At 34.9% G+C, this 144,179-nt stretch overlaps 5 protein-coding genes and 2 long non-coding RNA genes across 7 annotated transcripts; 5 read left to right on the forward strand and 2 right to left on the reverse strand.

Moving 5' to 3' along the window:
* The first annotated feature begins 28,337 nt into the window (after window positions 1-28,337).
* On the forward strand, window positions 28,338-29,787 carry LOC132314874 (uncharacterized). Its single transcript, XR_009483534.1, has 2 exons — window positions 28,338-28,768; window positions 29,594-29,787. It is a non-coding gene; the product is annotated as an uncharacterized LOC132314874 (long non-coding RNA).
* A 10,668-nt stretch (window positions 29,788-40,455) lies between these two features.
* LOC132311588 (uncharacterized) lies at window positions 40,456-43,607 on the reverse strand. The gene is made up of 2 exons (XR_009483067.1): window positions 43,252-43,607; window positions 40,456-41,080 (listed from the first exon to the last, which is right to left on the reverse strand). It is a non-coding gene; the product is annotated as an uncharacterized LOC132311588 (long non-coding RNA).
* A 4,555-nt stretch (window positions 43,608-48,162) lies between these two features.
* LOC132314152 (protein FAR1-RELATED SEQUENCE 5-like) lies at window positions 48,163-49,775 on the forward strand. Its single transcript, XM_059813048.1, has 2 exons — window positions 48,163-48,291; window positions 49,392-49,775. The coding sequence occupies exons 1-2, from the start codon at window positions 48,163-48,165 to the stop codon at window positions 49,773-49,775; spliced, it is 513 nt and encodes a 170-aa protein (XP_059669031.1).
* A 3-nt stretch (window positions 49,776-49,778) lies between these two features.
* Window positions 49,779-59,204, forward strand: LOC132314154 (protein FAR-RED IMPAIRED RESPONSE 1-like). The gene is made up of 4 exons (XM_059813049.1): window positions 49,779-50,147; window positions 50,285-51,406; window positions 51,508-51,588; window positions 59,133-59,204. The coding sequence occupies exons 1-4, from the start codon at window positions 49,779-49,781 to the stop codon at window positions 59,202-59,204; spliced, it is 1,644 nt and encodes a 547-aa protein (XP_059669032.1).
* Window positions 59,205-60,142: 938 nt separating this feature from the next.
* On the forward strand, window positions 60,143-74,704 carry LOC132314155 (zinc finger CCCH domain-containing protein 14-like). The gene is made up of 4 exons (XM_059813050.1): window positions 60,143-60,238; window positions 60,345-60,440; window positions 60,531-60,620; window positions 74,153-74,704. The coding sequence occupies exons 1-4, from the start codon at window positions 60,143-60,145 to the stop codon at window positions 74,702-74,704; spliced, it is 834 nt and encodes a 277-aa protein (XP_059669033.1).
* Window positions 74,705-124,605: 49,901 nt separating this feature from the next.
* On the forward strand, window positions 124,606-128,779 carry LOC132314156 (uncharacterized). Its single transcript, XM_059813052.1, has 3 exons — window positions 124,606-125,202; window positions 128,208-128,306; window positions 128,465-128,779. The coding sequence occupies exons 1-3, from the start codon at window positions 124,606-124,608 to the stop codon at window positions 128,777-128,779; spliced, it is 1,011 nt and encodes a 336-aa protein (XP_059669035.1).
* A 7,135-nt stretch (window positions 128,780-135,914) lies between these two features.
* On the reverse strand, window positions 135,915-136,361 carry LOC132314157 (secreted RxLR effector protein 161-like). Its single transcript, XM_059813053.1, has one exon. It carries the CDS (start codon window positions 136,359-136,361, stop codon window positions 135,915-135,917), a length of 447 nt encoding a protein of 148 aa, XP_059669036.1.
* Window positions 136,362-144,179: the final 7,818 nt, after the last annotated feature.

Below are 144,179 nucleotides of genomic sequence, written 5' to 3' on the forward strand. Positions count from 1 at the left end.
TGTGGAGAGTCTGAGAGAAGTAAATCTGAGATGAGTTGATCCGGAGATCCGAGATAAGTTGATTTGAAGATCCGAGACAAGACGAGTTGATCTGGAGATCCGAGATAAGTTGATTTGATGATTCGAGACAAGACGAGTTGATCCGGAGATACAAGACGAGTTGATTTAAAGATTCGAGACGAGCAGAGTATATAGTAGGGTATGATAAACCTGCTCTGATATCGTGTTGAAAGAAATAAAAATTGAAGAGAGAAATTAAAACATGAAGAACACATAATATAATGTGGTTCAACCACTAGGGTTTATATGCACGACACAAAGAGTCCGGAGTGCTACATCTCTTTCATTACATTGTCTCTTAATTTTGTTTCCAATAATTATATCTATTTATAGGTGAATTGAGGAAGACTTGTAATAAAGGAATTACACAAAAATTAAAATATAAATATAGATAGCAACAACTTGTTGCCCAAGTATAGTAATATTAACATTTTGTCAAGGTGTGATAACCCGGATTTTTATGATTTAAATTTATTCCATGATTTTTAATTGTCAAAAATTGATTATTTGAAGTATTGGGTCTTGAATTTAGAGACTTATTCAATTGAAAATTAATGGGTTTGATTTATAAATATATATATATTATATGATTCATATACATATATTGCTTCAGACGGGGAAGTGAACAGGCAGCGAAATTGGAAAGGAAAATTGGAATTGAAGTGGTCACTTTGACAGGTCCCACAAGTGATATCTAAAAAGGAAGTTGTTGAATTGTTTTTATTACATTATATATATATATATATATATATATATATATATATATATATATATATGTGTATATTTTGTAATTTGTTGGAGAAGTAGCCGAAATGAAGATGTGGAAATGAGATTTTGAAGTGTGATGTGCGGGTCCCATTATTAAGGCATTAATAGGGCAAGACTTTTTGACCTTCTTTTTTGGGTTAATTACAATGACACCCCTTGAGGTTTGTCATAATGACAGCCATATACAAGTTAACCTCTTTTTGAACAATATGACCCCCTCAAGTTTGATAAAGTTAACAAAGACACCTCAGAAAGCTAAAATGACCTTAATGCCCTTTCACTTGCGAATTAACCCATTTGAATTATAAAATTACCTTTTTAACCTTCCTAATCATTTCAATTGACCAATTTAACCCTCAAACCAATCTATGGTCCCAGACAATCCTAGCCACAGATCTAAGAAAATATGTCTTCAGCATTACACATCTTTGCCATCTATATTCTCTCTCCTCCCAACTTCCTCTGTACACTCTCATTGGGTTCAAGACTCTGATTCAATCAGCTCTGCGATTATGGATTCTCCATCAGAATCCCAGTTCACATCCCCATCGTCGATGGCGCGCATCAGCCTTCTACCATCTCTATCCTCTAAGAACCCCTCAAGCAGCTTCTCCTTAGTCGCCGCCCCGACTGCCTCTTCACCGACACATTCCACAGCAGGTCTAGTGGTTCCCTGACGTCGTTGGCGCCATCAACGTTTCGCTAATCATCTTCAACGGCAATTGTTGCTTCGCTCGTGTCTGCGTAAGCGAAGGTCGAGTTGTTGGCGGCGGCGGTGAACCCCCAAATTGAGGCGTGGTTGCCCACGGCAGATCACGAGGTCATCACGAAGATAAAAGTCATCGCTAAGAGATTCGGTGAGTTGAAGAACGAGATCCTTCCCGACGTTGACCTAGCACTGGCTGCAACAACACCGGCCGCAGCTTATCCTGCAACAACACCGGCGCGGCCGCTTATCCTGCAACACCGGCGGCCGCCTCGAGTGCATTAGCCTCGGCGGCGCCACCCTCGCCTATACCACAGGTGTATCAAGTGACCAAATGTTTTTTTCCCTTTCTTCCCAAGTTCTCTCTATTCTCTCCATCCTCCCAAAAGCACCTACCATACCACCGCTACCCACAGCCACATCCACCACTTCTCTTCATATATATATATATATATAACCCTATATAGATGCCGTCGACGTCACAAATGCATCACCGCCGTGTCATCCCGCTACTAGCTAGTCACCATCATCGGAACCCAATCTCGTCACCCTGGTCGTCACCATCACCAGAGCCCAAGATAAAGACTTGCAAAAGTTCCAAATGATCTAATCTTCTCTTATCTCGAGCGATCTCATGAACTATGAATGTTTCCATCAAAATTTTGAATCCAAAGGTTGTGGGTGAAGAGGTGGTGGTCGAGTGGTGGCTGTGATGGTGAGTGATCCGGTGGGTTTGGATAGACAGAAGATGTCGAGGAAAGAAAAAATGGGTGGCTGGTATTGATCTCACACAAAGGGCAATTTGGTCTTTAAAGAGTTTTGATATTTTCTCATTAATAGTAATAAAATATTAAAGGACAATTTTGACTTTTCATAACCTTTTAGGGGTTGTTTGGATGCAATTTTTGATAAGGGGGTGTCATTGTTAAAAAAAACTCCAACTTGTATATAGCTGACAATATATCAAACCTTTTATTATCACGTGGCTTGGAAGTGATATATTTATTGCATTTGTTGGATGGAAAAAGGGTGCACCCCGAGATAGAGATGATGGGTTGGGTGGCGAAATTAAAGAAGACAGAAATGAAGAAAATTTGATGTGGGGTCCACTAGGATTTGTTTGGCGAATTTTGCTTGGCTTTGAATTGTTCACGTGGTCTTGGTTTTTGTAGTGGCTGATGTAGTTGTTAGGTGCTATGTTTGGAAAGTGAAGATAAGAAATGATGGGGAAGGAAAAAGGTTTTAGCCAAAAGTAAGAAAGAGAATTTGTGATGTGTGAATTGATTTTTTTGTTTGGTAAAAAATATGGGCTTCACGTGGGTTCTGATGGAGTGTAGCAGTGGCATTCACGTGGGTTTGTTGGCTGATTTTGTGTGAGGATAGTGGGTTGCCTTGTCTATATATTAAGTGTTTGGGACTTGTAAGAGAGCAAAGAAGATAAGAAAAAAATTAGAGAAACAGAGTGAGTTGAGAGAGATGACAGTGAGTGAGCCGAGGGTTTGCAGAGGTGATCTTAGAGCTTGAAGGTTGATGATCCAGTGAGGAAATCTTTTTCAGTGTAGGGTTCTCTATACCTTGAATGGCATGGGGAGGTTTTCTTTTAATGTTTTTATTAAATGTTTTTAATTAAATGCATATGTATTAAATGTATATGTTTATGTTGTGAAGCTATTTTATTAAACCTTTATGAAATTCTTATTATGGTTTTTCCTACTGGGATTTTTTGTCTCACCACCCTCCAGTTTCAAGTACCGAGGATGAACGAGGATAGTTAAAGACGGGCTTAGGATGAAGAGTCAGCGTGGAGGATTTATTTTTTTATTTGGAGAATTTTTTTGTATATTTGAGGAAATTGATGTTTATATAAAAGAGAGGGCAATTTTTATGATCCTGGGTGTATTTTGATGTATTTTGAGTCGAATAAATCGAGAATTTTATTAGAATTTTCGGGGCGTGACACAAGGAGTGATTTAAGTAATTATTCTTCATCAAGAGTCAAAGGTCTCAAGTTCAAACCTAATCGTCACTCTGAAAATTAAAATTGAAAACACGTGTTGGACCAAAGAAGGCCACGCGTAAGAGGGCGTGTTGAAGGATTTAAATGTTATAGTTACACCCTCGCTAAAGCTTATCTTAGAGTAGATTGTTGTTAACGGTTAATATATTGTTATAACAAACGTAGCGAATCAAGAACAAAACAAGAATCACGACTGAAAAAAAAAAAAAAAACGCCACACACAAAGAACACAACGATTTACGTAATTCAGCGTAAGCCTACTCCACGGTGAAGATCCGGTGAAAGATTTCACCGTGCAAAAAATAGGAGAATACAAGTTTCTCTCTCTTTCCTTGGTCTTTGGTTACACACTGGAAACCCCAAACACCCTTATATACTGGGCAACAAGAGTGTCCTAAACAAAGTCCAAGACTCGCAAGTGAAGAACGGGTCATAAAATTTTTGGTGGGCTTCAGATTCACACAAAGCCCATTTCAGGTGTTGCAACCCGGACCGAAACAGGATTCGGGCCACAACATCACATATATCAATGGGGATATTGGCCCTTGATGATTACCTACTAAATTTCTTATAGAAAAAAGCATGTTCTTATGAGAGCCAAACTGATATTTTGATATCTGATTCGACCATCCCTGTATGTACGACAAGAAATGCTGTCGTCATTTACATATTTGCATCTTTTTCTATATATATACATATTTTAAAATTTTGGCTAACATGTATTATGGCCTGACACTATTATGTTGTTTTTTCGCTACCTAATCAAATGACTGCATGCTGTCTTAAGGGCTGCAACCATGGGAGTTCGAGTCTTGGTTGTATGTAGACAAGAAATCACCGTGTCCGTGTGCGCCACAGCTTTTCGGCCAAGACCATGCTTATGGATCACAAACCTGACACAAGCCGTGTCCAAGCAAATGTCCTTCACCGGTCCAATATTCCACGGCTTAGCTCTTCCTGTGATGTGGTGGACCACTTGCGGAATTTGCATAGTCCTTGAAACAGTAAAGATAATGTCAGCACTGAAATCCATGTTTGATGATTGGAGGCATGCATCACTGAGAACTAATCTGTCTAGCTGAAGTATCCTCTTCTCTATATACCTCTTCTGCGCAAGCTTCTTGATGTAAATATGTGCAGAGCCATTTTGCGCTATCTTGGAATGAATTTGATTTCTTGTAGTAGCGTTTTCATCAAGAAACGTTGCACATTCGGACTGACAACATCACTCCGAATGTGCATAGCAAAATTAAATGCCCCGAGCAGCAATAATTGGGTGACCATTGAGCTGTGGCTAAGCTGGTATCAGATCTCAAGTAACCTCAAATTTTGAGGTGAGGAGTTCAAAGCTGAGAAGGGCTGGATTTAGCATGTCCAAAATTCATTTACCTTTTGAATTTCTTGTAACTTGAAAAGATTAAAAAAAAAAATAGAGGGACAGCTGTTTGAAAATTTTCCAATTTTTTTAGTTTTCAAAAGTAAATCAAATTTTCTTTATAGTGAAAAGTTGTGATTAGTAGGGATTATTCTTGAGTGTAAATTTGAGTATTGATCGTCTTCAATGAACTCCATGAGCAAAACTTGTATGTATTTATTGATGTTAATTGTGTATTACGTATATTCAAATGTGTAATGAAGAGTAGTTCTGCCCGAGAAGGTATTGAGTGTATCAATGCACCCAAAGATCATATCAACTTGTTAGCAATTCTTACAAGTGCGACAAATTTTATTAGGTGAACTTACCAATGATGTGGTTTGTTTGGGGCACTTGATATTAATTTACTCTTGAATTGTGCCTTACGGTCTTTATTATATAGTGTCGAGGGCATTGAACATGCCTTTTTTCACTCTAGCATTGACGGAAAAGAAAGGAAAAGAAGAGGGTGGCTTAAAAATGAGAGGAATTTGGGAATATGAATTCATGAATGGGTGAGTAGGTCATACGCCAGTACTTACACCACCATTATTGCCTCCACTTACCAGAACTTGCACCGCCATTATTGCCTCCACTGCTGTCAGCACACTATTTCCTCTGCCTTCATCTGTTTCGTCCTCACCACTATAATCATCATTGCTGCTGCCATTACCACCAGATATACATCACCCTTGGTCAAGATCCCTGGCAAGACCACCATGACAAGTGACCCATCAGTATTGCTAGGAAGCCATTTGTAATATGACGTGACCATTATACGGTGTGATTATTGTAAATAAAAATTTTCAGGACTTATAATCCATATATGGCAAAAAAGATTTTGATATGTACAAACAAAACATTTTCCATCACAATTGAAATTGTTATTACAACAGACAGAGCTTCTTGTATACAAATATGACAATCAAAACTATCCAAATGATCCTTTCTTTGCCTCTTAATGCTAGGATTTGTCACTGTTAACCTACATTGCAACAATCAAATACGGTAATCAATTATGATATTTGAAAATGTTGGTATGATTTTAAGAATTGGGAAATTGAGTTTAAAGAGAGTGATGATTATTGGGTGGATCTACTCACCTTCACCTTGCTCCTCCATAATTAGATGGATACCCATTTTCTTCACCATTTCTTGAAAGTAGGACCTTGGGTAGTAGGATGATATAACTGAAGCCTGAATGTAACAGCTGGCATCATCACAAATATTGGGAGGGCCTGGGCTGAGCTTTGGTCTCTTCTTCATCAAATTTTTAATTGGTTGATATTCTTTAGACAACTCATCGTAATATTCTGTTACGTTCGCCAAAATAACGTGATTGCCTTTACACCCCCAATAGGAAGAATAATAACTGTCTGCATCCTCAAACCAGTTCACGCCATAACCATTGATTTTTAGATCAAATCCAATCAATGAGAAAATATCATGAATTTCCAAAACAGCACAGATGGCAATTCCTTTGACGTAATTGTAAGAAGAAAGATGATCTATCACCAAAGACAAAGAAGACCCCTCAACTTCACTCTTATGCCTAAACCATTGCGGAATCTCACTTCCCGGAAAACTGATCCATTGAATTCCCTGTTCCATGCACAACACAATAAAGATCCCCAAGTTTTGAATACATACATACATACATACATACATACATATATATATATATATATATATATATATATATATATATATATATATATATAGAAAGAGAGAGAGGTAAAAGTAATTAACCTGAAGCTGAGTTTGTGATGATATATTTGGCATGTTTTCCATCTCATCCATAACCAGGAAATATGATTTATATTTATAATTAAATCATGTCACAAAATCTTACTAAAGTTCTGGTGCACAAAACTGGTCCAACAGTGTTCAGCATCCAAGTTTTTTCTTAACTTATACAGTCCATCCTTTAATCCATTTTTGAGTTATTATTTTCCCATGTTATTATAGGTCTATAACAACCCATACAACATTTAAAATAAGTTAGACGAAGTCCTAATGCACTGTACAGTCCAATTAATGCATAAAAATCATATAGTATGCAATTTCTGGGAAAGAGCAGGCTCTAAAAAAAATTTGAGCCTGCTCCTTTACGGATTGAGCTGGCTCTATGACTCTAAGAGCCAGCTCTAAACAGCCAAGAGCCTGCTCTAAGAATATTAGAGCTGGCTCTTTCCATTTTTGGAGCCTGCTCTTGCTCCCTTGCATGTCGTTGTCCGTTCCAGCTTCATCTTCTTCAACTCCGGTGTTTTCCTAGACCCTCTGTGATGTTTTTAATCCTTGTTCTAGGTTCAATCTTAATCCTAGATACATCTTAAACCTCTAACATCCAACCATAGCATGTATTGAACACAATATTTGAAACCAACGACAATAGAAATTTAGTTTGCAATCTACCGCTTTTCCTTAGATTTATTTTGCTCCATTCCTATGCTCAATCATGGATAAATGTTTTCCATAATATATTAAGTCTATTATAGTCCCAACACATCAATTAAACAGTTTATACAAAGTGTTAATCATCTGAATCGACCAAACAGTGCCCAAAAGACCATCCTGTGTGCATTTGGGTGAGAGCAGGCTCTATAAAAATTTAGAGCCTGCTCTTTTAATGTTGGAGCCGGCTCCCTAACTTAGGGAGCCTGCTCTTTGCAGCATGGAGCCAGCTCCTTGCATGAGAGAGCTGGCTCTCTCATTTTGAGAGCCTGCTCTCCTCCTTTCCGGTGCGTTCTGCGGTTTTATACTTTGTCTTCCTCGCATCCGACGATACTCAGGCCTCTGTAAATCCTTTAATACTTATTCTAAGGTTGAATTAATGTTCCAGATTATCCCTAAATCATTGGTACACAACCATGACATGAATTGAACACACCGTTTAAAACAACGACAACAGAAGGTCCAGTTAGAAATGTTTAAACAATTTCAAAACAGATTAATTCAGGGAAACCAAACACTATTTTAAATACTTGTTCTAAGGTTAAAATATTAGTCCCAGATTAATTACAAGTCATCAATACTTGTTCATGATCTCAACTTAATCAGGACTTAATGTAAACAACAAGAGGAACAAATTACAGAAACCACAGGTTCATGCACCAGTCAATTCAACGAGATCAAATAAATTCATATATGAATAGAAAACATGATATTACATTTATTTAAATCCGTTTTAGCCTTTACTAAATTCCTGGAGTTTAACTAGGCATGCACATAACACGAATTAAAGGGAAAGAGAAGAACAGAGACTTGCCTGCAAGTTTCAGAGTTGAAATACTGAATCCACATCTCTAAGTTTTCCCTTGCTCTGCCTTCCTATGCCCTCTCTGTAAAATACTCAAACTCCCTCTCTATTTCTCTGCCCTCACAACTCTCTATGTCACTGTATACATGAATATGGTGAATAGGGTTAACAAAACCCTTGGCAGACCTATACTTATGTATTTATAGGTTTTAATTGAAACCCTAATTTAAATCCTAAACCAAACCCTAAAGTAAATCCTAAACCAATTATATGTCGGCTCCAATCCTAGACACGATGAAAACATGAAACCCTAATTACCAAAACAGTGAATTCACATAAGCACGTAATTAATTAAACTTGAGAAATACATTTAAATTAATAAAATAAATCAAAATACAATTTAAGCAATTAATTAAAGAAAACACAATTTAGCACGATTAATGAAAGAAAAACACAATTAATTGAATTAAAAATAAAATAAATCAAATAAGCAAATAATTAATTAATTAAAATAAGCAAATAATCAATTAATTTTAAAAAAATACAATAAATAATTAAATTAAATTCCAAGACTGTCCTTTTAAAATTAGGGATATTACAAACGAGAACCTCGCCATTGAGGCTCATGAAAATAAACCTCCCAATCCCCAAGGAAGGACTCAAGTCAATCCGACTCATCGTCCCATGATGTTAGAGACAAAACCCCAATGCGTCACCACATCAACGTCACCATGAAACCCCAAGAGACGAAACCAACACCAAGACACTCCCCGACCACGTTGTGAAGCCATGAAGGAAAAAAGGAGATGAAATGGTGCCTCTCTGGCCCACGTCTCATTCTACCAGACAAGGACCACGATTCTACGCTCACATGAGCCTTACTTGCATCAACCGTCAGACCAAGATCTCGAAACACCTAAACTAACAAAACAGACAAGAAGGTTCCCGTCGTGAGGACATTACAAAATGAATTTCCCCTACCCCAAGAGGAAACTTTGTAGGACAAGAATGTATCCTAAGGGATACGATGGACTCCAAGAGACCATGCCTTAGGAACAATCTCAACCAACCAAGTTGAGACCACCCGCAATGCCTAAACAGGACATAGAAATAAACAACAACTAAGTAGCATAGCAACGGACTATATACTTACACAAGTAGTAAAATCACATAAGGCATGTCGATACACGCAACATACAGTCATGCTAAGATGAACAAGCACATATAACAAGCTAAAGCAAACAAGTATATCCAATGTGCTAAGCAAACAAGCGTAAAATAACAATCTAATACAGCCAAGTATATACAATGTACTAAAGCTGACAAGCATATACAGCATGCTAAGGAGAACAAGCATATACAATACGCTAATGTAAACATACATATACAATGTACTTAGGCAGACAAACACATACAATATGTTAAAGCAGTTAAAGTAAACTTCTAAACATACGCCTACATAATTACGTAAACATATTATCAAGAAGCAATTAAAAACATAGAGCATGGCAACACAAGCATGATATGCACCCAAAACCCGTCGTCCTAAGGTTTTCGAACCTAGGAGCTCTGATACCACCTGTGACGATCCTGCATTTTACAAACCCAGTGTGTCCTGTGATAACCCAAAATGGATCCAAAATGTGGAAGCTAAAAATAAACAAGTCTATAGGGATGTACGTTATCCCAAAGACACGAGAGTGACCTTTTGAGAAGTTCCATGACTCAACGGAGGTAAGATCGGAATTAAGGTTTCAAAACCCTCCAAGGAATGGACCAAGGCAAAATGGTTATTCCAAACTAAATTGGGTGCAACCGTGCAGACCATTGGAAAGACAACAAAAAATTAACAAAGGTAGACTCAAGAATCACTTTATTCGGAGTTCGGACGGTAAAGATATCAGGTCCTGAAAAGGAAGAGAAACCCCATCCCGATTCGAACCAAATCCCAACACTACCTTACTAAAACTTAAATATCTTGAGGTACAAGTGGAATCTAAAACTATAATTGGTACCATTGGAAAGCTTATTTCGACACAGTCAATTTTGACTCAAGAACAGACCAATTCAGAGTTAAAACAAAGAAGATACGACAATTTGAAGTCAGAGGGTCAAAGTTGAGTCAACCTGAAAAGGAGGTCTTGGAGCGCTCATCTAAGAGCTACGAGCGCTCGTCCATGCTAACATGCCTGAAGAGTGTTCATCTGACTATCGTGTGGCTATCGTAGTTAGGCCCGAGCCCACTACCCAAAGTTGAAGCGCTCGTCCCCCATTGACGAGCGCTCGTCCAATGCCCAATGCACCAGACCAACCAACTTGAAATGTGATTTTGAGGCCTTTAAGGGAATTATTTGGAAAAAAGTTGTGAAATGACCCCCCCTAAAATCATGTTTTCTAGTCAACTATGCCAAGGCCGAAATTTATTTTTTAAGAAAAATACCCAAAATGCCCCTAAGATTAGAAATGGCAAAGAAAATGTAAAATGAGTCCAAAGGATACTCAAATCACCAAGGAAGAAGTTTTGCCCGGAAACAATCATGCACATAGATGTAACTTACCTATTAGGACGTGTTATAATGATCCATGACTTAAAAATACCGCCGATGCAAAATATGACCTATCCGAACCCCAATGCGTGAAAAATGCCCTTCAAAGGCAAACAATGCAACAATCGGACTTAAATATAATCAAATGACCGTTTGGCCCTTGGTCACACTTCATGCATATTAAATGAGTCCTAGTGGAGGTGTTCGTGCACACTTTGCACCACTCCATTTGGAAATGAACCCTTAAAAGCTCGGATTTTCCTATTTAAGCCTAAAAATGCAATATATGAAACTAAAATGCAAAACTTAAAACAAAATGGTATTTGGCCATTGGCCACACCTCATACATGGTAAATGAATACCAAATAATGAATTTCATACACAATGCACACTCCGGTGTAAAAATGACATATTAAACCCTAATTTTTCATATTATTCTCATTAAAGGCAAAATTCAACATTATTGGATATACAAGGATTTCAAATGAAGTTTGGCCCTTCGCCATATATCATATAAATAAAATGAATGTCAAAAAGTGTGCTTAGGCACACATTACAAGTTTCAAGGTAAAATTGACATTTTACCCTAACTATGCATTATAACTTTAAAAGTAAAAATCAAACATGCTACCACTTGCATATGAACATGAATACACTTAAAAGAACTTCAATCCATCGAAACGACCTAGGGATATTGTGCATCCTGAATCAAGATATCCGTACCTGAAAACAGCCCGATAACTTTGGGGTGAGTAAACAAGTTACTCGTAAGGAATGAGCTTGCATAAACCTAACTTTTTACAAGGTTTCACATTAACGTGAAGCAATTCAAAAAAGTCATGCCACCTAATGTCTATGTCAAAAGTGGGACTAAGGGATTATCTCAAGCTACACTAGCAATTGAAATGAAGTACGGCATGTAAGCATACATACTCAAGTATACTAAACAATGTTGAAACATGATATGCGATACACAAGCATACATTTACAAGTTTCTAAACCATATTAAAACCAGTTATGCAATATCTAAGCATACCTACACAAGTATACAATTAATATGGAAATCTCGTAAATCAAGTACACAACCAATAGTATACAAAGTTAAATGAATTGCGCAAAAGACAAGTATACATGGCACATGTACACTAAATGAAATCTACACACACGGAGTAAGAATACCAGTTTAAGCACACTAAAGGAGATTTTAATACACAAACAAGAATACAAGTTCAAGTATGCTGAATGAGATCTAAATACATGAATCAAATATACAGTTTCAAGTATACTAAATGAGATCCATATACACAGGGTAAGCAAAAATTCACAAGCTACAAGTAATCCATGATTAGCTACTTGGAATTTAATACAAAATCAAATAGTGGAAAGACTAGGATACTTGGTTATAGACCAAGATAGTTATTCTAGGTAATTACGACCCACAGGGTACTACCTAGTGCGCACGGGTATAAGTGATTCTGGGTAATTACGACCCACAAGGTACTATTTATTGCGCATTTCATATGACTAAGGAAACTCTTGTCGCCGTACTAGAGCCAAACTCTAGCCATCATATGTCCTTCATCCTTATAAGTCTTCCAAAAGAAATAAGTTCAAAACTTAAACAAAAGTCAATAAGTTAGACCAAACGTATACAAACTCAAATAATGTATAGGTATCGATTTCCATGCACATGTAAGGTTGAATCCACACAAACCATGTCCTAGTATTTCAAGTCTACAATGACCTTCACAATGTCGAATCTTCAATGTGTGATTCGTTACACGCTATGACAATATCATTTCAATATCAAATATGTAATCTCATCCAAACGATCCCTAATTTATATATGTTAAACAACATAGTATGGCCATTACACAAACCAACTCAAAAACTAAATTGGGTTATTGAAACAACAAAATAGGATTTAATCAAAATATGACAATTAAATCTCTAGATTCTAAAGTAACTCCAAATGGCCCTAATTTGATATATACTGGTGAACAAGCCCTAGTCATTACCATTATCAAGTTAAAAACTCATTCTAGTCAATGGAACCATTAATTAGATTTTAATTAATTCATTTAATTCAAAATCTCTAGATTTCTAAATTTATGCAAATGCCCTCAAATTAACATAGGTTAAAGAACTCACCAAAACCTACTTTAATATCACATTACAAGTTGATTTCATGCTTGTTATAACTTTGTGAATTAAACTTTCATAAAAGAAATTATTAAATAAAATTTTCAATTCTTATTCAAATACCTTCAATTTAATATATGTTCCTATACATATCAAGGCCGAATTTACTAGCATGACACAATTTAATTCGAAGCTATATATCATCATGAGAATTAAATCTTAAACATAGAAAATAATAAAATTAAATTAAATTCTAAAACTTGGATAAAGGCATGCATACAAGTTGTATAAGCTATCAAAATAATCAATACAACATTAATATGAACCTAAGACATCCCCTACGTCAATTTGAGATGAAAATCTCAAAAGCCACCAAAATGAAATCGCTCTGAATCTAATGATACTTCGGGGTTTTTTCGGGGACAACAAGGTGAACAATAAACCACAATGGAGTCACACCAAAATCCTAACTTGGCCTCAAACCCGAATTCAAAAAATAGCCAAAATAGGATTCCAATCGGTTGGAATCGAAGGCCTCGCTAAGGCAAACATTGAACACTAAGGCACTACGACTTTTTATTAAAGGGAGGAGGTTCAAAAGAGAGGAGAGAAGGTGTAATACTCCTAAATTTAAAAGGATAGTCTCGGTATTTTAATTATTGTTTTATTTTATTTTTGTGTGATTATTTGCGTATTTGCTTAATTATTTAATTATTTTATTATTTGTTTTGATTTAATTGTGTTTGCGTATTTGCTTAATTATTTAATTATTTAATTATTTGTTTTGATTAATTGTGTATTTAAATTGAGTTATTGATTAATTGTTTTATTAAATTGAATTGGTTGTTAATTGGTTATTTAAGAGGTTTTTATTTTCTTTAACTGGAAATTTATTTTAGTTATTTAATTAGGGTTTTGTTATTTGTAGTCACGTTTTATTTAGCTGCCTTAGATATCGAGTGAATTGAATTAGGGTTGGTGTTTTCCTTAAACCTATAAATATAAGTATTAAGTTCTGCCTAGGGTTTTAGAACCCTATTCACGACAGTGGAGGTAGAGAGAGAACAGAGGAGGGTTTACAATAGTCGGTTTTCACCGGAGAATTTAGGAAGATGACGGTGCAAGGTTTCAGACTGAGATCTAAAGGCAAGCTCTATTCCTAACTCTCTCCCTTTGGCTTGTGTTCTTTACACGCCTAATACAACTCCAGGAAGAAATAAAGATTAAAATTAAACTGGATTGCATGTCTGAGATGCTTTAAATAGGACGTGTTTACAAGTTGTTTATTGTTTGTTTTAAATTCTTTCTTGCGTAACTCCTGATTTAATTCATGTCAATTTATGTTTAAAGAATACAGTTAGTTCAACTCATTGGGAAGCACTAAAATTAATCTGGTTTGCATGGTTGAGTTGGTTTAAACAGTAGGTGTTCATGAATGGTAAATTGTTCGGTTTAAATTCTTTGTGCATAATTCATGTTTAGATTGATGTCGGTAAATGAATAAAGAATTTAATTGTTCTTGGAACACACTGGAATCTAGTTCAGACACCTAGGAACCCTAGGAATAGAGGACAAATGTCTGGGAAGTTGCCGAACTTAAAGATGAAGATGGAACAGGTGGAGAGTCGGCTCCCGTTGGAATGGAGTAGGCTCCCCTAAGCAAAGAGCAGGCTCCCTCAAGGAGGGAGCCGGCTCTAGGGGCCTTGGAGGCGGCTCTCCATTGTGGGGAGCCGGCTCCATGCTCTAGGGAGGTAGCTTCCTCTTTGAGGGAGCAGCTCCCTTGAAGTTTTAATTTTTTTTTAGCTTTTCAATGACTGGTTTGGCTACGATGCTTGGATTTTGGGGTTTTCAGATGCAGGTAGAAGCTGTATTAGGGTGTTCAAAGATGTCCTAAGCCTTATTAAAACTTCAGGGAGCAGGCTAATGCAAAATAAACCAACTGAGGTTTATACTTGAACAGTAGGTAATTTTTAAATATATTAGTTTACAGTTTTCGGATGTAAAGGATTTTGAATTGCTTAATCTTAGGATAGCAATTCTCAAGGATGTGAATACCATTATCATGGTTCAGTAATCTCATATAAGCATGCAAATTTACAGATCTCTATTTTGCTTGTTGTGAATAAATTGATAGTTACGTGTACTGGATGTATTGTCAATTGTTGGAGTTTATTGGAATAGACTTAAATTAGCATGTTAGTATATATATATATCTATTCTCTATCATGCCTAGTAGGGATTAAATGATGTTTACATGTATGATATGAATCATCAATTATTGGACCTTGGGAAGTAGTAACAATAAGTTTGTTAATTTACAAAATTTTATCATGCTTAATATGGAACAATTGATGTTTACATTTAATATTTTAATATCGATTGTTGGATATATGAATTGGTTGATAACTACATTTATTACTTATTTTATCAACTGCTGGATGTTTGGATGGTATGCACCGATATGGGATGATGGCATACTAGGGATGGATTAGCTAAATTGCTAAGTCCTACCTATATCAGAATAAGGGAACGGATTATAAAAATAAAATCCTACTTATATAAAATCTATGCGGCTGAACAAGCTGAACGGCTAACTGGATTTATTATGGATAGATAGGATGGACTTTAAGTATAAATTTATGGTACCGCGATCTGAGCTTGAGTCTTAGAGTCGACGGTTAGGAAACGTATATGCAGTAAGATGCGTAACTGGATATGATAGGTTGAGGTATACCCTGTTAGGCTTAGGTACTCATGCTCACTCAGGAGTGTTTTGCATGTTGCCTTCTATTCAGGTTGAGACCCCATGCATAGTCTAGTTAGAGTCCTATAGTGTGGATATATATACGGATTATATAGCTATTGTTAAGTTGGTTAGAATGTACATGCGTATCGAGTCTCTGTTTGGATTGTAGTAGGATATAACTTGTTTGTGGGCCTGATCCACCTTTATTTTGTTCAGGTGTTAATCAGTTCCAGGCTTAGAGCTGATTCGTGCTGAGTAAAGACAGTCATTTATTCTTCCGACTATGTAGGATCTCTCTTCGTGTTTTAGTAGTGGATTTCTTTTAGTTTACATTTCAGTTTGGATTTCTATTAGGGGTCCACTGGATGGATTCCCGAGTTGTTAAACTATTGGAGGTTTTGGATTTTAAGTATTTAATTTTTAAAGGATTATATTTTAGAGTTCTTTTAGCTTTTAATTATTTATTTCTTAATTCATTTTATAATCTGTGTTCACTTAAAATAATAATTGTTTGATATTCCCTCAGGTTTGGGCTTGGGCCTGATCAACCCATGTCTTGGATTCGAGGGGTATCACAGAAGGTGGCAGCCTAAGCCATGGAATCCGGCCAAGAGAGGGGAGAGAGATGAGAAATTCTAATTTTTTATTTTAGAACCCCCTATTTATAGAAAAACCCTAAAAGTGCCCCGAACGGGTCTCGTCAGGTCCGAAAAAGTGGAATTCGAGCAGATGCACTCAAACGGCAAAACTCTGTGAATGAAAATGAACCAAAATGAAAAAAAAAATTGAACAAAGAAAGAAATGGCGTCGAAAATTGAGTCCCGAATAAAGAGATATACCTCAAACAAGTTTGGCATTAACGTGGGCCGAAAACCCGAAAATTGGAGGGATCGACCGCAAGACAATTCTAAGAGCACATGACTCGACGAAATGTGAAAATGAATCCCGTACGAGGATTCAAGCCCTGAGGAGACACTTAGCAATTAACTTTCATTAATTGCACAAAGGCCCCTACACAAAAGGATAACTGCGCAAGTTACCTCAAATGAAAATATCTTCTAAAAGATACTTTCTTAAAAACCCCTAATTCAAAATATCTTGAAAAGATATTTTTGAAAAACACCCCAAGAAACAAGAATGTTTCTGAAGAATCTTTTCATTCACGCCCCTGAGGGAAAAAGAAACAATCGGCAAACTTTTCTTTAAAAGTAAAGTTGCGCCTTTCAAAGAAACCAACAAGAATGAAAGTACGTGGAGTTAAAAACCAACTCCAAACACGAAGAGTGAGATTACGCGAAAGGAAATTCCAGCGAAAAAAATTTATTCGTAAAAATGGAGAAAAATGAAAGAAAGAAAAATAACCGGGTCATTACAATTACATCTCTAATATTTGTCACCAAATTTTCTTAGCCACGATCTTGCTGTGACGACGTGAATCTGTAAGAAAGTGTTCTCTCCGTCTCTTCATATCCACAAATGCACCTGTCGTTCTTCCGTAAATTGTGCCATTTGCAGAGATAGACTGCTTTCTACCCACGGATTTATGTCTACCTATCACTCTACAAAACTAGTTTAGAAGTCACCGACCCACACAACTAGTTTTGAGGTCACCGTCGCTCCACACAACTAGTTTTTAGGTCACTGTCTTTGTCACGAGGACAATCTCTGATGGTAATTTAAGATTATTGTTTTTGATCAATTGCAATAGTAGAGAAGGAATACTTTAATAAGCATACAAAGAGACTAAAAATTCATGGCATTGATCAATGTAAGACCTAAGATGTTCACTGAAGAATCATTAAAATTAATACAAACGGAAGACATGACACAGGCCCAAATTCTAAATTCCATTTAATAAAAAATTAACTGGATTTCATAATCAAGCCCGAACCGGACCGGGCGGGTGCGTGTATGGTAGATGGTTTAGACCCAAACTTGCCTAGGTCCTCCCCCTCTTAAAAACATAGGTGCTTTTGGCCCAAACCCAAATCCCATACTTGGCTTATTTAAACTCCAATTGGTTTTATCATTTTTTCATGTGGGATAAGCACTTCCCACATTTTGCAAACCCATTTAGGCTTATCAAACACCTCACTTTAGAGCTAATTTCTCATTCACCCGGAAATGAATTTAAGGAAGTAAATATGCCACGTTCATCTTCTCACGGAGAGGAACTCGTTCGTCTATAGATCCGCAAAAAACTCTTAGCGGAATCTACTCCAAATTTTATCCAAATTTTCGATTTTGTATGCCCTGTCTCCAACATTCCCCTACATGAATAGAAATTTGCATAAATTGCAAATGATGAAAATATAGACACTAGAGAGAATACTATTCGAAAGTTACTGCATTAGGATAGCTAGCTTTTGTCCTTGAACCTTCCCTAGTGTATTACTATCGGATTTACTGGATAACCAGTGAACATGATATCTTGAACTATTCAGCAGTTGATGTAAACTAAAACAATAACAAACATACAGTTCCTTCCTGCACAAAGTCAGTTATCACGGTTGTGTTCATATGGCCCTAAACAACTCCTGATATTTCATGAGTGCTCTAGAAAACTTAATCTTAGAAGTTCTCATAAAAGTGACCCCATTTGACACTTATATAGGTGACTTCTTATTAAGAGTGTCCTACCCTACCCCACTTGAATTTTCAAAGTATAAGAGTCATTAAAAACATAGTTTATCCTAATCGCTGTAGGTAGCACTGCCTCATCATAGAAATTGGTAAAAGATTAATTCTTCCCAGTGCTTCTGGTGAATCATTCAAAATTTATGTTATCCCTTTGAACCCAGATCTTAGGATCTCTAGTCAACTAGGTTGGGTTTTTATTAAGATGACTTGTTAGCTTTCGACTTTAATCCCATTCCCCTTGATGAACTATACATTTCCTCTCTTGCCAAACCTTTTGTAAACGGATCCGCTAAATTATCTTTTGACATGATATAATCTATTGAGATTATCCCACTTGAGAGCAATTGTTTAACGGTATTATGTTGTCGACGTATATGTCGAGACTTATCGTTATACATATTACTTTGTGCCCTTCCAATTGTTGATTGACTATCACAATGTATACATACAGTGGACACAGGTTTAGACTAATTTGGAATATCTTCTAAGAAATTACGAAGCCACTTAGCTACTTCACTAGCTTTATCCAAAGCAATAATTTCAGATTTCCATAGTGGATCTGGCAATATAAGTCTGTTTTGAAGATTTCCATATATGATATGGCACTTCCTCTAATAGTACAGATATATCCACTTGTGGATTTAGAATCCTTCGTATATGATATCCAATTAGCATCACTGTAACCTTTAAGTACCGCTGGATATCTTGAATAATGCAATCCATAACTTATGGTATACCTTAAACACCTTAGAACCCTATTTATTGCAGTCCAATGATTCTTTCCTAGATTGCTTGTATATATACTCAATTTATTAACTGAGTATGCTATGTCTAGTCGTGTGCAATTCATCAAATACATTAAGCTTCCTATAATGCTAGAATACTTAAGTTGTGATATGTTAAGACTAGTATGTTTCGATAAATGAAGATTTACATCAAACAGGAGTCTTTACAAGACTGTTATCTTCCTTATTAAACTTTTATAATATTTTCTCAATGTAGTGAGATTAAGATAATACTAGACCATCTGATGTTCTAGAAATCTTGATTCCTACTATTACATCAGCTATGCCTAAATCTTTCATATCAAAATTTTTGGTTAACATCTTTTTAGTAGTTTTGATTATAACATCATTACTACCCATTATTAACATATCATCCACATATAAGCACACAATGACATATTCATTTTGAGTGTTTTTCACATAAACACATTTATCATACTCATTGATTCTAAAACCATTTGACAACATCACTTTGTCAAACTTTCATGACATTGCTTAGATATTTGTTTTAATCCATATAAGAATTTTACAAGTTTGCACACCCTTTTTTCTTTCCCAGGAACTATAAAACCTTCAGGTTGTTCCATATAAATTTCCTTTTCTAATTCACCATTCAAGAATGCAGTCTTAACATCTATTTGATGTATTTCTAAATTTGCAACAATACAATAGCAAGCAACAATCTAATGGATGTTATTCTTATTACTTGTGAATATGTATCAAAATAATCCAATCCTTCATTTTGCCTATATCCCTTAGCAACAAGCCTAGTTTTATATTTATCAATTGAACCACTAGGCTTCATCTTCCTCTTGAAAATCCACTTATACCCTAAAGGTTTAGTACCAGGAGGAAGATCCATCAGCTCCCAAGTATAATTTTGCATGATGGATTCAATTTCACTATTTATGGCTTCTTTCCATAAAAGAGCTTCAGGAGAAGACTTAGCATCCTTATAGCTTTGTGGTTCATTGTCTAATATATATGTCAAAAAATCATGACCAAATGACTTAGACGTTCTAACTCTTTTACTACGTCTAAGTTTTTTTTTCTTATTTCCATCATCTATAAACTCTTGGTCTCTATTCTCTTATATATTACTATTAACAATATTATGATTTCTTTTAAGATGATTTTTAAAAGGAAATATATTCTCAAAGAAACAAGCATTCCTTGACTCAATAATTATATTGACGTGGATGTTAGGAATGTCTGATTTATGCACAAAGAAACGATATGCACTACTATTCTGTGCATAGTCTATGAAAATACTATCAAAGGTGGTCCTATCTTAACTTTCTTAAGAGTAGGAGCTGCAACCTTAGCTAGACACCCCTACATTTTAAAGAATTTATAGGAAGGTTTTTGACCTTTCCATAATTCATAAGGTGTCACATTTATTTTCTTTTAAGGTATTTTGTTGAGAACATAATTTGCAGAAAGCAAAACTTCCCCCCACAAATTCTAAGTTAATTAAACCATAACTTATCAACATTACATTCATCATTTCTTTTAAGTTACAGTTTTTACATTCTGCAACACCGTTCTGTTGAGGTGAATAAGGAGCGATAGTTTGGTGAATAATACCATATTCTGAACAAATATTAGCGAATTGTGCTTCGTATTCATCACCTCTATCACTTCTAAAAACCTTTATCTTTTTGCTAAGTTGATTTTTAACTTCATTCTTGTAATGTTTAAACATTTCCAAGGCTTTATCTTTGTTTCTTAGCAAATATACATAACAGTATCTTGTGCAATCATCAATAAAAGTAATAAAATACTTTTTTCCACCTCTGGTTGTCACAGATTTAAAGTCACAGATATCACTGTGAATTAATGTTAGAGGTTCAGGACTTCGCTTTATAGAGTGAAATGATGTTCTAGTTAGTTTTGTTTCTACATATGTTTGACATTTTTTATTTAAATCAATACTAACTTTAGGTATAAAATCCATATTAATTAATCTATGAATCGTGTCATAATTAATATATCATAAACTACCATGCCACACATCAAATGACTCAATCATATAAGCAGAAGTATTAGCTTTATTATTATTAATAGCTTTAGGTACAATAGTCATTACATTACATTTGAATAATCCATTACTTAGGTACCATTTGCTCACATACACCCCATTCTTATCCTTCAACCTTCGCAGTAGAAAAGTTCCCCATGTAGAATTGTTCTTCATTATCTATAGCTTTATAGGCAGTGAACATCCTCTTTTCTGAGCAGACATGGCGAGTAACCCCTGTGTCCACCCACCATTCTCTATTGTTGCTCACAAGGTTGATTTCAGAAACCACAATTGAAAGATTTAGCTCTGCATGAGCTGTCAACTTATCTTCCTCGGCAATATGCACCTCAGTGGTCTTTTTCTTAGAGTTATGTTGTGCTTTGCGGCTACGATAGCCTTTAGCTCAGTAGTTTCCTACATATGTAACACTTCTCAAAGAATCTCTTGTAGTTTCCTTGGCTGGGACCTTCTCTAGAGTACTTCCTCTTCTTATTTTTCTGCCCAACTTCCACTACATTTGCCTTTGACACTATTGAAGAATTCCCGGCTTTTTTTTTTTTTTTTTTTTTAGATGTACGGTTATCTTCTTCAATCCTTAGCCTAACAATTAGGTCTTCGAGCCCCATTTCCTTGCGTTTATGCTTCAAATAGTTTTTGAAATCTTTCCAAGTAAAGGTGGCAGCTTTTCAATGATTGAAGCTCCTTGAAAAGATTCACTCAAAGTCATATTCTCAGCATATATATAATGTAGGATCAGCTAAAGTTCTTGCACTTGGCTTATGACAGTTTTAGAGTCTACAATTTTGAAGTCCAGAAATCGTCTGACCACAAACTTCTTCAAGCCAGCATCCTTTGTTTTATACTTCTTGTCTAGTGACCCCCATAACTCTTTAACAGTATTTATTAGACTATACACATTATATAGAATGTTGTCCAATCCATTGAGGATGTAGTTCTTGCATAGGAAGTCTCCATGCTTCCATGCATTAACAACTCCTAGCTTTGTAATGTCAGTCTCTCCCTCTTGTAGCATTGGGGCAGTTTCAGTTAGAAACTTGCTCAGATTTAGAGTTGTAAGGTAGAACATCATTTTCTGTTGCCACTTTTTAAACTCCGCCCAATTAAATTTTTTGGGCTTCTCCCCATGACTGACGAGAACATTAGGCATAGTAGTACTTGTACTTATCATTCGTCTGTTATATATTAAATAAACAGACCACGAGTCAATTTACATTAATAAAATAACAACAACAATATTTAAATAATTAAAACTACAGTTTAAAAGAATATGCCTTAAGATTGTAGTACAAAATTTGGTCTAAGTATACCATATATTATAATACTATTTTACTTAAATATTATGTAAAATTATAATCTTTATATATATATTATTATTATTATTATAATCTGTATATATATATATTTTTTTTTTTCTTATAATATATAGTTTAATATAATAAAATAAAAATTATAAAATAAAAGTACCTGATTAAAAGTCGAAGTTAGAATTTTATTCTATGTCCTTACGACAGATTCGTCTTGCTATGGTGCTAACGGACTCAGTGGCGTCTATTTCCCAAGATATAATGACTAGTCTTTCTTCGGTAGGCACTGCAAACCGAAGAAATAGGCGAACCGACTCGATGTAGTACTCTCTGATTCGAACTCACTAACTAAGGCTCGAACCCACAGACTAGGGCTCGTACCCAGAGATGATTATAGAAGAAGAGAGAAGGAGGAGAAAATTTAGAATTAGAGAAGAGAATTCTGAATTGGTGTGCCTTGAAATAAACCCAAGGGGGGTTTATATAGGCATCAAGGTGTCTTTCTAGAAGGGTGCAACCATTGGTTCACAATGGTTCAAAAAAAACTGAAAGGTGGTATGATTTCCAGAAGGGTGCAACCATTGGTTCACAATGGTTCAAAAAAAACTGAAAGGTGGTATGATTTCCAAAAGGGTGCAACCATTGGTTTATAATGGTTCTGAAAAACTGAAAAACTAGTTTTATGGTTTTAACTTAAATTAAATACCAGCCCATCTGAATAAGCCCAGCAAATATTAAACCACAGGCGCAATTTCACCCAGCATAGATTAAAAATAAAATCCAACACAGGCCCAAATTCTAAATTCCGTTTAATAAAAAATTAACTGAATTTCACAATCAAGCACGGACCGAGCGCGCGCATGCGCGTGTGGTAGATGGTTTGGACCCAAGTTTGCCTTGGTCCTCCCCCTCTTTGTGCCCTTGGTAGATGGTAAATCAATGAACATACTAAATTGTCATCACCATGGAACTAAAAAGGAAAGAAGAAAATTTCATATTTGAAGGGAAGATGAACCAAATCAAGACACATAGCATCGCAAAATCAGATTATTTATTTTTTTAAAAATATAAGATCTGAGATTGAGTAACGATTGCATAGTGATATGAATTTTATGAGATTAGCCTAGACACACAAACACCACGATGAGATTTTGAATAACAAAAAAATATATAATAAAAATACCTCAATCGGACTAATTTTATATTTGCAAGTGTTGAAATCATTATTACATTATGGATATTAATGACATGACATCATTACTATATTATGCATATTAATGACATCATGATGATATTTGTCGGATTCGGTCACCATTTACATTTTCAGATTTTAAATCATTATCCACTAGATTATATCCAACATGCTTGCACTTCATTGTTGCCGAGTAGATATTTTTTTGAGCAAAATATGCTAGGATGGAACATTCAGTACCAATAAGGTGCACAGCATCAATTGTGAACAGCATTGAGTTCAGCCCATGTAAGTTTGTGTTGGGATTTAAAACCATGATGAACTTGCTCGTTTCTAAAATATTTCAGGAAAACCAAGAGAAAATATACATTCCAAGAGTGCCTACTGCTTTATATTATCATGCATAGATGTATCCACTTAAATCCATTCACAATGAAACAGTAGCATGGGGACCAGTTTTTTTTATGAAAAATAACAGAGCTATATTATATTTCATTTCATTCAGTACCAATAAGGTGCACAACGTCAATTGTGAACAGCATGATGAACTTGCTTCATTTGTAAAACATTCTAGGAAAAGCAAGAGAAAAGATACATTCCAAGAGTGCCTACTGCTTTTATATTATCATGCATAGATCTATCTTCAATCTCCTTTACAAATTAAATTAAGTTGTAAAGTTGCACTTAAATCTATCCACCATTACATCTACCAAGTACTGAAAGCATAATTAAGTTGTAAAGTTGCACTTAAATCTATCCACCATTACATCTGCCAAGAACTGAAAGCATAAGCCACACAACTTCTGCTTTCTCATCCATTCACTGATATATATAGTGATAGCTGACTATACAGCCATTGCAACCTCGCTACTGTTAAGTGAATACAATTTCCAAACATGTAGTATAGTGGTTAAGACCCAGAAAATGAAGCACAGTGCTTCAGAGACTGCAATGATATTTGAAGCCGCTATGTTGTTTGAATCTTCCCTTATATTCAACAAAGTGATAACAGCACTAAAACAGCAGCTAACCCAGCCATGATTGCGTAGAACATCACTAAAAAGCGATCTCGGTAATTCTTCTCTATCTTCAAACGAGTAGGTGAGTAAAAATTTATCCAGGGTTTCACCATCTTAGTGCCACTACAAAAGTTTATGATGTGTTGACATAACATACAACAACATAAAGTAGGTGGAGTTGACAAGGCCACGATCACCATCATTTTAACAAGTGTAAAGTATGCACCATAATCAGTAGTTTCATATTCCATATCTATCACAGCATGGACAAATAAAGGCACCGAAAAAACAAGCAGCATTGTCGCAAATGTGCAGAAAACCAGTGATGCCGTGCAGATCTCCCAACTTGTAAAGGACCACCTCTCCCGTTTATCATCACCCATACCTGCCCAAAGGACCAAGAAATAATAATAATAATAATAATAATAATAATAACTAGTTACTAAAAAAAACGACAATGATCAAAAAGTATAATTATGTGGGCATGAGATCCCCCATCTGGATGAAGAGAAATTAATACAATTGAAAAAAAAAAAAAACGAAAGAAAAAAAACCCCTAATTTTAGCAATAAAAATCGTATACATCCATAAATCTCTTTCTCAATAATATATACGCATACATGTACATATAGGATATAGAGTTTACCAAGAGCTACCTATAATTCTATGATTCTATAAGACAATTAGCAGCAATTCACTGGATGTCTAAAGAAAAAGTATTTTCTAAAAATTATATACTTTTCCTAAAGAATATTTTCTTTAAATATGAATTTCCTAAAGCATACAAGTTTCTTTAAAAATACAAAATCTTTAAAATATGAGTTTCTTATAACTTATTGATATGATGGTAAGATTGGTGGGCATGAGAGCCCCCATCCGGATGAAGAGAAATTAATACTACTGGGGAAAAAGAAAAACCCTAATTTCAGGAATAAAAATCGTAAGTATACATAAATCTCTTTATTATATACGTATATATTTACATATAGTACATAGAATTTAACAAGAGCTAAACTATAATTCTATGATTCTATAAGACAATTAGCTGCAATTCACTGGATGCCTTGCACTTTACAAAATTAATTGTTTCTTTATGAAGAGAAAGGGGGGCGGTGAATCCAAATCTAACACGGAAATTAAAGGATAATAACTTTAAAAGTACAAGTATTGTAACTGATTGACCAATTATTCAATGCCATGCAAAAATCAAACCTTTACGAGAATACTTGTAAGGTACCAAAAGGTCCTTCCATTTAATGCCTTAGATGCTTTTCTTGCATTTGTATGTTTTATGCATGAGGAGAGATTGCTTTGTATTTGTAGGCGTGAATGGATGGAGAATGAGGAAAACAACAATAGAAACGTGAAATGGTTGTCAATGAAAACACCTATCAATATGTGTATGTTGTGATAGAAGAACACCAAGAAACAAAGTGAATTTCAAGTGAAAAGCAAAGCAATAGTTTGCATTATATCTCTCTTGTGTTCTATATATTTCTCCTACCTTTATAATATTTCCTTTGCTTTCCCTGTTTTGGTCAGACTTTTCCATTAATTGTCCATATTGTTTTGGCTAAAATTAATTGGTAGTGTGATGTGTGTTGCTGGTGAATAAATGGCAGTGCATGTAAACCCACCCTTTGTCAGACCAAATCCTAGAGTATGCAGCATACTACATACCGACTCTTGTTCTGTTTAGTGTTTACCACACACATATAGTGCTTTAGGTAGGACCCCTGACAGTTTCCCAATTGAGAAGGTTGATACACCTTCATTCGTTATTGGTATGTTTAATGGAGACCAAGAAGGCAAAAATCAAGAAGGTTATGTGGATAGTGTAAGGAGGATCTTAGGAGGATATGCTGTTTTTTTTTTTTTTTTTTTGTTAACCTAAGAGGTATTGCAGGTGGTCTAGTTTTGTTTTATCAAATGTGGATTGTAATGAATTTCAGATTTCTTGTGAAATTGATGGTAGCCCAGGGGTGGGTATTTGGTCCTTCATGGGCTCTATGCTTCCTGTGATGAGAAAATAAAGGCTAACAATGGGATTATTTGGCCTCTCTCTGATTAAAGTTCAACCCAAAAATGGATTCTAATGGGTGATTTTAATTTTATACTACACTTAGGAGATAAAGGGGGAGGGAATTCGAAACAAGGGTGGATGGTCAGGAGTTCAAAGAAATTTTTTGATTGTTACCACACTTTTGGATTTGTTCAATGGATGTCCATACACTTGGTGCAACGGAAGAGGTGAGTGTCGCACTATCAGTGCGCGGTTGGACAGAGCCCTTTGTACTCTGGAATGGTCTGGCAGTTTTCTACATTTGTTGTTTACATCATGTTCCAGTGAATGGTTCTGATCATCAGGCTCTCCCACTCGAGTTGAATAGAGGGTACCGGCTTTCAAGAAAATGTTTAATTTTGATGCTAGATGGATTAGAGAGAAGGATTTTCATGTTGTAGTGGGGCAGTGTTGGCAGTCTGATCCAGAACTGCAAAGAGTTGAAGATATGGGGTAACTCTAAATTGTCGAATTTTGGCACCAAGATTAAAGATATTTAGAAAAAGTTAGCTGCTGTAAATGTTCATCATCCAAACTTCAAAGAAGATAAAGGTGTAGATTAAAGATAAAGCTGCCTCTTTCAATTGGAATATGATTTGGGAAAGGCTTGGAGAGAAGAAGAGATGTTTTGGCTTCAAATATCTAGGGTGAGTTAGCTCCAGCATAGGGATAATAATACTAAATTTTTTCATCGGAAAACTCTCATCAGAAGGAAGAAAAATGCGATTATGGGACTAGAAGATTCGAATGGGCAGTGGTGTGTTTCTAAGTTGGGGATCAGAAACATTACAGTCATATTTCTCCATTATTTTCTCAGTGCTGCTGCTGATTTTCAAACTAATTTTTGGAGTCCGGTGCATCCAAGATAACTAATGAGATGAATGCAACGCTTCTCCAAGAAGCAACTGAAAAGGAATTGAAACTGGCACTTTGGTCTATGGGTCCTTACAAAGTCCCTGGCCCAGACGGTCTTACTCCTCTTTTCTTTCAAACCAATTGGAACACGGTCAAAGGTGATCTTCTTTTAGCTTTTCACTCCTTTCTAAATTCTGGTCATCTTCTTACCAAGATCGTTCTGATTACTAAAATTAAGAATCGTGTTAAAATGAATCAGTTTAGGCCCATTGCACTCTGAAACGTGGCTTACAAAAAATTTTCAACAGTTTTAGCCAAAAAAATGAAACCATGGTTGCAAACTTTGATGAGTGATAATCAAAGTGATTTTGTACCATTAAGACTTATACATGATAGTGAAATGATTGCACATGAAGTCTTGCACTATATCAAGTTTAGGAGAAACAATAAATTAAATTTCTTTGCTCTAAAGCTGATATGGCTAAAGCTTATGATTGTTGAGTGGGGTTTTATGGAAGAGATGATGTTAAGAATGGGCTTTAATGTTAAATGAGTGCAAATTATTATGAGTTGTGTTAAAAATGTATCTCTTACTCAGTTGTGATTAATGAAGAAGTAGGAAATTTAGTGCATCCTTAAAGGGGTCTCAGGCAAGGAGTCCCTTTATCTCCTTATTTGTTTTTTCTAGTGGTGGAATGTGATAATTCTAATTTTCAGCATTTTAGAATTTTTTGAAATTTCGTTAATGCAAGGGCATTTTTGTCTTTTCACTTTACCATCCGGGTTTGTGGTTGGGTCCAGTTACATTTCCTACATTTTAATTTATGTGGTGATGTAGCATTTGTATGGTGCAATTGTGTATTTGTGGTGTAATTAGAGACAAAAAAATAAAGAGAAAAGGAAAATAATTTCAAGTGGGGCCCACCACTAACTTATTTGGCCAAGAAATCTTCTTTTCTTTCTCATTTTCTTTCTCTTTCCCATATGCTCTCTCTCCCTCTCGGTTCCTTCTCTTTTTCTTTCATTTTGGAGACAAAAACTTTGAGGTTTGATTACTCAATCATCTTTCATCGGATTTAGGAACCGTTTGAGGCGAAACAAAGCTTGTAGCGAGCTCTACGCATCCATACTATCAATTTCCAGATTTGAGTCTTCCTTGGAGCTAGAATTTAGAGGACCTATTCCAGGGATTTCGGCTTGGATTGTGAGGTAGGGACATCTTAAGCCATGGAATCTTGCTCTATAATGAATCATGCTCCTCTATGTGTGTTATAGCATGTTTAATTATTGTTGATTTTGATTAAAATGATTTAATTGACAACATGCTAGTTATGTAAATGTGTATAACATGGTTGAATGAAAAGTATGTCTATGTGATGGGTGTTTACATTTTTTTTGAGGTTACTAACATGCTATAATGATGCCATGAGAACATGCTTATTTATTATTGTGCTAAGTTCCCATTTGTCATTATATTGAGATCATGACATGAGCCTACATCTCATTGGGTTGCATGAAAAAGGGAAGTGGTTGTCTTGAAATGAAAATGGGGATTTGGGAATGAATGTTTTGGAAAAAAAAAAAATTTGGTTTTGACAAACCCGGTCACTGCGGGGTTACCAACGGGCCGGAGGTTAATGTAGCCTAGGGAGGACTAGGGAGAGTACCCTAGCGTGGTTGAGCTATTCGGGCCCCTCGACGGCGCCACGGGGTCACCAAGGGCCTAGGGACGGTAGCCAATCCTCCTCTCGTCGCGGCGGGATTACCAAAGGGGGTTACATTAACTTTGAACGTGATGGTTTTGAGAGTGAAAACGGGGAGTGACTTTAGCATGCATTGCATCTCACTCCATTTGCATTTGTGTGTGATTGAATTCGACTTGTACTTGTAATTATTTTTCCCCTTGAATGCATATCCCCAATCTCCCATTGGCCTATGCTTTATTTGGATTCACTAGGACACAAGAATTGTGTCTTAAGTGTCACCTGCTGAGCTATATGCTCACCCCTATATATATATATATATATTTTTCAGGTCTTGGAAAGGAACTGGTGGATGACAACCCACCTCAAGCTTGAACGGCGTTAGAAGTCCACTTTTGTATCTTTGTATATTCCCCATTATTTTGTAAAACACTAGAAGTGCAAAGATGTATAATTATTTTGTGGAACTTTGTCATGTAATATAACTAAAGTATTGATGATGTTTTGGATGGGGATTTGATAGTATGCAACTTGTTGATGAATGGATGGATAATCCTAGTTTGAAGCATTGTCTAGATTAGTTGGTTGTATCATTATCTTTTGTTGCCGTGAATTCGGAATTTGAGCCATGACAGGTTAAAAATGCAATTAAACAGGTAGTGATAGGCCTATTTTTAGAGCAGGTCATGCCGAATTTTTTTTGTTTAAAAAGTATTAGTTTTGAGTCGTTACATGGAAGGAGGCTCTACGGACTGGGCAGTTGAATAGCGTTCGAATTTATAGCAACTCAATTCCCATTAGTCATCTTCCTTTTGCAGATGATGCTTTGCTATTTAGCAAAGCTAAAACTGAAGAAGCTGGTGTTTTGAAGGCTAAGCTCCATCAATATGAAAGACTTACAGGCCAACTAGTCAACTTTGAAAAATTTGCTTTATTTTTTCAGCCCAAAGGCTGATGGGAATGTCAAAAATAAGATCAGCAGTCTTTTGAGGATATCTGGATGGAATAACTATTATATTGGACTGCAGCGATGGTGGGTCAATCTAAGGTAAAATGTTTCAAGTTTATTGCAGAGAGAGTAGCAGCTAAGGCGAAAACACTTAAAGGCAAGCTTATGAGTAAAGCTGGTAGGGAATCTTTAATTAGATCAGTTTTCTCTTCTCTTCCTGCCTAATTTCATTATTGCTTCAAGCTTCCATCTTGCATCTGCGAAAATATTACCAGTTGTCTTTTAAACTTTTGGTGGAGTGGCAAAGAGAAATCTTCAAAAATGAAATGGATTAGTTGGCAAACTATGTGCACTCCAAAGAAATATGGAAGTCTTGGGTTTAAGGAGATTGAAGTGTTTAATATTGCTTTACTTTCTAAATTGGCGTGGAGGCTGGAACTTGAAGAGAATTCTCTTTTTTTTTTCAAGATTTTAAAATCTAAATACTTTCCTGATTATAAGTTCTTCTCATCTTTTTGTGGTGGTGGAGCTTCTTATATTTGGGGATGCATTTTTTCAACAAAGCAGGTTATTTCTCGGGTATACAACGGAGAATCTCTGACGGCAAGAAAGTGAATATATGAGAAGATAAATGGGTTCCATATTTCAGAATTAATCCTTCTAATAGTCCAGACAGGAGTTCGGCAAGTGTCTCTATGGTGGCTGATTTAATTAATCATGACTCACATGCATGGAAAGAAGATTTGGTGAAGCATGTATAATCACAGAGAAGCAAGTTCCATTCTTTATATACCATTGCAAGAATTTGAAGGCAAAGATGCTAAGGTTTGGGGTTTAACCCCAAATGTTAGATTTAACATTAAATCAACCTATAAATTAGCTCTCAGTCTTCATGGGAAGAGTAAGCTTAGAGCAGACCAACCTAGTACCACTAATGAAGCTATTAAGTCCACCGTGTGGCTAAGGTTGTGGAAAATTCATTGCACAAGGAAAATAAAAAATTTTCTCTGGCAATGTGCACATGAGAAGCTTTCTTATTTATAGAATCTTAAAAAGAGAGGCCTTGTAGACTCAGCTACTAGTGAGTTGTGTAATTCAACAGAGGAATCAATTTGTCATCTCCTATTTAAATGTCCAGTTGTTCAAGTTGTTTGGAGACTTAGTCCTTTGAGAGTGGAATGGCTTTTGTTAGACTACTCTTGTAACGACCCGGTCATTTGCCTCCCTTTCCTTTTTCCTGAAATTTTACGAATGAATTTTTTTCGTTTCATTTTCTTTTCTGAGCTCTATTTCGTGTCGCTTAGTGTCATCTCGAGTGCTTGGAATTGGTTTCTGAGACTCTTTCGTGTGGATTGACAACTTCCTTTGAGGACCAAGTCATTTCCGCATTTTTCATTTTTTTTTTTTACACTATTCATCTTTCGTCTTTTTCTCGGTTGTCACTTTGTTGGCATAACCTCGCTTTTCGTGTTCGGTTTTGCTTCCACTTTTGTATGCACCCATGATATATGATGTCTTAGAGACGTGTGTTTTTACTTTCCTAGAAATGCATGCCATTTGTGCACTTTCTTTCTTAGGGGTGTGGATGCACACATTCCATGGAATTTTCCTTTCTTTTGGGGTCACTAGTGTAATTACTAAAAGTAATTATTTTTCATCTTAGGGACCATTTTGTAATTTAATTTGGAAGATATTTTCAAAAAGGACCTTTTTGCAATTTTCAGAAAGTGTGACAAGTCATTGGTCCACTTGTTGACATTTGTGTGGAAATACTTTGATGTCTTGGATGATAACACATGGAGGGTGGAGATTCATCCACTTGTTGACCTAGAATTGGTGCACTTGTTGATTTGGATGGTTGACAAGTGTAGGCTTGAGATTAAGCCTAAGAAGGAGCCATTGATTTGTGACAAGTGTATGCTCCAAATTTAGTCTTGCAATTCCTTTTGTGCCACTTTGGGATTATGGTTTTAAAGAAGGGCTTTTGTGCAATTGACCAAACTAGTGTGTGTTGACCATGGTGTAAGACCACATAGTGAGTGGAGGATTTCTAATTCCTTCACCATATTCCATCACACATTATTTCTATCTTTTCCCTCTCTTGTAAAGAAAACCCTAGCCACCATTAGAGAAGCTTGATGCTTAAGCTTTGACCTTGATTTTGAGGGCCTTCCACTCACCTTAGACCATGAAGCTTGGAACACTTTTTGTTCCTCACACTCTCCTCTTCATAACCCTAGAAGGGTTTGCCATTTTGTGTTGATTTGCCTTGGATTCTAGAGAGACGCTTCTCTAGTGAGATAGGGGATGTTATAGGTTTATATTTTATTGTCTTGCATGCTTTTGATGCTTATACATGTTGTATGCATGTCTTTTATTAATTTGAGAAATTAATGATTGTTGTAACTTGCATATAACTCACTTTTGACTTGGTATATGGCATGGCCTTCACTTGATCTTTGTTATATATTTATTTGGGACCATTTGAATGAGTTTTCAAATCTAGAGAATTAATGAATTTAATTTGATTTAAATTCTAGTTAATTGTACCTTGCTTGTTTTCCATTTTTGACTAGATATATGGCATAGCCATGACTTAATCCTTGTTATATATTAATTTGAGATCATTTGAACAACTTTTGAAATCTAGAGATTTAATTAATTTAAATTAATTAAATCCCACATGATTATGTCTTGCTCCCTTTGTGAAATTAATGTGATATTTGCAATCACCATGGAATGGACATTCACATATATAAATTTGAGAATTTTTGGACAACTTTGATTTCTAGAGAAATTGATTAATTAGGTTAATTAATTTCCACTTAGTGTTCTAATGATATGGACATCTATTTCATGGGGCTTTTGCCTATTTATCATATATCATGACTTGTTGCAACTTAGCTCCATTAATGTAGTTAATGAACTTGCACCCTTACATTGGAATGGTTTAATTGTTCAAGAATTGTTAAGCAAATGATTGAATGATTAATTTTATACTAGTCATATACTTACATCAATGGATTCTATGTGCTATATTTATCTTGGTTGTAGTTTACATAGATGTACACTATGATTTCTTGACATTTCATATGCCATGATAGTTGATGAACTTAGGACATGACTTGTGTGTTCCAAAATCTTGGTTGTGCATGGAATGTGGCTTAATGCATTACTTGTATCTTGATACTATTTTGACTTGCACAAGTTGTTGATTTTGGAACTTGGGATATCAATCAAGAATTGACATGGCTATGATTTGGTTCTAGTACGGGGGAATGTCCCTCTACAACTATAGTGCGCACTAGGGGAAAGGTACCCATGGGTTAGTAACCCTAAAGTGATCTCAAGAGTACGGTTTTAATCTGGGCGATATCCGAGTTTCCACATTGGTTGATTTCACTCTTTAAATTTTAAGTTGTTATTCCTTGAAGATTTAAACTTATCGTGTATGTGAAATGCTCCAATCTTATTTCATTGCATAGATTTTATACTTCATTCGTGATTTACCTCCTTAAATTTCAAGTGTTGTATTCCTTGAAGATTTAAGACTCTTTTCGTTTTGTATGGAGTATTTCATTCTTGTTTAGTTGCATAGATTTGATGCCTTGTTATTGATTCCATGTGTGACTCTTTCGTGTTTCATGTAACATCCTATTCTTGTTTAGTTGCATAGATATTATGCCTAATTCTTGATTTCACATATGACTATTTTCGTGTTTCATGGAATGTTCCATCCTTGTTAATTGCATAGACATTATGCCTTGTTCTTGAATCCTTGTTTACTTGCATAGATATTATGCCTTATTCTTGAATCCGTGTTTAGTTTGCATAGATACTATGCCTTGTTCTTGAACCCTTGTATAACTCTTATCGTGTTAATCAGAATATCCTAATCTTGTTAATTGCATAGATATTGTGCCATATTCTTGATTTCGTGTACTAAACTTTTCGTGTCATGTGGAATGATTTAACTTGCTTAAATTGCATTGATAATGTGATTCTTGTATTCTAGTATCTTCTTGTCGTGTTGAATGAATATTTCTAAACCTTGCTTAATTCTATTGAAAATGCAAATCATGTTAATCCATGTTCAAGCATTCTTCTTGTCATGTTCCTTGATTATCCCAAACTTGACTCGTTTCATATTTGTATATATATCATGATTCTTGTTGATTAGATTCTAAGATAGCTTAGGATGCTCCCTGAGTCTCACTTTGACGTAGACATTTGGTAGCATGAGCCCCTTTAACATGTTTCACCTTAAGGTGATAAATTTGTAAAATGCTAGGTCGATGCATGCTCATCTCCTACGAGTAGCTTTATTGTAATACCCCTAATTTTAAAAAGGATATTCCTGGTATTTAATGGTATTTAATTTATTATTTAAGTGCATTTTATTTGATTATGTGCTTCATTGTTTTCTTTTGTGGTGATTTAATTTATTTAAATGATATTTATTTTTAGTTATTTGATTGGAATTACTTGTTAGTGTTTTAATTATTTAAGTGGCATTAATGGTTTAAGTGTAATTGGTTTAGTTATTTGATTGGAATTACTTGTTAGGGTTTTAATTATTTAATTGGCATTAATGGTTTAAGTGTAATTGGTTTAATTATTCTATGTGTGTCTTATTTTATGTGTGTCTTATTTGGTTTAATTGGGTTTACTAATTATTATTTTATTCAATTAGATTATTTGTTAAGTATTTAATGGTGAATAAAGTAATTAGGTAAATACATCTAACTAGGGTTTTAATTACTGTATAAATTAGGGTTTTATATTATAGCCGTCGTAGGTTTCTACGTTAATTGGATGGGCCGGTTAGGATTGTGAGTTGGACTTAAATGAACCTAGGGTTTAGGAAAACTCTATAAGTATAAGGTAGACGTCTGTGTAGGGTTTTTTTTAAACAAAGCACACGTTTTGTGGAAGTGGAGAAGGAAAAACGCAGTTTTTCACATTCTGCCAAGGTTTGATCAAAGCTCCGATCCTGCTTCGTCCGTAGTCCGATCGAGCTGAATTTCGGAGGAGAGGTTTACGACTCAGTGACGCACAATCTGAACAGTGGAGATCAGAGTTTGACCTCGGGAACAGTGATTCGTACTCGTGAACAGTAACTGGGTCGCACAGGTTTTTTCCATTCTGCCCAGATTTCATCAAACATCCGATCCCGCTTCGTCTGTGGTCCGATCGAGCTCAATTTTGGAGGAGAGGTTCACGACTCAGTGACGCACAATCTGAATGGTGAAGATCAGAGTTTAACCTCGGGAACAGTAACTGGGTCGCATAGGTTTTTTTTTCTATTCTGCCCAGATTTCATCAAACATCCGATCCTGCTTCGTCCGTGGTCCGATCGAGCTGAAATTTGGAGGATAGGTTCATGACTCAGTGTTGCATAATCTGAACGGTGGAGATCAGATTTTGAGTTCGGGAATAGTGTTTCGTACCTGTGAACAGTAACCGGGTTTTGGAACTCGCCGGGATTTTTTAAGAAGACGACGTTGAAACTTTGAACAAAAGTTTCTGAGGCAAGATTATATCCTTACTCTTTCCCTTAGGCTTCATACTCTTTGAACTCTTAAATGATTTCAGGATTAATGAAGATTAAACCAAACTAAAATGATATCTGTTTTGCTATGAAACTGGTAGTTACAATAGTGTTGTATGCTTGTTCAACCTAGACTAAGCATGTTTGTGGATGTATTGTGGTTCTGTGGTTCACGTTTTTCCTTACCAATGCTAGTATAAATTATTGGAAGGATGGGTCTAGATGATAGCTATCTTAACTTCTGTAATAGCAACTGTTGAAACTTAAATGCTAGGAGGATTTGAGTTTAACACTAGATCGGTTTTGTGGAACACTATAATTTGAGCATGTCTACATACATACTGTGAATATTGTTTTGATGCTTACATTATCACAGTTAGTATCAACTGTGGAGGTTAGGATTTTGTGATACATACCCTACATATCTGTATGTCATTTGTAAGGTGTTAAATGGAAGTTTTAATTAATTCTGTCTTTATATCAGACTAGAGGGAACAACTTAAATTGGGCATGTATATGTTGTTGTTGTGACCCTGGTTATCAATGTTTATTTTATCACTGCTAACATTGAATGTTGGATGTTGGAATTTAGTTGATATATACTTGATTTATTGATATTATTGACTACTAGAGGATTGGAAAGTAGGCACCGGTATGGGACGGTGGCATACTAAGGATGAGTTTGGTTTTTAAAACAATACCATTACCCACCTACTTGGAATAAGGATGGGATTAACTAAAAGTTAAGTCCCGTGGATTTGTAATGTCATGGCAACTACTTGTTGAGCGGCAATACCAGGGATTTTGGATGGATTTTATATATGTACTGTTATGGTGCCTCGGTATGAGCTTGAGCCTCAGGACCGATGGCTAGGGAGCGTATATGCATCAGGATATGTAGCTGGCTACGATGGTTGGAGGTGTACCCTGTTTAGGTATAGGTACATATGCCCACTTCGTGTGCGTTTTAGCATGTTACCTTTATTCAGGTTGAGACCGGCCTGTAGTCCAGTGAGAGTCCTTTAGTGTGACTATATATATATATTTACGGACTATTAGCTATTGTTGAATTGTTTAGGATGTACATGCGTATCGGACCTCTGTTTGGATTGTAGTAGTATAGAACTTGCGCATGGGCCTGACCCACTTCTATTTTTCAGGTACACGACAGTTCCAGGCTTAGACGTGTTCGTGCTGAGCAGAGGTCTCTAATCACTCTTCCGACGATGTAGGGCTCTCTCTATAGTTTTATTTCTGGAAGTTTATTACAGTTGTTCTATCTTTCGTTTGGATGTTTAATAGGGGTCCACTAGAGATGGATTCCCAAGTTGTAAACTGATGGAGTTTTGGAGTTTGGGTTTGATGGATTTTAATAATTATAATATTTTGCGGATTCTATTTTTAGTTCCTTCCAGCTTTAATTTCATTTCTTAATTTATTTTGTATTCCGTGTTCACTATAAAATATTAATTGTTTGATATTCCTTCGGGTTTGGGCCTGGGCCTGATCAACCCGTGTCTCGGATCCGAGGGGTATCTCATTTATGTTGCTCACCCCTACGATACTGGGACATATTTTAGGTACGAAGACTTGGTTCATGACATTTAGCATTCCTTGGGTGGTTTGGAGACTTGAAGTCCTTTTAAATGCATTCTTGATCACATACAAGTGTTAGCATGCTTAAGTCCAGTTTTTGAATTGTATTGTGTAAGTAGGCCAAAATGTCATTTTTTTTACCTTTGACTTGTAATATGTGCTTAAGCACACTTTTTGGCACTCATTCGATGTATATGATATATGGCTGAGGGCCAAACTTCATTTGAAATCCTTGCGTATTGAAAAATGTATAAATTTGTCTCTAATGTGAATGCTATGAAAATCATGTGAATTACCATGTCATTTTTGCACTGGAGTGTACATCGAGTGTGTAATTCATCATTTAGTATCCATTTACCATGTATGAGATGTGGCAAAGGGCCAAACACCAATTTGTCTTCACTTTTGCATTTTAGTCTCATACATTGCATTTTGGGCCAAAATAATTAAAACCGAGCCTTTAAGGGTTCGTTTTCAAATCGGGAGGTGCAAAGTGTGTTCCGGCACCTCCACTAGGTCTCATTAGTCATGTTTGAAGTGTGGCCAAGGGCCAAACAGTCGTTTGAAATCATTTCCTAATTTTGGTTTTCAAAATATCCATTTCAAATTCATTTTCGCCTTTTTGGCCGTTGGGGGGTCGGATTTTAACTCGACCATTTCTGGGAGCCACGGACCATTCCCGCATGCTCAAAATCACTTATTACATTTGCGTGCATATTCGTTTTAGCCTAAAAATGCATTTGAGGTCAAATGCATACTTGAGGCAAAGTTGCATTTTCGCTGCTATGAGCCTAATCTAATCTAAGGGCATTTTGGGATTTTCACATGAAAAATAAAGTTTTCTTTTGGCATGGTTGGCTAGAAAACATAATTTTGAGGGTATTTTATTCTTTGTGTTTTTTTCAAAAAGGCCCAGAAAGTCCTCAAAATCACATTTCAAACTCAGATTTCTGCTAAGCTTTTAGCAGTTCGAGCGCTCTAAAGGGGGTTCGAGCGCTCTAACTTTGGGCAGAACTCTCGGGGCAATTTTCGAGCACTCGAAGCCCTTGCTCGAGCGCTCGAGGTACTGTTCACGGGTGTATGTGTGTCTTGGTTCAGCACTGCACCTCCGACTTCAAATTATCATATCTTCTTCGTTTTAATTCCGAATCAGGTGATTCTTGAGTCTAAATTGACCGCGTTGAAGTAAGCTTTCCAATGGTACCAATTTTAGATTCATATTATTCTTTTAGCTCAAGATATTCAAGTTTTAGTAAGGTAGTGTCTATTTTTGGTTCGAACCGGGATAGGGTTTCCCTTCATTCGACTTCAGAACTTGATATCTTTGCCGTCCGGACTTCGAATCAAGTGATTCTTGAGTCTATCTTTATTAATTTTTTGTTGTCTTTCCAACGGTATGCACGGTAACACCCATTTCAGTGTGGAATGACCATTTTGTCCCTAGGTTCATTCCTATCCGTTTTTGAAACGTTGCTTCTGCATTTTCTTCCTTTGGGTTTCGTGACTTCGTTGAGGGCCACATTGGTGTCTTAGAGGAGTGTTATATCTCTAGAGACCATTGTTCTATCTTTTGCTTCTGTATTTTGGATTCGTTTTGGGTCATCACAGGACACACTGGGTTGAAAAATTCAGGGTCGTCACAACTCTTGAATTCAAAAATGGAATTGGTTATATGATTTATGGAAATATGTTCCTGACCAAAATAAAATAAGCCGTTTAGTCTTGCTTCTTTTATTTGTTGGCAAGTGTGGAAAGATCGTTCAATGGGATTACGTGGAATCCGGTGTTGATTAGGGAACAAGCCGTCCATTATTTTCAAGAATATTGGGATGTAGTTATGGAACCCATAGTTCACAAGATGGATTCAGATTCATCAGTAGCTCCCACATCAGGTTGGGTTGGATTGCTCCGGTGGTAAGGAAGACTAAAGTTGAACATGGATGGAGCCTTTCATGATCTATCTAAAACATATAGTGGTGGAGTAGTGTTGAGAACTCATAGAGGTTGTCCTGTTTGTATTGCTTCTTTTTTCTTCTCTACAGTTGCTAGTGCTGAGGTTGGTGAAGCTTTAGTTCTGAGAGAAGGTTTGAAAGTTCTGGCAAATTGGGGTTATGACAAAGTGGTCATTGAATGTGACTACTTAAATATTATTAAGTTCCATCCTTCAGACCCTTTATCTATAGTAATTATACACGACATTGAATAACTGATATCTAATTTCCCTCACTTCCACTTGGTATATGGACTTCTAGAGATTATAACAAAGCGGCTGATTCTGTGAGCAGATGGGCGTTATGAGAAAAAACCATTGACCTCCACAATGACCTTGGAAATATATCTATAAAGACTGAAACTTAAAAAAAATTTCAATACATGGAAAAGAAGACCCATATCACTGTTTCTCACATCTAAAAAAAAAAAAAAAAAAAAGATAGATAGACAGAAACAATAGAAGTAATCAAAAGTTTGAGAAAATACGAACCTTTCGAACGCTTTAGAATCTGGAGAATGAGAGAAGGGTTTCTAGGGTTTGTGGTGTTTGGAGGGTTTGTGGTGATATAAAAATATGAAAGTGGGTATATATATTCAGTATACACCAAACGGCACCGTTTTAGTCCTATTCTCTTAAAAATAAATAAATAAATTGATAATTTATGATTCTATCTCTCCCAAAAATTTTGAGCTTCTTCGGAATACAATTTTTTTTATTTTATTTAGTATTTTGGTGTTATAGTGGTGAGTTTTAATTACTGAGTGAAATTTTAAACTTATTCTTATGGAAAGATATTTCATAATTAGTGAGTCAGTGTATGCTAGGTGAAGAAATTTTTATTTATTTTTTAAAATCATCTCTTAAATTTTGTATTCCTTCTTTTTGTTACTTTTAAAATTTATTTAATTTCCTTAAAAAAAAGTCAAATTTTCCCTTTTGAATCAAAATCCAATTTTTTTCCCTTTCAAATCTCTTTTATTTTTATTTCCTTTAAATTTTTTTTTTTTTAACTATTTATCTTTTTTAAACACTCATTGATTGACATATTATTTTGAGTAATTTTTCTTCTTTTCTCATTGATTTGAAAAATCTATAGTCATTGCCATGTTTATTGACTTTTTTTTTTTTACACTGTGCCCCCTAAATTTAATTTTCGGCTCCACCCCTAATAATTAGTGCACTTAATTAATTAAGTAAATGTTGATGTTGAAAATGATAGTGTGAAAAAGTTATTAAAAAGAGTAAAGATAAGGAGTCCAAATGTCTAATGCATCCAATTAATTTTATGTGGTAAGTGTTGACATCATTATTACATTATAGATTGTCACGACCCTAGACATTAAGCTCGGTTGTGAATATAAAACAGAACAAAGAAATACTCGTATTTAGAAATGTCTGACCGAGCCCTGGGACAATGTCAAATTTTTTTTTTAATAAAACTTTAATGTCCAAAGCTGATAATAGAAAAATCCATTGATTCAAAATCATTTTAAATAAAGTTCCCTGTTCACACATTATCTAAAAATATGAAAGTGGGTTTCATACGTAAAATCCCACAATCCTTTAATTACAATATTTAAACACGATCTATTTAGAAAAAATATTTACAATTATACATACTGGTTTCAAAATATACATTTTTCATTTAGACAAAGATAAATAACCAAATGGAACCCAACATCCATCCATGGCTGTGGAGGAAATCCCTCTACGACCTCTTGTCCGTAACCTAAAAAAAATGTATATATAATAGGAATGAACAACCACCGCTCAGCAAGAAATGCCTAACCACCACTCCTTAATACCCCCATAAATCTAAACAAAGAATAGGAATCGGAAAGGGGATCATACAAATCAGGAGAAAATAATCATTACATCATCATACTATCTCACAAAACAGTCAACACAGAAAAATATGAAGTGCCATATAAGTAGAGTCAAAATCATTCCCCTTAATACAACTTTCTATACAAAGTATCACCTTTCTAGTTAGCACAACCATCAGTCTAAAAGTAAACCACTGTACCGTGAAAAGACTATCCTTCTATTAATACATAAGGAACCCTTTAGCATTATTGATTTACTGTACCTAGACAAAAGGATAACTACCCATGTCTAATCATAAACACAAACTGAGAATATCCATCTATATTACTCCATAATTACCACATTCATGCCGGGAGAGAAACAACCACAATATCACATTTATAAACCAAGTCATGAATGGATATGCCATGCAATGTGTGCAATGTCATGCGATGTCGCTCCCCATTTTTTTTTTACCAAAACCACTTCTGTCATCATTTCCAAACCGTTAATGCAACCCGTCCCATGGCAGCTCCATGGCGGCACAAGAAAAGGATTGGCTAACTGTCCCTGACCACAAGGCAAGCTCCAGGGCGTCATTTGGGGGCCAGTTAACTCAACCACGCTAGGGCAGTCTCCCTAGTTCTCTCTAGATCACATTAACGCCACGGAACCATAGGCAGGTTTTTCGCAAAATTTTCATCAAAACATTTCCCAAAATATTTTCTTTTATTTCTTTCAAAAACAATTTTCCATTTCAACTCAAATTTTTTCCCTTTTCTTTCATGCCCAATGCTATGGATGCATGCACATGCTTCACAATATTATAATATCACATCATTACTCACATCAAAATCCAATTTTATAAACATATTTTGGCAACAAATTTATCATGGCAGCAAGCTTCACAATGACATACTATCACAGCCTTCAAGAGATCAACTCAAGCATGTTGTCATCTAATCTAAACAACATAGAAGTTATTAGACATGGAAAACATGTAGAATTCTATGCACACACCTTGGCAGCAAATTTATCATGCCAGCATGTTTCAAAGACAATGTATCATTTAGTTTTTGAACATTATTAAAACACCAAGTTTATAACAAAACAGCTCATAATTGAAGTGAATTAAATATATAATTTCTAGCTTTTCAAACAACAACAATACAACCATTTTGATTACTAGAATTTCAGTTTTTAGACACATAAATATGAACAACATTTTAAGAGTTCAAATTTCATATCTAAAACACATAACACATCATTTTTGTCTAAGTTACAAAATTTCAGATTATAATTACACCACATGCTTGTAGAGAAAGCCTAATTCAAGTCATATAATGGTTCAATTTAAAGGATTTAATTCATAAGGAAACAAAGGGTGTGAGGGTTAAAACAACCCCTACTAGTTATTAACAATTCATACGCAGTTTGCTACCTCCATCTTTGAAAATTCATAACAATTTCAATTCTAAGTCAAATTGAGTGATTCTAAAGTCTAATGAAAGCTTAAACAATATACTTTGAAAATGTCAATTTAGTTTAACAAAATCCCTTCCCAATTGGAACGGTTTTGACCCAAAATTTCGAAATAAATTCTGCAAAGAAAACTGATTTCCATCCTGTTGCTTCCAACTTTGAAAAATCATAAAAAATTTAATTCTCATCCAAATTGAGTGAATCCAAAGGCCACTGAAAGTTCAAAGACTTTATTTTCAAGATAAAATTTTACTTCACCAAAATACCTTACCATTAAAAGCAAATTTGATGAGAAAGACTCGAACAGAATCTGCCACAACCCAGAATTTCCAGCAAGAACACTCTAACTTCAAAAATTCATAGTAAATTCATTTCTCAACCAATTTAAATGAAACCAAATCTCAATGAAAGCTAATTAACTATATTATCATAATATCAAATTATCTCTAAAAGATAAATTACGAATTTTCAAAAATTTGAGCAAAACAGTAGCATGTAATTTCAATCAAACAGTTTCAGCATGCTTCAGGTTCATTTTTATACACTTTACAACTTAAATTGAAAGAGATTAACTGATTAAAGGCAAAGGAATTGAGGGTTAGACAATCCTACCTGAAGTGAGTTTAAACCCTAGGAACAAACACCTCCAAGCTATCCCAAGGATAGATCGAACCCACCAACAAGATGATGAAGATGAAGAACTCTCCATTGAAGCACAACTAAGATCCTCCTCTTTTCAAGACACTTTCTGAAACCTATGGATTAAGGAATGACTAGAAATAATATATCAATGGAAACCTCATTCCCTCTAGGTCATTTTTTATTCACACCTCAACATCAAACTCTCACCACAAGTCTCTCAATTTTGAGCTTCAAAACCCCTCTAATGGAGGACGAAATTGGTTAAAGAAAGAAGAAAAGGGAATTAACATAAGGAACCCATCAGCTGAAGTTCCCTTCTACGTGAGGAGTCATACAAATTGTGGCTAGAAACTTGCCAAGTGCATACTTAAGTGTCAAAAGGTGGACCAAAGAAATGACCAAAACGCTCACACCTCTTCATTAAACTACAACCATGCCATCACATCATCAAATGACCATTCCACCCTCATGAATTATATAAATGACGACCAAGATAATTATTTTTCAGTTAAGAAAATAACTCCAAAACCCAAAAATTCTGGCGTGGGACCCACACGAGTCGCTCGACCCAAAAATCCATAAACTATCTAAACGGTTCAACTAGCATATCCATACTTCCCAAACTCCATGAAACACTCCAAATCATTATTATTATTATTATTTATTTGTTTATTATTATTTTTTTTAAGCACTTGTTTGGGAGTGATTTGCAGGGGCTAAATGTTATAAAAATTGCATAAACTTTTGTGAAAAGTGGAAGGTTTTATTAAATTTTTTGTTTGGATAAAGGGCAAAATGACAGCAATAACCTTGCGCCTTAGTAGTATCCTTCTCCCTTCTAAAGTGAGAAGATTCAAATCATTAGGGCAAAAATTAAAAATGGGTATTGAAAAGATATAAAGTAACATATAAATTGCAATCAAAACAAATATATAAACTAGCATCTAAATTGCAAATTATCCAGAATCATGATTGGTTTATTGCACTCTTAGATTGGAATGTGTTTTGTTGCTTCCAGAAAAGATTAAAGAAAGAGAACTGAAATCTTATAGCATAGTCTAAATGTTCTCCTTTGCCTTCATTTTGCCTAAAATCCAAAGTAGCATAACTGTAATCTGGTTGTTTCCCATATAATTCAATAACAAAAAAATTTAAAAATATAAACTATTGTCTGAATTAAATGTTTAAGTTTTAAACTATTCCAATTCTGTAATTTAATTATTTTTTATGGTGGTAAAGGAAAAGAAATATGTATTAATCATTGAATTTTTGGAATTGTCATTGAATTTTTGGAATTGAAAGATTGTTGTAATATAATGGGTCCACTTCATCATTTACCATGTACTAGACAAAGGATGATGTGTAGAAGGAGATTATGTATTGAAGTGGATTCTGTATTGGGTGCCTTGTATGAGTGTGTGAGAAAGTGTATGAGTAAAGTACAGTGTAATAGGTGCTGAAAATCCTCTGTATATAAAGGAGTGTAATGTATTGCAAAGATGCACAATTCGACAGGAGAAATAAGAAGTTCAGGTTCTCTTCTACTATTTTTATTGCTTTTCAATTTCATATTAGATTAGGGTGTGTTTAGTAATATTTTTGTTTCTTGTTTTTGCAATCTCAAAAAAACAAAATTATACTTTCGTATCTCTTATTCTACTGTCTTTATTGCTTGTCAATTTCGTATTAGATTAGGATGCGTTTAATAATGTTTTCATTTTCTGCTTTTGCAGTCTCAAGAAAGCAGAAACATAATTTTGTTTTCTTGAGTGACAATAAAAAGCAAAAATAACGTTTATTAACACTTGTTGTTGTCATAATTTTGAACGCATAAAATAATAATAGTGTTTAATAATACATATTTGTTACAGATTTACATAACATTTTTTATTACTTTATTTTAATTTTAATTTTTTCATTAGTTAAAAAAAAAAAAAAAAAAAAAAAAAACAACAACTTTAAATATGCATGCAATTTATAGTCTTGCTTGTAAAAAAAAAAGGATATAGTATGTCATTCACGAAGAAAGAAAGAAGAAATAGATAGTGAAAAGAAGTCGAAATTCATTAAATTTATCAACGTACTAAAATAATAATAATAATAACAATAATAATAAATTAAACATAGAAAGTATAGTGTATAATCTTTTAGATCAGTTGAAGAATCGAATCAGTTATGAACAGTATTGACTTCTAACTTCCCATCACTTGTTACAAATTGTCACTATTATGGCATTCTATGCCGATGAGTCCTGATTTACTTGATAGCTAGGATGTTAGATCATAAAATTTGGATCTTATATAATTTTGGCCGGAGGATTGTTTGTTGCTTTGTGCATCTTATTACTACTACTAGATTAATAAATTTAAGACTGGAGGCCCAAAAAGAATTCTAGAGATGAAAACATCACTCCTATTATCTGGATGATATTTTTATTAAAAAAAACAAATGAAAGAAAAAAATAAAATAAAAAATAGATAGGTTGGAACAAATTGAACAATTGCCTTACGGAATAAGTTTTAAGATAATTCACTATTAATATATATAAAGTTTTTTTCTCTCTCTCTCTCTTTAAATGCCATACATTTTTGTTGAGTACTTGAGCTTGATTCATTTAAAATATTATATGGTGGCCAGGCATTTATATCCACGTAACAATTTGCAAAACAAGAAATTTTTAAGTATATCTATAAAAAATTTCAGGACTATAAAAAATTTCAGGAATATTCTAATATGGAAACTCTCACCTCACATTAGTGACCAGGAATTTTGAGAGATCTTTTTCAGTAATTGAAGAGAAAAAAAAGAATAAGCATATAGAAATAGAAATAGAAATAGAAGCTAAGAAAACAAGACGACAAATAGAGAGAAAAAAATTAATTATCATGTGAATGTTCCCACTGAATTCAGTGTTGAGAGCTGTGATTATAGAAAAATAGGACGTGTATGCCATTCATGAAGAAATAGATGGTGAAAAGAATGAAAGAAAAAAAAAAAAAAGAAGGAAAAATTCATTAAATTTATAAACAATCTAAATTAATACAACATGAAAAAAGAGCAATAAATTAAATATAAAAAATTGATTGATGCAATAATAACTAACGAAATAATAGTGTATAACTTTTTTTTAGATCTGTTGAAGACTCGAATAGTCTATTTACACTGTGGCTTTAGTCACTTCTTGTAAATTATAACTATTTTAACATTCTATATCAAAGAGTACTGATTTACAGCTAGCTAGCATGTTGACTATTGAATTTTAAATTTTAAATCTCATATAATTTGGGCGGGAGGTTTATTTGTTGGGTCTTAAGTCTGATTAATACTACTACAAGATTTAGTAGATTTAAGACCCCATGGCCCCATAAGAATAGGGACTAGAATCCTCTCCTGTGGAATAGTATAATCTGTTCCCTCATGTTCGCACTGTTCAGACACTGTAGCAGTGGTAAAAAGGGCTAAACAGGACTTTGGGTAAAAAAGGTACACACACAAAGATACATATACAAACAATACACAGACAGACAAAATTATACATACACACAGATACGAAATTACAGAAATTGAAACTCATGTTTAAGCGGCAAATTGGAAATTCTGGAACAAATTTAGTGCCTCTTCTTCTAAGCTTCTTTCTTGTTTCTTCTTCTTTTCTCCCAATTTTTCTTCCTTCTTCCCAAATTTACAATTTCTTTTCAAAGGTTTGGTTTGGTTGAACATCGGAGAAGAGGAATCTACAATGACGAATTGCCTCTTCTAAATATGTAATTTTATTTCTTGCTTTTCTCTCCCGATTTTTCTTCCTTGTTTCCAAATTTACAATTTTTTTCAAAGGTTTGATTAAAGGGCGGAGAAGAGGAAGGTACAGTGATGAAGGTATAGCGCCTGTTCTTAATCTTCTTTCTTATTCTCTCCCAAAATATAGAAAGAAATAAATTGGTCCTTCCTACATTGTTCCAGCTTTCCTTAATTTTGTTCTTTCCATAATTACAATTTCTTTGGAAAAGTTTAATTGAACGGCAGGGAAGAGGAAGGTGCAGTGTCGTGTGGTTGATTTAAGGCCGAGGAAGACGAAGCTACAGTTTACTGGTTTTGTAAGTGAATTTGTGAATCGTATGACATTGTGTTTCATTAGTTTTGTTTGGTTATTCTTGAAGTGTTATTAAATTGTGAAAAATTGAATCAGAAATTGTGAAAATTATATTATGAAATTGGGAAAAAGTTGTTATATTCTGTATTATATGTTATGTTTTAAACTTCCAATTAAAGATGTTAGAATAAAATTTCCATTGTATTCCTGTAATGCAGTGTTTCATTCATGATAAGTACTACAATATATTTGGGATATTCTGTATAATAAGAAATGGAGGTTTTACACTTCCAATTTAATATGTTAGAATAAATTTTCCAGTGTATGACATGTAAGTTTCCATTGAGAGTTATGATTGTTCATTATAAATAACTTAACATAGTTGTAATGTTTTTCAAAATAAGCCGGAAACCTTCCCATCATTTCCCACAAACTAATGCTCGCACATTTCATTATTGTTAGCTACACAAGTGGAAAAAGTAAGGAAACAAATAAACAATGAAGTAAAAAAAACCTATTGAGTAAATTAGATATATGAAAGAGTGAAGGAGAACTAATGCAAATTCTTTTCACCACAATGTTCTGTTGTTGTTGGTGGTAACAGTGATTTAGATTTCAAAGCGCCCATCTTGTCATGTCTATTGACATTGATAGTTGGCTTGTTCATGTCCTTATGACCCTTTATTTCTATCTTCCCCTGTTTCTTCATGTTTGTGAAGAAGTGAGCAGTGGGTTAGGAATTAAAGTCACTGTGTTTGTGTGTGTGTGTGTGAGAGAGAGAGAGAGAGACAATGGGTTCTCTGGGACTTGAAGTTGCAAAGAAGGCAATGTGGTTTTATCCAAAGGTCATGGGTTTTAATCCTTTTGAGAGATATGGGCACTATGCTTGCTACTCCAATGGATTTGTCTATGTCTTTTGGGTATGTATCTTTCTTTAAAATAAGAGAAATGAAGTTGTTAGTTTAGTTTTTTTGCTTCTGATTATACATTAATAATAATGCTATTTGGAGTGTATTTTCTTTGATCATGATGTTTGGATTCCTTCTCTTATTTTACTTAATTAACTCTGTTACTATCTGTGTGGTAGCTTTCATGATGTTCTCTTGTTATTCTTATTATTAGTATTATTATTATTAATTTTTATCTATTTAGTTTTCAGTTTTGGGTAAAAATTTATGCTCTTTTTTGTTCTAGTCTGTTGGTATAGTTATCTTTGGCTAATAACATGTTCAGTTTTTACAAATGTTATAGTTTTTTCCTGTTCTTTCTCTAATATTTGATTCTTGTTGGTTTGTCTTTGTTTTAATTTGTCAAATTAGTTGGGATGTTGTTTGGTTGCATGATTAGCTGCATCATACTACTACTTGGTTTCTTGACATGGAAATGTTTTTTCAATTCTTATTGTTGTTTCTTCTTAGACCCCTAACTTAACATGGTTGTAATGTTTCTCAAAATAAGCCAAAAAAAGTTTGCAAGTCCATGTTTGATTTGGAAAAAGTTAAATGAATACTTGAACATAGTTGTAATTAGTTTGAAAATAGGAGGCCCAAAAAGGTTGGAAGTGCATGTTTTAGATGGAAAAAGTGAAATAAATCATTTCTTTTGTTAGTCGTAGCAAAATTATGATGAGTGCAGTTGAGGAAGTTGGTTCCCTGATACATTATACTATCTTGAATTATGTTAATATGTCAGAAAATATTTCGAATTAATAATTCATACCTGAAACACAGGCCTTCGTTGAAACGTTTTTTATTATTATTTTTTTTATTGTAGGTTTCTGATTTGAATTGTTAGAATGGAAGATGTATTAAATAACATCAAAGACACCACATATATAAAAAAACTCTCATATTGTAGGGGCAGATGTCGTAGAATGGAAACCAATAATAGGTATGAAGTTTGAAACTGAGGAAGAGGCATATGATTTCTATAATTCATATGTCGGTCGAGTCAGTTTTAGCATCCGCAAAGAGTCAAGAAGACTGGTAAACTGTCATCGAGATTATTAACATGCTGCAAGGAGGGTTTCAGGGGTGATGACATTCGGAACAGTAATACAAAGACTCTTAGGGCCGAAACAAGAACTGGTTGCCTTACTCGAATGCTTATACAAGTTTCCAAGTATACGCATAAGTTTGAAGTTACAAAATTTGTTGAAAGCCACAACCATCCATTGATGATTGATGAATGCTTGCACATGCTGCCGTCACAGCGTAGAATAAGCCGCGTTCAGGCCTTTGATTTGGAATTGGCTTCTGATTCAGGAATAAACCCTCGCAATTCATATGAGTTGATGGGAAGGCAAGCTGGTGGAAAAGAATCAGTCGGATACATGAAGTTGGATTTGCTAAACCATATAAGGACCCGAAGACAAACTGAGCTCGAATATGGAGAGGCAGCATAGCTAATGAATTATTTTGAGACTCAGTCTTGTGAAGATCCATCTTTCTTTTATACATTCCAATTGGATAGTGATCAAATGATCACTAACATATTCTGGGCTGATTCAAAAATGATAGTTGATTATTGCAATTTTGGAGATATTGTAAGTTTTGACACAACATACAAAGTTGTACATGGCAACCGTCCATTTGGAAGTTTCTTGGGTTTGAATCATCACTGGGAGACCGCTGTGTTTGGAGCAGCATTCATGTTTGATGAGACTGCAGAGTCGTTTGTTTGGTTGTTTGAAACATTTTTGAAAGCAATGTCTGGTAAAGTGCCAAAGACGATCTCCACTGATCAAGATGCTGCAATGGGAAAGGCATTAACGCAAGTGATTTCAATTCAAATCTTCACTCTTTGCATTTCCTTTTGCTTTATTACGTAGTTATATTATAGAAAATAATTCTGCAGGTACTGCCTGGGACAAAACATTATTTGTGTGTTTGGCACCTAATGTAAAATGTACAGAAGCATCTAGGGTTCTTGTTTAGACGTGCGCAAGGCTTTAAGAAGATGTTATCAAAATTTATGTTTCAAATTGAGGAGGATGAAGAATTTACCAGGGAATGGAATTTAATGATAATGAAATATGGTGTTGTTGGTAACATGTGGCTTATAAATCTGTTAGGTTTGAAACATAGATGGGCCATGGTATTTATTAAACATGCCTGGTCCGCGGGTATCCACAGCACACAACTGAGTGAAAGCTTCAATGGTTGCTTGAAGGCATACTTATCCAGGCAACTAATTCTTCCAGATTTCTTCACACACTTTGAAAGGTTGTTGTCTGACAAGCATTACAAGGAGTATGTAGCCGAGTATGGGGTACTCCATAATCTACCTCAACTGAAAACAAACTGTAACATATTAGTAGAGGCGGCAAACATGTACACAAAGGTTATATTTAATAGTTTCCAGGAGGAGTTCTTAGCAGCTTGTGCCAGTCAGAGAATCATTGGTTGCAGTCTCATCGAGGGTAACGAAGGCTATGTTAACAAAGTCGTTGGTGAGGATGGAATGCAACGCAACGTCACGAGGACATCTGAAGATGAATTGTTATGTTCTCGTTGTAAATTTGAAAGGGAGGGTATTATGTGCAGGCATACTTTGAAAATCCTAAAGGACTCCATGTTCGCCAATACATTGCCTCGTCGATATATATTAAGAAGGTGCACTAGAAGTGTAAGAGATGGTAGCTTGGAGGAAAATCTTTCCGGTGAAGTGATTGCTGATGCTGATCCAAAAATTGAGGTTAGGAGACGGCACAAGGTACTTTGTCTCATTCTGACAGAAATTTCGTCCATTGTATCAGAGGATAAGAACGGATACAATGATTTGTTAGTGAAAGCCATGGAGTGGAAAAAAATTGCCCAATCAAGTTGTAGGCGTAGGTTTGCTGAGAAGAATGCAATTTATACTGCTGGTAAAGGCAAAAACCAATATCACGGGAGCAACATAAATACTGACAAAATCCCTAAATGCCTCAAGTGTAAAGATACACGGAAAGGAAAATTTAAGAGGTTAAAATCAACCATGGAGCTAAAGAGTTGCAATGAGAGAAAATCATTGAAAAAAACAGTTCAGCTTCAGGTACTTTTATCCCTTTACTGTTTTCCAAGTAGTTTCATAAGTAATACCAGTTGTGTGTATTAAATTATGCATACGTAATAATTTTCATAATTGTGTTGTAGAATTGCAATGAAGCCCTTCAATCCAGAGATGCAGGTGCCAGTAGTCATAGTGGAGCAATTCCCTACCACGTGTTAATGAATGTGAGTATTGTTGTATAACTATTTTCAGCACATTGCTTAACATTTGTTTTTTTTTTTTTTTTTTTCCCTGAATGATAGGAGTATATTGAATATAAACAAAACCTTTGTCACACAAAACGTAGAGGGGAAGGGTGAATTGGTCTAATTAAAAACTTTTCTCTTTAAAAACAAAACCAATCAATCACAACTCAAGCACATAATACAAAATTACAAAGGAAACCTCTCAATAGGGAAAAACCTTGGTTCTTGGCCTTAGCCAATAAAGCATCCACGTACTGCAAAAGTATCTTGTTACACACTCAGATGTCTCACTCTCTGTACACACCCTTGTACAAGAATAGACACTAGTTTTCACAACCAATACTCACACACTAGCTCACCAATGTGCACACATGCACTCCCCCTGTCCAAAGCAACCCTGCTTGGACTTACAAGCTCTCAGTAGCTAAATCACCAATGGAGTAAGATGTCAATACATGTACAACATACAACTTCAGCTGCAACAACAATAACAAAATGCAATACACAGCCTCAAATAGAACAATGTACAACCTTAGTCTTCACTTTTTTGCAATCAAAGGATAAAACTGTTAAAACACAATGCAGCTTCAGTTGATGCTCAAGCTAGGTTCCCACAGCCTTGTCTCAGTTCAACATACTTGCACAAATACGTATTGGATAGTGAATAGCAAGTTCCGTCAACCATTCAGCTCAAATACACTTTAAACCTTCTTCAAAGGGTAAATCTGTCAACTCACAGAGTATCTTCTGTAAGAACCCCTTTCAATGTCATCAAACCGTTATAATCTCAGTATACAGTTGTTAAAATGATGAACACATTAATCACAGCAAGATAAAACACTTTCAGCCCCAAAACAGATTGTTTTCAGTAGAAACACTTCAGCTAGCAGCAATAGCTTTACACAGATAATGTACCACCTCTATTCATTTTAAACCTCAGTAATCTCAGTTGCCAAACAATACCCTACACTTGCTTAATATATAAGATTGATGAATCAAGCAAGTTACAACACTTCAATGCACATTTTAACAGATTTTAGCTCACAACAAGCAAGATTAGGCTTAAATCAATAGTAACACTACTCAAAGGGTAGAACTGGAATTTTGACTTTTGTCAGGACTTGTCCAGGTTCTCACAGTCTTATATAAGCATTCTACTTATGTTTAAATGAAGATAACAAAGATAGCAGCATGATATCTCATATTCAGTTCTCAATTCACAACAATGAGGTTGAAACCCTAGGTAATTGAGGTTTACAAGGCCAACACAAAGACTTGTCCATTTTCTAAATTTAATCCAACTTTTACAGTTTCAAATCATCAAGTTAAACATGCTTAGATGGTTACCACAACTTTGATAGTAGGTTAAATCATTATATATCAGCACAGCAGGAATTTTACTTCAAAATATTCAAACAACAAGCTTAAATGTATCAAATTCTGTATATGTGTGTCTTTAAGATAATACCTGAGTTCAGCAGATGTAAATAAGAGTATTCAACTTGATTCAACTTTTTCCAGCTCGTTCAACCTCTAGAGCAATATTTGATACCTCAGTCCAACAGTCTGAACAGCAGCCAAATCACAACAGCAGCACTTAATTCTTTGTAGGTCTTGAAGAGATATTGCACACACAGTTAATTTCTGATATTTAAATTAACTTTACATGGTTAAATCACTGCTTAGAATTAATCATTTAGGTCCTCTTCACATTTCACTTAAGAATAGCCTCTAACACATATAAAAATCTATTCTTAGGGCTTAAGTCTTGCAGCAACTATAACCTTCCATTTATACTCAGAACCTTTGCTGATGTAGGCCTAAAATGGATGGATAGATATGAGCTAAGGTCCTCCAATCGGTGAGGGAAGCAAATATGACATTGTAGAGGTGATAGTACCTTTATACCCTTGCCAGCACACCTTCTTTTGGGCTGCAGCTGACAGCATTGATAGTCCACCAATATTTATATATGTAAATACACCAGCTGGAATGTAACATACACACACTGTGTAGCTGTCAATACACTCTCTCATAAGAACAAACAATTAATTACCATGAAAGGTTGGTAGCATCTATACTGTAAAATAAATTAATAAAACATGTAATCCACTCATCAATAATGTTATATTCATTCCAAAAGCACAGATATATTATAATGACCCGGTCATTTTCATTTCTTTCCCTTTCTTCAAATTTTGAGGATAAATTTTTTTTTCATTGTCTTTTCCTTTTTGGGTTCGATTTCCCGCCTCTTAGTATTGTCTCGAGTGCTCGGAAATGGTTTCTGAGACTCTTTCCTTTGGATTGACAACTTCCTTTGAGGACCGAGTCATTTCCACATTTTTTTGTTTTTTGACACTATTCATTTTTTCGTCTTTTCCTTATTTCGTCCTCTTCTCGTTTTTCACTTTTACTTGCATAACCTCATTTTTTGTGCTCGGATTTGATTCCGATTTTGTATACGTCCATGATATTTAAATTCCATGACATCTACATTTTTACTTCTGTAGAAATGCATATTAAATGCTTACTTTCTTTGTAAAAGTCTTGAAAACAAGACTTTTTATAATTATCCACAACTTGAGGGGTTTTGGGTAATTAAGTAAAGTAATTATTTTTCGTCTTAGGGACCATTTTGCAAATTAAATTGAAAGATATTTTCAAAAAGGACCTTTTGAAAATTTCTGAAAAATGTGACAAGTGTCATATTCCTATGGTGCCACTTGTTGATTTTGTGGTGGCTTGGAGGCTTAATCTCATGACATATGGAGGGTGGAGATTCATCCACTTGTTGACCTAAGATTGGACCACTAGTTGGCTTGGATGGTTGACAAGTGTAGGCTTAGGATTAATTCTAGAAGGGAACCTTAGGATGATGACAAGTGTAGGGCTCACAATTAGTCTTGCATTTTGTGTGTGTGTTGACCATGGTGTAGGTTCACCTAGTGAGTGGAGGACCTCTAAATCCTCTACTCACAGTTCATCTTTTTCATTTTCACATTATCCTACACATAAGAACCCTAGACTCCATTGAAGAAAGCTTAAAACCTTAAGCTTTGACTTTAAATTTTGAGGCCCTTCCACTCACCTTAGATCATTGACCTTGGAATACTTTTTGTTTCTCTCCTCTTCTTCTACAAAACCTTTGTTTGGTTTTTCATTTTTAAGCTTGCTTCCCTTGGATTCAGGAGGAACAATCCTCTTGTGAGGTAGGGGGTGTTATCATTTATCTTCCAAGTGATTTTATTTGTTCCTATAGTGATATCGAAGTTATATGTTTGTCTTGTATTAAAATGAGAAATAAATGATTAATTGTAACTTGTATGTAATTTACTTTAGACTTGATAAATAACATGACCATGACTTGATTCATAACTTATGTTAATTTGAGGTCATTTAGAGTTGTTTTAAAATCTAGAGGGATTAATGAATTAATTTAATTAATTTTTATTTATATGCTCCTATGACTTAAATCAAGTTTTGAAGTGATTTATATAATAACCATGACATGTACTACAACATATATTAAATTTGGGGCATTTGGATAAGAATTGCAAAATTTATTTAATATTTATCTTTTGTGAAAGTTTAATTCACATGGTGATAGCAAGCATGAAATCATAATGTAATGTGATATTTGGATAGGCCTCGGCATGTTCTCTAACATAGATTAAATTGAGGGCATTTGGAATTGTTTAAAAATCTAGAGAAAATTAATTAATTAGCTTGATTAATTTTGTTTTAAGTGTTTTAATCACTTAAATTGTCATTTGATGTTATATATGTGATGACCATGACATGTCCTTCAATATATATTAAATTGAGGTTATTTAGGATTAACTTGGAATTTAGAGAATTTAATTATTTATGTTTAATTAAATTCTACTTTATTACTCTATGGATTTAATTGCATTTTGGAAGTTATTTTTATATTTAAATCATGGATTTGGATTTGGCGTATGTTCACTTGATTACTTTTGAGCATTAGATAACGTAGTTGTTACTTTTATATTCATGAGAACATGTTTTTCCTTATTGAATATATTGTTGCTATGTGTAAGGAATTGCACACTTTGTATTTGACATCTTTCATGCCATAGTAGTTGTAAACTTTAAGCATGTATTGTATAGGTTTCCAAATTTAGATTGTGCTTGGTAAATAGTTGATATCTTGTATATACATGTTGATATATACACGTTGTTGCATAATTTGTTGATTTTGGAAACTTGGGGATGTCGTTGTTTGGCTACGGCTAGAACTTAGTTCTAGTATAGGGGATTGTCCCTCTATATAGTCTAGTGCGCATATAGGAAGGTTACCCATGGGCTAGTAACCCTAAAGTAACCACATTGTCAGTTTGATCCAGTGTGACGTCCAAGTATCCACTTTGGTTTGATTTCGCATTTAAATTCCAAGTTGTTAACTTTGTGAAATTACATCTCATTGTGTTATGTTGAAAGTTCTATTGTCACTTGATAGCATGAATTAAATGGTATTGGAATGTAACTTGGTACAAAGATAAACCCATGCATTCCCTATGTGTAAACTTGTTTACTCACCCCTAGGTTAATGGGTGTTTTGCAGGTAAAGAAGCCTTAGTGTGGGATGCACAACATTTTTAGACTTACTAGAGTTCTTGAAGTATTTTTGATAACATAGAATATGTATATGTTAGCATATTTTGTTCTACTTTTGCTTACTTTGATAAAAACTTGTACTTATTGTCTAAGTTATGTAATGTACACTTAAGTACACCTTTTGACACTCTTAGAATGTGGTTTTAATGAGGCCAAGGGCCAAAGACACTTATGTGAAATGTATACTAACTTTGAACTTCATTGTTGCCTATGGAAGATATGTGGATTAATGTATTGAAGGGTTCTATTTTGCATATGACATGCCATAAGGCCATAGGCCATTGCAACATGTCTATTTTATCACATTACATATGCTTACATGCTCACTTTGGCAAACAACACCATCCTTAATGAAACAAAGACTATAAGTAGCATTTTTAGGGAGTTTTACCCTATTCTGTTCCAGGGGCATTTCAGGTATTTCAAAATGCGTTTTTTTTTTTTTTTTTTTTTTTTTTTTTTTTTTTAATCATGATTCACATAGAAAACTTGATTTTAAGTGAGGTTTCTTCTTTGTGTTTTTCCAGAAAATGCCATATTGGCCCTCAAAAATCTATTTTTTTTCCGAAAAATCATTGCTGCTAGGTTTTTGCCAACTTTAGTGCAAATGTACTTGACACTATTCATCGACTTTTTTTTGAAAAGTGTGACGACCGATCCGAAACTTTCGGGGGTCTTGTGGGTGTATTTTAAGATTGTATTTTCAATTTAGGCAATTTAAAAACCTTCCAAAGCCTCATTTCCTTTCTTTGGGCAGTAGCTTGAAACAATTTTCAAATTCTAAACCTGATTTTCTTGAGGGTATTTTGGGCATTTTACAATACATTTTTTTTTGTTTTCGTTTGCGAGTCGAGTAGAAAACTTGATTTTAGGGGGGGTTTCTTCTTTGAGTTTTTCCAAAAAAAGTCCGTTTAGATACCCATTTTTACTCTCAGTTGCAGCAGTAGTGGGTTGACGGCACTGTAACTGTCACGGCCTTCGTCTGGCCGCCACGACGTCGATTTTGTTTTTGATCTTCTCCCTCATCCGGACTCCAAATCAAGTGATTTTTTTTTTGAAATTGATTAATTTTTCATTGTCTATCCAACGGTTACTCGGTTACACTCGAATATTTCTGGATAATTACCAGTTTACCCTTTTAGCTTTATTACTCGTTTTTCTTTGTTTTGTCGTTTCTCCTTCGTCCGGACTCCGAATCATGCGATTCTTGATTAACAGTTTTTCGTTGTCTTCCCAGTGGTGTACTCGATAGCACTTAAATCCATTTTTTTGCAAAATGACCACTTTGCCCCTAGGTTCCTTTTTGTCCGTTTTTGAAACCACACTTCCGCATTTGTTTTCCTTTGGGTTCTGTGACGTCATTGAGGGTCACATTGGTGTCTTAGAGACGCATTGTATCTCTAGAGACTGTTGTTTCACCTTTCGCTTCCACATTTCGGATCTGTTATTAGGTCATCTTTTGGTCATCACTGATGCACCGGGTTTACAAAACTTGGGCTGTCACATATATTAAGAGGCGGATGGTGCATATGACCCGAGTCTCATATATCATTGGTTTATAGCTACAATTTCATCGTTCACAAATAAAAGAAATTCAACCTTGTCTTTGTTCATACAAAACAGTGCTTGGTTCATAACTTCATATTTGTCTGTGTTCAGCAAATATTCATTAGGTTAAGCCAATCTTTATAGGTGTGTCTATACTTCATTTGTTAGGTCTATTAATTTAATTTTTCCGATTGTATGTTCATCTATACTTTATGCGGATTAATTTTTATTAAGGCAGTACCTGTGAAAGATGATGAGTTTCATGGACAGTGTGATTTGTGTTTACCTAGTTTCATTCCAAGCAAGACCTAACTTACCCACTCTCACAATTTACCTTATAAATATAGCATTAACATCAATTATCTCCTTCTTTAACTTTGGTAGCCTTATATAACTCCTCTCGGACTCTATTCCTGGGATGATCCAATAGTTTCATAGGAACTCGGAACGCATTGGCTTACAGTGTACTTGCAATATTACAAAATGTTACTGCCAAACAATAGTATAACTTGTACCTTATGTATTTTACACATATATGGAAATAATAATGATAACACTACTTACACAAAATTTCTGAATGAAGTTAGTGCCATTCCAGAACTGTATGTACCTTATTACCAACACACCACAACTATTCCTGATATGCAAATAGTATTTAACTGATGTACTCAGCAAGGGATAGTATTGGATTTATGATACACTAAAAAAAAAAATTATTATGCACTTGTATTGAAATATATGTTTACATACGGATCATCCTGGAGAGGGATTTTATGGTCTGTCTTTGTTATGTAAGCTGGCCAATTCTCTTCCCCCAGGGCAACCGTAACAAACTCATTCTATAATACACATCAACCTGAAGTAAGTATGCATTTTTCGTAAACCAAACTTTAACAAAAGGGGATGATTTCATTAGATAAATGTCTACCACACAATCCCCAAATGCTTTGTATCTGTACAGTCGTCCAATTCCGCATAGGTAGTCAACCACTTTGTTGGGTCGGTTGACAATACGTAGAAACCAATGTTTGTCAATGATTGCAGGGAAGAATAACTATATGGTAATGAAGATATAGTTAGGGACAACAAAACATGTTGGTCAAAAATAGGACGATTGAATAATTCCTACTTAAAACATCTTCTACTAGACTGTAATGCATAACAAAATACTCCAAAATCATTAAACTAACCAGCTCGGAATCTTTGAACACGGTCAAATCTTGAAGCTTACATACTCATTTGTATTGTTCCCAGACTTTTTTTTTTTATCAAAGGCATGCGTTGCTCTGCAGTTTTCTGTTTAATGACATTGTGTTGATTCATAAACTGGACAGCACAACTATCAAAGTAGTAGTGCTTCAGATTCCCTCCTTGCTCTTGGTTTAACAGCATTGCCCAGAATTTGACAAACTAATTTCACAGATAATGCAATTGTAATAGGTTCATCATTTCATAACCATAAACATACATATAAATTAATTGAAAATGAATGCACCAAGTTCGAGATCCAGTTCAGGTGAAACAACCGGTGCATGTCTATCCTTGTAAGATGCATATCGTACATGGAAACCAGAATTTCACTAACAAATGTACAGAGTATTTACAAATTAGTATACGTCCACTAATACAATTGATCTTCGTAAATAATAAGGCCCAAAGGATAATACAATGAACAACAATATAATTTATATGAAATTCACAAATGTGGGTTACACTTACCCTTTGTCTTGATCATGACCTCGTGCAGTAGCATAAGTCAACAATTTCTTCTGCTTTGGAGTCAATTGAATTTTTTTACTATCCCTCGATACCCATGGAGAGAAGCAATATGGTGTGGGGTTTCTACTCCTACTACCTCTTCTGACTTTTTTTAGCACATCCTTCCCTTTACCATGTACACTTTGCGACGAAATATCAATGACTAAAGAAGTGGGAGTTATATGTGCTGCTCCTAGGTTTTCCTCCAAAGCTATGCCCACAACATCATTCAACTCTGTCCTTTCATCCTTATTCAGTAAGTCATTGCTGCTTGGACTAAAGTGGGCATGCTCTATACCGCAACATTCTACTTCTTCACCTCTGTCAACAGGAGAGTCAAATGTTTCCCTCTCAACTTCATTTTCAGAATTCAATGGTGCATCTTTCTCCTCAGGTGGGAAAATGAAGCACCAGTATATCGGATGCATGCTCTTCTTGCAGGTAAATAACATAACGTACTTATATTTCGCAAAAAACTTTATCATTTATGTGATTAGTATGAATCATGACTGATTAAAGTCGCTGCATTTTCATTCAGCTGCTATATCTGATGAAGTGTAAAGTGGAATACTCGTGTTATCCGACCATGGGTAAAAAAAGCAGTCTTGCTTTTTGGGACACAGCTCTAGAACGGGAACGCTTAAAATGGGAGTTGAAAATGGGAGGTCTTGGAATGGGTCAGGTATGAGACTAAATTTTACAAGTATTTGCAAGTTCCTAATTTTTGTTGTATATGATACCATTTCCTTGCTTACGTACATTTGGTTTGAAATATTTATGTGGAACAGTTAATTCCTCTCAAGGCAAATATGTCCCAGTCTCCGTCATCATCGTGGTCTGGAGGTGAAAAAGACAATGGTAGTTTTTCGGAAAGTGAGGTTGAGGTAATGATATATTACTTTACGGTTAATGAGTATGAATGAAATTGTGAATAAGAAATTGATTAGTGACAGTAATTACAATTTTGTATGCAGCGTTGCGTTAAAGAAATTCGCAACGAAATGGAAAGAGAAGTAGAAAATAGGAAAATGTTGAAGAGGAAGGTGAAGAAAATGGAGAGATTGGTCAGAAAAAAGTCTAAATGGGCTGGAAGAAAACCAAGTGTTTGTACAGCAGATGGGGGAGTGTCCTTTGACATCCTGAATAGTGTTTTAATGAGAAAAGATTGAATCTTTGAATGAAAATACCTCAATAAAGGTATCTCTTATGTCACTAGAACTTTTTAATATATAAAGATTGAATTTTTGAAAGAAAATGAGAGTTTTGATTTTAATTTATTCGATTTACCTAAGAAGTCATGAAGTGTGTTTTAGTCATTAAAGATTGAATCTTTGAATGAAAATAACTCAATAAAGGTACCTATTATGTCACTAGACCATTTCAATTTATAAACATTGAATCTTAAAAGAAAATGAGAGTTTTGAGTTAAGCTTATTCGAGTTCCCTTTGACGTCCCGAAGAGTGTTTTAATGAGTAAAGATTGAATCTTTGAATGAAAATGCCTTAATCAAGGTACCTATTTTGTCACTAGACCTTTTTAATGTAAAAAGATTGAATCTTTAAAAGAAAAAAATAGTTTTGACTTAAACTTATTCGATTTACCTAAGAAGTCGTGAAGAGTGTTTTAACGACTAAAGATTGAATCATTGATAGAAAATACCTCAATAAAGGTACCTATTATGTCACTACACCTTTTAATGTATAAAGGTTGAATCTTTGAAAGTAAATTAGTGTTTTGAGTTAAACTTATTCGAGTTGCCTATGAAGTCACGAAGAGTGTTTTAATGACTAAAGATTGAATCTTTGAATGAAAATACCTTAATAAAGGTACCTATTATGTCAGTAGACCTTTTTAATATATAAAGATTGAGTCTTTAAAAGAAAATAAGAGTTTTGAGTTTAACTTTTTTGAGATACCTATGAAGTCACGAAGAGTGTTTTAATCTTCAGAGATTGAATCTTTGACTGAAAATACCTCAATAAAGGTACCTATTATGTCACTAGACCTTTTTAATGTATAAAGATTGAATCTTGAAAGAAATTGAGAGTTTTGAGTTAAACTTATTCGAGTTCCCTTCGACGCCTCGAAGAGTGTTTTAATGAGTAAAGATTAAATATTTGAATGAAAGAACATCAATCAAGGTACCTATTATGTCATTAGACCTTTTTAATGTATAAAGATTGAATCTTTGAAAGAAAATGAGAGTTTTGAGTTTATGGTCAAAAGCCTCCTGTACCACAAACGTAAAGAGTTAAACACGAGGGCTAACGTTACGAATATGTAGCCTATGTATATTATAACTTAGGTTGTTATATGGCCCGACTAAGATTGGTATTAAGGCTTTGTCTGTAATCATACAATCATATAGGGAATAGGGTTTTATGCAAGTCTATATATATATAGAACAGTATGGCGACTTAGGGCTTTTAGAATTCACAACCCCTATTCACGTACCAAGGTTACAGAGAGAAACAGATAGAGGTTTAGAGAAAACAAAGCACGTTCAGTGAAGGTTTCGACTGCGTGTTAAAGGTTGGACCTAGGAGAAGGGAAGAGCAGGAGCAATAGGAGGCTTGACAGTATTTCAATGTTGCCAGAAACGTAGACACGACACCGAGATTTCATAACTGAAATCACAGGCAAATTCTTTTCTTCCTTTCTCCTGTTGGCTCGTGTTCTGTGCACTTAGATAGTTTCTAGGGTTTAGTTAATCATTAATTAAGATTTACATGTTTATTATATGCTTCGTTGAGGATCTGTATGTGTTGAAATAAATTCCGTTACCGTTCGTGCATGTTTGGTTTTAGTTTTGTTTCTTTAAGCATGTTAATTCTGTAGCAATTTTAACCTTTGTCATTGATTCAAACTACTGTAAAAAAAACCATGGGGATGCTACTGGGATTATATATGACTCCTAGGTTCAGTATTGAAGAGGAACAGAGGGGTTGGAATGGCTGGAAATGGAGCAGATGAGCTGAACGGACTGAAACTGGAACAGAGGCTCTCAAAGGAGGGGAGAGTTGGCTCAATGGAAGTGGGAGCCAGCTCCCACACTCACAGAGCTAGCTCCAAGGTGTTTGGAGCTGGCTCCAAGCATAAAGAGCCTGCTCCCAAAGTCAAGGAGCAGGCTCTCTCTCAATTTTTGCTTTTCTGATTGTTTTTGACGCACTGTTTTGAGACTGTGAGAGGATTGAACTGTTCTGACGGATCTGGGTCTTCACAGAGGGATTAAGAAGTTGATTTTGGGTGTTATTAAGACCTTAAATTAATTAAAGTTTACCTCTAAGTAAATGGGACAAACAGTATCAAATTAATGTATTTCATTATACTGTTAACGGATGGAAGAGAATTAATTGCTTAATTAAATTTTAGCAATCTAATGGGCTATGGTATGGTTATAAAACATATTTTAAATGAGTGATAGGGTCATCTATTTATTGGGTTTGATCTATGCATGCTCTGGATGCTAATTGTTGAAATATTAAATCTCTTTCTGCAATTTCATGGATTATCGATTAGATTTTAATTGCTGAAATATTAGACATTCTTCTGTAATTATTTGGATAATGGATTTGGACTGTAAATTGCTAAACTATTGTGTATGTGTTGTAATTTACATGGACATAGAGGACTGTATGCACTGGTATGGGACGGTGGCATACTAAGGATGGTTTAGCTCAAAACGCTAAAACCTGACCTATCGGATTAAAGGAATGGATTGTAAAATATTGAATCCTGAATTGTGTTTAAGTCAGATCAACTGACTAAGTTGAATGACTTCCTGGATTAGTTGGTTATAATTAGGTCATATCAACTGAATAAGGTGAGTGACTAACGGGACTATATATTGTATGTTAGCTTAATGAATAATTGAATAACCTACTCTGGTTTTGGACAGACTTTAGGTATATGGTTATGGTACCACGAGATGAGCTTGAGTCTCAGGCTCATTGGTTAGGGTGCGTATATGCAATGGATGCGTAGCTGGTTATGATAGGTTGAGGTGTACCCTGTTAGGTCTAGGTACTCATGCCCACCTTTGGGTGCGTTTTCGCACGTTGCCTTCTATTCAGGTTGAGACCTTTATTGTAGTCCAGTGAATGTCCCTTAGTGTGGATATATATATACTTATGGACTAGATAGATATTGTGAGGTATCTAGGGTGTATCTGCGTATCGGGTCACTGTATGAATTGCAGTTAGATTAGAACTTGTTCGTGGGCCTTACCCACTCTTTTATTCTTTTCAGGTGCAGGACGGTTCCAGCCATAGAGCTTGATCGTGCTTGTTGAGGACAGTCTCTTATTTATCTACTTACGTAGGACTTCTCTTTATGTTCTAGTTTAGTTTTATGTTTAGTTATTCAGTTCAGTTGGCATTTTATTTAGGGGTCCACTAAATAGATTCCCGAGTTGTACTTTTGGAAGTTTTGGAGAATTGGAGTATTATGATTCAGTATCTTTTGGAGGATTTTACATTCCATATATCTTTCAGCTTTGTTTTTTTTTTAATTCTTAAATCTTTATATTTTGTGTTCGCTTTAAAATACTTTAATTGTTTGATATTGTCCTCGGGTATGGGCCTAGGCCTGATCAACCTGTGTCTCGGATCCGAGGGATATAACAGTTGGTATTAGAGCACTCCAAGTTTAATTGTCTCTAGGATGTTTTGTATTAAGACTTCCACGTAGCGTTCTTTCTTAATTAGAGCTTAAGTTTAGGATTCATTGTATTCCTTTACGGTTCGTTTAAACTCGTACTGATGTCTGTCTTTCTATGTTAACAGCATGGTTAACACTAGAAGTGGACAGAGCATGAATAGTTGATAGAGGAGAGCGGCACGTAGGCAGCAAGAATGCCTGCGGCGTCAGCAAATGGAGGAAGAGTAGCAAATGCTTGGCTTTCAGTATGATGATGGTCAGTTTCGGGAGGAGCAGGAGGAAGTTCAGCGTCGTACACGTGCTTTGGAGTTTCGGGTTGGGGAGCAGGTTCTCCTCAAAGTGTCTCCTATGAAGGGTGTCATGCACTTTCGGAAGAAAGGAAAGTTGTCTCCGCAATTTGTTGGTCCATTCATGATTACGGATCGAGTTGGAGCTGTTGCTTATCGGTTGACACTTCCAGATAATTTGGATCGCGTATACAACGTGTTTCATGTTTCCATGTTGCGAAAATTTCTGCGAGATGAGGATCGGTATCAGCATATCGATGTTGGGGAGATTGAGTTGTAGTCAGATGCAACTTATTTGGAGCCACCGTGTCGTATTGTCAACCGTCGGGATCAAATCCTTCGTAATAAGGTTATCCCTTTGGTGCATATGCAGTGGAGTCATTACAATGAGGCTGAGTCTACTTGGAAACGAGAGGATGTCATTCACTCACAGTTTCCTGAAATATTGGAAGAAGGTAAGAGCGAATTCCAAGGACGGAATTCCTTTTGTTAGGGGGAGAGAATGTAATACCCCTAATTTTAAAAGGATAGTCTTGGCATTTTAATTATTGTTTTATTGTATTTTTGTGTGACTATTTGGCTTATTTGTTAATTGTTTAATTCTTTTAATTAATTAATTGAGTTCTTGTTTTCTTTAATTGAATTGTTTTATTTAATTATCTTTCGTATTTTCTTTAATTGGAATAATTTAGTATTATTAATGTTATTGTGTAAATTAGTTTAATTAAATGTTTTACTTAGATTAAATTTGTGTAATTAGATTAAATTAGTAACAATTATTATGTATTAAATTAAATTAATAACAGATATAGTATTAAACAGTAGGGTTCTCTAAGATGTTACGAATATATAGCCGATGTATATTATAACTTAGGTTGCTATATGGGCTGACTAAGATCGACATTAGGGCTCTGTCTGTAATCATACATTCATACAGGGAATAGGGTTTTATGCAAGTCTATATATATATAGAACAGTATGGCGACTTAGGGTTTTTAGATTTCATAACCCCTATTCACGTACCAAGGTTACAGAGAAAAACAGAGAGATGTTTTGAGAAAACAAAGCACGTTCGGTGAAGGTTTCGACTGCGGCTTAATGGTTGGACCTAGGAGAAGGGAAGAGCACGAGCAATAGGAGGCTTGATAGTATTTCAGTGTTGCCGAAAACGTGGACACGACGCCGAGATTTTATAACTGAAATCACAAGCAAGTTCTTTTCTTCCTCTCTCCCGTTGGCTCGTGTTCTGTGCACTTAGATAGTCTCTAGGGTTTAATTAATCATTAATTGGGATTTACATGTTTATTATATGCTTTGTTGATGATCTATATATGTTGAAATAAATTCCGTTACAGTCGTGCATGTCTGGTTTTAGTTTTGTTTCTTTAAGCATGTTAAGTCTGTAGCAATTTTAACCTTTGTAATTGATTCCAACTATTGTAAACAAACCATGGGGATGCTACTAGGATTATATAAGACTCCTAGGTTTGGTATTGAAGAGGAACAGAGGGGTTGGAATGACCGGAGATGGAGCAGACGAGCTGAAATAGACTGAAACTGGAACAGAAGCTCTCAGAGGAGGGGAGAGCCGGCTCCATGGAAGTGGGAGCCGGCTCCCACACTTACAGAGCCAGCTTCAAGGTGTTTGGAGCTGGCTCCAAGCATAAAGAGCCTGCTCCCAAAGTCATGGAGCAGGCTCTCTCTTAATTTTTGCTTTTCTGATTGTTTTTTATGCACTGTTTTGAGACAGTTCAAGGATTGAACTGTTCTGAAGGATCTGGGTCTTCACAAAGGGATTAAGAAGTTGATTTTGGGTGTTATTAAGACCTTAAATTGATTAAAGTTTACCTCCAAGTAAATGGGACAAACAGTATCAAATTAATGTATTTCGTTATACTGTTAACGGATGGAAGAGAATTAATTGCTTAATTAAATTTTAGCAATCTAATGGGATATGGTATGGTTATAAAACATATTTTAAATGTGTGATAGGGTCATCTATTTATTGGTTTTGATCTATGCATGCTCTAGATGCTAATTGTTGAAATATTAAATTTTTTTCTGCAATTTCATAGATTATCGCTTAGATTTTAATTGCTGAAATATTAGACATTCTTCTGTAATTATTTGGATAATAGTTTTGGACTGTAAATTGCTAAAATATTGTGTATGTGTTGTAATTTACATGGATATAGAGGATTGTATACACTGGTATGGGACGGTGGCATATTAGGGATGGTTTAGCTCAAAACGCTAAGACCTGACCTATCTGATTAAAGGAATGGATTGTAAAATATTGAATCCTGAATTATGTTTAAGTCAGATCAACTAATTAAGTTGAATGACTTCCTGGATTAGTTTGTTGTAATTAGGTCATATCAACTGAATAAGTTGAGTGACTAACGGGACTGTATATTGTATGTCAGCTCAATGAATAATTGAATGACCTACTCTGGTTTTGGACAGACTTTAGGTATATGGTTAGGGTACAACGAGATGAGCTTGAGTCTCAGGCTCGTTGGTTAGGGTGCGTATATGCAGTGGATGCGTAACTGGCTATGATAGGTTGAGGTGTACCCTGTTAGGTCTAGGTACTCATGCCCACCTTTGGATGCGTTTTCACATGTTGTCTTCTATTCAGGTTGAGACCCCTATTGTAGTCCAATGAATGTCCCTTAGTGTGGATATATATATACTTATGGACTAGATAGATATTGTGAGGTATCTAGGGTGTATCTGTGTATCGGGTCACTGTATGAATTGCAGTTAGATTAGAACTTGTTTGTGCGCCTGACCCACTCTTTTATTCTTTTCAGGTACAGGATGGTTCCAGCTTTAGAGCTTGATCGTGCTTGTCGAGAACATTCTCTTATTCATCTGTTTATGTACGACTTCTCTTTATGTTGTAGTTTAGTTTTATGTTTAGTTATTTAGTTCAGTTGGCATTTTATATAAGGGTCCACTAGATAGATTCTCGAGTTGTACTTTTGGAGGTTTTGGATAATTGGAGTATTATGATTCAGTATCTTTTGGAGGATTTTACATTTCATATATCTTACAGCTTTGTTTTTTTTTTTTTTTTTTTTTCTAAATTCTTAAATCTTTATATTCTGTGTTCGCTTTAAAATACTTTAATTGTTTGATATTGCCTTCGAGTTTGGGCCTGGGCCTGATCAACCCGTGTCTTGAATCCAAGGGGTATCACATCACCCTTCTCTATGGAGGGAGTAGTCGTTCTCTTGTTGCCTTAATGAGGGAAGAAGGTAAGTTATCAAACTTCACCAAACCCTTCCCTTTTAATACGGTGATGACAATTACAAGCTTCCCTCAGCTTGGACTCTATAGTACGTGGCACTTTAATTTCGACCCCTTTTAATGCGGGGGACGATAATTAAGAGCATCATTCAGCTTAGGCCCTTATAGTACAGAACACTTTTATTTCAATCCCTTTTAATACGGGGGACGATAATTACGAGCTTCATTTAGCTTGGGCCCTTATAGTACGGGGCACTTAGATTTCGACCCCTTTTAATACGGGAGACGATAATTATGAGCTTTATTCAGCACGGGGCACTTTGATTTCGACCCCTTTTAATATGGGGGACGATAATTACGAGCTTCATTCAGCTCGGGCCCTTATAGTATGGGGCACTTTGATATCGATCCCTTATAATAGTAGGATGTTGATTACGGGATTCATTCATCCTCAGCCCTTATAGTACGGGGCACTTTTATTTCAATCCCTCTTAATACGGGGGAGGATAGTTATGAGTTTCATTTAGCTCGGGCCCTTATAGTACTATGCACTTTAATTTCAACCCCTTTTAATACAGGTGACGATACTTACGAGCTTTATTCAACTCGGGCCCTTATAGTATGAGACACTTTGATTTCGACCCCTTTTAATACGAGGGACGATAATTATGAGCTTCATTCAGCTTGGGCCCTTATAGTACGGGGCACTTTTATTTTGATCCCTTTTAATACGAGGGATGATAATTATAAGCTTTATTTAGCTCGGGCCCTTATAGTACGGGGCACTTTGATATCGATCCCTTATAATATGGGGATATTGATTACGGGATTCATTCATCCTGGGTCCTTATAATAAAGGACACTTTGATTTCGACCCCTTTTAATATGGAGGATGACAATTATGAACTTCATTCATCTCGGGCCCTTATAGTGCGGGGCACTTTGATATCAATACCTTATAATACGGGGATATTGATTATGGGATTCATTCATCCTGGCCCTTATATATAAAAGGGAAGTACTTTCAGCTCACCTCCAAGATGCATGAGTTGATCCTTTTAACAAGGATGGTAGATTTTCTGAGATTCTTGTCGCTCAAACTCTCTATAGGATTTAAAATCCTATATTAGGTGCCCCTTTCCAAGCTTGCTTATCACGTGAAAGGAACACTAATGTTCTCTTTCTATTTGCGAAGTTTGGATGTACAATTTGAACAGATAAAATTATTAAATATCAGAATTTATCATTGAGCATCCTAGGACCAAAATCATCCATGGAGCTAGCGATTGTTAATGTATTCCTGCTCTTTTTTTATTATTATTTTGAGGGACTTGCTAGATAATATTGTTAAAATGCTAATTTGAATGACTACTCAGTAAAACAAATTTTGAGTTAGAGAATTTAAAATAAACTCGCAATAGCAGACTACAGAATATCATTATGATGTGGTTTGTACCCACTCATATGAAACCAAGCAAAGAATTTCTATTTAAGAAAATTTAGATTTCAAATGATATGAACTTAAGCATATGGAGAGGTGTAGTATAAAAAATTTCCATGTAAAAGTGGAAGGTTCAGTGTAGTTTAAACAAAAATTATGAAATGCATTCTCTATGATATTTGCTCAAATTCACTTATAAGAGGATGGCATGAACCAAACCATAGCAACAAAGATGGCGATAAATTGATCACTTGGGACACCTTTGCAATTATTGGAGCATCAGTTGTGAAAATTCTTTTGCATACAGACTTGAAAGCAAGTAGGCAAAGTAGTATTATCTTAAAAAAATAAAACGCAACTGAACTACTCCAACAACTTTTTTTTCTTTTTTTATTCAGACTACTTGACTTTTGACCAATGCTTATAACGGCAATGCCTTCTAGTTTTTAAAAATGACATTGTTCCTTCCTAGTTTACAAAGATGAGCTCGGATCCTAATTTTTTGAGGAATTCAAATCCTTCTATACAGAGTGTAACCTAAATTACTTCACTCGGCACACACATATATATATATATGTAAGTTTTTGGAACTTTATAGTACTTCTTACTACTCAAAATGGTTAATTCATATAGGAGTTAACTAAGTAAATTTGAGCCCTATATATATATATATATATATATATATATATATATATATATATTAATTTTATTCCTTATTGCAAGAGAGTATACAAAAACCCAAAAGTGCAGGTACTAAAATTTATAATCCAATTGCAAGGACCACAATCATTCATTTATCCCTCTACACTATACCTTGAATTTGAGTTAAAACTGGAAATTCAGTCGCGCTTTCATTAAAGGTTCAAGGCATGTATTAGAAATTCAAGTATGTAGTGCATTGCACAAGTGCATATATCATGTTGGTGTCAGTAAAATTCACTGCTCCAGTAACACAAATATATGTCGATTGAAGGATCAAAAGTTGCTTCGGTCTTGTCAATATGAAGACTAAGTAGAATATCAGATTTTGGTTCAGCTTCAATCCATGCGGAATGAAAAAAGGGATGACGAGGGCTTTCTGGTTGGGTCTTCAATGGAGTTTTAGTTCAGTTCAAACAGCTTCGGTTCCGAGATTGCTGGAACTGTTGGATCTCTGAAGAAGCATGCCGGATTTTGGGGCTGTTGTTGAATCGAGAAGAGTTAATAACTGAAGCTCATCCGGATCGGAACTAAGGATCACCGGAACTAGACTCAAGCTCGCCAGAATATCATCTTGGCACACAGCTTGGTCTTCAATTATATGTATCACTTGAAGCACATCGATCTGTCAGCCTTTCTCTCGACTAAGCATTGATCTGGTGCACTGTTCACACATTCTTTCCTCAGCACCCAATGAATTTGCTTCAAAGCCACCTCTTTGACTCTATCCACAGGTCGATGCATGTCGTTGGGTCATGAAGCTTTGGTTGACCAAATAATTCACAACCGGATAGAATGGAGAATACAAGACCTAATATCAGATCTTGGATCACTGCTGCCATTTTGTTCATCATGTTTGACTCCAAAAATTAGTTGCATCCAGTCTATCAGAATGCATGGTCGATCACATCAAATTTTAAAACCCTTGGAATTAGGAACAACTGAGAAGCAAACAAATAGCAGTGATAATCAAGTACAAGTGTTAGTAGCTTTAGGCTTGTTGCCAAAACTATAGGTTGGGCTTATGGATATCAGGCTTATCAGTAAAGGATATTTCTTGGAAGGGGTAGCTTCAGACCAAGGCCAAATAAAAATTTATTGAATGATTTAATAATTTATTAACTTTTAATTATAGAATATTAGAAAGTAGCTCTAGAGTTTTATGGGAATTTTATACAGATAAAAATTAAATAAATTAAATAAATACATGCAATTTCTGTAAAGGTGATAGACAATAATCTAGGCCGCCAAAGACTTAGCTATTGTTTAGCCTCCATGTCCACGACCAAAGCCTAATTCAACCAACCCTAAGGAAGCTAGGCATATGAGATTCATGTGGCCGAAGTGAAATGCCAGAAAATAGGGCAAATTGTTGATAGAAGGTGGCCACAGATGTTCTTCTCTATATGGAGGAGCAATAATAAGCCTATAAATTTGGTGACCTCAAAGCCGATGGTATGGTTAATCCATTCAATGGGAGCACGCACAGACTGAACCAGAGTTTAGTTAGTCAATCAACATATATAAATAATATATGGATTGATGAAATAGAAAAAATAAAATAAAATAAAAATTAGAAGATTCCTATTAATGATTATTGTTGAACGAAATCAACTCAACTTCGGTTGATTTTTCGAAGGATGATTGTCACCAAACACTACTGTTCCCATAGACGGCGCCAACTGTTGATGCAAAAATCTGCACGATCTAGAGTCCGGAATGATTCCTTCAATACAAAAGAGAAGTGATGACCGGCAGCGTGCCGGCGGGTGCACTCCGACTGTCAAGTTAATACTTGATGACAAATAGGGAGAAGAAAAGACTCTTTGTATTTCATTTTTGGCGTACCTTTTGAGTTATCCGACTTTTCCTTTATAGGAGAATTAATGATAGTCGTGTTCACTTAGGGAATTGGTTCCCTTTATTTTTCCACCAAGGAGTGGAAGAGTTATTTTACATAGAAGTCATTCTTATCCCATCTATGTGTATCTTGGGATTTTGTGACAGCTAGACTTCTACTTGGGTTAATATTCCTTATCAGTTATATATGACCATTAAAACCATAGTACAAGTATGTCATTGAAATTCGGAAGAGAACTCAAGTTAAGAGTAATTTTATGCTCTTCAATTTTTAATCAAGGGGTGAACAGAATGCGTTTTAATTAGCATATACAATAAATGAGATGTACTAATTGTTTACCATCCAAAATCATCTGTGAAAAGAATCTAAATTAATCAGCGTATAGATCAGCCACAACGGAGTAAATATCCATCGTTGTACATCATTTAGGGTTCGATCAAAGTCTCCCCACCCGGTAAGAATGCAACATATCCCGGTTCTTGGAACGTGTGGGAATCAGGTCATTGAACATTCAAGACATACAACTACCACTTGACATCTAGTTAACAAAAGCAGTAGTAAAATACATCATATATATTTATATAATGACTTGGGCCTATAAATCATTATTCTTAGAATTGTTCATGTTGCTTGAACATTTTGCTGGCATTTTCATCTGAAATAATAACAGAAGGCATGGGATCGTGGCACAAGAGTTTGTAAAATCAAAACCCAAGAAACAATTTACAAGTTGTGTGATTCTTCGAGTAGCTCATCATTCTAAATTTTTTCCTTTACCGGTAAAAAGTACTCCCTCCGTCCCAATTTAGATGTCGCTTTTAGGGAGTAGAATTTTTTAAGGAAACATGTGGGACATGCCTTAAAAAATAATAAATAAAATAAAATAAAAATAATTTGGATGTCGCTTCTAGGCAGTAGAATTTGGGGTGGGTTAATACTATTAATTTTAGAGAGTAGAATTTGTTCATGTTGCTTGAAAATTTTACTATTACTAATATATTAGCCCAGCCCAAAAAAAAAATAATAAATAAAATAAAATAAAATAAAAATTAATAGTATTAACCCACCCCAAAAACGCAATGAAACCCAAATCAACTCAGCCACCATGCTAAAATAAAGGCCAAACCAAATAACCCCATGGATGGGCACTAGAAAAAAAAATTAAAAAAATTAAAAATTTAGGGCAAATCATTTCAAGCTTTTCAGCCTCGCACGTTCGGCTCCTTCAGATTTTAGGACAAATCATTTCAAATTTTTAGGCTTTTCTTTTCAGCCTCCCACGGTCCCACCCAACAAATTGGAATTGCTTTCATGATTCATACTTCAGACTCTAAGTATGAAGCACAAGTGCACGATTAATTGATATTCAAGGTAAGTCATAATTCATTTCTTCAATTATTCAAAATATATATATATATATATATATATATATATATATATATATATATATATATATTTTATTCCATATTTTTTTCTAAATAAAATTACTTAATATAGGGTTTGGTTAATTGGTTGATATATTTTGATTTAGGTAAATTACTTAAAAATTTAAAATTACTTGTTTTTCAAACTTAATATAGGTCAACAAATTGAATTGAATCGCACAATTTCTAATTGGATCTCCCTTTGCAGAAATTACTGAAGGCCAACGAATTGGAATTGCTTTCATCACTTTAGACTCTTAAGTATAAAGCATAAGTGCACAACAAATTGGATCATTGATATTCAAGGTAAGTCATTTCTTCATTTCTTCAATTATTCAATATATATATTTATATTTTTTATTCCATATTTTTTCTTAACAAAATTACTTAATATAGGATTTGGTTAATTGGTTGATATATTTTGATTTAGGTAAATTACTTAAAAATTTAAAATTACTTGTTTTGCAGACTAAAAAGTCTAAAATAGAATTAAACAAACAGCGCTTATGTTAATTTGGAAAAAGCAGACAAGCAGTGATACTGTGATAGAATGTTAAAAAGTAGAAACTACAGAAGCAGTGATAAAATGTTAAAAAGTAGAAACTACAGTCTACAGCCGTTAACTGGTCTTAACATGGTATTGGTTGATATATTTTGATTTAGGTATTTTTTATCTAACTCATTCTTTAATTTTAGTAGGTTAAATAATAATAGCTCAACATCAACCTCCAAATAAGAAAGTAAAAAGTATGTTTATTCTCTCATTCTATCGAAAGAAAGGCCAAATGAGTGATGATGGTCAATCGAAAAAGGATATACCTAGTGGTAGTGCATCTAATGTTGACGATGATTAATCGAAAAATGATATACCTAATGATATTATGTTATAATTTTTTATTTTTTATTTTTATTATTATTATTATTTTTTTGTTTAAGAAATTTTGGTGTTAAATTTATGTTTAATATTAGCCCACCCCAACGAGAAATGCTAGATCCCCCTTGCTTGTGGGGCTTCATGCTTTGTTTTGCAGCACTGCCGATGCTCAGATGATAAAGCTGGGACCAAATCGAGCTACAATGTATGTGGCATCCCCACCATCCATCCTGGATGACTCTTATCAACCAGCTTTTAAAACCCGTCTGTGCAGCGATTATACTACTACTAAAGGCTGCCAATTTGGAGAAAAATGCCATTTTGCCCATGGCATTTGCGAATTTGGAAAGCCTTTTTCTCTAACCTTTGGTGAAAGTCACCGTGCCATGGCTTCAGGACGTTTTGCTGGTAATCTGAGGCTACCTTTCTCACGTCGTCCCTTGAACATTAACAATGACCCACTCACTGCCCAAATTAGTGTAGATGCTTCCCTTGCTGGAGCCATCTATGGGCATGATGATTTGAAAACTACGCTGTGTCGTTTAGGAGTTAAAATATTCATCCAAGACACAAGTCAGGTGCTAATCTCAAGAACATTGAGCTTCAGGGCAAGTTTCAACAGCTCAAGGCTGCGAGTTCTCTGGTAATACAGCAGATCGAACGTATACGCATAGAGCTTCCGGGCAAGTTTTAACAGCCCAAGATTGCGAGTTCTCTGGTAATAGAGCAGATCGAACGTATACGTGGATCTCCCACCTACAAAATTTAACTGTGAGGGGAAAGGTATTTATGGTATTTGAATTAGTACTATTTTCTGGTTTGCTTGTGTTGTTTCTCAAACTTTGATATCTCGGATTGTAGTTTCCTTTTTTCTTTTTTCCCCTATTGTCAATGTTTTTTGTGCTTCTGTGTTCTGCTTTAAATGGATGCTACTGTTGTAGATTAATTTGACCCATGATCATGCTGCACTAGTTGAAATTTAAAGCCATGTGCTATTCCCTGCTTCTGTATATGGGCAGTCATGTTTGTCCTATGCAATAGAATATAACCATGGATTGTATAGGTTTTGAATCACCATTTTAATCTGATAGAAGATAGGATTACCATCAGAGTCAAATCAGACAATGCTCAAATAAACTTTTTGGGGATCCCAGGGAGAGAAGAAATGCTTTGTTATTTGGCATTTTCGTGAGTTTGATGAATTTAGTTGAGCTAACTATTGGCACTCTATATAATTTTTATTTGCCGAAAAATAGAAGTATGGACAATGTTTTGGAAAAATAATATTTTGTTTTCTGAATTCTTGAGTTTTATTTTTATTTCAAATCATTAGTATTCCTTTTTCTTCATGCTGTCACTTTTTGTTTCAGAAAGGGTAACTTGCACAAAAAACCCTCCTAAGTGATAAAAAAAAAACTTATTCCCAACAATAAAATAGGTAAACTGCAATCGCGTGGCCATTAAATACCCTTGGGCTTTGGTTAGGTGGAATCAACTAGAAAAGAAAGGAAAACGAAATGTTTTAAATTTTTTTAAAGTTTGGATAGAAGGAAGGAGAAGCGTATAAGAAAATGTAGTTTCTAGCAGTTGCCTATTTTCACCCAAAATTTTCCTGCGGAAATAATATTTTCATGTGAAAAGAGTTCATTTTTATTCAATATTCCTATTTTATCCAAAAAAAAAATTAATAGTGCAAAACAACTTGCCAAAAAAAGAGGCAACTTATTTAGTGGTTTCTTTCTTTGTTTTTTATTGGGTATCTTTGTGTGCGTGGGCCATAAACTATATAGTTGGGATCATGGGGCTCATCATCTAACCCTTTTTTTTTTTTTCAATATTTGTCTGATATAATACTTTATAATAATACACTTGGCAACAATAATATATAATTTGACAGAAAAAAAAAAACAGCATATAATCAAATTTTTTTTTTTTTTTTTAATTTGCTTAGACTTGATTAACATCCTGCGAGTATGAGCGCCTTTGGACGCAATTGGAGGCAGTTCAAGATCATGTTTAAAAGGTGTATAGATTTTTTCGCCAAGGTGGAGATTGTTGACAAATTTAGAGTTACAAATTTAGAGTTGCAAAATTAGAATTGAAGTTGGCTCAAAATATGTCATCGCTTACATCATCAGTTGCATATGTCATCGCTTACATCAACAGTTGCATATGTCATCGCTCACATCAGGCTTTGCTTACATCATTGCTTACATCATCAGGGGGATTTGTTGGCTGTAAATAACCCTTGTATCTAATTCTTTCAAATCATTCGAAAATCATCCAAGAGCATTCAAGTAAGGATCGATTCGGATCAAGAAGAGAGAGTTTGAGTGAGCAAAGAGAGTTTGGAGAAAATAATATTTATTTTCTCAGTTGTGAGCCTTTTGTAACCCTTTGGTTTTTGATATTAGTACATTGATCTTGAGCTCCCGTGGACGTAGGCACATTGCCGAACCACGTAAATCTTTGTCTTCCTTTTGTGCGTGTGTTTTCTCCTATTTATTATTTTGTGAGTGTATTCTTCTTGTGTGTGTGATCATAACCACCATTATTTATTTGTTGGGCCCACGCTTCCGCATAACAAATTGGTATCAGAGCACCACGGTTCGGTTCTTTTGGGTGATTGTGATCGTTGAAACAGAAGATGGCAACCGCAAAATTTGATATTGAAAAAGTTAATGGGCGCAACAACTTCAGCATGTGGCAATGCGAAGTTATGGATGTTCTCAACAAGATTTAGACACTGCTCTGGGGAGGAGAAACCAGAAGAAATGAAGGAAGAAGATTGGAAAAAGATCAATTGTAAGGCTTGTGGTCAAATTCGGCTTTATCTCGGAAAGGATCAGAAATATCCTTTCATGCATGAAGTTTCAGCAGACAAGCTTTGGACGCAACTGGAGGAGAAGTATATGACAAAGAGCATTGAAAATCGGCTCTATTTGAAGAAGAAGCTCTTCCAGTTTGATTATAAAGAATGTATGTCTATGTCCATGCATCTGGATAATTTTAACAAAATTCTTGTCGATTTGCAAAATTTGGATGTTAAAATTGATGATGAAGATAAAGCATTATCATTGTTGAACTCTTTGCCTGATTCGTATAAACATTTGATTACCACACTGCTGTATGGAAAGGAAGAAATTAAATATGTTGATGTCTCTAATACCCTCATGAATAATGAGCTTCGCAAGAAGGATAAGGAGGTTAATAAAGACTCAACAGCTGAAGCTTTAACAGTACGTGGTAGAACAGATTAGAAAAAGTCTGGTAGTCGTGGAAGATCTCAATCCAGATCAAGAGGAGCATCAACTTTGGGCAAGAAAAATCTTGCTAAAAATGAATGTGCCTTTTGTCATAATAAAGGGCATTAGAAGAAGGATTGTCTTAAATTGAAAAACAGGGATGACAAGAAGATTGCCGCCAACATTGTTAGTAGTGACGATGAAACTACAGAGTTTGCTTTGACTGTATCAGTTGGATCCAATTCTCATGATGCATGGATCTTGGATACGGGTTGTTCCTATCACATGTGTCCCAACCGGGAGTGGTTCTCCAGTTTCCAGGAGCTGGACGGTGGAGCTATTTTCATGGGTAATGATTATGCCTGTCAAACAAGGGGGATAGGAAAGATCCGTTTGAAGTTGCACAATGGAACAGTCAGAGTTCTCGAAGATGTCCGATATGTACCGGATTTGAAGAAAAATCTCATCTCACTTGGATCATTGGTAGTAAAAGGTTATGAGATCACGCTGAAAGGCGATGGTCTAAAGGTGACTTATGGAGCTCTAGTTATGATGAAGGGTACGAGAAGAATAACTTGTATTTTCTCCTTGGAAATATAGTTACAGGCACAGTAGCTATTGCAGACAGTTCAAAGGGAGATGAATCAGATGCTACCAGATTGTGGCATGTACGCTTAGGACATGCAGGTGAGAAGGCTTTACAGGGACTAGTGAAGCAGGGTCTATTGAAAGGTGCCATGACTTGCAAGCTTAGATTTTGTGAACATTGTGTTCTAGCCAAGCAGACAAGAGTCAAGTTTGGCACAGCAGTATACTGCACGAAGGGAATACTTGACTATGTTCACACAGATGTTTGGGGACCTACCAGAGTTGCATCGTTGGGAGGTAAGCATTGGTTTGTCTCATTTGTTAATGATTTCTCTAGACAAGTATGGGTGTACACCATGAAACATAAAGATGAAGTCTTAAAAGTGTTCTTGAAATGGAAGAAGATGATGGAGACCCAGACTGGCAGAAAAATCAAAAGACTCAGATCCGATAATGGCGGTAAATACACATCGGATCCATTCTTGCAAGTATGCCAGGACGAGGGTATAATTCGACACTTTACAGTCAGAAACACGCCACAACAGAATGGGGTGGCAGAACGCATGAATCGAACCTTATTAGAAAATGTTAGATGTATGTTGTCCAATGCTGGATTGGGTAAAGAGTTTTAGGCTGAGGCTGTGACATACGCATGCCATCTCATCAACAGGTTGCCTGCAGCTGCGAACGTGATACCCTTCAGATCCGAGACACAGGTTGATCAGGCCCAGACCTAATCCCAAGGGAAATATCAAACAATTAATATTTTATAACGAACAAAGATGACAAAATGAATTTAAGAAATAAAGTTTAAGCTGAAAGAAACTAAAATAAAATCCTCAAATATTAAAGATTGAATAATCCAACTTCAAAACCTCCTATGGTACAACTCAGGAATCCATCTCTAGTAGACCCCTAATAATAATCCAAACAGTAATAAATAAAAAATAAAAAATAAAAAATAAAAAAGATAACTGATAAGACATCCAGAAGTAAGCTACGAAGAGAAGTCCTATATCGTCGGTAGAGTGAATAGAAACCTCTGCTCAACACAAACACGTCTAAGTCTGGAACTGTTATGTACCTGAAAAAAATAGAAGTGGGTCAGGCCCACGCGCAAGCTTTATACTATTACAATCTAAACAGAGGCCCGATACGCATGTACATCCTAAACAATCCAACAATAGCTAATAGTTCGTAAGTATATATATATATAATCACACTAAAGGACTCTCACTGGCCTACAGGCTGGTCTCAACCTGAATAGAGGTAACATGCTAAAACGCACACAAAGTGAGCATGTGTACCTAACCTAAACAGGGTACACCTCCAACCATCGTAGCCAGCTATGCATCCCAATGCATATACGTTCCCTAACCAACGACTCTGAGACTCAGGCTCATATCGTAACACCATAAAAATATATTTAAACTCCATTCAAAACCAAAAGTGTCAATCAACTATTTAGTGATCTGACATAAAAATACAGGAAGGACTTAACTTTTGTAGTTAATCCATTCTTTAATCCAGAGTAGGTAGGACTTAGCATTTTTGAGCTAATCCCACTAGTATGACACTGTCCCATACCGGTGCTTACAATCCATCCATCCAGCATTGATAATATAAATGACAGTAAATATCAACATATCCAGTTCAAGCACAACAAGAATATTTAAATAGCATGCTTGTTTAATACATCCAGTATATGATCTCTAATGAATTTAAAATACAGAGATTAAATATAACCATCCTGTAACCCACAATAAGCATAATATCAATAATAACATCAGAATTAAATACTTACTATAACTACCCCACAACCTCCCATAAGTTGACCTTACCAATCCTTTGCAAACTAGTTTCTTATTAAGCATTAACTGAATTTATAATAGTTGACATGCTTAATCCCATACCACTATTCCGTGTTTTAAATACGAAAGTCCTAATTCAATTACTAAACTTTAAAAATAAGCAACTTGAATTGTCTGAAACAAAGTTATTACACAAACTTCCTTAATTGTTCCCGACGTTCCTACCTTAGCTTCTTATGGTGCTTTATGTATCACCATGTCTTTTGAACATTTATCAAAGGCTTATACATCACTGGATAACCCCAAAACAACTCTTGAATCAGCATGGAACCTTAAAAATTCAACCACAGTAGCCTAAGTTTGCAGAAAAATCAAGAAAACTGGAAAACGTTGAAGGAGCCGACTCTACACAAGGTAGAGCCGCCTCCAATTATGGTGGAGCCTCCTCCACTGGTCCTAGAGCCGGCTCCACACATGGTGGAGCCGCCTCCACCCTTTTGTGGAGCCTGCTCTACTCAAAATAGAGCCGGCTCCTCCCCTGTTGCGTGATCTTCTCCAACTCAGGCGATGTTCGGCAACTTTGTTCCTCCAAACCAAGGTTCTGATTGATTAAAACTAAACCCTAGTGTGTTCTAGAGTTAATTAAATTCATTACTTATTAACCAAATTCAATTGGAACAAGAATTTAGCAAAAACAGTTCCTGCAAGCCAAAACCAAAACCATGAATACATACTGTATAGAATTTGTTTAATCCTTCCAACCAACTTTCTTTCTCATTAAAACTAAATACTGAGGTGCTCCAGAGTAATTTAAATTAATTATTCATTAGTTAAATTCAATTGGAACAAGAATTACACAAAACAGAATAAAAACAAACAAAATACTTAATCGGAAACACAAACTGTTTTGAACAACTTCCATGCAACCAAGCAATTTAATTTAGCTTTTACTCATCCTAGGATTGTGTTAGAGATGCAAAGAACACAGGCCAAAGAGATAGAGCTAGTTATAAAGCTTTCCTTACACCGACGTCGTCCTAAAGTCTCCGGCCAACTCTCTGTTTCTTCCCGTTATTGCTTCCCAGATTTCTCCAAACTGTTCTCTGTCTTACTATGTCGCAATATAAATTCTAAAACCCTAGACAGACCTCTTAGATGAGAATTTATAGAACACACTAACCCTAGACTTAGTTAAACCCTAATCGGATTACTTGGCCCATAACACAATCTAGGTAAAAATCATGTCGGCTACTTATGTGTATACTATATATGCGACCAACCCTACTGTAACATGAAGTTAGAAAACAATTACCTTTAATTTAAATAAAATCATACCATTAAATCAATAATTAACACAATTACGTAAAATAAAAATAATTAAATAAGTAAACAATTAAAGCAAAGTACAAATAATTAAACAATTACAGCAAAACACAAAAACCAATTAATATATAATTAAATTAACCAAATAAATAAACTAAAAATGCAATTAAACAATTAAATGAATTCCAGAACTATCCTTTTAAAATTAGGGGTATTACAGCGAATGAGGGCAAAACGCCCATGGAAGTATGGTCTAGGAAACTTGCTACGGATTATGATTTTCTGCGAATATTTGGTTGTACTGCCTACTTTCATATTAAAAAGAGTGAGTTAGATCCTAGAGCCAAGAAAGCTATATTCTTGGGCTATAGTGAAAGCGTAAAGGGGAATATACTTTGGTGCCCCAAGTTGAAGAAAATCATTAATAGTAGGGATGTTACATTCGATGAGTCTTCTATGTTGAAAAGTTCTTCTACAGAGAACATGACCAAAGAAGTTTCACAGTAGGTGGAGCTTGAGGCTCCAATTGTTCCAACTAGACCTATCAATAACTCAGATGATGAGGAAACAGGTACAAATGAGGAGGAAGCTCCTACCCAAGAGTCTCCACAGCAACCATATTCTATTGTAATTGGTAGATCAAAAGGAGAAATAAAGAAACCTGCACGATTTACTGATATGGTGGCATACGCACTACCCATAGTTGATGATGACATCCCATCAACCTATAGAGAAGCTATCAAAAGTTCAGAAAGTGTAGATTAGAATAAAGTAATAGACAAGGAGATGCAGTCTCTTCATACGAATCAGACTTGGAAGTTAGTCTAACTTCCAAAGGAGAAGAAGGCGATTGGGTGTAAGTGGGTATACACCAAGAAGGAAGGTTCTTCAGGACAAGACAGTGTGAGATTTAAGGCTAGATTGGTGGCAAAAGGCTACGCGCAAAGGGAAGGGATTGATTATAATGAGGTATTTTCACCTGTTGTAAAACACTCTTCCATTCGGATTTTACTAGCTTTGGTTGCACAGTTTGATCTCAAGTTAGCTCAACTCGATGTCAAAACTGCCTTTTTACACGAAGATTTGGAGGAGGAGATCTATATATCTCAGCCAGACGGATTTAAGCTTGCTAGTAAGGAAAATTGGGTTTGCAAACTGAAGAAGTCATTGTATGGGTTAAAACAAAGTCCAAGGCAGTGGTACAAACGATTTGATAAGTTCATGAAAGGACAACAGTACAAAAGAAGCCATTTTGATCATTATGTGTATTTTCGTAAGCTTCGTGATGGATCATTTGTATATTTGCTCTTATATGTTGATGATATGTTGATTGCATTTAAGAGCAAAGTTGAAATTGATAAGTTAAAAATTTAGTTGAGTACTGAGTTTGAAATGAAGGATCTTGGTGAAGCTAAGAAGATACTTGGGATGGAGATTAGCAGAGATAGAATGAAGGGCACTGTTTGGTGTCTCAGAAGCAATATTTGAAGAAGGTGCTTCATCGATTTGGTATTGACTCGAATACTAAACCTGTAAGTACCCCTTTGGCCCCTTATTTTAAGATTAGTGCTTCATTATCTCCACACAGATGAAGAGCGTGAGCAAATGTCTCATGTTCCGTATGCGAGTGCAGTTGGAAGTTTGATGTATGTAATGGTGTGTACGAGACTCGACATTTCACAGACCGTTAGTATGGTGAGCAGGTATATGCATGACCTAGGTAAAGGTCATTGGCAGGTAGTGAAATGGATTCTACGGTACATCCATGGTACTGTAGATGTTGGTTTGAAATTTGAGCGGGATGATAGACTTAGTCAACATTCGGTTGGATTTGTGGATTCGGACTACGCTGGTGATTTGGATAAACGTCGGTCAACTACAGGTTATATGTTCACACTTACTAGAGGACCGGTGAGTTGGAGGTCAATATTACAGCCTACAGTTGCTTTGTCTACAACAGAGGCAGAGTACATGGCAGTGACAGAGGCCATTAAGGAAGCCGTATGGCTACATGGGTTGATTGAGGGCTTGGGGATTATTCAGGAGCATGTTAATATCTACTGTGACAGTCAAAGTGCTATCTATTTGGCAAAGAACCAGGTTCATCATTCACGTACAAAACACATCGATGTCCATTTCCATTTTGTTCGTGAAATTTTGGATGAAGGCAATATTCTTCTTCAGAAGATTGGGACTACAGATAATCCCGCGTATATGCTGACGAAGGTTGTAGCGAAGGTCAAGTTTGAGCATTGCTTAGACTTGATTAACATCCTGTGAGTATGAGCGCCTTTGGGCGCAATTAGAGGCAGTTCAAGATCATGTTTAAAAGGTGTACAGATTTTTTCGCCAAGGTGGAGATTGTTGACAAATTTAGAGTTGCAAAATTGGAATTGAAGTTGGCTCAAAATATGTCATCGCTTACATCATTAGTTGCATATGTCATCGCTTAAATCAGCAGTTGCATAAGTCATCGCTTACATCAGGCTTTGCTTACATCATTGCTTACATCATCAGGGAGATTTGTTGGCTATAAATAGCCCTTGTATCTCATTCTTTTAAATCATTCAAAAATCATCCAAGAGCATTCAAGTGAGGATCGATTTGGATTAAGAAGAAAGAGTTTGAGTGAGCAAAGAGAGTTTGGAGAAAATAATATTTATTTTCTCAGTTGTGAGCCTTTTGTAACCCTTTGGTTTTTGATATTAGTATATTCATCTTGAGCTCCCGTGGATGTAGGCACATTGCCGAACCACGTAAATCTTTGTCTTCCTTTTGTGCGTGCGCTTTCTCCTATTTATTATTTTGTGAGCGTATTCTTCTTGTGTGTGATAGATATGTCATCTCAGAACTCATATCAAATTTTAATTTGAATTTCTTTTTATTATTATTATTATTTTTGCCGATATCAAATCAAAATATTAGTTCATTATCATTATTTGCATAAATACAAATGTCATATACATTACAAAAACTCAAGAGAGAAGAAAAAAAATCACACTAATGTCCTTTCACATTTAATAAAAATATAGCAATCTTCCTTATTAATCATTTTCGTGGGAAGCAATAAAAACTAAAAATATTGTGATATCAAGACGACAAGAATGCCAATAACAATAATTATATACTAATATTTTTAGTTATCACTTGTTAGATGAAAAAAGCCAAAGTTATTCTTTGTGTAAATTACTAAAGCCCTACTTCAATCTCTATTTTATTTCTGCTAATTATTTTTGTTAAATTTTGTTGAGTTAAAAAGTTACAGTTTATTTTTCTCTTAATATATATATTTTTATAAGTATTTTTTCTCTTAATATTTCATTAAGAAAAAAATACATATCTTTTACAAAGTGGAATCAAATTAATCAAAGTTTTATTTTCAAAAAATTTAAAACAATTATTCAATAAAATTTAATTCTTGAACAATATATTTTCTTTACAACTTCTTCTTTTACTTATAACTCATCACTTCGCAGTTTCTCTTCTTTGGTTTTTTTTCATATTAGCTTTTATGGCTAGTTGTTTAGCGTTTAGGTTCATTTTTTTTTATATTTTTGGATTGTATAGTACTCAATATATATACTAATAATAATATTATTATAACAAAAATTGTATTAAAAATTATATTTTATTTTTAATTTTTGATTACATACTACTAATTATTGTATTAAAAATTATAATAATTAATAGTACTCAATATTTTTATGTTAGCCTTCATTGTTTTAGTTCGGCCCACTAAAAAAAAAAAAAATCTGACTCCACCCCTGTTTAGAAATGACATTCCGCATTCCTATTCAAATGCAGTTACAAAATGCATGGAGTTTTAACATTCTTTGGCCTAGTGATATAATAGGTAACTTAATTGAAGTAATTTTATTCAAAGATTCAATCTTTACTCATTAAAACACTCTTCGTAATGTCAAAAGAAACTTGAAAGTTTAACTCAAAACTCTCATTTTCTTTTAAAGATTCAATCCTTATATATTAAAAAGGTCCAGTGACATAATAGGTACCTTGATTGAGGTATTTTCATTCAAACGTTCAATCTTTACTCATTAAAACACTCTTCATGACGTCAATGGGAACTCAAATAAGTTTAATTCAAAACTCTCATAAAAAGGTCCAGTGACATAATAGGTACCTTGATTAAGGTATTTTCATTCAAACGTTCAATCTTTACTCATTAAAACACTTTTCATGACGTCAATGGGAACTCGAATAAGTTTAATTCAAAACTTTCATAAAAAGGTCCAGTGACATAATAGGTACCTTGATTGAGGTATTTTCATTCAAACGTTCAATCTTTACTCATTAAAATACTCTTCATGACGTCAATGGGAACTCGAATAAGTTTAATTCAAAACTCTCATTTTCTTTCAAAGATTCAATCTTTATACATTAAAAAAGGTTAGTAACTTAATTGAGATATTTTCAAACAAAGATTCATTCTTTAGTCTTTAGAACACTCTTGGTCCAGTGACATAATAGGGTACCTTAGCTGAGGTATTTTCATTCAAAGAATCAATTTTTATTCATTAAAACACTCTTTGTGACGTCAAAGAGAACTTGAATAATTTTAACTCAAAACTTTCATTTTCTTTCAAAGATTCAATTTTTATACATTAAAAAGATCTAGTGATATAATAGGTACCTTGATTGAGGTACTTTCATTTAAAGATTCAATCTTTATTCATTAATACACTCTTCATGACTTCATAAGGAACCCAAATAAGTTTAACTCAAAACTCTCATTTTCTTTCAAAGATTCAATCTTTATACATAAAAAGGTCTAGTGACATAATAGGTACTTTTATTGAGGTAATTTCATTAAAAGATTCAATCTTTCCTCATTAAAACACTCTTCGTGACGTTAAAGGGAACTCGAATAAGTTTAACTCCAAACTCTCATTTTCTTTCAAAGATTTAATCTTTTTATATTAAAAAGGTTTAGCTACATAATAGATAACTTGATTGAGGTATTTTTATTTAAAGATTCAATCTTTATTTATTAAAACATAAGGGAATATGACTATCCAAAATGCAAGTAGCAGAAGACAATATAGTAATAAATAATTAATTAATCATAAATAATCAATCTTTCACACCGAGTTGTGTCCCATACATATGGGACACTAGACAATTATAGCGTTTTTGGTCTCACTCACAATCCTTAGCTCTACCTTCCCATGCCTTTCACAATCCAGAACAATGACTTTTGTTCGGTCAAACCATAATCCAAAGGATTGAAGTCCACAGATTAAACAATTGAAGACCCCAAATGGGTCTCCAATTAAGCCTTCATATAGCCTCCAAATGACCTGAAGGGCTGAGGACGATAGACTTATTCGATCGCCGGTGGTAAATTCTTCCATGGGCCACATTCTCAACGTCCTTTCCAAACCCAAGAAGGTCAGGTTTAATGTCGCCACCACAAAATTGAGCCATAAAATAAATTCTGGCGTTGAACAGCCGACCTCGGTATGGAATTTCTTCCATAGCATCGTGAGCACGACTCCAAAGATTTGAACCATCACGATCATTATTAAAACACAAGTTCTTTGTAATATTTTTAAATTTTCCCATTTTTCATTTTTGACATTTTTGTCTTTGTCTCGTTTTGCGTGCCAGACACCGTGGAGTATGTCGGTTGTGTCCAAGAGTTGGTTGAGACATTTCATTGCGTCTGGGACTCTTTGAAATGCCAAGGTTGCCATTTTTGCATTTTTTTCATTTTTCGGGCTGAACGGTCTCGGGTGGGACTCACTACCAGATTTGTTGTGTACTGGAGTTGCATCACGGGTCCATTACATTTCATACATTATTATTTTTGCGCAAGGTCATGGTGGTATATTAAATTGTGTGGTTGGGATTTAAAAGATATATATATATATATATATATATATATACATATATTTGTGACGGAAAATAAATGGTAAAAAAATATATATTAAAAGCAAGTAGGCCCCACCATTTCATTAAATCATCTCAAAGGCCATTAGGCCATATGCAACCATCAGATTCTCTCTCTCACGGCTCAACTCGCTCCCTTTGTTTTCTTTTCTTTTTTCTTTTTCTTTTCTTTGAGCTTCAATTTTTCTTCTTCACTTTCCGGCCAATTGGTAGGGATTCTGGTATTGGTTCCTTGACGGAAAACGTTTCTCTTGTCATTCTCTATCACATAGTCAAATGGTTTATTTTTTAGATGAGCGGTGATTATTTTATAAATTTTTGAAAATTTTGTATCTAAGGCTTCGGATGGGGTTTTGGGCCACTTAGAGTCGGATTATAGAGCTGACCCTTTAGAACAGTAGAATCTCCTCATCGACGACTACGTTCCCACTGAACATTTTTCTGTTCCGCAGCCATTGACCGGCATTGACTTTTGTTGACTGGCTTTGACCACGTTGACCGGCGTTGACTTTTTCGGCCGGGGAGGTATTTGGCTACTTTTGAGGTAGGGGTGCTCTAATTCACAATTTCTTAGGTTCTATGTGAATTTTCCTTCTTAAATTGACTATAAGTATGTTTAATTTCAGTTATTTTGACTATGTGATTGGTTGATTATATGTAAAATGGTGGATGTATGTTATGTGATAAATGAGTTTGTAGATTTAGTTATATCGTTGTATTTGAGAAGCATGCTTAGAAATGACAAGTTGTTTACTTTATGTATTTCAATTGCCATGGAAATTTGATGGCATAATCGTAGAAGTAAATGATTAAAATATTCTTTTACAAGTTGTGATAAATGATATGGGTAAAATGTATGGAATATGGTTGTTGAATTTAACATTTGGAATCATGAAGCATTTATGCATTCATTGGGAAAGAAAAATGGGAAAAGTATATATTTTTTTAAAACCAATGAGATTATTTTGGGGAAAAGTTTTTAAAAAGTGTTTATGAAAACCCGGATGCTTAGGAGGGGCCTAGTGGTCCGTGGTGTTAGTGTGGTCTAGAGAGGGGACTAGGGAGAGACCCTAGTGTGGTTGAGCTAACCAGACCGGATGTGATGCCTTGGAGGTGCCTTGTGGTCGTGGATGGTTAGCCAATCCCCCTTTCGTGACGCCTTGGAGGTGCCTTGGGTCGGATTACACTAACAGTTTGAAAATTAAAACAGTATGGTTTCGGAAACGGGAAGTGACATTACATGGCATGGTACATCATTGGCATACATGGTGCATTTGGTAATTGGTTAAGATATGTATGTTTGTTGATGATACAGTGGTTTTACTTGACTTCCAAGATATGATCCCGTTCTCTTGCTTTTTATTTTCTATGTGGATTCACGGGGTCATAAAAGGTGTGTCTTAGACACTTCCTACTGAGCGTTTAGCTCACTCCATCATTTTAATATTTTTCAGGTCACGGGAAGGAAGTGGCGGACGACATTCCTCCACAGGTTTTGATGGGTTAGTGAACTGTTTGACATATTTTGTAGCTATGATCTCATCTTATTATTATTATTATTAATTATAAACCTTGGGATGACACGTATATTATGTATTGATATAAGAAAGGACGGTAACGTTTTTAGTGAACCTTGGGTTCGGGTAAGGACCCGGTTAGCGATTTGGACCCTCGGGTTCAGGTCATTACAAATTTGGTATCAAAGTAATGGTTCGATAACCAGTAGGACGACGGGTAGAGGCCTTCCTAGGATTGTGTGGAAGGTGGATTGCACTGTCTATATGCCTATGTGTTAAAGTGTTTGTTATTTGAGTAACATGCTTATTTGCTTAATTGTTTATGTGTTTACGGTTTTAAAAGGGCATGCTTATTTGCTAAGTGTTCACATACTTACGTGTTTAATTGCTAAAATGTGTGTTATATAGTCATGACGATAAAATGAATAAATAATTGAAAACATATTTGACGACGGCCGTTCCAATACGCCAAATTAAATGTAGTGAATGTGTGGTTCAAGAAAAGCCTTTTATGTCAAATTTAAATTTATAAAAACCACTACCAACACCACTACTAACATAGCAAGAGTGAGTAGGGATCGTCCCAAGGGATTATACGTGTTGGAATTTTAACTTCGACTCTAGCGTACCAAATGATTGCAAAAGAGAGTTGGGTTGGTTGATTACTTCTAGAAAAGAATTAATTAAAATGCAATAAAAATAAAACTAAGTAGAGATAGGGATTTAAGAGATGAGAAGAGAGGACTTAGGGTATTGAAATCACCACTAAGCTCATGTAATTAACCACTTGCTTTCCATTAATGGGGAATACATTGTTGTGAACAAAATTGGTTCGACTAGCAAAGGTGACTCAACAAGTGTATAATTTCTAAACAACATGTGAAAGGCTACAATATATCTATTGGAAGAGGAATATATTGTCTAGACAACATGTGAAGAGAACAAAATATCAAATCAAGTCATTAAACCTTTCATTAAGCTCATAGTCCAAATAATTCACAAAGATGACTTAATTAAACATGTATTGTCTAAACATCATGTGAGAGGCCACAATATATCTATTGGGAGAGGAATATATTGTCTAAACACATGTGAAAGATACAATATATCATAACAAGTCATTAATCCTTCATTAAGCTCAAAATTCCATTACACCACAATATTAGAGCATATGCTTCTTGCATTCAAAAACATGGAACATCAAAGAACAAGCATGAATTGTCTCCCCATCTAACACTACACTACAACTACACTACTAGCATGAAAATAAACTAAAGGAGAGGCACAATCCATCAAGGAATAAGTATGAACCATTAAGAGACATAACAAAAGCATTCCATTAAGCACTAATGTCTAGCCATCACTAGATTCTCAATCAACCACACATAGGCATGCAATTAATATAGAAAAACTAGTGTAGAGATTAATTCCCCAAATAATCACGCATAAGACAACATGTAATTAAAATAGAGAATCAATGGAAGAATTAACCCATATGAATCATGTGAGACATAATTCCTAATTTAATCACACATAGACATGTAAATAAACTAGAGAATTAATAGGAAGAATTAGACCATGGAAATCATAGAAATATACCAAGATTCATGAAATTCACAAGGCTAGAACACTAATCACAACAATATATATATAAATCCCCAAAAATAGAAATACAAGGGTTTAGATTACACAAGACTTAAGGCTCATCCAAGCCCTAAGTGTAGATCTAGTCAATCATGGAGGAGGTGGATGTAGTCATGGAATCAAGCTCCAAACATGGCTCCATATTCTTCTTCTTCTTCTTCTTTAATGCTCTAGAGATGGAGAGATAGTGGATTTAGAAATGTGTTCTTGAGATGTGCCTCCACTTCTCTCTTTTCTTCTAACCCTAATCTCTAACTTTTCTAGAGAGAAAAAAATAAAAATTACAATGTAGAAAATAAAATGATAAAAAGCCTAAAGAATTCTTTTTACAAATGGGTTGCTTCCCTTTATATAGAAGGTCCTTTTCTTAATCACTAAGTTTAGAATATATGCCCAAAAATATCTAATCCCGCAACTTTTTGGTAGGTGAACTTTTGGGCGCGCATGGAAAAAGTGACAGCTTGCTGCCAGCATGTCCAGTTCGATCGATCCAATTTATTTTCGATCGATCCAACTTTTTCGATCGATCCAACTTATTTTTCGATCGATCCAACTAAAAGTTCGATCGATCCAACTTTTTCTGCGATCCATCCAACTTTTCAGCTTTTCAGTATCAGCTTCTTTTTGCTCCAAATCAGCCTCTTTTTGCTCCGGATCATCGCTAAGACTTAGTTTGACTCCAAAAAGGCCTTAAGAACTCATTTTTAGCCCATTTTAACATTATTGACCTGAAATAGACAAAAACACAAATAAGTACTAAAATGGGTAAATAAGATAGATAAAGGTCCTAGAATACTCAAGCTTAAGGGGTTTAAATGTGTACTTTTCAGCGCTCATCACACCCCCAAACTTAAATATTGCTAGTCCCTAGCAATAAACTACGAAGTAAGGAATGAAATGAACAACTAAACAACTATGAACTAGAAAGCAATAAAATGATAGCGCCACTTTCGTAGGGAACACGATTGCATTTAGCATATGCAACAAGCCTTTTAAACCCGTAGGTTACCCCTAGTGGACGAGTAAAGTCTCGTGAGGGTTTCCAGAAATGGTACCCACAAACATTAAGCTCATTTTTTCAAAAGAGGCACCAATATTACAAACAAGCATTGGGAGAAAATGACCTCAAGTATGCAATTTTTCAACCATTTCCAAGCAATCTCCCAAAATCTCAACATCAAACAAGCAAGCATGGTCCTCCACACATTAAGAAAATGATCATGAAAATCGAAACAAGTCTAGAATCCATGTGAGAGGTCCGGCATCAAGTGTGTTGCTATCTTAGCCAACTAGAGAAGTAATCACATCCTTACCCTCAAACTAGCACACAAATCTAATACCGATCATCATGATAAGAGAGTGGACCTTTTATTAAAGCTTTATTCTTCTAGGTGCGCTTATTCTTTTCACTCTATTTTTTTTATTTTTTTTATTTTTTTTTATTGAGGATCAAAGATGGAAATATTGTGCAATGTATTGATCTCTTAAGCTTTCTAGAAGATTCATGTAGCGAGCGTTAGGTCAATGACTCCCAAACCAGATGGCTTTAGGGTATTAGGTGTTAAGACACCCCTACAGACTTACAAACTTAAATCAACTAGGCTACAAATCAAGACAACAACCATCTAATCATTTCCTACTTCTCACCTTTTGGGAGAAGTCCTCACTTTTATTACTTTTGCAACTTTTTCTGTCTTCTTTTTTTTTTTTTAAAATCAATTATTAACCTAGAGTTTGGGCCCTCCACCTTTCGGTGCGAGAAGTTCACTGCTTAATGAGGCAAGAATCTCGGCTACTCAATGAAAAGGGGTTGTTATCCACCTTTATCAAGAATGAAAGCTTTCAATGCACTACTAGCCCAATTGGGATATAACCAATTCAATAATCAACAAAGCATGTACCCCACAAATGAATGCTAGTGTGCACCGGTGCTAGTGTAGAATCCTAGAATGAATCTCAAAACAATCACAAATTCAGGATGATGTGGACCACAAATGCAAGCAAGATATCAATCTTTTGAAAAATTTACTCCTAAATGGCATCCTCAAGGCATACAAGGAGTATTGGACTCTCAAGTCAAGCAATTTTTAAATTTTAAGCAATATTGTCCTCAAAAGATCAAAATCATAGCTAACATCAATCTCAAATCTCAATCATGCATTTAAAGCTCAAATCTTAAGTAGAATGCAACAAGACACCTTACCCCAAACTTAAACCGCACATTGTCCTCAATGTGCAATGAGAACAATGGAAAAAAAATGGAAAGAGTATACCGTGGTGGTGTAGACATAAAGCCCGGTCATGATCCAATTCGAAAGACGTCTCCCCCAAACTTGGAATCAACAACCTACTTGAATAACCACGCTAGCAAACTCACATCAAATATCAAATGGGATAAGAATAATCAAATCAAGCATTCTAAGGCAATGTAATACATGATGTAAGAGAGATATAAGATCAAGCCCTGACTAAAGCATAAAGTATGCATGACTACACATAAGGGCACAATGATGAATTTTTTTATATTTTTCATTTAATGAAAGCAAGTATATACAAAATGTAAGAAAAACAAAGAATAAAATACATGAACAAAATACAAAAAGAAAAATAAATGAGGAAAAATGCAATGAAAGAATATGTACAATGCAAGAAATGAAAAAGGAATATGTACAATGCAAAAAAAATGGAAAGAATATGTACAATGCAAGTATATATAAAATATTCTTACTTTTTGTTTTTCATTTTTTTTTTTTTTTTTTATGTGTGAAAACATGCAAAGAAAAATGAAAAATGTAAGAAATATGCAAAATGGGTGCTAAGTTTAACGTCTCTAGCAAGACGGAATGCTTCTTTGAAAAACCGTCTTTTTTTATTATTATTTTTTTAGACAAAACAAATATGTACACAAACAAAAATAAAAAGACAAGTGAATAAAAATAAAAATAAAAATGCAAGAAGTAAAAATGTCAGGAAATAAAGAATGAAATTTTTTTTTTTTTTTTTCAAAATTAAAAATTAAAGTTAAACAAAATATTTTTTGAATTTTTGGAAATAAGATAAAAGGAAATAAAATAAAAGAAAAGAAATATTATTATTATTATTTTTTATTTATTTATTTTATATTTATTTATTTATTTATTTTTAATACCAAGATAGAAGTAACTAAATAAAATAAAAGAAAATAAAAAAGAAAATAAAATAAAATAAAAATAGAAATAGGAAAAAGTCAAAAAGTCAAAGGGTCAAAGGGGCAAAGCTGTGATCGATCGAAGATGAAGTTCGATCGATAGAACATAGTTGTGATCGATCCGAGATGAAATTCGATCGATCGAACATGTAAAATTTTGGAGATCCCGAGAGCATGCATTTTTGAAAAATGGATGAGGCCTGATAATTTTTCTAAGTGTTGGGACTCATGATCGATCGTACCACATGTTGGATCGATCGAAAGATAGTTCGATCGATCGAAATGGTTTACGATCGATCGAACTTTCAAAAATTTATAGATCTCGAGAGCATGCATTTTGGAATTTGGATGCAGGTCCAAAAACTTTCAAAGTGTTGGGTGCAAAATGAGAGCTGGATCGATCGAGTCCATAGTTGGATCGATCGAAGAACAATTCGATCGATCAAAGGTGATCTTATGATCAATCGAACTGGCACCAAATGCCTAATTTTGAACTGAAAGTGCAGAAAATCCTATGCTAAGCCCCAATGATGGTAACAAGAATGAAAATTTGAAAAATAGATGGAAGAATGTACACAAGAATGAAAAATAAAAAGAAATGAGGGAGGAATAGAGTTGTGAAACTCTACGAATACTAGTGTTTAACGTCTCTAGCAAGACGTTAGGTCAACTCACTAATCAAATGAATCAAAAACTAGATATGAAACATCCTTATTGACCCTCTTTTCACTTTTCTCATTTAATGTCCCACTTATGACAATGAAATCATCCTTCAAAAGAATGACTTGAAAAGAAATAAAAGAGATGATATTGTTCCTTTCATCCACGGTCTTAAAAACAAAATCAATCATGGTTAGGCTTGCCTCTTTGTTGTGTTCTTGAAACATATTCAAATGATCATCCATATTGATAATTGGTGAGGCATTGTCTTTCAAAGACTCATTTGGATTAATAAGAAACACCCTCTCTTCATCCCTCTTCTCCTCCTCATAAATTACCATTTCCTCACCTTCTAAGTAAGCTAAGGAGTCCATTAGAGAGTTTATTTCATTTTTAGAGCTTTTAAAGTCAAAACCACAATTTTTATACATTTCCAAAAGACATTCCTCAAGAGGGTCATTAGAGATAATAGAAGGAAGGCCCTCTTCAACAAGTTCCTCCTCCTTCTCTCCTACCTTAAGTGTGGTCAACATCTCCTCACTCTCTAGAGTAGCCATATCTGAGATAAAATCATAATCAAAACAAGGAAAGTCCTCATTAATCATGTTATGTTCTATTGGATTAGCCACTAACTCACTTGCCACTTCCTCCTCTATACAAGATAGAGTGCTAGGCATTAGCTTACTTATTTCATTCTCCTCACTCTCATCATCCTCATCTATATTCATTGAAGTTCTTGCCATTTTTTCATTTGCCTCTTCCTCCTCCTCTTGATGAGAAAGAGTACTTGCAATTTGCTCAACTTGAGCTTCTAAGTTGGCTAAAGCTTGAGAATGAGAATTAATAAGTGAAGTGTGTGAAATATGCACATCAAGTAAAGCTAACACTTTTTCTTCAAATCCGGGTGAGTACTTAGAAGGTGGTGGAATTGATTCATCATAAAATGGTGGTGGAGGGCAATAGTCATAAGAAGGATTAAATGAGTGATCAAGTCCATAATAAGATGATGCATGAAATGAATTGGACTCAATCTCATAAGGATTAAAATGTGATGGAGGAGCATAAGGTGAAGGGATGTAATTCCCCCTCAAACTTGGATCAAACAATTCCTCCATTCACAATTAAAACCCAAATGCAAGAAAAAATTGGCCTCAACAATGGCCTATGCTTGGACAAAAATTTAGCAATAAAATGAGCCTCAACAAGAGCTATCACAATCATACAAAGAAGTGAAACAATTAAAATACAAGAGTGCCAAGAATTGCTCACAATGGTCCTTCAGCACTTCAACTCCAAATTTAGCTTTTAAGCTCCAATGATTGCTTTAAGTTCCAAAGTTCGCCTTCCTTGTAGTCAAGTACCTAATTGAACAAATAATAATGAGAATCAAGAGAAAAGAATATACAATAGAAAATAAAATAAAAATAGAAGCAATCTAATGAACACTATTGTCTAGTTTAATTCCAACAAAACCGTTAATCCCCGGCAACGGCGCCAAAATCTGACGACGGCCGTTCCAATACGCCAAACTAAATGTAGTGAATGTGTGGTTAAAGAAAAGCCTTTTATGTCAAATTTAAATTTATAAAAACCACTACCAACACCACTACTAACGTAGCAAGAGTGAGTAGGGATCGTCCCAAGGGATTATACGTGTTGGAATATCAACTTCGACTCTAGCGTACCAAATGATTGCAAAAGAGAGTTGGGTTGGCTGATTACTTCTAGAAAAGAATTAATTAAAATGCAATAAAAATAAAACTAAGTAGAGATAGGGATTTAAGAGATGAGAAGAGAGGACTTAGGGTATTGGAATCACCACTAAGCTCATGTAATTAACCACTTGCTTTCCATTAATGGGGAATACATTGTTGTGAACAAAATTGGTTCGACTAGCAAAGGTGACTCAACAAGTGTATAATGTCTAAACAACATGTGAAAGGCTACAATATATCTATTGGAAGAAGAATATATTGTCTAGACAACATGTGAAGAGAACAAAATATCAAATCAAGTCATTAAACCTTTCATTAAGCTCATAGTCCAAATATTTCACAAGGATGACTTAGTTAAACATGTATTGTCTAAACATCATGTGAGAGGCCACAATATATCTATTGGGAGAGGAATATATTGTCTAAACACATGTGAAAGATACAATATATCATAACAAGTCATTAATCCTTCATTAAGCTCAAAATTCCATTACACCACAATATTAGAGCATATGCTTCTTGCATTCAAAAACATGGAACATCAAAGAACAAGCATGAATTGTCTCCCCATCTAACACTACACTACAACTACACTACTAGCATGAAAATAAACTAAAGGAGAGGCACAATCCATCAAGGAATAAGTATGAACCATTAAGAGACATAACAAGAGCATTCCATTAAGCACTAATGTCTAGCCATCACTAGATTCTCAATCAACCACACATAGACATGCAATTAATATAGAAAAACTAGTGTAGAGATCAATTCCCCAAATAATCACACATAAGACAACATGTAATTAAAATAGAGAATCAATGAAAGAATTAACCCATATGAATCATGTGAGACATAATTCCTAATTTAATCACACATAGACATGTAAATAAACTAGAGAATTAATAGGAAGAATTAGACCATGGAAATCATAGAAATATACCAAGATTCATGAAATTCACAAGGCTAGAACACTAATCACAACAATATATATATAAATCCCCAAAAATAGAAATACAAGGGTTTAGATTACACAAGACTTAGGGTTCATCCAAGCCCTAAGTGTAGATCTAGTCAATCATGGAGGAGGTGGATGTAGTCATGGAATCAAGCTCCAAACATGGCTCCATATTCTTCTTCCTCTTTTTCTTCTTCTTCTTTGAAGCTCTAGAGATGAAGAGATAGTGGATTTAGAAATGTGTTCTTGAGATGTGCCTCCACTTCTCTCTTTTCTTCTAACCCTAATCTCTAACTTTTCTAGAGAGAGAAAAATAAAAATTACAATGTAGAAAATAAAATGATAAAAAGCCTAAAGAATTCTTTTTACAAATGGGTTGCTTCCCTTTATATAGAAAGTCCTTTTCTTAGTCACTAAGTCTAGAATATATGCCCAAAAATATCTAATCCCGCAACTTTTTGGTAGGTGAACTTTTGGGCGCGCACGGAAAAAGTGACAGCTTGCTGCCAGCATGCCCAGTTCGATCGATCCAACTTATTTTCGATCGATCCAACTTTTTCGATCGATCCAACTTATTTTTCGATCGATCCAACTTTTTTGATCAATCCAACTTTTTCTGCGATCCATCCAACTTTTCAGCTTTTCAGTATCAGCTTCTTTTTGCTCCAAATCAGCCTCTTTTTGCTCCGGATCATCGCTAAGACTTAGTTTGACTCCAAAAAGGCCTTAAGAACTCATTTTTAGCCCATTTTAACATTATTGACCTGAAATAGACAAAAACACAAATAAGTACTAAAACGGGTAAATAAGATAGATAAAGGTCCTAGAATACTCAAGTTTAAGGGGTTTAAATGTGTACTTTTCAGCGCTCATCAATATTAATTATTATATGATGACAAGTGTGATTTAGGTGGTAACGGCAAATGATAAGTACAGTGTGTGCAATTTTATTTTAAATGATAATGTAGCAAGTAGTGAGCACGGTAGGTGCAAGCATGTCTCGTATGGTATTTTGATGGTTATTAGGCTTGGTTATGCAAGTGATTTTTTTATTAAAAAAAATGAAAGACAGGCTGTTAAAATAAATAAATAAATAAAATATCATGGTATGGGATACGGTTATTATGTATGCATATACATATATATATATATATATATATATATATATACACATATATATACACATGTATAGGAGTATGCGGTTGAGCTTGGATGGTTGTGTGGGTTTTGACTTGAGTAGGTGAGGAGCTCAGTTGCTCTAGGGTTGTTTGGGGTGCCGGTTCTTATCGAACAAATGGCGTGGACTTCTAACTCGTGAATTGAGCTATTCAATGTGTAGTCATCCTGATTTTTCTTGTTACATTTTGTGCGGTGCTTAGGGCACGACTTTAGAATGGGTTCCTGTGATTGTGGAGGGCAGGTGTGCGAGTGAGGGTTTCAAGGGAGAAAGGTATGACCTTAGGAGGTTAGCATTTGTGACTTGGGTCACAGTTTGGTGGGGAGGTTCTTTTCGAACCGATCGTGGTAGGTGTGACAGAAGTTGTTTGAGTCACGAATGTCATCTATTGGTTGTAGATGTGTATTGCGGGTGTTCTGGTACGGTTTAAGAAAGTGTGTTGGTTACGGTTGGTTGAGGGGTGATTTTTTTATTTCGAAAAGTTGTGGGAGTGTGCTACGGGTAATCAACTCTCGGTGGGTCGATTGTATGGCTCAGTCGATGAGCGAGGTTCTGGGTTGGCACGGTTGTCTAGAGAGTCTCGAGGTGGAGTATAATGGTTAGTTTTAGTGGTGTAGTGCAAGATTACATGATAAGGCAAGTAATATGGGGTCATTGAAGTACTCGGTTGTTTGCAGATGAAGTGATAGATGGTAGGTACTCTGCTACCAAATGGACTATGTATTGGAAGTTAAAAGTTGTGGACTGGAGTTATAATTCAAGTTGTGTTTGAAGTATCAGAAGATAGTGCTTGGTGTTTGAGGATTCGAAAAGGTAGACTAATGATTAAAATGATTGGAACGAGGGTGATCTCATAGGTCTAGTTGGTAGCCCCATTTAACTTTTGTCGGGGCCAAGGGGGGTTCTGAAGAACGGGGAAGAGGGGAAGTAGTGACGTTGAACCTGAGGTATGAAGCTTTCTTGTTAAAGCATGTATATTGTATTAGAAATAGTGGTTAGGGTGGCCGGTTAAGCGTTGGTGATTGATTGCATTGTAGATAGTTTTGAGGAGATAGTTGAGTATTAAGCATTCTGGGTTTTATGCTCATTTTTGTTTTAAGGATTTGTCGGCATGGCATTGCCGTATGGAGGTTCTTTTCTAGTGGTAAATAGTGGCAGTTGTGGGGGAGTATCGAGAGTGATGTGTATTCTCTTGTTATGATGGTGTTACCTTAAGGATGTTTGAGGATGAATAGTTTAGTAGTAGCTTGATGGTCCGGTAAAGATGAGAGGTTCGAGTGTCATTTGAGGATGATGGTAGTTGAGGCGTTATAGGGTGATGTTTAGTACTGATGAGCAGAATGGTTTGAGGTATAATCCAAATGTGGTTTAGGGAGTATGAGTAGTTGTTGTATGTTGTGGGGTAGGTGATGGGATTGTGTGTCAGTTGAAGCGATTGTGATCGACTTAGTCTTTAGAGCCAAAGAGGACGATGTTGCCAGATAGGCACTTTTTATTTTAACAAGTCAGTGGGTTATTGTGACTAAGGTCAAGAGTCGGGTGGGCACGGTGATCGAGGCAGTATTGTCTGGGAAGGTAGTGATGGAACGGGTGGTAACGTGTCATTTTATAGCATAGGGGTTGTCGGTGTGACGGGATGTAGTGTCCAATGGGTTGTGATCGTTTCTAGTGTTGGTATGTTGTGAGTATTGATGCTCTTATCTGATGGTTGTGTCGTGAGGTATCGTATTTGAGGTTTCTGTGTTGATAGTGTATGATGATCCGTTAGTGGCAAGGTTGCTCAGAATTGAGTTCGTAGTTCCGTATGGGTATCCGGTTGATTCTTCTCCTTGTGTGTAAGGAGTTCAGTTAATCTCAAGTAAGATTAGGTGTCCATGGTTGGACGATTAGTGAGCAGCGTGTGACAGGGTATCAAGTGCATTCAGTTGCAAGTCATCAGTCTCTTATGAGAGCGGGGTTCGTTACCCTTTCCATTTGTTCTAGTCCTGATAAGGACATCGTTGTTCTCCATTTAGGAGTTATGCATGTTTGCGGATGGGCGGACTTGTGTGTGGTTTATTATGTAGTTAGAGTTCACCGGTAAAGGTTTGGTTGTATTGGTCGACTCACTCCCACAGAGGGAGGTAGGGTCTTTCATTTTGATAGTGCCTGTTCTGAGAGTGGTCTTGATCGATTATGTGTAAGGCATGAGTTGCCGAATAGGGATTGTGTATTTCGGTGTCTGGTACCAGCGATGATGGCTAGGGGATGTGTCATGAACTAGGATTTCGAGGATAATTAGGTGATGTGATGTGAGTCATGTACTTGGGTGCTTTTATAGACAATTCATTCGAGTAGTGTTTTGAGGACTAGTGTCAGTATCGTCTCAGGATCAGGATTATATGATTTGAAATGTGAATGTAGAATTCCTTTGAGGAGTAATTCTAGTAATTGACTTTTGTTTTGAGATCTCAGGCATGAGATAGTCCCATTGTGTGTTTTGACGAGGTAGGAATTGAATCGAGTAATGTTATGGAGTTGTTTACTTGGTATTGGTGTTATGAGGTGATTGTGACGTTTGGTATCGTGTTATTTTAGCTTGTTATGGGTTGTGTGATTAAAGTATGATTGGGATTTTAGAGTAGGTATGTGACTATATAGTCGTTGTGGTTATGAAGAGCGATGGATGATAGTGAGTGCATTTCATGGTTGTCTTGTGGATTGTATGAAAGTGTGTTTGAGGTTTAGACCTGAGGACAGGAACGACGTCTGTGTTAAGACTGGATCGAGGATGAGAATGGCCTGGCCAATCATTTCTCTTAAATCATTCCCTCTTTAGCACAATGTCGGGTCAAAGGTCAATGATTATTTTAACTTGTTAGTGACAGTGAGAACGGTTTTGCGCGTCGTGTTGGTGTGGCAGTGTGGATTCGGGTGGTTTGTCTTGGATGACGAGGTGTGTTAGGAAGGATCAAGTGTCCGATAAATGGTTTGTGCTATGATCATTGATTATTGAGGAACTTTTTTTGAGGATGCGTGTGTCCAGGATACAGGATAGTACGTTTTATTGTTCTGGTGACTTATGATTATGTAGTCGTTGGGAAATCCGTTGTTTTATCTTCTTGAAGTTGTCTAGTATGGTGATTGTTGTATAGTGCAGTGGTGTAGCTATGCAGTGAATAGCGAATGCTTGGTCTAACAGGGATGTGTAAAGTTGAGTTTGAGCTTGATTGTGAGATGGACGAGGTTCCTCATTTGGGGTCTTGTGTGTCCTTTGAAGGATGAATTGAGATAATATGTTATCATGTTCAAGGGTCTTATGACTGTTCTTTTTTCGGCTCTTAAGCCTTGTGTAGCGGTATAGAGGGGACTAGTGTTGGTTTTAAGTCGAGTACAGAATCCAACAGGTTTTGTGTATGATGTTGTGAGTGACGAGTACCCTCATAGGGTGGTGAGTATTAGGTTTTTCTGACGACAATGTGTGATTGCCTATTGATGTCCGATGTTAAAGGCAATAAGGTTGGCGAGCTTAAAGTCTTGTGGTCTAATGAGGTGTTTCCCAAGCTCCCCCCTCTGGCTCAATCTCCACCACATAAAAGGAAGATAAGGGAACAAAAATGCTGAAAAAAAAGGGGTAGGTGAACTGCCTGTAGAGGGCCGGCGGGCGCCCGCGGAAGCTGCAGCTCGCGAGGATGGTACTGGCATGTTTGGCTGGCGCCCGCGGCGCGATGGCGGGCGCCCGCGGTGGTGTGCGGGAGCTACTGCGGGGGCTTCTGCAAGGCACCGTGAAACTAGACAGAGAGGTGAGGCATTCGGCGGGCGCCCGCGAGAGCTTGCCCTTACAACATTATCAAGGCTTCTTGCAAGCCTTCTTTAAGCCGGACCGTGGATGCACTCCCACGACGAACACTCAGTCATGACTTCATAAAACGGCAGCAGGAGAAGTCAGGTCCAAAAGATGATTCCCCGGCACAGCGCATGTATTTCAACATAATTGATGCCAAAACCGCTTCTTTGATCAAATTCACGGAGACCGACCTGAAACAAGACAAAAGTGCAAAAATAAATTAAAACTATACATTTTACTCCATTAACAGACTTAACAAATGCAAGAAAGGGTGCTTGAATATGCAATATTCGGCGCTTATCAAACATTTTGCAATATATAAAATTAGATCTTAGGTAAAATAAAATTAATCCATTTTGTACAACACCAATATAAAGAAGATAGATCTGATCGAGGTTCAGCTTCAAACCGTTTTAAAACCTATATTCAAAATTATAATTCCAATTCGGGAAAAAGAAATTAGATTTTTAATGTTCCAATCTTTAGCTTAAAAACTCAACTATAAAATAAAAGGTACTTTGAAGTCTAAGTTACGTAGTAGTACTTTCTTGCGTTTAAAAGTAGAATGTCGAGGGTTTAAGTTAGGGACGGATCTAAGAAGTTGTGGGAGGGAGAAGTGAATTTAGTGTAATTTTTTTGTAATTTTAGGGGGGGCAAAGTGAAAATTTTATAGCTATATAATTGAAAATAAGAAAATTTAGTAGTATATAACAGTAAAAAAAAAAAATTTAGTGGGGGCAATTCCTGTTATGAAAATTCCACATATAATATAGAAATATATAAAGTATAATATTCATATACAAGATAATAAACAACAACACTAATATCGATTTTTTCATTAAACTGAATAATACATTATTTATATAATATGGATATAACAATGAACATGAATTTAACAAGATAAATAATTCAACAATCTAAAATTAATATTAACTCAATAATATAAATTAAGAAGTAAAACAATAATAATAAAATAGGTAAGAAAGTGTTGGCCTAATTGTTAAGACATGTGTAAATACATTAACCTAAAGTTGATAGTCCTCTCATTCGTGCAAGTATTGGTGAAACTACTCAGCTCCAAGATACAACCCAATCAGTTTGCAGTGGCGTCTCGACCATATGCACGACCAAAGGAAAACTAGGTTTAAGTCCATAAACTCAATATATAAAATAGAATATAGAATACTTCTATAAGAGTTTTACCCATTCATATATCATCACTCATATATACAAAAATTAGAAAGATAGAAAGAATATGATAGGAGTATTTCTCTCTCAATATTTTTAGATCAATGCCTCTCTATATCTCAAACTGGTGGATGCATTATACAAATAGAAATAATGTGTAATAGCTAAGGTGAAATAATAATACCCATAAAGATAATTTAATTACTATCATAAATATTATGTAACTCATATAATAATAATATTAAATATTATTTATATTTTTATTAAAATATCTATAACAGTCCCCACCTATTTTAATAAAAATAAGAAAAATAATATTGATCAACTTTATACTATGCAATAGGTGTAGGTAATTTATGGGCTTGAACCTACACTTAGTGTGATAGTCTCCATTTGAAGAACCTAAATGAACTAAGTCTTGACTTTAGTCTTTTGAGCCAAAATTTAACATACCACATACATAGTATTGACGATAGACTTGGTTTGGCGGGTTAGCGCGATTAATGGCCATACGCTGGTATCTTGATTTTCATGAAAGCTCTAGGGAACAATCTAACTCCCACGGTCGTGGCCTCACGACGACTTTCACTTAGGTGAATCCTCCAAGGGTATATGTGACCTATACCCTGCGAGAGTATGCTCGTCTCGAATTCATTCAGCGCAAAACCCTTCCTTAACGTCACATCAGAACACGGATGCCATAGGGATGAACAAGAAAGAATCTCCTCGAGAAACCACTTAATAAAGTAATGTTGTCAATGAATCACGTAGTGTAGATTGTTTCTACCCATTGAAACTTTTGTCATGTGATTAGTTCGCCAATTAGAAGGTTGGGTTATCTCCGTAGGTGACTCCCTTGGAGCTTAGGCCCATCCCCCTCGACATATATTGAACTGTGTCCTAATATGACACTTGGTCTTTTTAACTTTCTTTTCCTTCCTTCACTAACCAACTCTTGGATTTTTCTTTCTTTCTCCTTATTTTTTTTTTTTTCCTTTTCTTTTCTTTTTCTCTCTCATTTTTTTTCCCCATCATCTTTTAAAATAATTCATCACTGAGTAATACCTCTTTGAAAAAATTTGGAGATGGATGATTTTGTGAGTTTGAATTGTTAGTGCATCCGGATACATTTGCTATTCCCTTATTTTAGTTGCAACATTGCAAAGTAGAAAGTGGTATGACAGAGAGAATGCAAGCACTCACAAACACACACATACCACATAAGATGAGAGAACTCGGGCAATCTCGTATGATCTCTTTCCGCAAAAAAAAAAAAAATTTAATTTTATTAAATATCACTCACCATGCAAGCTCGCCTGCTATGGCAAAGGTCTAATTACAAAATATTTGATACTTCTGTTTTCAATTTATTTCCATTATTAAATCCACATGGTAAGGGAATGGCCTCCATCATGGGTGAAACCCCAGCTATAGAAGAATTGCGGTACATTCCTTCTAATCCACCATATGCGACACTTGGAAAACTGAAGGTCTGGTTTCCACTAGCATTTTCAAGATTCCCACTACCAAGTGCATGCACTCTTGCCTTTGTTGGAAATTCAACTTCGTCCTCTTATTTCCCTTACAAAAGTGTCAGAGATGTAAAACTAGATTAGAAACTCAATTGAATATAATCTCCCAGCTGACTTAGTATGTTTCTAATGAGAATTAAACATGTATCAGTTTTGTGTCGATTGACTACCAAAATGTAGCAATCAAATTAAAATATGAATATACACTGATCAGTTTCAAAAACCAATATAAATACCAATCGTCAATTAATTAATTAATCATTTAACAGATCATTACTGCTAAGCATGTGAAAAATACAAATAGATATATTCTATAACGGCTATGTTATAAATAATATATAATATATGTCTATTTATGCTCAGCCGTTACAAGACATTCTAATGAATTCTAATAAAAATAATTTCCTTTTCATTTTTTTTATCCAAAAAATGAAATTCGGCGTAACCCCACCAATAAATGTCATTCATCACTCGGTAAACAACATTCAATCATATTAATACATGTAACGAATATAACACATATACTAGCTTCTCTAAAAATTAAAATTTTCAATACAAACAAGTCATGTATATAATATATATACAAAGATTCAACGTTTCCTATTAATAAATTATAAGTTTCTCATGCATGTAACTCTCCATTTGTGCCCTCTGCAAAATTCACACAGAATCCCATGACCATCTTTTCTTCGAATGCCCTTTTATTGGGCCAATATGGAGACACATCCAACACAGATGCAGATTCCACACACAGGCTCGAAATTGGGTAGACTTGATAGCTGTAGTAAGCCATCAGTGGAAGCTTAATTCAGCTGTGAACCACTTCAAGAAAACTTGCCTCTCCTCTGTTGTCTACAACACATGGGAAGAAAGGAACCACAAAATTTGCAGAGGGAAGGAGTCCTCTCAAAGGGTTTTCTTCACCAAAGTCTGCCATACCATTACTTCAATCCTAAAATTAGGGCTTCTCAGAGATTGTGGAGCGACCTCTTCCACTCTTAAGGACTGGAATATCTCTCCCGATTGTTGTCGTCGCCATCCTCCTCCAAGGCTGCCGGATTGATCTCACTCTCTATGCTCCAGTGCATAGAAATTTCAAAATTGGAATGTTTACCGGAATTGGTGGTTAGATAACCCACTATTAGCGGTTTTGTTGCCGTTAATTTTGTAGTCCTGGGCTGGGTCTGTCCTTGGGTTTGGGCCTTTTTGTTTGGGTTCCTTGTCATGCTCTTGGCCGATGGCCTTTTTTTCCTTTTGTAATTATTTTTATTTATAATATCAGTTGCTTAATATTCTAAAAAAAAATTACTCTCCATATTGAATGCACATTACCTAACCTTTTAACTTGAGAAGGGAAAAAGCACACAGCTAACAATTGCCCTCAAGAAAAATCACAAAGATTAATATCCAAAACATGACAATATTAATAAGAATGAATAAAATGAATTTAGGCTGTTAAAAAACCTATAAAAAGGCCCATAATTAGGAACCCACCGTTTCTATTCAACATATACCATATATTCCCGATTGACTCATATACCATATATGCACTATTGACTAATTCACTTAACTAATGTGTCTTCTGTGCATATCTAAATTTATATGGTCATGTGAAAGGAATATTATTTAGGCCGTTAATGCAATCACATAAAATGAGTGCAATCAATTTAAAGAAATTTTATACGATCAAATAGAGTAATAAATAACTTACCTAACCATATCAATTTTATTATAGTAAAGAATTGCAACATAAACCAATTACCATCCAGTGATATATAAACAATATCATACTACCACAAATATGATTAATAATAAATCGACGCACTAAAATAAGATAATAAATCAAATGAATAGAATACATATATACTTCACTTTATAAATTATTATTAAAAGCTATCAGCTTTACACTATTGTGGAAATTCCACATATATATATAGAAATATATAAAGTACAATATTCATACACAAGATAATGAACAACAACACTAATAATGATTTTTTCATTAAACCGAATAATACACCATTTGAATAATATGGATATAACAATGAACATGAATTTAACAAGATAAATAATTCATCAATATAAAATTAATATTAACCATTGTTGTAGCTAGGAATTTTCTTCTGTGGGGGGAATTTTAATTAAATATACTAAAAAAAAAAAATCATATACAATGAATCAGGAATAAGATCTGAAAAAAAAAAAAAAAAAAAAAAACACAATTACTTAAATCTAACTGTTCTAATATATCACATATGTAAAAAAAAAAAAAAAAAAAAAAAAATCTATGACAACCAATTTAATTTTAAAAAATTCCATGGTAACAAACATTCTTAATAACTATCAATTTACTCATAACAAAAATTCCTTCAATTTAAAAAATCAAAAAAATAAAATAAAAGATAACTAACCTTATAAGTTATAACCAAATAATCCAATCAATCCAAAAATTTGATAGAGTAAATGAATATGTGATTTCATTGATTTGGGCTGCAAATAAAAAAAAAATTCGAAGTCTTATTTAGAGAATAATAATTAGTGACACAATTACGCAAACTAAAATTTGAAACACAAGAAGCCCTAAAATAATTTTACAGTAATAACTAATGATAAGGATAAAAATAATAGGCAGCTCAAAGTCAAAAGAAATAAGATAAGGGTAAGAGATATATCTTACCCAAAATCTCCATGGAATCATAATACCATATGTAACCAGAGTTACCATTCCTGTAAGAATCTCTTACCCAAAATCTCCATGGAATCATAATATCATATGTAACCAGAGTTACCATTCCTGTAAGAAGGGAACGATATCATTTTGAATCAGGGAGAATCTCGCTTGAAAAACTACTACCATTAATGCTTCTATAAAAGAAAGGATCAGTCAACCTAAAAAGGTACGTCATAAATTTTATATTGAATCAGTCAACCTAAAAAGGTACACCATAAATTTTATATTGAATCCTTATCGGATATTTAATCGTCGAGTACTAACTTGACTGTCGGAGTGCACCCGACCGGCACCACGCCGGTCATCACTTCTCTTGTCTTGCAGGAATTGTCATACACTCCGGAGCGTGTAGATTTTTGGCATCAACAACTAATATTTTTTCTAATTATAATTATAATATCAAATAATAATCACAAATTTAGATGATAAAAAAAATATATCAGATTACCTGTTTGTCGTACTGCAGTACCGCTTGCTTTGTTTGGATTATGAATTTGTTAAATGTTGAAGACCCGCTAAAAGGAAAACTATAGAATCCCGACAAAAAACTGACTCATATAAAAATTTAATGTGACTATCTTAAAATTTCAACTCAAACACAGTTATTTCCATAATACGACTATCTTAAAATCCTTACAACTATTGTTTCCATAACCTTATTATACTAAAATTCAATCTCATACATGATTCTTTCCTATCACTTATTTATTTATTTATTTATTTTTATTGGAATGCTTATAAGAATAGAAATTAATTTTTACGAAATCTAGAACAAAAATTTCATTTGAAGTTTTTGAATATCAACAAAAATCGATGATTGAATAATCTAAATTCTTATTTTATTAATTTGTTTGTGTTTTTTTAATCATAGTTATAATTTTTATTGATATATTGTGTAATGATTATTAATTTGTACAAATATTACATGAATTTCTTATATTTTTTATAAATTAAAATCTAATTGTTTAATTATTATTTTTATATTATATAATTTTGGCATAAATCTTATTTGTGTTTGTTCATAAAGTTTGATAAAAAGCTCCTTCCTCCACCCAACCTCAAGATCCTGGCTCCGCCCCTGCATGTGTAAATGCATTGACCTAAATTGACAGTCCTCTCCGTGCGGGTATTAATGAAGATACAACTCAATTAGCTCGCAGCAGCATCTCCTTTATATGAGCGATCACAGGAAGACTAGATCCAAGTCTATACATGTTTTGTTGCCCATAAACTCAAAATATAAAATAGAATATAGAATACTTCTATAAGAGCTTCAATCATTCATATATCATCGCTCACATATACAAAAATTAAAAAAATATAAAGAATATGGTAGGAGTATATATCTCTCGATATTTTTAGATCAATGTTTCTCTGTATCTCAAACTGGTGCATTATAGATATATAGAAAATAATGTGTAACCGCTAAGGTGAAATAATAATTTCAATAAAGATAATTTAACTACTATAATAAATATTATGTAACTCATATAATAATTATATTAAATATTATTTATGTTTTTATTAACATATCTATTACAATTCCCTCGTTCAAGTTATTCAAATACAAGTGGTTGAATGTGCTTTTTGCTAAAGGTAAAATAAATAAATAAAAAATTATTAGGTTTCACGACCCATTTGGCAACTGTTCTTACTTCAAATAAAAAATTTTTGTTTGAAGTAAATTTTTTTATTCAAATAAAAAAAATTTATTCAAATAAAAATATATATATATTTTTTTGGCACTATAGAAAAAGTACTGATTAAAAAAAAAAAATTTAAAATCATTTTTGTCACTAGCAATTTAATTTTTCAAACTCGTAACACTTTTTACCAAACATATTTTCATAGTCTTGGTTTTAAAAAATTTGTAATAAATCTATGTTATTAAACAAGTTTCGAAATAATATTAAATATCAAAAGTTCAAAATACCCCCCTGAGATTGCGCAAAATACCCTCTGAAGTGAAAAAGCGAACAACTTAGTCATACTAGTTCTAAAATGGAGCACTTTGCCCCCTTACGATGCCGGAATCCTTTTTCCGGTGATTTGGTAATGCATGTGACTCAAACTTTTTAACTAATTATAAAATTACCCTTCAATATGACGATTATACCCCAACCCTATAAAAAAAAAGCTTTTGCATCCAAACTTTATATCAAACCCATTTGCAACTAATCTATTCCCTCCCTTCATAACTTTCCTCACAAATCTGTGCAACTAGTTGGAAATTTTGGGAAATGGGGAAAGTATAATATTTGGAAAGAATTAAATTATCTGAATAAACAATTGAGGTGCATAAAAAATTTGAATAATATATAGGATAAATAGTCTCAAATTTTTAATTGCAATAAATTAAAAATAGCAGGTGAGACCGTGAGAGTCACAAGGATATTAAGAACAAATTTTTTTTTTTCATTTTATATTTTGGGGCATTAATAGAGAATAAAAGAAAAAAAGTATAATATTTGAAAAGAATTAAATTATCTAGATAATCAATTAAAGTGCATCAATAATCAAAGAATATATAGGATAAATCATCTTAAATTTTTAATTGCAATAAATTAAAAATAATAGGTGATAGTCACAAAGTTATAAAGAACAAATTTTTATTTTTTATTTTTATTTACTTAACAAAGATGCAGAAATAAACTGTATCTAATGTAACCGCTTTACTGAGCTTAATTTTAAACAAGTTTTTATTATTTTTAAAAACAAAAACAACTGCAAACTAGCATAACTATAAGATTGATAATTTCTTTAATTTTCTTTCCATTTAAGAAAAACTCAAATTAGCATAACTATTAAGAAAAAATCAAATCAACATAGTATTTCCCCTTCGCCACTGCCAAGTTCACCACGCGCCGCCGCGTCCCTCCACCTCCCTCCTCCTCTACCACACCCTCAAACAACCCCTCAATTACCACAACCTCACTGGGATCCCTAACACCGGCGAATTACTGAGTTTTTGTCTCCAAGAACGTCAATGGAGAGATGACCTTTGCCGAGACTAAGAAGCTGATCGCTGAACGGCAGCAGGATCTGAATCTTCGATTTGTTCGCTCTAGAAACTTCTGGGCTTTCACCTTTTGATGAAGGAAGCCGTCGCAAGATCAGTTCGATCTGTGTACATACACACACACACACACACACACACACATATATATATATATATCACCAACACCACTTCTACCACAATAATCACCACCCAATTCGACCTACGACGAACCTAATTGAACCAAGAGGAACAATAAATCAAACCCAATTCACACACACACACACACACATATATATACAGTATCTCTCAAATCCCCCATCCGAAACCCCATATTCATATGTTCCTTCCCAACCCTTGAACACCCACAGTAAAACTCAAAATTCAAATCCCAAATTGTTGATATTTTTCATCAATTTTCTTGGTTGTTTCTTGTTTTTTTCCTTTATTTTTTCATTTGCTCTCTGGGTAAGAGAACGACGGCAATGGTGCGTTCATGGCAGTAGTTGTTTGCAAACCGCATGATTCACGGCGAGGCACCATGGTTGACGACAACCACGATGGTATGGATCACGGTAACAAGTTCACGGCGCCATGGTTGACGACGGTGGCGGCGATCTAACAATGACAATGGAGTTTCATGAGAAAATAGAGAGAAAATACCGGTTGAGAGGGAGGCAGTACAATGGAGAGAGATTGTGGGTTTGAGGTTTTATTGGAAATTACATTAATATACTTTATTTTAATGAGGTGACATGGTGTAATAAGGTTATATTTGTAAAAAAAAAAATAGGGTGAAAATTTAAACCCTAACCCTAAATTAACGTAACTAACCAACTATTAGTCAAACATGTCTTTAAAACTACTAAGAGTTATATACGACACTTTGCATTTTTATTATTATTTTTTTTAAATGATAATTATAGAGGGCATATATGTAATTGTACTTATACATATCACCGGAAAGAGTAATCCGGCGCCTACAAGGGTAAAGTGTTCCATTTCAGAACTATTATGACTAAGTTGCTCACTTTTTTTAGTTAAGGAAAATATTTTTGATCAATGTAGTAGACCCCAAGGAGGGTATTTTGTACTTTTGCCTTAAATATACTCAACACTGCTCTTACTTTAATTCAAAGCAAAAACAAATGCCAAACCACCTATAGGGTGTAGTCACAATCCAAGGACCAAAGGGGAACAGGATCCGAATGCATTGGGAAAAAAGTATCTCTGGACTGTGCTTTTCAAAAAAGAAAACAAAAAAAGAAGTGTCTTTGAACTTTCAGGCTCAGTTTGGTAGAGTGGAAATGTAAGGAAAGGGAAGGGAAGGAGATGGAGGGTGATTGAAAAATTGTGTTTGGGTAAAATGGGTGGAAGGAAATGAGAGGAGAGGGAATGATTTGGAGGGTTATGTGTAGCCTTATACAGTGATTTGCTTAACCTCCCAAAAATGGGAGGAAATGGAAAGAAAGGGAAGGCAATGGCTGTGTAATATTTGTAATGCCAATTTTACCCTCAAAGCAATATACATACAAGTTACATACGCAGTTGCAGAAAGAATGAGAGACGGCGGGCCAGCGGCTAAAGCTTGCGAACGAGGAACCCCCGAACTGGAACAGCGGCGATGGAAACTGAAAGATATGGGTTTTGATTTTCTGAACAATCTGAAATGATATAGGGTTTTGAAATTTTGATTCTTATATTTAAAAAATTAAAGGCAAACTTATGCAAATTTAATGAAGAATATTTCATCAAATTAGTATGAATTTTTTTCATAATTTATTTTAACAAGAAAAATATATCAAGTGTAATTCAAAAAGAAATTAATCAAATCCTTAAGCCAAGTTATTATCTACTTTTCCCCTTTGAATCCATAAATTAATTATTTAATTTATTTATATTATTTTGGAGCATAGAGAGCATGCTAGGATTTTAATAAATTATTATTTTAGTTCCTAATATAGACATTAAGCCTTTTTTTGCCAAAATTTTTAAACTTAAAAGACTTATATACTCAAAATAAAAGATATGATATTATTTGTCTAAAATATAAACAATTAACTGAGTTCCAGCATCCCACATTATAATTCCCCTATTTTGCATTAGGGAGAAAACCTAATATCCTTCCTAGCTCTTCTGCCCCTGCGGCTTCAATTCCTCCTACCCCAAGTCCTACTGTAACATTCAACAGAATTCCCATATCTGTCAGTGAATATGCTTCTGAGGTCCCGTAATTCTGGCAAATCCGCGAAGACAGAAAGATAAACTGAAATATATGGGTTTGGGTTTTGAACTTCTGATTCTTGCATACAGAAAGATAAACTGAAATATATGGGTTTGGGTTTTGAATTTCTGATTCTTGTATACAGAAAGTTAAACTGAAATATATGGGTTTGGGTTTTAAACTTCTGATTCCTCTAGAGAGAGAGAGAGAGAGAAAGAGAGTTCAAAGATGAGACGAGACTAGAGATGGAGGCGAGATTTACCCTAAATTTTTTCTCTTCTTTTCTTGTGGCCCATTAGGTATATATATATATATATATATATATATATATTATAGAGATGGATGAGATTGGTGAGGCTGAAATGATTTGGCCTAATTTTTTTTTTGCCAATATAAGAGACTATAGAGATGGACGAGATTGGTGAGGCTGAAATGATTTGGCCTAATTTTTTTTTTTTGCAATATAAGAGACTATATATATATATATATATATATATATATATATATATTTATTTATTTTTTTAAAATATAAAAGGGTATAATAGTCTATTTATTAAAATAATTCACTTTATTTTTTTATTTTTCCAAATATAATCATTATCTTTCCATTTCTTTTCTTTCATTACCCAACCAAACACGATAGGGGGTTAAAAATTACCCTTCACTTTCCTTTCCTTTATAACTAATATTATTCTCCACCTTCAAATCCTCTGTACCAAACATACCCTCAAAACCGTGTTGTCAGGCCAAAAGTGGCCGCTCTTTCCTAAATTTTTCTAGACTCATGGCATAAGCCAAATATTTTTGTTCAGTGTTTGGATTTGGTTATCGACACACATATACCTCACGCGCCAATCACACAGTGGTGAAAAATATACACACACAGCACACCCTCAAAAGAACAGCGCATGCTGTATACTACTACAGTAAATAGGGCGTGAGATTTGTTTAAATCTCCACCTACACAACAAGTTAACTAAAAGTTTTCAAATCAAAATAACCCACACAGTTCTGATGATTAAGAGACCATCAGTAGTATTGCAAATCACTATTATAAAAATATACTATATATATATATAATTCTTTATATTATAATAATATATTATATTACATTTGATATAAAATTAAAATAAAATTATCATTTTATAAAATTTAATCACCTAACAAAAAGACAAAAAATAATAATAACAATGTTATTGAGTACATATCAATGTAATAAAAGTTGATCAATTTACTGCGAATAATTTGTCCAATTCTAATTTATTCTATTTTTAAATCACAAAAATAAAAAAAATGTCATTAAATCGAACTATAACATTTATTTTGTGACACAAAAAAGTATTCCATATATATATATATATATGTATATATATATTTTTCTGCGATATAGCTAGAGTGTTGGTTGTTGAAAAAAAAAGACATTTTGATACAAAATTTAGCCCACAGAAGCCCAATTTACAGCATTATATATATTAAATATATATACACACACAAAGTATTGCTTTTCAAAAAAAAAAAAAAAAAAAAAAGGTATCTCTGGACTTTCAAAAAAGTATTGCTACTGTTCTAACACCGTACTGATGAACTGATGATGAAGAGACCTATCAGGACTTCCTTGGTATTGCAAATCACTATTACAAAAATATACTATATATATAAGACATAGATCAACTTACTTCTCATCGTCTTTCCCACAAACAAAAGTTTCTCTCCAATTGAGTTTTTCATTCCAACCAATTATCTCTATGCATCTGTATATAAGTTGATTTTTTTTCTTTTTTTGGGTTACAAACGTATGAAATTTGTATTTACTTCATCTTCAAAATTAAAATTTAGATCATATCTTTAACAAGTTCAAATGGGTTAAAGATTTCAGGTTCTGGGATAGTTAACTTTTTTTCATCTGCATTTGTTACGACCTGAAATCTGTATTAACTGCATCTTAATTTGTATGATACAGGGTTTACATTTGAAAAAAGAAGCAAAAACACAAATTAAAATGAGTGGAATCGAAAAAAAAGAAGATAAATTCTTTCAACTTATTTTGTTTGTTCTTCTAGTGCTATATTGTTTATCAATTGAATATTTCATCTAATAGAAATAATTATCTCATTTTCTTGGTCTATCTCTTTCTTTTTACTTTAAATCCCCCCTCCCCCTTTTAAATTTTTTTTTGCCTACATTACTTTGTTCTGCTCACCAATACTTACTACTGTTTTAGAAGGTACAGAGTGTCTTCCGTTCGTATTAATTTTAATTATTCTTCAGTGAACATCTTAGGTCTTACATTGATCAATGCGATGAATTTTTAATCTCCTTGTATGCTTATTAAAGTATTCCTTCTCTGCTATTGCAGTTGATCAAAGACAATAATCTTAAATTACCATCAGAGATTGTCCTCATGACAAAGACGGTGACCTTAAAACTAGTTGTGTGGAGCAGTGACTTTCAAACTTGTTTTGTCTTGTCTGCAGGCCAAAAGTGACCACTCATTCTTGTATTTTTCTAGACTCTGATGGCATAAGCCACATATTTTTGTTCAGTGTTCGGGTTTGGTTATCAACACACAACCTCAGGCGCCAATCACATAGTGGTGAAAAATATACGCACACACCACAACCTCAAAAGAAAAGCCGTGCTTTATACTACTACTACTACAGTAAATAGAGTGTGAGGTTTGTTTAAATCTCCACCTTGTGTTGCCAAAAGTTTTCGAATCAAAACAACCCACACAGTTCTTTGCTACTGGTTTTACACCGTATTGAGGAACTGATGATGAAGAGAACTATCGGGACTTCCTTGGTATTGATGAACTGATGATGATGAAGAGATCTATCAGGACTTCCTTGGCATTGCAAATCACTATTTGCCGTTTTGTAGCCGTTAATTTTGTAGTCCTGGGCTGGGTCTGTCCTTGGGTTTGGGCCTTTTGTTTGGGCTCCGTGTCATGCTCTTGGCTGATGGCCTTTTTGCCTTTTGTAATTATTTTTATTTAGGGTTAAATGCAAAAAAAATTCTCGTTATACAAAGAAATGTGCAAGAAACACCCTTATTAGAAAAAAAAAAAAAAAGTGCATATAACTCTCTATATTATCAAAAATTGGAGTAAATTACCCCCTGGACCAATTTTGACAAAAAAATACTCTTAAAACCCCAAAATACCCTTTTAAAAAGACCGTAATACCCCTCGCAAAGTTGTACCTATTTGGATGCCTTTCTTTTTTACAATAACTATTTTTTTCTCTCTCAACAATATTTACACATTTTCTCTCATTCGTATCTATTCAAATCACAACAAAACGCATCGGTAGCTTCCAATTACAAGAGAATTTGAACAATAATGAGTTCTTAAGGACAAGAAGGATCATTAATCAAAACTCAAAAATCTCAACAAAACGCGTGGGTAACTTCCAATATTATATATATATATATATATATATATATATATATATATATATATATTTGTATGTATTTTTATATGAAGGCAAGAACCGGTTTGGAATCGGTAACTTGCTTGGCAATTTCACGAGTGGAGTTTAAAGGTAGTGACGGGGGTGTGGACAAATCGCATATGGTGGTCAGTTGGCATGGTCGCCGTTTGGGTCATATCTAAATAGGACCCATATGGTGGTGGGTTATCGTTGATGTGGGTTTTGGAGGTAGCATTATTTTGGTGGGTTTTGTCATCATTGATAGTGTTAAGAGATACCTTGATGATCTTGCTTTGGCGGAAGGGGATGGTGGTGGTTAGTTCGCCTATCGTGCAGGCGGCGGCAGCGTCATTCGTTATGAGTCTGAAATTGACACTCAATTTGTGTTTGTATTCAGTTTACTCATTTTTTGTTTTGTATATGTAGTTTATTTTACGTAGTACTTGATTTGGAGAGAGAGAGAGTGTGTGGTGGTCCAAGTGGAGAAAGAGGGGACTGCGGAGAAGGGGGGTACTCCAGTTAAGGGAGATGAAGACACACAATGTAAATTGTGTAATATAAGATGTAGGCAAAAAAGCATAAAACCCCCCTCAAGTATTAGGAATTAGCATTTTACCACTGTGAACTACAAAATCGAGCAAGTCAGTCCCTCAACTATTAAAATTGATCAGTTTTACCCCCTGGTTGTCCTTTCCGGCTCATTTCCGGCATAGATGAAGCGCGTAAAGTTACTTTTTGATAGAATTCCAAAACTGCCTTTACAATATGACCGTTATAGCCCTGTCTCTATAAATAGGCTCCAAACCTCATATCTTCCTCCTCCAACAGCAGCTCCCCTCATCTAGTCCTACAAATTCCTCCATCACAGTTTAAAGAAGTTAAGGTATTTGTGTTATATATATATGTGTGTGTGTGTGTGTGTGTGTGTGTGTTATCATATATATTCTCCACGTATATATATATATATATGTATATGTAGATATATGTTTACTGTTTAATATAAATTTTTTTATTTTCTTAAAGTTATATGGTGAACATGTATTGATAAAGTTGTGTAAATTATTTGTAGGTATATAGAACCATCTAGGACCTCCAGAAGCTCGAATAATGTATCTTATCATGGTAGAATGCCTGAAGAATTGTATTGCTATTGTGGAATAAGATCTCCTTTGAGAAGAGCAACAACAACGGCGAATTTAGGGCGAAGGTTCTGCGGATGTGGAAGTTATCCGATGAGGAGTTATGGATTCTTGAGATGGATAGATCCCCAACACAACGAATTTCAAAGAGATTTTAATTGGAACCAGATGGAAAGAGAGATGGCTATGAGAAGAATATCATCTTTGAGAGCAGAAGTTGGGATGCGAAATTTAGATATGAACTTGGAGGTGCAACATTTACCCATTAATGATAATATGAATTTTGTGGGTGCACAACTTGTACCAAGTAGCACGACTAGAAACAATGTAATCACTAATTTCAAAATTTTCATGTTAGGATTTATATCTTGTGGTATTATGATGTTAATTATATGGTTAGTAAATCAAATATAATTGTAATGGAATATTTTTTTTAATGAATATAATTGAAGCAATTGTTTCTTATCTATCATGTAGTACTATGATATACATATAGTAACACAAACTGCAAAACCTGTACCAACTCTCAACATACGCAGTCGACATAGCATAGTAACTCAACTACAAGAAATGCACCGTAGTCACTGTAACCTAGCAAAATAATAAAAGGCATACAAACTGCAATTACAGATGCACCATAGTAACACAATTACAAGACATGCACCATAGTCACTGTAACCTAGCAAAATAATAAAAGGCATACAAACTGCAATTACAGATGTACCACACTCATAAATCATTGTACCATAAAAAACTAAACAAACCAATAACATAGAGTTGTTCCTTTCCATACAAGTGCACCAACTTAGCAATAAAATCCAAGCAATTGCATCCAAAATCTATACTAGCTTACTGCCATTGTGTCTTTATCCATACAAGTGCACCCAAAATGTATACTGACTGCTATTGTACCATAAAGACACCAAAAAATAGTTAAAGTACCATAAAGACACCAAAAAACAAAAGCTGTTCCTTTCCATTAATAAGTCCATGAGCTGCACCAAAAAAAGTTGTTTGCCACCATCTATCCCCAATGTTGGCTAAAGTCTTGGGTCCCTTGTAGTGGGTTTACTGTAAGGAAAGAGATGAAGATGATGATTAATTACTATGGAAATCAATTAAAAGAGATGAAGATGATGACTACAATGGAAATTATTTAAAAGAGATATACCTTCCTAATGATGATGATGCTTGACTACTCCATAACATATTCAGATCAACTGATGAGGATTGCGACAAATTATTCAACATATTCCCATACCTTGATGGTATTGAAGTCACCTATGCAACAAAAATATTTATCTTAAGTATAACATATTTTAAAAACTATGAAAGTAGAAAGCCATTTAAACATTGTACCTCATACAGTTGTCTTGCATTATCAAGTATATCTCTGCCTCTTACAGCACCTTCAGCCCCTCCAACCCCTTTTCCTCTTGCAGAAGCTGCAGCACCTCCAACCCCTTTTCCTCTTGCAGAAGGGGCAGCACCTCGAGGCTCTCTTCCTCTTGCACAACCTGCAGCACCTATTTGAAGCCCTTCATTTTCTCTGACAGCTACATCTATATTGTCTGGAAGTACACCAGGTATACCAGAAATAACAAGCAGATGAGGTCTACCTCATTTACCTTTTACTTGACCTCTTGCCTTAGGTATTGACTCAGTTGCTTTGCATGTTCTAGTGTTGTGACCTGTTACTCCACACTTACCATATTTCAGCTTCTTCTTTTTTCTGCTACCTACACCAACTTTACTGACCTCACCAATTGCCTTCTTTCTTACTTTTTTAGGCCTTCCAACTATAGGTTTTACAATGGTTGGGTGTATAGGATCAGTGCCAACTTCTCTTTGCAATTGCCTACGGGGCATAGGATATATTATAGGGCTATATATCCTCAAATAAGTCTCCCTATAACAACTGTCCACATAACGCTCAGGTTGCCCCCTTTATAAAAATATACATGCAATGGCATGAATGCATGGTATACCTTTGACATCCCATTCCCGACAACTACACGTTCTTTTATCCAAGTTAACAGCCTCATTAACACCTTTATAATAAACCTCAAAGATATCAGTAGCAGCTTTTTTAGCAGTACAATGTCTGGAGTCATCCATTAACTTATTGAATTCAGTAGCTATACTAGGGCACAACAAGCCAGTTTACTTCTGTATCCACTCCCTTTTGGATTGAAAGCGATGCATCACATAACTATAAATCCACTCCAACATAGTAATGAGTGGTTTATCCCTAGAATCACTAATGTTGTCATTCCATGTCTCACAAAGATTATTGACAACCAAATCACACTTAGAACTATCATCAAATTTATATCTTGACCATAATCTAGGAGGCACCTTTTCAAGCCACTCATAGGCATCCTTATCAATGTCTTTTATAATCTGCATGTGATACTTGAATACATTCTCGGTAAGTGCACGTGATGCATCCCACATCTCATTTCTCAACTTCACCCCCTTAAACTTCTTTTTGAAATTTTCATACATGTGCTTCACACAAAATCAATGATTACAACCATGCAACATGTCTTCAAATACCTCAACTAATCCTTATTAAAGAAACAATAAAATAAATATTATTAAATGAACATGCAAACAAACATACATTAAAATAACATAAATAAAATTAAAAGTTAAAAAAATACCTTCTGCCTATCCGACATAAATGTAAATCGATGTAATAGACCCAAAGCCTTCTCTAGTTGTTCCATGAACCACTTCCATGACTCTTTTGTTTCAGATCTAACAACAACAATAGCTATAGGGAAAATCCCATTGTCTGCATCCCTTCCAATTGCACTTAACAGTTGGCCTTTGTAAGGACCCTTTAAAAAACATCCATCCACTCCAATGAATGGCCTACACCCTTCCAAGAAACCTCTTTTCATTGCATCAAAGCAAAGGAAAAACCTTTCAAATCTTGCAGGCTCTTCAAGTGCTGCTCTGTCAACAGTGGTGACTGCAATGCTCCCAGGGTTTGTTGCTTGAACTAAATAACAGTAATCTCTAGCTCTACTGAATTGTTTCCCATGGTCCCCCTGAATATGTGACTTTGCCTTCAGTTTTGCCCTATAAACCTTATATGGTGTAACAATAACATCTAAATCCCTTAAGACTGCCTTCTTCATTGCACCAGTCTTCCAGTTAGGTTCATCCCTCAAGGTTTCCATGTATTTATTTGCCAAGAAACTTGAAGAAGCTTGCTTGTTTATTTTAGTGTAAGAGCAATAGTGAGTTGATCTAAATGTCTTTATCTCAAAACTACCATCTTCAGAGTTGATGGATGCATGTATCCTTCACCCACAGTTAGAAACACATTTAGCAGTAACTCTTTCTGCCTCATTCTTGAAGAATCTGATGTCATATTTCTGACTAATAGCATGAGCTCTCAAGTCCATTCTAAACTTTTCTGCAGATTCATATTTCTTTCCCACTTCAAAACCATTAACCCTTGGATTCTGTAGGTTACCAACATCATTCTCATCATCATCTTCAGATGAACCCTTTAAGCTTTGAAACTCATCACTTGGAGCATATGTTGACTCAATGTTAGAAAAATTGAATTCCCTGTCATGTAGATCAAGGTCCACTTCAGGATTAACATGTTCAGTATCAGCAAAAGTAGGCTCCACCTCAGCAAATTGATATCCTGTGTCATCTTCCATGTCAGTAGCATTATCATGCTCTATGTCAACATGTTCAAGCTCCACCTCATCTTCAATCTCAGCTACATACCCATGGTCCATGTCATCTTCCATGTCAGTAGCATTATCATGCTCCATGTCAACATGTTCAAGCTCCACCACCTCATCTTCCATCTCAGCCACATTCCCATGGTCAATGTTATCTTCTATGTCAATAGATTGATGTCCCATTTCATTTTCCACATCTGTCACACCATATAATCCCTCAGTAGCTAATTGTTCCACCTCACCATCGTTCACTGATAGGTCAACATTACCATTTGCTGCCTCAGTAGCCCATTCTAGGATTTCATCTTCCCACTCTTCATTGATTACTTCCTCCTCCACATCATCAACCATTGAAGTAGTGGGAGAAATAATAAATATTTTAACCAAACTAAATCTTTGATGACAATTAATGCAGCCCAATATATCTTCATCTTTTACTATTTGTTTAATCCCTTCATCACTGGCCACCATTGGATTCTTATAATATATTTGACTCCTTTCATCATACCCAAGATCCTTAACCACCTCATTGAGATCAAATAAACTAAAGAAATCAAGGTCTACATTATGAATTAAAGTCACAGTGCCCCCTGTATAACTCTTAAGGGGTGTGCATTGAAAAAATCCTCTAGAATGAACTTCTAGAGTAACAAACCTGCACATTATCTGTAAAAAAAAAAATATACAAAAAAAAAAAAAAAAAAAAAATTTGACAAAATACAAGGCAACTAATAATTGAAAAGGAACATAGTGGGGACAACAAAAACCACAAGACAATGACCTAACAATAGTAAATGATGTCTTTATATCTATTCACAGGACAATGACAATAACTCCAATACATTGACCAAAAGCAAGAAACAAATCCCAAAAGCATAACACAACAGATAGTGGGGTCTAATATAGTTTAATAGATCTAAGGGTACTATTTAAATACACAAAAAAAAATTGCACATGCATGCCAGTATCTCAAATATTGTGCTCACAGAGTTCTAAAAAGTAAAAAAACAAATAACTCACAAAAGCTTCAAATGATTCACAAACCCTACCAACAATCAAAAGACAAAAAACGCACTTTCATTCCAAAATCTCAATGGTCACATAGTACAAACTATTTATACACAAAAGTCAAAAACCCTAGAAACTTCGTACCAAACAAAAATAATCAAGATAACATCAAAATAATAAATAAAGTGACGATTTTTAAAGAAAAATCAACCTTTTGGTATAGTAAGAACACTTACGATTTTGTTAGAAACTTATTGGAACATTCTATTCAATAACCATACCGAACAAAAATAATCAAGATAACATCAAAATAATAAATAAAGTGACTAATTTTAAAGAAAAATCAACCTTTTGGTATGGTAAGAACACTTACGATTCTGTAGTTCAGGGTGTACTAACAATATCCTTCTTCCACGATTAATTATCACAAACACAATTTCTTCTTCCTCAACACTATCCAATAATTCACCCAACAAAATCCTAAAAATCGTACGTCAGATCCCCTAAATCGCAGTCACACTCACAAACCCTAGCATCGCGACCTTTCCTCTTCTCTTCTCTTAGAACTCAAAACCACTCAGTCACTATCTTCACTTTACACTTAGGAATTTTACCAATATAAGCCGTATATGATTGTGAGGGTATTGATGGTATTTCACAAATTATATTTCATTTGCTTTTTTTTAAATGTTAATTATAATGGGCATTTTTGTAAATGTACAATGCCGGTACCGGAAATGAGCCGGAAAGGACAGTCAGGGGGTAAAACTGATCAATTTTGATAGTTAAGGGATTAACTTGCTCGATTTTGTAGTTCGGGGTGGTAAAATGCTGATTCCTAATACTTGAGGGGGGTTTTATGCTTTTTTGCCTAAGATGTATATAAAATATAAAATTAGTTATATATGTGAAATAATTGTGATTAAATTACTAATATTTCAGTTATGTAAAATTAGTAACCATTGTTGTGGTGGTGGTGGTTCACCGGAATTTCTAGCCGGAGAGGATGGTGTGGAGAAATTTTGAAGATTCAAGTCTGAAGATGAATATGGCAGTGATGAGTTTGAAAAAAAAGTCAATTGCAATTTGGAGTGATGAATGTTCTTTTTAGACATTTTACTTTTTTATTGATTTTAATTTTAATTTTTTTATTTTATTTTGTTGTAAGGATATTTTAGATATTTCAAACACTAAATAGATAGATTATCCTTATTTGCTCAAAATGAAAAATGTAGGGGTGGTTTTTGAACTACAGGGGTCCATTTGCACATTTTGTATATAATAAGGGGTTTTTTTGCACTTAACCCTTTGATTTATAATATCAGTTGCTTAAAATTCTTAAAAAAAAAAAATAAATAAATAAAAAGAAACACACACACTCTCCATGTTGAATGCACATTACCTAACCTTTTAACATGAGCATGGACAAAGCAAACAGCTAACAGTTGCCCGTAAGAATTTCCAAAATATGACAATATTAATAAGAATGAATAAAATAAATTTAGGTCGTTAAAAAGCCTATAAAAAGGCCCATAATTAGAAGCCCACCGTTTCTGTTCAAGATGTACCCAATGTGTCTTCTTTGCATATTTAAATTTATATGGTCACGTGAAAGGAATATTATTTCAGTATTATATTGAAGGAAAGACTAATGACATATACGATAATAATCTATATACAGTCACATAAAATGAGTTCAATCATTTTAAAGACATATACGATAATAATCTTTACATAGTCACATAAAATGAGTTCAATTATTTTAAAGAAATTCTATACGATCGAATAGAGTAATAAATAATTTACCTAATCATATCAATTTTATTAGAGTAAAGGAATGCAACAAAAACTAATTACCATCCGGTTAAGATTAATAATACTTCAGAAAGAATTGACACACTAAAATTAGATATTAAACCAAATGAAGAGAATACATATATACTTCGCTTTATAAATTATTATTAAGAACTATTAGCTTTAGACTTTGTGGAAATTCCACATATATATAAAAATATATAAAGTACAATATTTATACACAAAATAATGAACAACAACATTAATAACGATTTTTTCATTAAACCGAATAATACATCATTTGAACAATATGGATATAACAATGAACATGAATTTAACAAGATAAATAATTCATCAATATAAAATTAGTATTAAACAGTGGCAAAAATAAGACAGTTACTTAAATCTAACTATTCTAATAAATCACATATGTAAAAAAAAAATAAAAATAAAAATCTATGATAATCAATTTCTTTTTAAAAAATTCCCTTTTCTTAATAACTGTCAATTTACTCATAACAAAAAATCATTCATATTAAAAATCAAAAAAATAAAATAAAAAACAAGATATGAAGAAACTATCCCTATAAGTTATTACCAGATAATCCAATCAATCGAAAAATTTGATAGAGTAATTGAATATGTGATTTCAATGATTTGGGCTGCAAATAAAAAAAAAAAATCTAAGTCTTATTTAGAGAATAATAATTAGTAACACAATTACACAAACTAAATTTTGAAAGAATAAAATTAACACTAAAAAAACGCTCTCTCTTTCTAGAGCGAAATTAGGGTTTGATAAGTGCTAGGGTTTGCAGCTTGGAGTCTCTGGACTCATTATGGAGGAGGGACGACCCTCCTCCCCGGTGCCTGTGGGGGCTACTCCACCCCACCTTTCACCTATGCGAACCTTGGAGTGTTCTTTTCAGCAACTCCGTTTCTTCTTCCTTCTTAAATTTGTAATATATCCCTAAACCAGAGTCAGAGGCCATATTGACACTAAATGATGACGACGTTGCACAGGAGGTTACTTACTGGGCAAACTCCATTGTGGGATTTGTAATGGGAAAGCGTCCTTACTACCATCACCTTAAATCATATATGCAGAGGGTGTGGAAGCCAGAGGGAGAGTTTAAGCTTATCATGTTACATGATGGTTTGTTCATGATCAGATTTGATTTGGTACAGGATTTAGATAGGGTGCTGGATTGTGTCCATATTTTGAAGGTAGACCAATGATCCTCAAGAAATGGGATAAGAGCATCGATTTGAAGAAAGAGGTATTAGGATCAATTCCAATTTGGATCAAGTTATTCGACGTACCGATGCATTGTCGTGGTACGTCCTCCATATCTAAGATTTGTTCACTTTTTGCTAAACCAATCCATATGGATGATATTTCTCTGACTCGGGAAAGGGGTGCATTTGTCTGTGTCACGGTAGAGGTTGATGTTCATGAGGAGCTACCTACAGAGTTGGATTTTAAGGTTCATGGTACTCTTTGTCGCATAAGAGTAGAGTATACTTGGAAGCCTCAGATTTGTACTCTTTGTCATGCTATTGATCATGGGGTGAAGGCCTGTCCAATGAAGAAAGTGGATAAGAAGCCAAGTAAACCGACGCAGGTTTGGAGGATTAAGAAAAATGGTAAAGAGGTGGTTATTGATGAGAGTACTCAGTCTCCTCAAGAGATAGTACCCATGGTTGGGGAGAGTTCGGTGATTGAGACAGATGCTACTCGGGTTGTAGACCTTGATTCCATGGTGGTTGTTATACATGTACAGGAAGATCACCATGTGTATGACCAATTGCCTAAACCAACTAATTCTCATGTGTGATACCCCTCGGTTTCGAGACATTGGTTGATCAGGCCCAGGCCCAAACCCGAGGGAAATCAAACAATTAAAGTATTTTAAAACGAACACAGATGAAAAAAAAATGAAATAAGAATAACTATTAAAAGTTGAACAGAATACTAATATAAAATCCTCAATAGCCTGATAAAACTTAATAAAATCCAACTTCCAAAACTTCTATGAATTACAACTCGGGAATCCATCTAGTGGACCGCTAAATAAAAATCTCAACTGAAACGTAAATAACTAACATAAAACCAAATACTAAAATATGGAAGGACATCCTACGTCGTCGATGGAATGAATGATAATCCCTGCACAGCACGATCAAGCCTAAGACTAGAACCGTCTGATACCTGAAAAATAAGAGTGGGTCAGGCCCACGAACAAGTTCTAATCTAACTGCAATCCACACAGTGACCCGATACGCAGATACACCTAAATACCTCACAATATCTATCTAGTCCATATATAAATATATCCACACTAGAGGACCTTCACTGGACTATAATGGGGTCTCAACCTGAGTAGAAGGCAACATGCAAAAAACGCACCCAAAGGTGGGCATGAATACCTAGACCTAACAAGGTACACCTCAACCATCATATCCAGCTATGCATCCCAATGCATATACGCTCCCTAACCAACGACTCTGAGACTCATGCCCATATCGTGGTGCCATAACATATATATAAAGTCCATCTAACCCAAGGCATGCCATTTTATTGTTTATTGAATTGACATAAGAATTTTAATCCAGTTTAGTCATTCAACTTAATCAGTTGATCTGACTTAAACACAACCAACATTTAATCCAGTTAGTCATTCAACTTAATCAGTCGATCCGACTACACACAACCACAATTAATCCAAATAGTCTTTCAACTTAATCAGTCGATCTGACTAAACAAGGTTTAGGATTCAATATTTTACAATCCTTCCCTTAAATCCAATAGGTTAGGTTTATGCGTTTTGAGCTAAACCATCCCTAATATGACACCGTCCCATACCGGTTCATACGATCCTCCACAACCATGTAATTGACAGAATCTATTAATTCAGCAATTAAAATTCTACATATATATATAATCGTTTAGCGATTTATAATCCAAAACCAATATCCAAGTATTTGCAATTAAATCCAAGCATTTAAACCATATAGTTGTAAGGAATGATTTCATAATTCAACAACTAACATCCAGAGCCTGCATAGATCACATCTAACACATCAATGACCCTATAATATATTTAAAACCATTTTATAAATATATTAAATCCCACTGGAATGCCTAAAAATAAGCTTAAGTATTTAAAACTTCATCTATCCACTAACCGTATACAATGTATATAAGTGTTATACAGTTTGATCCGTTAATTTAGAATTAACCTTAAATCAATTTAGGGTCTTAATAACACCCAAAAATTAACTATTTAATCCCTCCGTGAAGTCTCATTAAATTTCTAAAATTTAATCAAGCCATTTAGTTCCTTTCTTCTGTTAGTAGCATACACCGTTGTATATTTTTACACTGCTACATCCTTTGTCTTAGAGACTTAAACTATGCAACAATAAGTTTAATAACACTTAGAATTAACTACTTAGATCCTCTGTTAAGTCCCTACAGTTCATTAGAATCACTCAGAAGCTCAAACAGTGCTCAAAACACCAAACAGAGCCCTAGAAAACACTTTCTGGACGTAAAACAAATTGGAGCCGGCTCTTGGAATGGAAGAGCCAGCTCTTCCCCTATTGGAGCCGGCTCTTGCTGAAGGGGAGCCGGCTCTTGACTTTCTAGAGCCGGCTCTCTCCCTCTTGAGAGCCTCCAGTTCATCTCTGCTCCGTTTCCGTCAATCTGCTCCTTCTCCGATCAATTCCTACCCCTCTGCTTGTTTCTTAAACTGATCTAAAGGATCTAACACCCTCCTGATAGCATCCCCAAGGTTTGATTATAGCAATTTAAGTCAATTACAAAGCTTAAGTTTGATACCCAACTTAACATGCTGTTAGTATGAACACTGGAACCATATGCAAATTGAAGCGGAACGGATTGCAACACGTATTTAAAATAGAATAATAGCATCCCTATAAGCTTTGTATAACCCCAGTAGTGTTCCTATACTGTGTTTACAAAAGTTGCAATCAAATACAGAGACTAAATTTACAACAGAATCAATATACTTAACGTACAGGATACTGAAACAAATATACACGAACTGTAAATATATTGGATTTTAAAACAAACAGACTATCACCCAACCATATAATAAACATGTAGGTTTCAATCATTGATTAGTTATTCCCTAGAGATCATCTAGGTGCATAGAACACGGCCCAAAGGGAAAGAGGAAGATAGAACTTGCCTTTGAGTTTCAGACTTTGAAACTCTAAACCACCGTCTCTGAGGTTTTCCGACCACCTTCTAAATTGTCATTCTACTCCTCTGCTACTCTTGGTTAAACCCAGAAGAAAACCCTTGTTCCCTTCTTCTTGAACTTCTCTATAGATCACTCAAGTTTTCTCTGTTTCTTTGTCTCTCACTCTCTGTATCTAGGTACGTGAACAGAGTTGTACGTACTTCCCAAAACCCTAAACCCACATTATGATATATTTATAGGCCCAAAACAATAACCCTAATCCGTGTAAAAATTAGAGACTAAGTCCTAATTCCAACCTTAATCGGCCCATGAAACTACTTAAGTTAAAACAGACGGCGGCTATGATAAAACCTAAATCCTACGTTACGATAACTCAATTATAAATAATTAAATAATTACCATTTAATACAATAATTAACCAATTAATATAAAATGCAATTAATCAAATAACTCACGAAATAACAATTAATTTAATTTAAAGAAAAATACAATTTAAACAATTAATTAAATTAAAATACTATTTAAACAATACATTAAATACCAGGAATATCCTTTTAAATCTAGGGGTATTACATCATGTATCCAACTCCTTTGGTCTATTACAGGAAGCTGTGGAGGATACTGCAACTATGGATGATATGGAACTGACTGCAGCTAAGAAGAAGAATAATAAGAAGAAAATAAATGGTCAATTGAACCAAAGGGTAACACGGCAGAGTTTGGCTACGGAAGGGCTATCTTCCAATCCAACTTGCTTATGATCGGTTGCTGGAATGTGCATAGCCTGAATAGGCCCAAAATGCATTTTAAGGTGAGATTTTGGATATCCCATTACTCTCTCTTTGCTGTAGTTTTGCTAAAGACTAGAGTTAAGATAGACAAGTTTGATTTGATTACAAATAAAATCAATGGTCGATGGAAGTGGATTAATAACTATTCTTATCATCATTTGGGTAGAATTTGGGCTGGATGGGATCCCAGCAAGGTGGATATTATAAGGATAAACACAAATGAGCAGGCAATGCTGTTGAAAGTACAGTCTTTAGAACTACAGGCTCTTTTTTGGATGTCACCTGTGTATGCAGCAAATTCAGAAGCAGAGAGGAAACAATTATGGAGTACACTTCGCCAATATGCTACAATAACTGATGAGGCATGGTTAACTATGGGGGATTAGAATGCTATTCGTGCACATGATGAAAAGGTAGGGGGTAACCAAGTCCCTCAATGACTGTTAGATGAGTTTAATGATACAATGCATGAGGCCGGTTTGACTGACATTCCTACTTTGAATGGAAAGCTGACATGGTGTAATAGACAAGATCCCAACACTAGGATCTATGCAAGGTTGGATAGGAGTTTGGGGAATTTGGGATGGTTTATAGCTTATCCTAATTCAAAGATTTTACTCACAGTAGCTTCTATTTCTGATCATTATGCTATGGTGGTTCAACAAGGTATGCAGGTGTCTTCCAGCCCAAAACCTTTCAAATTTTTAAAGGTTTGGCAGTTGCAGAATGGCATGGAGTCCATTGTTGCAGAAGCTTAGAGTACTATATTGAGAGGGGATCCTCTTTGCAGGTTTACCACTAAGCTGAGGAGGGTTAAAGAAGCAGTCAAAATATGGAATCTTAAGTTTGGATCTATCCATGAACATGTTACTAAAGTTAGGAAGCAGTTAGAGAGGGCACAAATGGAGTTGTTAAATCAGCCAAAAAACTCAGAGGTGATTGGTAATGAGATTAGGGCCAGGTCTGACTTGGAAGCTACTTTAGCAAATGAAGAGATATTGATTGCCTAGAAATCTAGAGTGAGGTGGATTAAAGACAATGACAACTGTACTGAATATTTTCACAGGAAAATGGCTCAACATAGGACAACAAATGGGATTACTATGCTACAGGACTCCAATGGTACGATGGTGCAAGATGTGGAGACAATCAAATCTATGATGGTGGACTACTACAAGGATCTCTTTACTAATGGACCGTGGTTGAGTGGGGAGATTCAAATAGAGCAACCGAGAAGTAAATTAACTATGACAGAAGTTGTGAGTTTAGAGCAAGCATGTACCGCACAAGAGGTTAAAGATGCTATTGAGGCAATGGGGCCTGATAAGTCTCCTGGTCCTGATGGTTTCCTCCAAGATTCTATCAACAATACTGGCACATTATTGGTATCGACCTTCTGTATGCTGTGCAATTCTTTTTTGATAATGTCAAGCTTTCCAAATCAATTAATAGTTCATTTATTACTCTCATACCTAAGAAGAATGACTGTGCTAGAGCAGCAGATTTCAGGCCTATTGCTTTATGCAATGTGGTATATAAAGTAATTACAAAGATCATGGCTTCTAGACTTAGTTTGGTGTTGGACAAATTAGTGGGCTGTGAGCAGTCAGCTTTTATTAAGGGTAGGAGGATTCAAGACAATAATGAATTATTGACTGGATTTTCTAGGAAGACATGTAACCCTTTATTAGCTTTGAAGGTAGATTTGAAGAAGGCATATGATTTAGTGAAATGGGACTTCCTTAAGGAGCTTTTACTGTCCTATGGCTTTGGCATGAAATGGTTAGATTGGGTAATGGAATGTCTCTCATTTGCATGGTTTTCCATTCTTATTAATGGATTTCCTTGTGGTTTTTTCCAACATACCAAAGGGCTGAGACAGGGCTGCCCACTCTCCCCTTTGTTGTTCACCCTTGTTACTGAATCATTTTCTGCACAAATAGATCAATTGATGAGAGAAGAGAAGATTTCTATTCCCAAAATGATTTCTAAGGTAGGTATGTAGCTATCTCACATTTTTACGTAGATGATTTGCTGGTTGTGCTTCAAGCAGATATATCCACTGCTAAGAACCTAACTGCTGCTTTGGGGAAATTCTCTACATTATCAGGCCTAACAGTGAGTCCTGAAAAGAGCACCATCTTCTTCTCTGAATTAGTTAGGAGGAGGAGAAGATTGAGGAGGATTTTTCACTGCCAAATAGGGAGATTTCCTATTACTTACTTGGGCCTGCCGTTGCTGCCTTGTGGATTGAGAAGAGTTTATTATAGTCCTTTGATTGACAAATTTACCAATAAAATCAATGTGGAATAGAAAGTGTCTCTCTATAACTGGTAGATTGGAACTAGTGAAGTCAGTTTTAACATCTTATGTGTACTTTTGGTGTTCGGTTTACACATTGCTAAGAGCTGTTGTTAAATATTTAGAGAAGAAGATGAGGGACTTTATATGGGGCTCTACTACTGAACACAAGAAAGTGCATGCTTTGAGTTGGAATAAGGTAACTAGACCGAAGAAGGAAGCTGGGTTTGGGGTGAGGAAAATTGCAGACATTAATTCTATCTTAATGTGCCGACTGGTTTGGACCTTCCTTCAATCTAAAGACTGCCTCTGGGTTGCTTGGTTTAGATGGAAGTATACTCGAATTGTATCCTACTGGAATTATCAATCTGGGAAAATAGATCATATGCTATGGAAGAAGATGCTAGAGGTCAGGGAATTCACGTTGCAAAATGTCAACTTTCAGATTGGAGATGGACAGTCTACTTTTTTGTTTACTGATCCATGGGTTTAAGGGGAAAGTTTGGTGACTAAATATGGATATAGAGTCCATAGAGACTTTGATCTGGCCAAGCAAGCAAAGTTATCTTCCATTATTCAGAATGGTCAGTGGTAATTCCCACATCAGAACTCTAATACTTTACACCAGTTCAAGAACTTTGCTCTCTCTCTGACATTGAAGCAAGGTGATGATAGGTTTCAGTGGAGACATGGTGTCTTCTCTTTTGGAAATGTTTGGAATAGGTGGAGAAATCCACACCCAAAGATGCAGTGGTTTTCAGTTTGTTGGAATGGAGCGAGACCTAGAGCTTCTCTGGTCTGTTGTTTGGTAATGCAGAATAAGCTTTTAACCTTTGAAAATCTAAAGAAGAGGAGGCCGCCTTTAGTGTCTATCTATCATAACTGCATGAACTTAGCCGATGATGTAGATCATTTACTTTAAATTGTCCATTTGCTAAAGCAATTTGGTAATGGTTGTCTGATGTTCTGTGGTGGAATATGCCTCCAGTCATTTCGTTAACTCAATTGGTGGATTGGTTTGTCACCAAAGGAATTAAACATAAGGCCCAAAAATGTATTTGTGCGACTACTATTTGGTATGTATGGAATGAGAGGAATTTGAGATTGCATCAGGAGGTTTGAAGAACTGTTATGGAAATTACTAGAGCTATTTGTGGAGAGGTCCTAATGTTATCTGGGATGGAGATGGGAGAGTTATGCTCTCAGCCTCTAGCTAATTGACACTTACTGTGTTTATCTTCTAGTTGTCAGTAGACAACTTGTTTCCAAGGGACGCCTTGTTGATGATTTGTAATTTTGGTTATACTATAGAAATTTTCCATTTTACCCAGGAAATTTTTTTTTTTTTTTGAAAGAATAACAAGCCCTAAAATAATTTTGATAGTAATAACTAATATTTTTATAATTATAATATCAAATAATAATCGTAAAGTTAGATGATAAAAAAAATATATCAGATTACTTGTTTGCCGTATTGCGACTGAGTGAGTCTCTATCTATTGGTCAATGGTTGCTCCGCTTGCTTTGTTTGGATTATGAATTTGTGATACGTTGAAGACCTGCTGAACGGAAAATTTTGAAGACTTAAAATGTGATGGAAACAATTCATTTGTTTGTGGTAAAGTCAAAAGTGTGAAAGAATATATTGATGAATGTTTTTTTGGGGAAGTGGGAAAGAATATAATATTTAAGGAAAGTGAAAAAAAATATATTATTTTGATGGAAACTGATAAATTGATAGATATATTATATATATTTACAATTGTGTCACGATTATATTCCCTTTTTCATTTTTTACCGTGAATGGGCTTTTGGTTATATATATTTATAGTATATATTTGTGCATTGTCAAATTTTAGAGGGGGCAATTATATAAATATAAAAATCTTTCCATATAGAATTAAAAAAAAAATTAAAAGTTCAGTGGGGCAGTTACCCTGACTTGTCCCGATATTAACTCAATATTATAAATTAAGAAGTAAAACAATAATAATAAAATAGGTTGAAACTACTGGCCTGATTGTTGAAGCATGTGTAAACACATTGACCTAAAGTTAATAATTTTCCCTGTGCGGGTATTGGTGAAACTACTTAGCTCTAAGATACAATCCAATCAGCTTGCAGCGGTGTCTCCTCCATGTGCACGACCATAGAAAGACTAGATCTAAGTCTATACGTGTCTCGCCAATAAACTCAATATTTAAAATAGAATATATAATACTTCTATAAGAGTTCCAATCATTCATATATCACTCACATATACAAAAATTTGAAAAATAGAAAGAATATGGTGGGAGTATATATCTCTAGATGTTTGTAGATCAATGGTTCTTAGTATCTCAAACTGGTGGATGCATTATATGTGAAAATAGAGTTACGCGGGGTGCGAAAATTGTTAGTTGATTTCAATTGTGATTAACTCCTTTACTGACCTAGATCAGATTATTACGTCAACTTACTCAATTTATGATTGATTAAATTATATGATCAATTTAAACATAAACATCCATAATCACAAATATATGTAAAATAAAGCAAGTAAAAGTTTAGAGATATTGCACCAAGATTTTTTGCGAGGAAACCCCAGTTGATAAAATACATCAACTGTTTGCATGGGACAAACCTCATGGACTATTCAGTCTAAAGTAAACCAATCCACTATGTATGAAACAAAGTACATCGAACTTTGACTTTGGCTCACAGTCTATCATTCTACCAAATACCAATTGCTGACAATCCTCTGGCTTTGCGACTCCCCGTCCAACAGCAACTTGACCTCAGGCTTATGCTTGAAATTTGTAGAAGAGCAGCAGGTAGATCAGACAACACTTCTCGAATGCTCTAACCCTTTCAAAGTGTGATCGCTTTTACTTCTATTCTTCAAGATCTGAATTCGATGTATAAGAATTAAATCCTACTCTTCATACGGAATATCTTAATCTTCAATATAGCTCTAATTCCGATGAGATAGAGAACAAAACTGATAAATCAATCATGAATATATGTGTGTGCTCTCATAAACAAATTCAAAATAATCAGATTTGATTTTCTGAATTTTCTCTTTCTAAAAGGCTTTCTCAAAATATAGAATTGATTTTCCTTAAAGCCAAAAATAAACCAGTGTGTATGACAAGGTTTATATAGAATTTTGAAAGTCTTAATCCCTCAGAAAATATGATAAATTTCTGCATAGGACTTGGAAAGAAGTTGGGAAAAAAAAGGAAACATTCAGAAGAAGAAAGACTAAAATCCAAGTGCTGCCAAGAGACTAGTTCAAGATGACCAGTAAAGAATCCCTCAGATTCTTGAACTGGTTCAGCCCCCTTGAACCGGTTCAAGATGGCCAATCTTGAAATTTTGTCAATTTTGCTGATGTTGAACCTGTTCGATAAATCTTAAACCAGTTCAAGATTGACAGAATGTAAAAACTTGTTCCGAACATTCCAAAACCCTTCCTAAATGTTCTCACTACTCCTTAAAACTTCTTAAAGCATTGTTCTCATTATCTCGGAGTGTAGTATCTTATAAATACTTGAACTTCTTTAAATCCGCATCCGATCTTCAATCTTTGAAATTTTGAACCGAAAAATTACAACTCGATCGAACTTGTTTTGACAACGAAATTAGCCAATTACAAAATATATATCTAACAATCTTCCCCTTTGGCAATTTCGTGACAAAATCCTAAAAACAATTCAGTAATTTACCCAAGCAGGAAAGTAAATTACAATGATTGTTAAAGGAAATAAAACGCGAAAATTTTCTTGAAGCTCATGAAGCTTCAACACATGTAGCAACCTATAATCTGCACAGTAACTTAAACATATCTACCCGTGAAGCTTAATCAAGAAAATAAACACAAGCATAAAATAACAAAATTTAAATGCCTAAATATCAATGCAATATGTAAACATATGTAATGATTAATGGTTCAACGTAATATGTAAACATATGCAATGATCAATGGTTTTCCCCCTTAATGCAATAAGTTATCCCCCTTAATGCAAAAGAATCTCTCCCCCTGAATGAGAAGACTCGAAATAGCTATTATCTCCTCCTTTTTGTCACAAATTAATAAAGGTCTCAAGGAAGAAAAATCCTAGAAGTAGGAAGCAACCAATCATATAAATCTTGTAAATTAAAACCAATGAGAATGTAGACCCCATAAGATTATATGTATTAACAGGAATAACCAAGGTTAATTCAATAAAGTTCCACAAACTTAGTAAGTGTAGTAAAATAACCATCAAGTTCCAAAAACATATGATTTGTCAATTGTTCAGATTTTAGATAATAAATTAATGGTATTACATATCCTTAGAAATCAAATAATCAACATGTGCAAAAGCCAATTTTATTTTATTTTATTTTATTTTTTTTCTTCTTCTCTTTGCGCTCCATTCTTTTTGCATATTGGCGGCTTTCACGCTTATAGGCAGCCATCTCTTTCCCTTATTTTCATTTGTTTCCAGTCAAAGTAGTTTTTGGACAAATCCCAAATGTAGCCTTTTCCATTTCACCTTTTTTTTTTTTTTTTTTTTTTTTTTTTTCAAAACAACAAATATTTTTCTTTCTTTTTCAAAAACTTTTTAATTCCAAGCTATTTGTCAATTTTCTTTTCTTTTTACTCTTTTGGTCTAAAACATATAAATCAAGTTTAAATTGCAACACAATGATCAATCATGTCAACATTATCTTTAACCAAAACAATGACATCACACAAGTAAATGTATTATCAATGATTCATTTACTATACGAAATAAGTAAGCAAAACCAATTTCATCAATTCATAGCCATTGGATGCTTTCCACAGATAATCCATGCGTCATTAAACTCCTTGTGTTCAACATACTCAATCAAAATGGTTTGCTTAACTTCCCAAAAACATAATCTAGACTCTTAAGATATGCATGAAAATCCTTTCTAGACTATGTCTTTACAATGTATCTAATCAAGACAACAGACACCAATAGATTTCCTAAATAAGAAAACTTAGAAGCATCTAATGGTTTAGTGAGAATATCAGCCAAATTTCTAATCAGTATGCACTTTTTCCAAAGACACGACATTTTGTTCAACAAGTTCTCTAAGAAAGTGATGTCGAATGTCAATCTGTTTAGTCCTAGAATGCAAAACTAGATTTTTTGAAATATTAATTGTACTAGTATTATCACAAAAGATAGCAATAGTACCTTGATCAACTCTATAATCCAAAAGCAACTATTTCATCCAAAGTAATTGTGTGCAACAATTTCTAGCAGCAATGTATTCAGCCTCATAAGATGATAAAGATATACAATTTTGCTTCTTGCTGTACCATAAAACAAGATTAATACCAATATAGAAACAACCACCTGAAGTACTTTTTCTATCGTCCTTGTTACCAGCCAAATCAGCATCAGTATAGCCTGCAATCTCAGAGTTAAACTCAGAAGAATAACACAATCCATAATTCAATGTACTATTAACATAACGAATAATGCGCTTGACTGCAAGAATATGTTGTTCTCTTGGATCAGCTTGATACCTAGCACAAACACCTATACTAAATGAAATATTTGGCCTAGTTGCTGCAAAATACAACAAGATACCAATCATACTCCTATACAAGAAATGATCAACCTTGTTAGAATCAGAGTCTCTATCCAATTTAGATGAAGTACTCATAGGAGTTTGAATATGCTTTGAATCTTTCATATCAAAATTTTTAACTAACTCCTTTGCATATTTTGATTGAGATATGAAAATCCCATCATTAAGTTATTTCACTTGGAGACCTAGAAAGAAAGTCAGTTCACCAACCATGCTCATTTCAAAAGTATTACTCATATCTTTAGAAAAATTATGAACAAAGTTATCACATGTAGCACCAAAAATAATATCATCCACATATATTTGAGTAACAAGAAAATCTTTTCCTTTCCTGAAAATAAATAATGTTTTATTTGCTCATCCTCTTCTGAAGACCTTGTGCATTAAATAAGAAGTTAACTTCTCATACAATGCTCTAGGTGCTTGCTTTAAACCATAAAGGACCTTTTTAAGATGAAAAACAAAATCAGGATTATGTGGATTAATAAAACCTTTTGGTTGTGCTACATAAACTTCTTCCTGTAAAATACCATTTAGACTAGCACTTTTCACATCCATTTGAAATAATTTGATATTGTGTATGTGATTATGTGATAAGCATGCTTATAGATGAATTGCACATGCTTTACCTTGGTTAATGATGTTCTTGTTGTATGAGATTTCTAAATCTTGCCATGATCTTTCCTCGATTATTATGATATGCAATGATGATGTTGTTCATGTTATAATGATTGACTCATAACTTTAAGAATGAATGGTTATGAATGGCATAAAGAGGGGTTTTGGAAAGGAATTGAAAAGAGAAATTTCCTTTCTATTGAAAGTGGAGTTTTTGATAATGGAAGGGAATTTTTTTTTAAATGAACCGAATTTCGCGAGTCCAGGGCTAGCTTGACCTAGAGGGAGTGCGGCCCGATGTTGGGCATGTAAAAGTTGATACTAGACCCTATAACGGTTGCCAGACATTGCCAGAATTGGAACCTGGGATAGTCATCAATCTCGTCTCGGTAAAGTCAGTTAGCGGGTTTTCAAAAGTTATGGGTTTGACCGATTTAGACCGAGTTAAAAACGGGGTGCATTACATTTCATTATCATGCACGGCACTAGTAAAAATTATGTTATATGCTAGAAATATTTTTTTTAGCTTATTGAAGTGTTCCATATACCCCAAAGCATGACCCTTTCATCTCGTTTCCCTTATGTGTTATGTGACTCAGGGGAGTCCAAAACGAACGTCTTAGGCGACTTCTACTGAGTGTTTTGCTCATCCCTTTATTATTAATATTTTCCAGGGCTCGAGAATAAAGTGACAGATGACGGTCCACCACAAATTTAGTTCGAGGATTTGAAGTCCTTCTGTTACCTTTTGTGTACTTGCACCCATTCTTTTGTAAAACCTCATTTTGAGAATGTATCCACTTTGTATAGCATAGCCATGTACTATAAATATAACACTTGATGGTAGTTTGATGTAAATTCGGAACCATGTTGGCATATTGTAATGAATGGGAAATGATAGTATATGTTATATATGATTATGGATGCCTTTAGTTGTATAACAATATGCATTGTTGCTGTGAATTCGGGATTAAATAATTATTAGGTTTGGCTCACAAAGAGTTTAGAATTTCTGGACTATCAGGCTGCACAAAGCAGCATTCCAAGGTTCATCAGCCGGCTAACAAGCCATTTTGTAGCATTCCAATGAGTTGAGCTATGGAGCAGCTTGTTTCGGTCGGCCGAACCTTAGCATCGGTCGACCAAAACTCCAACATTAGCCACCAAACCCCATTCATCAGCTGATCGACAGGCTACTTTGGAAAAGTCTCGAGAGCATACATTTTGGGAAATCGTTTTAGCCGGCCGACTCTGTGGATCAACTGACGAAGGGCCATCAACCGGCTGACCCTGCCTCCTTGACCTGTACTTTGACCCTTCCTTCTAAATTATATTTTGGAGTTCTTTGAGTCTTGAGATGAATTGAACACCACCTAAGAAGATAGGAAAAGACAATTGTACCCGTGTTGACCTCGGGTTTGAAAAGGGACAAGGTTAACGGTCAGACCACGGGTTCGGATCGTTACAAAAATTGGTATCAGAGCACCATGGTTCGAATACCACTAGGACGATGGGTGGAGGCCTACCTGTAATACCTCTAATTTTAAAAGGATAGTCCCAGTATTTAATTAATTGTTTTAGTTGCATTTTGATTTGATTAATTGTTTTCTTTAATTAAATGAATTGTTTAATGTATGCTTAAGTGGAAATTGTGTGCTTATGGGGCAATTTAATTATTTTTGATTCGTTGATTAATTAGGATCAGTTTTGGTTTAATCTAGTATAGTATATTAGGGTTTTGTGGTTTCACGGGTTAGCCGACTTGTGTTTTTCTTTTCTTTTCATTCCCTAATTAATTAGAATTAGATTAACCTAAGTTGGCCTATAAATATACCAGTTTAAGTCTGCAAGGGTTTTAGAACCCTATTCAATAACAGTGGAGGCAGAGAGAACAGAGAGAGAAAAGTTAGGGTTTTGTTAGGGTCAAGGGTTGAACCAAGGAGGAGTAATTGACACATGCTCGTGGGTTGAACTAGGAGCAACAGAGGCCAGTAGAAGCAATTAAGGTTGCCGGAGTTATTAGAGAAGATAGTTTAAGATTTCTAAACTAAAATTAGAAGGCAAGTTCTTATTCTAACTCCTTCTCTTAAACTTATGTTCTGTGCATGCCTAGGTAGTCTCCAGGGTTTAAATTGAAGTTAATACTGATCATTTAAGCATGTTTGAATTGAATTTAAAAGCGTTGAATAAAACTGTTTTGTGGTTGATAGTTGTTCTTACGTAAATTCTATTTTCGTTGATTGTAAACTTACTTAAATTTCATGTCATTGATATAAGACACCTGCTTATAATTAATTCTGGGACATAAATTGAACCTTAGGTAGTTAAATAAAACAGTACAAAGGGTTTTGCATGTTGCCAGAGGCGAAGAAAACAACCAGAATCGAATTACGGCTCTCAGAAGGAAAGAGACGGCTCTCCAAAAGAGAGAGCTGGCTCTAGGGATAAGAGAGTCGGCTCTCACAAGTGTGGAGCTAGCTCCACAAGGGGTAAAGCTGGTTCCCATAAGGGTGGAGCCGGCTCCACCAAGGGGAGAGCTGGCTCCCTTGTTTATGGAGGCGGCTCCCTCTTTTATTTTTTGGTTTTTCGTGGTTCTGGGTTTGGTTTGGCCAGTGGGGGGCTTTCTAAGTTGTTTCAGTTGCTATGAATGATGTATATACCTGTTACAGACATGTAAAAACTACTGGGAAACATGTTAATATTAATATGTTGAAGCATGAAACAACATAAGGTTAAACAGTAACTTGCATGTGGAAGGTTGGTCAATTAATTTAAATTGCTTACTGAAATTTTTAGCAATTCATATTTACATGATTTAATACTGTTAATCTTGTTGCAGCACTATAATAAGCATAGTTGATCATCTGAAATACTTATGCTTAAATTGAAGCCCTTGATGTTTTAATTTATGTAAACTACATCAATATATGAACTGTTTGGAGGATTTAAATACCTAACTTTGTTTTAGCAATTTAAAGGATTTGAACATGATTTTTAGGTCTTATAATGAATGCCTAATATGGTCATATATGTATTAAACTTTATTTTTGCATATCTTGGAGTATGGTTGATGAGTACTTATTACTGTTCTATTAACTATGTTAGTTGGAGGATTATATGCGCCGGTATGGGACGGTGGCATACTAGGGATGGATTAGTTCAAACACTAAGTCCTACTTATTTTGGATTGAGGTATGGATTAGCCATAAAGGTTAAGTCCTACTCATATTGGTGTCAAGTCAATAAACAATTGAATGACATACTTTGGTTTAGGATGGATTTTATACATATGTCAGGCCACTATACTAGGTGGATGATGTTTTGTATTAGGCTTATACGGACTTTATATATTTATGATTATGGTGCTGTGATATGAGCTTGAGTCTTAAGATCATGGTTAGGGTGCGTATATCACCTAGGATGGATAACTGGACATAGTTGCTATTCCCTGGTAGGTCTAGGTACACATGACCACGTTATGTGTGATTTGCATGGTATCTTTACTCAGACTGAGACAGACCTATTGGGCTAGTGAGCGTCCTAGAGTGTGTATTTATACATATATGGATTACTTTAGTTATTGTTAAGCTATCTAGGATGTATCTACATATAGGGTTTCTGTATGGATCGTAGTAAGATAGAGTTTGCATGTGGGCCTGACCCACTCTCTTATTTTTCAGGTGTTCCTCAGTTCCAGGGTTAGAGCTTGATCGTGCCGAGTAGATACATTCACTCATTCCTCTGACTACGTAGGACTGCTTTCTATGTTTAGCTTCGGAATTTTTTTTTTTTTTTTTTTTTTTTTTTTTTTTTCCAGTTGTTTCTGTTTCAGTTTGGGATATTATTAGGGGTCCACTAGATGGATTCCTGAGTTGTTAATTAATGGAGGTTTTGGATTATTGGATTTCAATTATGTTTTTGAGGATTTTTAATTTAGAATTCTTTCAGCATTTATTATTTATTTTCCTATTATTCTTTTGTATTCTGTGTTCAATTACATATTAATTGTTTGGTATCCCTCGGATCTGCTCGAACTTGATCACCCGTGGCTCTAGAATCGAGGGGTATCACAGTTAGTATCAGAGCTGTATGGGTTTAGTGTCTCGAGGATTTTATTATATAAGACTTCTGCGTAATGTATTCTCTTGTTTAGAGCTTAAGTTTAGGATTCGTTGTATTCCTTTACAGTTCGGTTTAAGTCATACTGATGTCTGTCTTTCTATGTTAATAGAATGGTTAACATTAGAACCAGATGGAATAATTAGCGGCGAAGGGAAGCGGTACGTAGGTAGCAAGACCTCCTACGGCGTCAGCAAATGGAGGAAGAACAACAATTACCTGGGTTTCAGGATGATGATATGAGTTATACGAAGAGCAGGAGGAAGTTCAACAGACTCAGGATCAAGGAGGAGATCCAGAGTATCCTCCTCATATCAATGACCTCATTACTTGGGCTATAGAAGTAGGGGTAACAATTGTACTTCGGAATCTACCACAAGTTCAGCAGGCACCTATACCAGCACTAGTGGTTCTGGCTGATCTTTAGGAAAAGGCCAGGAGTTCTTTCACAAAGGGGAACCCACTTGAGTTCACAGGCTCCACCGATGCGAAAGTAACTTATCAATGGAAGAAAGATATCGAGCGACATCTTCGATTGGTTCAGTGCACGGAGGTTCAAAAACAGATGCTTGCTACATTCAGACTAGTCGGAGATGCACTTCAGTGGTGGGAGTCAGTTACCACCACAGAGGAGAGGACTTCATTGACCTATGATCAGTTTAGTGCTCGCTTTGATAAGAAGTACTTTCCTTATGCAGTCAGGGTAGCTATGAAGACGGAGTTTCTTAATCTACAACAGGGGAATATGACAGTGGCAGAGTATAAGCAGCAGTTCACGCGCTTATCTCTTTTTGCTCCAGAGGAGGTGGATATAGAGGAAAAGAAACGTAATAGTTTCATTAAGGGACTGATTTGGTCTATTAAGTGAGCTATTACAGGTAGTCCGGCCTACACTACTTATGCTTAGGTGGTAGACGCTATTTTACAGTAGTATCAGCTGACCGTAGACTTCAGATAGGCTAAGGGTGAAAAGTGGGGTGACAGAGACTCTGCTAATTAGTCAGCTGAGAAAGGAAATGGCAATGGACACTGACAGAATGACAAGGGCAAATTCTAGGGACAACAGTCTTGGAAGAAGCACAAGGGTGGTTCAGATGCTCACAGGGATGGGGCACCTATTCAGAGGCAGCAGAATGGGGGATCACAGGTGTAATACCTCTAGTTTTCAAAAGGATAAGATTGGAATTTAAATTTTATTTTATTTGAAATTTTAATTTGATTTTGTGGATATGTGCTTAGGTGTCAAATTTTGAATTTGCATAGTGGTTTGGTTTAATTAATTGTTTTATTTAAATGGTTTGTTTTCTTTAATTAGGTTTATTTGAATTAATTAATTGTTTAATTGTAGTTTTTATTTTCTTTAATTGAATTAAATTCGCTTTTAATTATTTAAATGCTTTGTTATTTTATTTGAATGAGTTAATTAGGTTTACATTATTAGTGAATTAAATTGTAGGGTTTTATATTACGTTAACTAAGGCCGACTAGGATTAGGGTTTAATTTTTCCATCATATATTAGGATTAGGCTTAGGGTTTCTTAGTGCCTATATATATATACTAGTATGTGTTTTCAAAGGGTTTAGAACCCTATACACGTACAACATAATATAGAGAGAAAACAGAGAGGTTGTGAGAAACAGACAGAATAACTTTGGTGAGGGCTTGGCCGTGGCTTGAAGAACAGACATAGGAGATGGGAAGATTGAGCCCTAGGAGACTGAAGAGTGAATTGGACGTCATTGGAAAGCTTAGGAAGACGGCGACATGGTTTTGAATCCAAAACTGTAAAGGCAAGTTCTGTTCTTTCTCTCTCCCTTTGGTTTGTGATCTGTGCATATTTAGATGGACTCTAGGATTTAATTAAATAGTAATTGAATCTGGCATGTTTGATTTTCATTAAATTAAGTGACTGTATGAATTTGGTGTACTCTGTATCTATGCTTGGTAATTTAAGTTCCAGTTTTACAAGAACGCATATTAAATCGGTAGCAGTTTTAAGCCATTATAATGAACTTAAACTATTGTAACAAACTACTAGGATGCATCTGGATATTCTTTAGACTCTTAGGAATAGTTTTCATGAAGAGCAGAAGGGCTGGAAAATAGCTGAAAACGTCACAGACGAAGCAGGAAGGAGCAGCTCTAGAGAGGGGAAGAAAGAGACGGCTCCAGAAGTGGGGAGCCGGCTCCCCCTTTGCAGAGCTAGCTCCAAGGGCTAGGGAGCCAGCTCTAGGATGCTTGGAGCCTGCTCCACTTTTTTTAGAGCAGGCTCTATGATGGTTTTCACGTACAGGGTTGTTTGGATGGATTCTGGAATAGTTTTTAGGCTCTGTTTGGAACTGTGTGGATGATTCTTGAGTCTGGAACTGTGTGGGAAGTAGACTAAGATGATTAACATGAAACCTAGGTATTTTTATAAGTTATCAATGCATAAGAGATGTAATTGGAATTAACAGAGGGAATTTAAACAACTCTGTATGCTAGTTGTGGACAGAAAGGATTCAATTACCTAAGTTTAAACTAGCAATTTAAATGGATTATAGCATGTGTTTAAACTGGTTTTAGAGGTACAGAGGGGTTTTCATTTAAGTGAATGGAGCAGGCTCTGTGGTTTTGGGCGGTTTTGGGTGTTACAACGTATGTTACATAAGCTTGAAACCTTAGAGAAGGCTCTTGAAAAACTTAGAGAAGGCTCTCCCTTAGTTAGAGACGTCTCTTGTAACTTAGAGCCTTCTCTAGTCTTTTAGAGAAGGCTCTAGGTGATTTAGAGCCTTCTCCAGTTTTTTAGAGAAGGCTTTTTTTAATAGTGTTTTCAATTTTTTTTTTTTTTTTACGAACTGTATTGTTACTGTTGGGGCATGGAAACTGTTTTGTTGACTCTGGAGTTTTACAGAGGGATTATAAGGTTGGTTTAGGGTGTTATTAAATGTTTAAATTGAGTAAGGTTGACCTCTAAGTGAATGGAATTAACAGTGCGCTAATTAACAACTTTGCGTGCGGTTAACGGCTGGAAAGAAGTTTATTGTCTAGTTTTAATTTGACAATTTAGGGTGCTATATAATGATTCTAAATTAAGTTTAAAAGCACAGTGAAGTCTTTTAAATTAATAAATTGTACTTGGGGCATAGTGCATGGCTCTGTGCTAAAAGATAAGA

Source organism: Cornus florida, unplaced genomic scaffold (assembly GCF_030987335.1).
Source record: "Cornus florida cultivar Cherokee Brave unplaced genomic scaffold, ASM3098733v1 CherokeeBrave_3.0.0_Hap2_Chr06, whole genome shotgun sequence".
Taxonomy (NCBI): domain Eukaryota; kingdom Viridiplantae; phylum Streptophyta; class Magnoliopsida; order Cornales; family Cornaceae; genus Cornus; species Cornus florida.

What these genes read in the sequence shown, in the direction of transcription:
- LOC132314157 (XM_059813053.1), bottom strand. Translation starts at nt 136,361, where the DNA reads ATGAGTACTTCATCTAAATTGGATAGAGACTCTGATTCTAACAAGGTT.
- LOC132314156 (XM_059813052.1), top strand. Translation starts at nt 124,606, where the DNA reads ATGATCCTCAAGAAATGGGATAAGAGCATCGATTTGAAGAAAGAGGTA. An exon ending in CTAAACCAACTAATTCTCAT is followed by an intron (nt 125,203 to 128,207) that starts GTGTGATACCCC and finishes GGTCTATTACAG; the next exon opens with GAAGCTGTGGAGGATACTGC. An exon ending in ATGGTCAATTGAACCAAAGG is followed by an intron (nt 128,307 to 128,464) that starts GTAACACGGCAG and finishes GTTTTGCTAAAG; the next exon opens with ACTAGAGTTAAGATAGACAA.
- LOC132314155 (XM_059813050.1), top strand. Translation starts at nt 60,143, where the DNA reads ATGGGTAAAAAAAGCAGTCTTGCTTTTTGGGACACAGCTCTAGAACGG. An exon ending in GAGGTCTTGGAATGGGTCAG is followed by an intron (nt 60,239 to 60,344) that starts GTATGAGACTAA and finishes TATGTGGAACAG; the next exon opens with TTAATTCCTCTCAAGGCAAA. An exon ending in TGAAGAAAATGGAGAGATTG is followed by an intron (nt 60,621 to 74,152) that starts GTCAGAAAAAAG and finishes GTTTAATATTAG; the next exon opens with CCCACCCCAACGAGAAATGC.
- LOC132314154 (XM_059813049.1), top strand. Translation starts at nt 49,779, where the DNA reads ATGAATTATTTTGAGACTCAGTCTTGTGAAGATCCATCTTTCTTTTAT. An exon ending in AAAAAACAGTTCAGCTTCAG is followed by an intron (nt 51,407 to 51,507) that starts GTACTTTTATCC and finishes ATTGTGTTGTAG; the next exon opens with AATTGCAATGAAGCCCTTCA. An exon ending in CCTACCACGTGTTAATGAAT is followed by an intron (nt 51,589 to 59,132) that starts GTGAGTATTGTT and finishes TAAACTGGACAG; the next exon opens with CACAACTATCAAAGTAGTAG.
- LOC132314152 (XM_059813048.1), top strand. Translation starts at nt 48,163, where the DNA reads ATGGGTTCTCTGGGACTTGAAGTTGCAAAGAAGGCAATGTGGTTTTAT. An exon ending in GATTTGTCTATGTCTTTTGG is followed by an intron (nt 48,292 to 49,391) that starts GTATGTATCTTT and finishes ACATGCTGCAAG; the next exon opens with GAGGGTTTCAGGGGTGATGA.